The sequence below is a fragment of the Grammomys surdaster genome, unplaced genomic scaffold (genome assembly GCF_004785775.1).
Source record: "Grammomys surdaster isolate TR1022 unplaced genomic scaffold, NIH_TR_1.0 125984, whole genome shotgun sequence".
Classification (NCBI taxonomy): Eukaryota; Metazoa; Chordata; class Mammalia; order Rodentia; family Muridae; genus Grammomys; species Grammomys surdaster.
This window is the reverse complement of record NW_021620800.1, coordinates 2,660,034-2,762,964: the sequence shown is the minus strand read 5'-3', so window position 1 is coordinate 2,762,964 and position 102,931 is coordinate 2,660,034. Positions and strand designations below refer to the sequence as shown.

Sequence of the window (102,931 nt, the reverse complement as noted above, 5' to 3'; positions counted from 1 at the left end):
TGTCTGTGTGTGTGCGTGTGTATGTCTGTGTGTGTGCATGTGTATGTCTGTGTGTGTGCATGTGTATGGGTACCTGCAGAGGCCAGAAAAGGGCACAGAAGTCACGGGAACTGGAGTTCCAGACAGCTGTGAATTTCCCTAAGTGAGAACCGAACCTTGGGTCCTCTGCAGGTGTGCTCGATGCTCTTGGCTTTACACCCAGCTCTCTCTCCAGCCCATTTTCAAATGATTCTCGCACACCATTCTCTCCCACTTTATTCATTTGTTTATTCATTCTGAGACAGTGTCCCATGCAGCTCAGGATGGCCTCTGAGACACTATTACAGTGAAGACTGAACTTGATTGTCCAATCCTCCTGCCCCCATGCCACATTATACCTTTTGCTCCTGGCTCCTCCTCCATGAGACCCTAAAATGTTTTTCTGTTTAGAATATAACTCAGTGATAGGAAACTTGCCTAGCATATTTGCAAGGCTCTGCAACAATCTCCAGCAATGTAGGGTGGGGTGATGGGGTGAGAGGGGAGAAAGACAAAAGGAGAGAAAACTGTTTTACTATCGAAAGAAAGTTCTGGTTATTTCTCATTACACTTGAGAGCCTGATTATCGTTACTTTCTGTTTGTTTGAGACAAGGTCTTAAACATGTAGCCTTGGTTGACCTGGAACTCTATATGCAGACCAGGCTAGCCTTGGAGCCCACAGAGATCTGCCTGCCTCTGGAGTGCTTGCATTTGCCTGTAACAAACCTGGTATGGTGATGCATACCTTTAATCTCAGCATTCAGGAGGCAGAGGCAGGCGGAGCTCTGTGAGTTCCAGGCCAGCCGTGTCTACATAGAGAGTTCCAAGTCAGCCAAGGCTACATTCCAGGACAGCCAAGGCTATATAGAGAGACTGCTATAGTTTAGAGAATATAGCATATATTATATGAATATAGCATATATATATATGAGAATAGCCCACATAGGCACATAGCCACATTTGGATATGTAGTCCCCAACTGATAAACCAGTTGAGTAGGATTAGGAGGCGTGGCTTTGTTGGAGGAAGTGTGTCACTGGGGGTGGGTTTTGATGTTGCAAAGCCTTGGCTAGGCCCAATCTCTCTGTCTCTTCTCTGTCTCTGTCTCTGTCTCTGTCTCTGTCTCTGTCTCTGTCTCTGTGCCTGCTGTCTGTGGGTTAGGATGTAAAGTTCTCAGCTACTGCTCCGGCACCATGCCTGTCTGCTTCCCACTATGGTAATGATGAACAAACCTTCTGAAACTGTAAGCCCTCCAATTAAATGCTTTCTTTTATAAGGGTTACCATGGTTATTTTGTCTCTTCAAAACAATAGAACAGTAATTAAGAAAGAGACTTTGTTTCAAAAAACAAACAAACAAACAAATGAAGCCTATAGGAGCATACCCATTTAGACACCCTGATGGTTAAAACTTAGATTTTAATAACATAGTAACGTTTTCCCAGATGATAATAGCATTTAAAGTTTTATTGTAAAAGCAATATAACATTAAATAAAAACATTGAAAAGACACAATTTATAACCTCACCACCTTAACAAGTACTTTCATTTCTGTGTATTGCTCTGTAGAACTCTCCCACACACCTAATAAATAGCTATCCATGCAAGCAACACTCAACTCTGCTTTCTGGCACCAGAATCTTCGAAAGACTCTTTAAAATCATTTGACAACAGGAGCTGTCATTTCGAATATTTACATAGGTCATATAAACTTAAGGTCTGAAAATTCTCAAACACTAAAGAACTAGGGTGTCCTCTCTCTTGTGGTCCTGCAGGGGAAACACCCTGAACCTTCCACAGAATGAGATGGACATATAGAAATGACAGGAGTGTTTTTCCAGAAATGTCTACCATCCCACAGTCATAAGCCTTTCGCCAGTTCTCAAGAACCAGAAGAAACTGCATTGAGGGATGGCTTTGATCTGTGTTGTCCACGGCCAAGCTTCCTGAGCTAATGGCTGCGTACAACCGTGCTGAAGATGAATGCACGCAGATAGCTCCAGTCTGGAAGCCCCTGGGCTCTTTTTGCATTCCAGTCTGTGGAGAGTAGGTCTATCGATGGGGTGTACACTCCCATTCCAATGTTGGTGAAGAAAATTAAGTATATTGTTTAAAATTGCAAGCCGATAGTGGGCTCATTTGAAGTCCTTTCCCTGAGAGGTTATTAATGCTGCGTATTATCTTCAGTTTTCACTGATTCACAAACATTGTGGTTAGAACTTGTTGATACAACATAGGGATGGGAAAGCTTTGTATCCAGGACAGATCCACTGTCACACATTAAGAACACCCCCTGCTCCATGGTAGGGAGCTAATGTAGTCCCCAGACTTTTGGACAAATAGCAAGGGCTTGCTTTCACAGTTTCCCAGAATCCCTTGAGGTGGCCTGATGGCTGTGAAAAGAAGATAGAATTATTGTACTTTGTATGGCTTGGTGTGCAGTGTCCCTGGAGGCCAGAGGAGGGCAACAGAGAGCCTGTAGCTGGAGTTACAGACAGGTCTGAGCTGCCCCATATGGGTGCTAGGAACTGAATCCTGGTTCTCTGCAAGAGCAGTACACACTCATAACCTGTGAGCCATCTCTCCAGCCCCTAGAGATAAATAAAGACTCAGATTCAGACCTAAGAGTCTGAATCTAAGTTCCTTGTCTATTTAAACACTACAGCAGATACATGTTAACCTCTATTTTCCCTTTGCATTGCTGCCAGTTGAATCCAGATCTGTGGGGTGCTGGTCAAGCCCACTACTGCTAAGCTGTACCCTAAATCCAACACTTGCTTTTTAGGGTCTACAGTCTATGTGCACTGAAGCTTATGTGCACTAAGCTTAATCAGTTTTGATTTTTAAAACTAAATATTTGTTTTTTTTTTACGCATATATTTATTCATTTTGTGTGGCAAGGTGGCTGCCCACATATCACTGTGTGTGTGTGTGTGTGTGTGTGTGTGTGTGTGTGTAGGTCAGAGAACAACTTTTGTTCTCTCCTCCCATGTGGGTTCCAGGATGGAACTCAGGTTGGCAAGCTCGGGAGTGAGCACTCTTAGCCCGAGCCACCTCACTAGCCTGACTTTTAATCTTCTTAACCTATTTTTTCAAATATATTATTTTACGTCTATATATGTGTATCTGTGTACATGAATGTAGGTGTCCACAGAGGCCAGAGATGTCCAGTCTGCCAGGAGCTGGAATTATGGGCAGTATGGGATTTGAGAATTGAACTTGTGACCTCTGGAAGAACAGCATGTGCCCTTTACCCCGGAGCCATCTCTCCAGCCCTGAAACTATTTTTCGATAATAACCACTAAACTACAGGACTGTATTCCATAAGGATATACCTCAACCAACCAGCAAAGTAAAAAGTCTCAAACCAAATCATCCAACAAAATAAGGGCTCACAAGGGCTCACAAGACCCCGGTGCCATCAGTGGAGGGCATGAGGCACAGGGATATCAAATGACTTGAGGTACTTGGAGAGAGGCAGAGTTCTCTGCCCAGCATAGATGGTGGTCCCTCAAGGGAGAGGCACACCCCAAGGGATGCAGAAGTAAGCTCTTCCTACAACATTGTCCTCGTCAGCTTCTTATACACAGGAGGTCAGAGGCTTACAAAGCATCCATCATACAACATACGAAAGAGGAAGGAACAGCTTAAAAATGGACCAGTGTGCACATCAGTGGGAAATGCAGCATCACCAGAGATCTCCTGAAAATTCGACATCCCTTCAGCCAAAACTGCTTACCAGAATCACACATCCTTTACACGGCATCCTGTAAATCATAGGGGAATCACAAAGCTCAGGCTTTAACTCTACCCTAAGTATTTTCCCTTGTGGTATTTAAAAGCATAACTTCTTATAATACATAGAAAAGAAATCATCTAGCTGGCTGTAGGGCCCCACACCCGTAGCATATTCTGAAGAAGCCAAGGCACGGAGGCTCACCACTTTGAGGCCAGTCTGGGCTAGACGTTTAAAGCAAGGCAGGGTGGCACATGCCTTTAATCCTAGCACTCAGGAGGCAGAGGCAGGAGTATCCAGGAGCTGTCCTAGGAGTTCAAGGGCAGCTTGGTCAATATACTGAGTTCTAGAACAGCTAGGACTACACAGTGAGATCCTGTCTTAGAAAAAAATTATCCAGAGACAGGTGGATTTCTGAGTTCCAGGCCAGCCTGGTCTACAGAGTGAGTTCCAGGACAGCCAGGGCTACACAGAGAAACCCTGTCTCGAAAAACCAAAAAAAAAAAAAAAAAAAAAAAAAAGAAAGAAAGAAAGAAATTATCCAGGCATGTCCTTGCTGCAATATGACTGTTGATTAGCAGTTCACTGCTGATTCAGAGCCCATTCTCTTGATAGGTGCCTTGAAACCCCAAGTTTCTGCCTTTTTAATATTCGTTAATACACTTTGGGGGCGGGGGTGGACAAGGATTAAATCTGAACCTTCAAGCTTGCTACGCAAGTGCTTTGCCATTAGGCTGTAACGCATCCTGGGCAAGCAGGGACAAAAAAAAAAAAAAAAAAAAAAGGTTTAAAGTGGTACCTAATCAGAGTCACCTAGCCCAGAGGAAGCAGGGACTCCTAGCAATTACTGTAAAGGGTTAAACTGGTTGTAAGACCTGAGGGTCTTTTAAAAGCACATTCAAAGACACCTGCAAATAGAGTCTACGTTTCCCTTTTTGAGGCACCGGAACGTGTGTGAAGAGAGTGCATATGGCCTAGGGTAGAGGTAGGGAGCAGTGCCTAAAATCAGGCGTCCAAATAACAATCCTGCCCCCACTCATTTGTGACCGTCAGCCTCCCAAGTTGACCTGGTAAAGAATACTCCTGGTCCTTTTTCTCATTTAAGCAAATCGTCATTATCACCACCACCACCACCACCATCATCTTGTGTTTATGGGGGCTTGCCTGCATGTATGTGTGTGCACCACCTGCATGCAGTTTCTCGGGAGACTAAAAGAGGGTGTTGGATTATCTGGGACTGAAATGACAAGAATTTGAAACCACCAGGTGGCGCTGAGGATCAAGCCCAGGTCCTCTGGGGGAAAAAAAAAAAAGGTCAGTGCTCTTAACTACTGAGCCATCAGTCCAGCCCCCTTTTTCTCACTTTCAGAGATTAAAAAGAAATCCCGTTTCGAGCCAAGCAAATCTCTGCTTTCCTTCCAAATAGCCATTTGAAAGTTAAATGCATCCACTTTCTCAGCACTGCTTCCCCAGGACTGGGAAAGAGTCCCGCCAGGAAGGCAGAGAGCATTTCTCACACCTCGTCCTTTACCGGTGGAAAGTAGGGGCCGTTTCTGCCTTTTACGTGGATTATTCTGGCAGTTTGAGCTATGATCTCAAAATTCAGTCTTTATTCAGGAACACAGATTTTAAATGTTTAGTTTAGTTATGCGTATATGTGAATAGTGTGTACGCATGTGGACAAGTGCCTAAGAAGTCCAGAAGAGGGCGCCAGGTCTCTCCTGGAGCTGGCGGTGGGTGCTGGGAACAGAACTTGGATGGTCTGCAAGAGACCTGATACCTTTTTGGGAAGGAGGGCAGGGTGTTTTTGAAACGGGATCTCTCTATGTAGCCCTGGCTGTCATGGATATCGCTATGTAGACCAGGCTGCCCTCCAACTCACAGAACCTCCTGCCTCTACCTCCAAGTGGTAGGATTAAAAGTGTGCACCACTATGTCCCGTTACAATACATACTTTAAACTGTTAAGCCATCTCGCTGGTCCCCAGGGTATAGGTTTTTGAGGAAAAAAAAAACAGATGCAGATTCATATTTAGTAGACTACACGTACAATGTAAAAGCTCACGAAGCTTGGTTCACTTGGCATATATGAGCTTGTGGCCCAGGTTTCTTTTATACAAAACACAAACAAACAAACAAACAAACAAAAGCAACCCAGCTTTGGTACTAATGTGCAAATGTCATTCTTTCAGATTGTGTGTGTGAGTGTATGTGTGTGTTTAGAGCTACTTAAATTCCATATTAAAGCTGTTACGTTTTGAACCCAGCTGCCAGGCTCACAGCTGCACCCTCCCCTCTCCCCCGCCCTTACCAATGATACCAGCATCGCCCTTCCCTGTAGCACAGGGTCAGACAGTTGGACAGCTCTCTAGAAAACTAGCGCTCCTATTGGCTATCGAGTAAATTCCAGGGATAGATAGGATTAAGAGCTTCAAAGAGGATTCCCCAGCCCTCCCTCAAAGGAGGGTCGAACACTGTGGTCTAATTCCAGGATAAAGTAAGCCGGTGAGAAGGAGAACGTGCCTGTTTACATAGCAGTGTGGCCTTTCCCAAAGCAGCAGCAGCCTGTTCCTCCCCCATCCGAGGATGGGTAGGGTGCAAGTGTGCAGCGGATCCACCACATCGAACTGAAACAAACTTCTTGGTTGTGACCCTAAATGGGGTCACGACACAAAACGTCTCCTAGCTCCAGCTCCTGGTGACTAATAGGCCATCCCTGCCAAATGCAATAGTGTACCACAGAGAAAGCACTTTGCACGAACCTCTCCATCAGTACGCTCTCCCAAAGCCTCGGCCCCAAAGGATGAAGGTAATAAAACCAACGCGTTTTACTGCATGCACTAGGGAACAAAATGCCCCCCACCACCACCACCACTATGCTTGATACAACCCCACACCTTTACCAAACTGTCTGGTCTAAAGCAGAATGAGAGCTACCGACCAGCGTGAGGGCACCAATCCTGGGACATATGTGTTAACTCATCAAACCCAAAGGGATCCGGGGTCACTGTGGACCGATTTCTATTAATAGGAGGTAAAGCTCCTGCAGACATTAGAGGTAATGGCCTGACAGCCCAGTGCCGTTAACTCCTCTTGGGCCAGCATGTTAACAAAACAAAACATGTTTTGCCCAGGCAGAGGTGGACCTTGAAAGGATCACGTTCATACGCACAACATCCGGGCTCACTACCTCTCTCCTTAACGGTTCAAACCCCAAGCCCAAGCCCTGGAAAGAGAAGGGGCAGAGAACGGTCATTGGATATCAGTCAGCTCAGCTTTGCCACACATAAGGCGAGGGCCACAGCCACCAACAGTACAGCGCTGAAAACCGTGGCAGCCAGGGCCTTGCTCGGGTCGCAGGGTCCCGTGCGCTCCTCTACAGAAATGCCACCAGCGGAGGACGCGCCGGCACTGGCACCGGACAGGAGTTCGGCGCCCGCCGCCTGTCGCGCCTGTACAGTCCAGCGGGGCACGTTGACTTTCATTTCCATGTCGTCGATCATCTCGCCCACCTGGAGGACTTCGCGCTCCAACTGGGGCAGATCAGAGACATCGAAGTCGCTCTCGGCTTCGTGCCGCAGGCTGCGGGCGCTCAGGGCTCGCGCGGCTACCGCAGAGGAGCCGCCGGCCACCCCAGTGCGAACAAGTGGCCGGCGCGGCGCGTGCAGCGGGAAGGCGGCTCCCAGCGCCAGTGCGCGCTGCATGTCGGCTTCGAGCAGGTCCAGGCAGCCCGAAAAGGCCACCCAGAGCCGCTCAAACTCCGCGCGCTCCTCCGTAGCTAAGCTCCGGTCGCGGAGCGCGACGGTCAACCGAGCGCCGGTGGCCATGGCCAGCTCCCGCGCCTTCTGGCGGGTCTTCTGCAGCTCTTCGCGCAGGTCCTGCGTGTCCGCGGAGCCGCCCACAGTAAGCACTAAGTGATGGTAGCACGCTGTGGTCTTGTTGAGCGCGTCCAGCAGCGCCTTGCACTCCTCTCTGGCCATGGCGCTGCCCTCCGGCAGTGATGCCCCACTTGCACCCTTCAACGTCGCAGGTCGCCTCCAGCCCTGATGCCAACCTTGGGGAGGGTGGACTGAATGCTCCTCATGTTCTCGCCGCCGCTCTCAACAGAGCTCTCCAGGAACCCTCGACATGTGCCTACGTCGTCCCCACGGGCAGAGGTAGTCCGGTTAGCTGCTCCCCATCCGCTCCTCCATTTTTCCCAGACGCGCTCCGGGTCACGCGTAGTGTCTTTGCATAACTTTCTTTTTCACGGCTGCTCCCTGAGAAGCCCAGAGTGCAGACCCCATCCTTGATCGAACCCAAGTCTCCAAGCTGAGACGCGCGCCTTAGCCCCGGCCAAGGGCAGCAAGATCCAGTTTCCTAGGACACGCCTCCAGCCGCCTGTCTGGGCCCGAAGCTTCCTCCCGCCCCTGGACCAGGGGTAGGCGGGGCCCAGCCCAGGGTGGTCAAGTGTGACTTTCCCTCTTCTTCCTAACATTATAATTTTGGAACCTTAGCGCCCTGCAAATTCAAGGCTTTTTTTTTCCTACTTTGCAGAGGAGGAAAAGTGAGACTGTAGAAAGAAGGCTTAGCTTATCAGAGCCCATGCTAGTGAAGGGAAAAGACCAAGGAACATTGTACTCCTCGACACTGTAGGCAACAGAGTAGGATGGCTCGGAAGACTGGGCACCTCCAGTCTGCATCACCAGCAGCATAGGGCGATCGGCCGGGCAGGATTGTTACTTAGATGGGGGCTCTCTTTCTCCATCGTGGTTCAACCCGATTTCAGAGACCCAGCTTGGACCCCACCCCTAATATCAGATCTTCCTTAGGTCCCGCCTCTGAATTCTGGGCACGCGCACTCCCTGACTCTGGGCGGGGCTAGCCTGAGTAGGAAGCGCGGAGTCTCCTGGGCCCCACCCCCGACTGAACTAGACTTAATGATTGCTCTGTTTACGTGTCAGTCTCGGCTAAGATGACCTCTTATTGGACAGACTGGAGCAGAGTTCCGCCCAACGGCGGAGTAAAAAGGTAGGCTGAAGAGTGGAGCCACCGCACCCGGGTGGTGGGCGCTCAGGTCCCAGCCCGGGGTCCGAGAGGTGCTGTCGTAGCACAGAGGTGAAACTATGTAGCCTCTTAAGTAAGTGTCTTCTGCGGGTGTCCTCCAACGCCTCCCTACTCTGGGGGGCGCCAAGGTCGGGCGGGGCTTGGGAGCGGAAGGGGGAGGGGTTCGCTGCGCTGAGCTGGAGCCCCTGGCTGGGCTGATGGGCCCCCCGGGGCCCGGACCCGTTGCGGGCTGAGCCTCCCAGCTCTCCCGTTCCTTTGCTGTCCGCAGCGCGGCGCGCACGTTGTCCACTGCGTCCAGAGGGAAGCCTGGGCGGCGCGGAGAATGCATCTATTCCTGGGGCTCCACGGCAGGCCCAGGTCCCCTGGAGCTGGGACTTGGGGCAGTGAGCAGAGCCGTCGCTCCCAGGCCATGTGGCCTGGGATGTTTTCCGGTGGCCAAACTGGATACTGAGGGAGGAGGCTGTGTGTACAGGTCCCGGTCTAGGCCAGCTGATTGAGTTTCCGCGGGGGCTGAAAGTGGGAAGGGTATCCCTGGCTGCTTTACACGTGGCGAGGTCCTCTTGTCCTGTAAGTAGAGAAGACTTATGGAAAACTCAGGTTCCTAGAGACGTTCAATCACTCAGAGTCTGTTCAGTTTCTTGGTTGAAAACGGACTGCCCAGATGAGCGCGCGCCAGGCGGTACCCCCTCTAGCCTCTCCTCCAGCTGCAAGGGGACATATACACTCAAGGCGGGGTGGGTGGCAGTGGAAGCAAGTGACACATCATCAACTAGGAGTGAGAAGCTCAGGGTAAGAGGGGCTGGTGAGACTGGACAGACATAGTGCTCAGTGACTGGGATTTCTGTTTCATTCTGTGGAGAGACACTCCTGTTTTCATTAATAACATTGTAAACTTCCCATTGATCGGAGCGAAAGCAGCACATATTAGGGTTTTGAGAGTCCCCCCGTGCAGGCCTTGGTGGTGTGTCAACTGACAGGAACTAGGGCCCTGAACTCCAGTTCTTACTGTCACTCAGGGGTCAGTCCTTTAGCCAGCTGTCCATTTGCATTCAGAACTTGGATGATCTGGGACTTGGCCAATTCTCCTGGGGAGTGGGGGATGATGTTTGCCGCCACACAGGTTTTGATAGGGGACTAGGTATCAGGACCAAATGAGTGGAAAGGGGGAGAACTCATCCTTTTGGAAAGCTGTAGGGGTGTGGGGAATGATGGGATTTTGAAAGTGGACAAAGGCCACATACCAAGTATGGATCGTTCAGCTGGTTTGGGGGGGGTGCAGAGGGAAAGACAGAAGAATACTGCATAGACCTAAATGCTGGAGAGGTCACTTGGGTGTGGTTCACCAGGGACAGGTAGGTGTGCAATCTCAGGCAGAGGAAGAGGATGAGTAGAGGAGTAGCTATTGGGAAAGCAGCCAGGGTCTTGACGTTGGGTTAAGGTGTATTCCAGGGTTAGACCTCGGGCCAGTTCCCCCAGCCTTGATGTCTCACCTGAGTCATCCAGCAGGCAGCATTACTAGGAGGGCAGCAGCCATGTGTGCACAGGGCTGGGGTCAAGGTCATGACTGGACCTCCATGTGCTTACCAGACTGTGCTATCCTTGTACCAGGACGCTGCAGGCTTTTTGTTATTGATTTGTCTGGGTGCCGTTCAATGATTTTGTGCTGTTAGGACACTCCCTGGTTATTAGCCGGTGACATTAGGTTGGTGTCCAGTAACATCTTCCTCTCCAAGGGGTGCCAAGGAATGTGACCGACCGATTATAGGTGACAGACTTAGAGAGGAGTCAGTTCAGAGGAATCTGGATTAATGTGTCACAAGGTTGGCCATCTTTGGGAGCTACTAAGAACCGGCCCTCTGAGTGCCTGCCCATCTGCGTGAGATCCTGGCAGGGAGATGGGTGCATGGGTGTTTCATCTGCAACTCTGGGAGCAAGGTGCTGGGGGTGATTCTGAGCAGTGCTCATACCCCTCCAAACCTAACTGGATCCCTGATCATTTCTCCCTAACACCACAGGTTCCAGTGTCACTATGTTTGACCAGCTTTGAGCACCTTGTTTATTTTTACCTGTGTGGCTGCTGTCTGGGATTAACCCTTCACCTACTATGGGAGAGACGGCCATCCTCTTGCTTCCTCTTAGCCTTGAAGTGAGCTGAATGCAGGTGTTAGAGCTGAGTGCTTTAACGTGAGGTTTACAGACAATATAGCCCCATCTGTAAATATTACAAGGCCAGAATCACTGGGGACTAGAAAGCACAGATTTCATCCCTGTGCTCCATTGATATTAAAAATAGATGAATAGAAGCTGTTCCCTTTTTGTCCCCACCCCCATCCCTCCCTTTGAATCACTTAGAAGGCCTTGTTCGTTGCCTGGAAAGCACGTCTGGCTAGGGTCTTTGGTTCTGAACCTGTAAGGGTTCCTGTAACATTTGGCAGGGAGTACATCTCTGGGAAGCACAGACTCCCCATGTTGAATTCTGCAGAGCAGGGTTGTGCCCAGTCCCCGTATGGTTCCTGACTACCCAAACTCATCCTGGTTGTCAGGACAGCTAAAGACCACAAAACCACACTGCAGTGTGCATACTATCTCCTGAAATGTTCAGACTTTCCCCATATGACTGTCTTGTTCACAGGGTAGCTGGCCTCAGGTAGCTCATGTTCAGGGGTATTTGGCATTTCTGACTAATGCTACTGACTTTTCTGTCAGTTTTCATTGGAGGTCTGTCAGGGATGGAGAGGAGCCCCTTGGTCTGGGATTCTTAAGACTTCTATGAACTGTACTCACAACCTCCTAAATCCTTTGGTTGCTTTGGTCCTCGTCTCAGTGTCTTCCCCATCCCCTGCTATTCCTTTTCCTCTCTGGCCATATTTCCTTGCTAGGGAGTGGCGGTTTGGGTGCTTTGCCAGTGTCACATGTCCATCCCCAGCTTGCCATCACGTACATCCTGTTTCTCAAGTGGTTTTTATCTAAAGCATCTAAAGCTGTCATACACTGTCCCATGGAACCAACTATTTGAAACCAGGAAGAATGCTATTCCCTTATGACTCTGTCCCCCCAAAATTGCATTCTCTGCTTCTCTTGGGGGATCATGAGAGAACTATCTGGCTCCGGCAATAATTAAATTCTATGAATCAAACACCTGAAGCGACTCCAAGGTCTCCCTGGGGGCCCAATTATTTACACCCATTTTTTATTTTAGGCTCTTCTTAAAAGTTCTCTTAGATCCTCCTGTGGGAGGAGCTAAGTCCCCAGTGAGAAAAGTCCCCAGTGGAGCCAGTAGTCAAGTCAGCTCTCACTGGGCCAAGAGAATTGATGTTGGGCCCGTGTGGCTATCTGTCAGGCAGACTTTTCCATCTGGGTAGATGGAGTTTCCGGTCTTGTGTGTATGTGTAGAAATCAGAGGACAGGAGCTGGAGAGGTGACTTAGTGGTTAAGAGCGCTGGCCGCTCTTGCTGAGGTTCAATTGCCAGTGTTTACATGGTGGCTCACTACCGTCTAGAATTCCAGGGGGTTATGACACCCTACTGTCTCCTGGCTTCCACATGTACCAGGCATACACATTGTTCACAGTCATACATGTCGGGAAAACACCCATGCAGATAAAATAATAAGTTTTAAAAAGAAGTTAGAAGACAGCTTGTAGGAGTCAGTTCTCTCCTGGGGATCGAACTCAGGTCATCAGGATTGGCAGCAAGCGCCCTCATCAACTGAGACATCTATCTCACGGGCCACGTTCATCTTAATTTTAAAGTGATGGTTATTAACTGAAAGTGTATTTTGGATAGGTTACAATCTAGAAACTGTTAAAAAAACAGTTTTCGCTGTTTTGTTTTTTATGTGGCTACTAGGTATTTATATTATGTACTTATTAGGCATGGTGGTGCACACCTGGAGTCCCAGATACTTAAGAGAGCGGAGTTACAAAGAGTTACAAAGAATACATGAGCCCAGAAGTTTGAGGTCATAAAAGAGCAATAAAAACAAGGACAGGTGGCTGGCGAGGCAGTGCAGTCAGTTACCTTGAATCCTTCCCCACGACCTGCCCACACTGTGGCAGAGGAGATGCCCTCTGACGTCTCAGGCACACTGTAGCACACGTGGCTCACCCCCACACTCATGTGCAAAAACAAACAAACAAAACAGTAGAAAAATGTAACAACTCAAAACAAACCAAATACATTTAAAATTTCTGTTTGAAAATGTATTCAAAATGAAATGAACACAATGAGAATTTCCACTTGACCTTACGGTCTGTGTCTATAATTCTAGCTTCTGCCTACCTCTTTTTGAGCAGCCCAGGTCTAGGCCATTGAAACGGAGTTAGGGCGTGGAAATAGGACAGACGCACATGAAGACTTGGGAGTATGTCAGGGACAGCTTTCCCGACTGGTATGAAAGACGGAGGAAGACTGTGCCAAAAGCAATGTTGGGACAATCGCTTACCATATGGAAAAATGAAAATTAGTTGCCGATTTATAGCATATGCAAAAATAAAATCCAGATGGGTCGGAGACAGAAATGTGAGAAAGTTTAAGGGTTTTTTTAGAAGTTCCAAGGGCTATGCTTGTGGGATTGGAAGGGTCCTCATTTCAGGTGGCCTTTGCTGTGTAACCAAGTTATAACTTGACAACTCCCAGCTGCCCTCATTTCGTTAATCTCTGGATGCTTTCCTTGGCATAACCGTGAGACTGCATTTTGTTCCTGCGTGGTTCAGTTCATTAGATCACATGGGCTCCTCTGTCTCCCCCTCCATGGTTTTTTCCTTACTTGGGCTGTTTCCCAGCATGCTGTCCTTGGGGTTTATTGAGAACGAGGGTTTATTGAGGCCCCTTGAGGCTGATGCTCAGAAACCATAGCCAGTTAAGTCAGGCCAAAGGGCTGGCTCAGGATGAAAAAACATGGAGAAAGCTGGGCGTAGGGTGGAGACTACTACTACAGTCCCAGAGCTGTGGGACACTGCGGTAGGAAGATCCTGACTTTCAGTTCAGATTGCGCTGCATACATAGTGAGGCCTTGCTTCAAGCAAAACAACAAAAAACAAAGTGGTTGGGCATTTAGGTCATTGGTAGAGTGTTTGCCTAGCAAGCATGAGACCTTAGAGCTCTGGGGAGAGGGGAAGGCTGTGTGCATGGGTGCACACGCGTGTGCACACATGGGCTTGTGGGTAACCACAACCAAAAAGCACAAAAAAGCAAAAAACACAGCCAGCTATGCCAGGTGAGGTGGCAAAACTCTTTAATCTCGACTCTTGGGAGACAGAAGCAGGTGGATCTCTTTGAGTTCAAGGTCAGCCTGATCTACAGAGAAAGCTCTAGGTTGACTGGGACGTAGTGAGGGCCCTGTCTCTATTCACGGCTTTTCCCTCCCTTGTTGCAGGAAGTTCACTTGGATCCCTCTGAAGTCCCTATGGCTCTATACGATGAAGATCTCTTGAAAAACCCTTTCTACCTGGCCCTTCAGAAGTGGCGCCCCGACTTGTGCAGCAAGGTGGCCCAGATCCATGGCATTGTAAGTCTACCGGCCTTCAAGTGTGAGTGGTGTCAGGAATGTGGCAGGCAATGGAGACATTTAGAGGAAGTCAGTTACAGAGCTATGGAGTTAAACGAAGCCCAGTGCTGTGCCCTCCCTCCCTGGGGCGGGGGCGGGGAACGGGGGAGGGTTACCCAATGTTGGATGTGTGCATGAACAGTGAGGGGCCACCTCAAGCTCCTTCCTGGATGAAGCCTTCTGAGACTGAAAGCCTGGTGTCTTAGGGTTTCTGTTGCTGTGATGAAATACCATGACCGGAAAGAAAGTTGGCAAGGAAAGGGTTTATTGGGCTCAGACTTCCATGTCACTGTTCATCACTGAAGGAAGTCAGTGCAGGAACTCAAACAGAGCAGGATCCTGGAGGCAGGAGCATCAGCAGAGGCCGTGGAGGGTGCTGCTTACTGGATTGCCTCACATGGCTTGCTCAGCCTGCCCAAGGATGGCATTGCCCAAAACGGACTGGGCCCTCCCCCATCAATCACTAATTAGGAGAATGCCTTACAGCCAGATCTTATGGAGGCATTTTCTCAATTGAGGTTCCCTCCTCTCAGATGTGGCCAGCTTGTGTCAAGTTGACATAAACCAGCCAGCACATCCTGGGTTATTATCCTGTCTCCAAACTCTTGCCCCTCGTCTAGGTAGATCATACCTTTGTCCTGATACTCAGCCCTCTTTCTTCCTTGTTGTCTGTGAGTGGTGCTCCTAGAACACAGGTATCATAGTCCTCCCCTGGTGCTAAACAGCCCTTCTCTGTTCAGTTAGGTACTCTCCTGTGGCAGCAGGGAGCATGTGAATGGATACATAGTGGCATGGTTAATTTTAAATGCTGCTCCTCCGTTAAGAGCACTTATGGCTTCCACAGGGGACCTGGGTTCAGTTCTCAGCACCAGCTTAATAATTAATTCAAAATATGTCATCTTGACCTGAGAAGAAAGTCTCAATTGAAGAAGTATCTGGATCGGGCTTGCCTGTGGTGGTGTCTGGGGTGGGTGAGGGTAGGGATTGTCTGCTTGTTAACTGGTTCAGGAAGACATGGCCCATTGTGTGCTACATTGTTTCAGGAGCCTTGAACTTCAGAAGAGTGAAGAAAGCTAGCGGCTCCTAAGCGACAGCAGGCAGGCAGCACAGGGGCCTGTTTCTCCTTGTTTGACTGTCTGTTAGATTTCCTGGCTCTACATCCTCCCAGTGATAGATAGTACCTGGAAATTGTAAATCAAGTAAACTGTTTCTTCTCCTATGCCACTTTCAGTTCGAATGTTTTATCCCAGCAACAGAAATGAAACTAGGCTATAGCCACAACTGAAAAGACTCCAGAAGAAACATTCAGAAGCAACGGTGGCATCAGGGACCTGTGCTGCACCCCTATGTCTTGGTGTTGCAGATCTTCCCAGTACTTGGGTTGGGATCTTTAGTCAGTTTTGATCACATGGTAAAATCCTTAGCAGAAACCACCTGGTGGAGAAGAGTTGGGTGTTGACCAGTGGTGTCAGAGGTTTCTGTCTGTATTTTGACTGTTGACCCTGGACCTGTGGTGAGGCATTGTGCGGTGGTGGGAGTCTGTAATGCAGAATGTTCTTCACCTCAGGATGGAGAGAGAAAGAGCAAGGGCGGGACTGGGGACCAGCCTAGTCCACAGAGGCATGCCTCCCAGTGACCTGCTTCCACCAGGTAGGTCCCCCACAGTCTCAGCTTTCAGAACCTTCTCAAAAGGTCCACCAGCTGGGGACCATGCCTCTAACACATGAGCCTACCTGTGGGGGATCATTCCATATTGCACATTAGTATTTGCCCTGGTTCGTGTCTCTGTCCCTCATGAAGGGAAGTCGGGGCCGGAACTGAAGCAGAGACCACAAAGGAGCGTGGACTTCTGGCTTCTTCTCCATGGCTTGCTTAGCTGCTTTCTTACACAGCCTAGGACCACCTGCTCAAGGATGGCACTGCCCACAGTGGGCTAGCCCTCTCACATCAGTCATTGATCGGGAAAATACCCGAAGTCCAATATGATGGAGGCCTCTTTTCAGCTGAAGTTTCTTTTTTCCAGATATCTGTAGCTTGAGTCAAGTTGCCAAAAAAAAAAAAGCCAAACAAAAACAAAACAAACAAACAAAAAACAATGAGGTCAGTGAGTGGCCGTGGTGGCTTCTCCTTCTCCTTCTCTTTCTCCTTCTCCTTCTCTTCCTCTTTCTCCTCCTCCTCTTCTTCCTCATCCTCCTCCTCTTCTCCTTCTTTCTTCTTTCGTCTTCTTCTCTTTTCCTCTTTTTCCTCTTCTCCTCTTCCTCCTCCTCCTCCTCTTCCTCCTCTTTTTCTTCCTTCTCCTCCCTTCCTCTATCTTCTTTTCCTTTTTTATTTTTTTAAATCAGTGCCAAGGAGGAAAATCAGATTTTGTACATGCCAGGCAGGTGATCTACCACTGAGCCACGCCCCCAGCCCCTCACTGGGGGATTCTAGGCAGGTGATCTACCACTGAGCCACGCCCCCAGCACCTCACTGGGGGATTCTAGGCAGGGGTTCTACCACTGAGCCACGCCCCCAGCCCCTCACTGGTAGATCCTAGGCAGGGGCTCTACCACTGAGCCATGCCCCCAGCCCCTCACTGGTAGATCCTAGGCAGGGGCTCTACCACTGAGCCATGCCCCCAGCCCCTCACTGGGGGATTCTAGACAGGGGCTCTACCACTGAGCCACAATCCCACCCTCTCACTGGTGGATTCTAGGCAGGGGCTCTATCATTGAACTATCCTAGTATCTTATGTGTGAATTTGTGTGCATTAAAGCAAATCTGTGTGTGTCTGTGGAGGTCACAGAGCAGCCTCAGATGACATTTCCTCAGACTACACAGCTCTTTCGTTTTTGTTACTGATTCTCTCATTGGATCAGTACACACATACACAGCTAAGCTGACTCGCCTACCATCCCAGGGTTCTCTTGCCTCCTCAGTGCTGGGAGTTCATCTATGCTCCCCCAGGCCTGTTTTGTCTGGCTTTTTCACATGAGTTCTGGGAGTTGAGTTGGAGTCCTGCACTTCACTCACCGAGCTAGCCTCAGTTTCTTTTTCCACGCTTCCTTTTAAGCTGAATGTGCCGAGCGTGTTGTGTGGTCTTTGATTCCGCTTTGGAAGTCCCGGTTGGCTTTTGTGTCCTGCTCCCTTCTCACCTCACCCTGAGTTTCTGCTTCTCTTACCGAGTGGTGACTTGCTCAGGTCAGGCCTCTGAGGATTTGAACCAAAGGAGAAGTTCAGCTAGCTCAGGTCAACCTCTGGTTGCTGGTGGCCTTTCTGGAAAACCAGAACTAACTTGTGTCTTGTTTCTGCCCACAGCAGCCTCCTTTTCTAGAGGCTTGTTCTGGGTTTTATGATTCGTGTTTTTTTTCATCACGTGTTTTAAACCGAGATCTTCATTTTTTTAATTTGGATTTTGGAAGCCATAGAATTCACTATACAGGGGCTGGAGAGATGGCTCAGCAGTTAAGAGCACTGACTGCTCTTCCAGAGGTCCTGAGTTCAAGTCCCAGCAACCACATGGTGGCTCACAACCATCCGTAATGAGATTGGATGCCCTCTTCTGGTGTGTCTGAAGACAGTGACAGTATATTCATAAATAAAATAAATAAATAAATCTTAAAAAAAAAAAGAATTCACTATACAAAAACTAAAAATTAGAGACAAAACATGACAAAACAGACCAGTAACTCAAACATGTGAGTCTGAGGGCAGCCTACGCTACATAGAGAGACTTGTCTCTTAAAACTCCAATAAATAAGTAAAACAGATAAGGGATTGGAGAGAAGGCTCGGTCATAAGAGCATGTGAAGACTTTCAAATTTAATAGTGAGATCCCAGCCGTGTGTGCTTAGCCCCGTCTTTTGAAGTAGGACTCTGCTCCAGCCCCTTCTGAGAGCCACAGATGCACCTGGCCCACTCTGGGTGGTGGTACATTTCAGACCTTCCCTGTCCCTGTTGGGTGAGGCCAGCTTTCCTGCCGGAAGTCAACTGTGGGATGAACTACTCTGCCAGCATACTAAGGGTAGGGCTGAAGCTGGGTGGCTCGCACTGACCCCCTGTTGTTCACAGCATGGGCGATTTACATGTTTGTTAGCACAGTGGAAAAAAAAATAGAACATTGCAATTGCTTCTAGAAAGTTCCTCATCCTTCCTGTCACTTCTGAGAGAGCAGTGTGGGATCAGCAGCTTAGCACTTAATTTCTGTCCCAGGAGTTAGCCTCCGGGGCCAAGAATTAACCAGCCTAGAATCTTCTCTGGAGATCAGAGTCCTTTATGGGAATAGCATTAACTTTTCTTGTTGCTGTGACCAACCTAAGGAGGGGGGGTTGATTTGGGATCGGTTTGGAGGATTATTTTCTATCCTACTGGAGTAGTCGTGATGTCTGGAGTGTCTGCAGAGGCATCTCCACATTATGGAGGAACAGGAAGCAGATTGTAGGACCGGAACCAGGTACAAACAGCTCTGACCTTCCAAGGCCTCGATTTAGTGACCTACTTCCACTCTCCAGGCTCTACTTCCTAAAGGTGCCACAGACTTCTAGACAGCAGTGGAAGCTGGGGACAAAGTATTTAAGGCGTGAGCAGTGGGAGACGTTTTAGATTCAAACCATAACCATGGGACTTAAAAACACACACACAAAAAGGTATAAATTCACCATTTTAAAAACTGTCTTGGAGCCGGGCAGTGGTGGCGCATGCCTTTAATCCCAGCACTTGGGAGGCAGAGGCAGGCAGATTTCTGAGTTTGAGGCCAGCCTGGTCTACAGAGCGAGTTCCAGGATAGCCTGGACTATACATAGAAACCCTGTCTCGAAAAAACAACAACAACAAAAAAAAACAAAGCAAAAAACAAAACAAAACAAAAAACTGTCTTGGGGCTGGAGAGGTGGCTCAGTGGTTAAGAACACTGGCTGCTCTCTGAGAACCCAGATTTGATTCCCAGTCATTACCTGGTGGCTCACAACTGTCTGTGATCAGATTTCCAGTGGATCGGATGCCCTGTTTTGGCCTCTGTGAGTGGTGTGTACAAATGGCATAGGGAAAACACTCAAACATTTAAAATAAAAATGATGGAATAATAAATGTATTTCTGTTGTATCAGCCATCTCTTGACACTTTCCCCTACAGACAAACTGGTATGCTACCCTGCTCTGCTGGTCTGCAGTAGCATGGGTGTGGCAGCCGAGGGGAAAGCCTGACCGGTCTCCTACCCAGCCCAGCCACTGCTGGAGCTGGCCCCATTCCAGGCCTTCCTTTCCTGGGAGGATTCTTCTTCCTGCCCCCTGGTTGCACCATGGAAATGCCTCCTCCCACAACCTTCATCTTTCAGTCACAGGGACATGTGACACCCACCTTGTTCTAATAGTCACCTCTGTGCTTATTATCCAGGCTAATAATGCACCTGGGGTTTTCTGAGAGTGGTTTGGGCAGGTCTGTCTCCAGGGACTCTTGTCCACAGGCAGCTGTTTCCTGACTTTGTAGAGGAGATATATAATTAAGATCTAGCCCCAAGGTGAGACATCACCCCCCCACACACACCCTGTGACTCATTTACATTCATCTGGATGGGTAAAATGAACTTATGCAGGCTGCTTACAGTCACTACCAATGGCTACATTTTCTTAAGTTGACAACCCACTGAATTTTTAAGGTTCCCATTTTACAGTGTCTCTAAGCATAGCAGAATTGATGCAGACTTAAGGTTAGCCACTACCCTGTGTCAAAGTGAAACAGGTGACTGTAAACTCAGACAATGCCAAGCTTGGGAAAAGCTACTTGATTATTATCAGAGGTTCTACCGGGCTCAACAAACACTGTGCAGCTGTGGGAAGGACAATTGTCTCACCGAAGTCTGTTGCATAGGGCAACTAAATGGTGGCTTGCTGCACAGTGGAGTCACTCACTGGGAGGAGTAGGACTGGTTTATAGAGAGAATCTCTTATAAGCATCATCTGCCAATAAAAAAGTTGATGGCCAGTGAGCTGAGGCAGGAAATAGGAGGTTGGGACACTGGCAGGAAGAGAGGATTCTGGGAAATAGTAAGAGAATAACAGGGAGATTTGCCTGGGAACTAGAGGAGACTGACAGAAACCAGCAAGTAGCAGAACTAGGGAGAAAATGAGGAGAGAGATTGGAACAAGATGCTGAGGGAGCTCTTTAGCAAACTCGAAGAGAAGCAGCCGCGACTGAAGAGAGGTGACTAACCAAGTGGTAGACATAAAATAGTTTAAACGGATTAAATAAGTTACCAGCTAGTCAGGGAATGAGCCAAAGCTTTTGGCCTAGGCATTTGTTAATAAATAATCAGTTTCAGAGTTGTTATTCTGGGAGCAGGGGCTGAAAGGAGAAACAGATTATTTCTTTTTACACTGGTTCATGACAACTGCCCTGAGAAAGTTGTCTGTGTTTCCAGTGCGACCTGGAGGTTGGGTCCATTTGCTTGTCAGAAAAACTAAAAGAAGGCAGGTAGGTACTAGAGGGTGAGGCTCTGGAGTTCCAGGCTGGCCTGGGCTACATAGCAAGGCCTTCTCTCAAAAAACAGCAGCAACAAAAAGCAAGCAAACAAGCAAAAAATAAGGGTTGGGACTGTCTATAGCTTATTGGTGGGTGGCTTTCTGTAGTAGGGGGGTCCTGTCCCTTGAAATGGAAGGGTTAGCCTCCTTTCCAGGTCTGTCAGGACACTGGGGAAGGGCAAGTCTGTGAAACTGGAAGGTCCCCTGTTCAGTCAGTGAATTCAGGCCACTTACTCTGCCTGGCATGCTTGGTGGTGTGATCCAGTGTGGTGGATGCTGGGCACCGGAAGGTGTGCCAGCAAGCAAACAGGATGTAGATTTAATTAGGGTAGAGTTTTCTTAGTGTAGCAGCAGTGGCCACCCAAAGCCTCCGAGTCTGACATTACATGCCCGCAGAACTGCTTCTAGACACCCCGAACCCACTCTCTGTCTTCAAGGTCTTCTGAGTGTGCTTATCGTGAGCTGCACTTTTTCCTATAGCCAGGATTTGTTTCCCATTTTGAAATTGATACCAAGAGGCTTCCCTTTAGTTTTTAGTTAAGATTTCATATCCGAGGGGCCTGGAGAGATGGCTCAGCAGTTAAGAGCACTTGCAGCTCAATCATGAAGTCCAGAATCTGGATCCCAGCACCCTTATCAGCTGGCTGAAAATGCTGTAACTTCAGCTTTCAAGGAATTGGACAATCTCTTCCAGCCTCTGTGGGCACCCAAACACACATGCTAAATAAATAAAGTTGAATCCTTTTGTTGCATAAACAAATGCATACAACTTCAGGGTTTTCTTTTAAGACAGTATCCCCTCAAATTACTTAGGCTGACTTTGTATGGATCAGCCCCCCTGCTGGGCCTCTTTGAATGCCTGGCTACCGGTAAAAGCCACTATGTCTATTTTTTCTTCAGTGCTGGGGACTCACTAGGAGAGTTCAGCAAAAGCTACAGAATAGAGTTTAAACACATAAAAGGAAGTTTTATTTTTCCTGAATATAAACAGTGAAGGCATAAATATCAGAAATTGAACATTTGGGCCAGAGCAGAGGCCCATTAGTTAAGAGCACTTGCTGCTCTTACAGAGGGCCCGAGTTCAGTTCCCACCACACATACGGAGTCATAATGGTCTGTAATTCCAGTTCTAGGGATTCAGCATCCACTTCTGCACTCTGCGGGTACTGTGTGCATGTAGTGCATAGATATCCATTCAGGCAAAAATTTGTACAAAAAAATTTTTTTTAAATGTTTTAAAAATAATGTTTTTAAGAAGAAAAAAAAGCAGGAGGTAATTAGAGAAATTTGAACTGGGCATCTGTGCATAATAAGGCATTATGGTTGGGCTTTTCATTTTCATTTTTTTTTTTTAATTTATGTGTATATGTATGTGGGTTTATGTGTGTGTGTGCAGTGCCCCCAGAGGCCAGAAGAGGGCGTGAGATCCCCGTGACTGACGGGTCTCTCCAGCTCCATGTCCTGTTTCTTAAAAGAGGCTCATTGTTCAGAAACGCATTCCTAAAAATGTAGATGAATGAGTCACTTCTCTGCCTTATGTAATCTTCTGGGATTTGCTTCAAAATAACCGACAGATTGCGTATAGATAGCAATGACACAGGACTGGACACTGAATTCCTCATTTTTGAAGCTGGATGAAGGACACGTGGGGGCTCGCCATATTGCTTTCCAGTCATACTTCTACAAATTAAACAAGTTGAGCTGGGTGTTGTGGTGGGCGCCTCTTATCCTGGCACTAGGAGTCAGAGGCAAGCAGATCTCTGTGAGTTCGAGGCCAGCCTGGTCTACATAGTGAGTTCCAGGACAGTCAGGGACAATAGAGAGGCCCTGTCTCAAAAGAATGTTTTAAAAAAGAAAGAAATTGAACAAGTTAGGGCTCCCGAGGTGGCAGAGAGAGAGAGAGAGAGAGAGAGAGAGAGAGAGAGAGAGAGAATTTGCTGCCAATCATAGCAAGCCACGCCTTAACCGGAACCATTTTCCAAGTGAGCTGATATCTCTCAGCACATTTCTGCTGAGGATTCTTGGAGACGTCCCAGGCCTGGCCGCAGAAGTCACACAGCACTCTGTCCACCAATCACTGAGCTTCCTTCTTTTTCTAGGTCCTGGTGCCTTGCAGAGGAAGCCTGCCGGGCAGTGTACAGGCCTCCTGCCAGTTCGAGTCCTATGTTTTGGTACCCACGGAAGGACACTTTCAGACTTTAGATGGAAAGGTACTCACTTCTTCTAGGGTGGCTCAGGATTGATGGGCGGGGTGATGGGGCAGACAGAGACAAGATAACCCTGTTTTCCAGCCTTTCACATTGTTGATTTTTGTAAAGGATTGTGAGCTCCCTGCCTTTGTTAGGGAGCTTTGAGATGGAGGCCATGGCAATAGTGAGTAGGACCCAGGCTCTGTGTGGTGTAGTGGGGCTGGAGTTCTTCCCTCCTTCCTTCAGCCAAGGGAGTCATCTACCTGTGTGTTGGGGGTCCCTGGTACACCCCTTCTCAGGTCTGTATCACGCTGAACTATATCTTTTGTTGTGGTTGGTTGTTTTTTTTTTTGTTGTTGTTGTTTTTGGTTTTTTGGGTTTTTTTTTTTTTTTTTTTGAGACAGGCTCTCACTGTGTAGCCCTGGCTGGCTTGGAACTCACTTTGTAGGGCAAGCTGGCCTTGAACTCATAGACATCAGCCTGCCTCTGCCTCCCAAGTGCTGAGATTAAAGGCATGTACCACCATACTCGGCCCATATTTATTGATTTTTGAGACAGTTTTGCTGTCTCAGACTTTATGTCCCAGGCTGGCTTGGAACTCATGATCCTCCTGCCTCAGCCTCCCAAGTGTTGAGATTACAGGCATGAGGTGCCATGTCCAGCTGTATGTATGTGTTTTGTTTGTTTTTTAATGGCAGCAGATAGAGTCTAAGCAGGTAGACATTTTGTTTGCACTCAGCTGGCCCCATTCCCCCAACTGATGAACAGTCAAGGGTCCAGGCCATCCTAAATTACTCTTCTCACTGGGGTTGGTCTACAGTTTTTGACCCAGGGCCAGAGCATGTGGGACTTGTAAATACTGCAGCAGATCTGAGAGGGTGAGGGTTATCAGCCTGCTCAGTTGGTTGTCATCCCCCTGTGGCTCATAAGGCCTGCCACATAACTATCACAGATTTTCTTAGCACATCTGTTCCTTGCTTCCTAGTCCAGCTAACCCACACTGGGGTAGAGTGGCAGGCTCTGCCTAAATACCTCCCAGGAGGAGGCTGCAAGGGTCTCGGTGACCACTCTAGGCTGGTCCAGTGATGTTTTCTTCATTCCAGGCTGTCCTCATTGAAGGGAACAGGATTAAGCTAGGAGCAGGTTTTGCGTGCTTTCTCTCTGTGCCCATCCTCTTTGAAGAAACTTTCTACAATGAGAAAGAAGAGAGTTTCAGCATTCTCTGTATTGCTCATCCTTTGGAGAAGAGAGAAACTTCAGGTACCGAGAGGGAGGGCTGACCTTTTCTCTTGTGCACGTGCACTCCCCCATCTCCTAGCTGTTAAATGCTTGAATGTCACACACACACAAATATCAAAGAGCCCATTAGAGACCCGCCTAACTATAAAAGTCTCCTTTGGGACTTGATCTATGTCTTCCCTTGCTAAGAAAATGTGTGGATTGGGGCTGCCTTGGTGGATGTGATAGGACTCCAGGCCCAAAGGCCTCAGTGCTCTAATCAGCCCTTGAGGAAGATTGTCTCTGGAGCTGTGCAGAGCTGGAGCACATGCTGTGCCTGGGCTCAGCCTCAGGGCTTAACCTTGTGGCTTTATTAATCCAGCTGCACCGGTGCCTCTCTGAGAGCTCATTGACTTTCAATGGATTGTTTAGTTGCCCTGGGAAACAGCACAGTCCCTGTGCTAAATGCACCATGAAGTAGAATTGTCCAGAGCGAGCTTCATCTCAGCCCCATGGGTTGTTCCTAGGGTCACACACTATTGTCATTTTTTTTCTGGAAAAGACCTTATGTGGCTTTCTGGACTCTAGGCTCTCCTGCAACTGAGATGTTCTTGGGCAATATTTTGAAATGAGGGTTTTTTTTTTTTTTAACCTTCTTCCCTGGTCCTTGTCTATCCTCTCTTGGAAGTGTGTGTGTGTGTGTGTGTGTGTGTGTGTGTGTGTGTTGTGTGTTCTAGATCTCTGTTTCTGGAACAGGGAAAGGATCTAATACCCCCACCCACCCACCCAACCCTCATTGGTCAGGAAACTGAAAACTTTAGCCAGCCTGACCCTCACTCTCTTTTCTCAGAAGAACCTTCAGCACCCTCAGATCCCTTTTCCCTGAAAACCATCGAAGATGTGAGAGAATTTTTGGGAAGACACTCGGAGAGATTTGACAAGAACATCGCGTCTTTCCACCGGACATTCCGAGAATGTGAAAGAAAGAGCCTCCGCCATCACATAGTTAGTACCCGTGCCTCTCGTTCTGCCTAACTGGCCACTGTCACTCACTTCAGTGCCAACCATTAGTCTGTGTACTCCAGGACTCCCCTGGGTACCCACTGCATGGTGGGAAATTTTGTTAAGAAAGTTTCTATTGTACAAAGTAGCATAAGGCCCTCCAGGAAGTGAAAGACCTTTGCAAAGTCTAAAAATGAGTATCATAAAGAAAGTAAAACCCCTACTCACTGTGGCCATGTGTGTTAACCTCCAAGAGAACTTTCAAGTGTTTAAAAAACACTTGAGGGCCAGGAGAAGTGTTCCGTAGTAGAAATGCTCACCGTGCGAGATGGACAGCTCGAGTTCTGATGCCCAGAACCCACATAAAAGTTGGACACAGTTGCATGTGTCCATAACCTCAGTATGCTTAGGAGAGGAGGTAGGAGGTGGAGACTGGAGAATCCTCCAGAAGCATGTAAGCCAGCGAGCCGAAAGTACTCAGCATCATGGCAAACAGCAAAGACAGGTCCTGCCTCTAAACGAGGTGGAAGGTGAGAACCGGTACCAGAGGTTGACCTCTGACCTCTGCACACACAAATGTGTGAACACATAACTTGGTGTGTTAAAAAAAAGTGGGAGGCTGGGGGCTGGAGAGATGGCGCAGCGGTTCAGAGCACTTGACTGCTCCTCCAGAGGTTCTGAGTTCAATTCCCAGCAACCACATGGTGGCTCACGACCATCTGTAATTGGGATCTGATGCCCTCTTCTGGTGTGTCTGAAGATAGCCACAGTGTACTCACATACATAAAATAAATAAATGAATCTTTAAAAAAAAAATAAATAAAAGGTGGAAGGCTGACCAGATGGCTCAGCGGTTAAAGGCACTTGCCACCAGGCCTGGCAAGTGTGTGTTGGGTTTTCAGACACATTGTAAATAAACGTAATTTTAGAGTATCAAGGTTTGCATATGCCGTAGAGCCTGTCGCCCTGGGTGTTGCCCGCCCAGGCTTTTGCGGTAAGAGGGGTCTCCTCTCTCTGTTCTTTGCTGCACAGGACTCCGTAAATGCTCTCTACACCAGATGCCTTCAGCAGCTTCTCAGAGACTCTCACATGGTAAGCACACGTCTAAACAGAGCAGCAGCGGTTTGCACATGTGCAGATCCGAACTCTCAACCGGCGTTTCTCTTGAATTCCAGAAGGTTCTTGCAAAGCAGGAGGCCCAGATGAACCTGATGAAGCAGGCAGTTGAGGTAAGGAGAGAGTGGAGGGTAGCAGCTGGGAGACTCTTGTGTCACCCAGTACACACCACAAGCCTCTATCTGTCGGTTCCACAGATGTATGTCCATCACGATATTTACGACCTGATCTTTAAATACGTGGGGACCATGGAGGCGAGCGAGGTAAGTTTGCAGTCTTCGTTCTCCAGGATGAGAGCCTTAACCTAAGAAATTCCAAGTGTTTGGCCTGGAGAGATAGATAGTTCAATACTGCTTTCCCAAAAGACCTAAGTTTGGTGTCTGGAACCCATGAAGGGTGGCACATAACATTCTGTAACTCCAAGTCCGGGAGATCTAATATCTTCTTCTGGCTTCTGTGGATACCTGCCATCACATGCTCCAGAATAGCTGGGGCCATGTGGAGAGACCCTGTCTCAAAACAACCAACCAAACAAACAAAAACCTTAACTGAAAAAAATTTGAAATCTGTTGCTAGGATGCTGCCTTTAACAAAATCACAAGAAGCCTTCAAGATCTCCAGCAGAAAGATATTGGGGTGAAACCTGAGTTCAGGTGAGTCAACCCCACAGCTTTGGAAGTTCAGCATGCTTGAGGCTGGGGTGCCATCTTCTCCCCTCGACCACATGGCAGGAGTGACAACTCAGCAGCCGTGGAGACCACTGAGTAGATGTAGTTACAGCCAAGGAGTTGTACACTTGGTCCCAGTGATTCCAGACAGTCCCTTCCTTGTCAGCCAGTGTGCCAGCTGGGTGGGAGCTAAGGGGAAGAGGGTTTAGTATAATCGGCCTCCAGGTGGGCGTGTGACTCACTCAGCTGGGCCCCACGTGGAGGCCATCTGCCCTCACCTGCCACTGAGAGACCCCGACCACCAATGCTCTCACTCTTCAGCTAAGTTTCATTAGAGTAAACATGTCTGAAGTGTTGATGCGTAAGCCTCTCCTCACGCTTGGGTTATTTCTATCTTGGGCTTTTTTTTTTTTTTTTTTTAAAGATTTATTTATTTATTTATTTATTTATTTAATATCAGTACACTGGAGCTGTCTTCAGACATACAAGAAGAGGGCATCAAATCCCATTACAGATGGTTGTGAGCCACCATGTGGTTGCTGGGAATTGAACTCAAGACCTCTGGAAAAGCAGTCAATGTTCCTAACCACTGAGCCATCTCTCCAGCCCCCTATCTTGGGCTTATATTAAAATGTTTTTAAGTCAATATATTTTTTTATTGCCATGTAAAAAGTTTTTCTCTTTTTTATTTTATTTTAGTTTTAGTGTGTATGAGTGTCTTGCCTGCATGTGTGTGCACACATATGTGCAGTGCCCTTGGAAGCCAGGAGAGGGTATCAGAATTCCTGGGATTAGAGTTATTGAGCCACTATGTGGATTCTGGGAATCAAACTGGGGTGGGGGAGGCTCTTCAAGAGCAGCCAGTGCTCGTAACCACTGAGCCACATCTCCAGCCCTGTATTATTTAAAATTTTACTTTATTATCTGAGCTATGTGTATATGCATTTCTCTGTGGGTGTGTGTGTGTGAGCGCAGGTGCCCTCAGAGGCCAGAGGGGCCGGAGTCACAGGCGGTTGTGAGCTGCCCAGTGTGGATGCTGAGACTCGAACTCCAGTCTTCTGCAGGAACATCACATACTCTTAACCACTGAGCCATCTCTCCGGCCCATATATATATATATATATATTTTTTTTTGAGATAATAGCTCCCTATATGCTCCAGGTACCTTGTGTATCCCAGGCTGGCTTTGAAATTGTAATCCTCCTGCCTCAGCCTCCCGAGTACCAGAACCACAGACTGGCACCTCTAGGTCAGGCTTCTAGATTTTTATATTTTTTGAATTCCCGGTGAAGCCTTCTTGTCTGCAAGCCTGAGAGGAACACAGCTGACCTGCATCAAAGTTCTTCTCGGTCTGTTTTTGGTTGGTCGTTCCTTGAAGCTGTAAGAAATGTCTAAGCAGGTGTATGACCAGGACAAGAACATTGAGCCCTCCACCGTGGCCTGAATACTCTTCTTTGTAAATCGCAGCTTCAACATCCCTAGGGCAAAGAGAGAGCTGGGGCAGCTGAATAAGTGTACATCCCCACAGCAGAAGCTGCTGTGCCTGCGGAAGGTGGTCCAGCTCATGACACAGTCTCCCAGCCAGAGAGGTTGGTGCTGGGAAGGGGCCGGGCTGGACAAGGCAGAGGATGGGAAGGTCTGTCTAGGAGGGACACCTCCAAGGGACTAGAGTTGCATGGGGAGTGTCCTAGGGGGCGGACGAGGCAGGAGCAGGTTAGCAAAGCCTGAGAGAGAAAAGCAGGGGCTTCAGCTGGGGAATGCTGGGGGTGGGTGTTAGGCTAGCTTACCTCATTTTGTATATATATTAAAAAAAATCCAAGGTAAAAGTAAAGTAGGGGTTGGATTTGTCACTCAGTGGCTGAGCTCTTGCTGGGTGTGCACAAGCCCCAACACCCAGGTTCCATCCCTAGAGCCACTAAAATGTTAAGACAATGGAAGTAATAAGAATCTTAAGAGGGATATTTAGGCACGCATATGGTGCACTTCCAGCAGCGGCGAGGAAGAGGGTGGAGGTGGGGGCTACGCACATCTGGTTGACGGGTTCATAAACTGTCCCAGAAAGTAGATTCTCTCTCGGGAGGGACACCGAGTAGCAGAGGTGGCTGGGACATTCATTCATGGTCTGTCTTGACACTTAGGTTCTGTTGTTGATGTTTTGAGATACGGGGTCACATTATGTAGCCCAGGCTGGCCTCGGCTCACCTGTTGCTGGGATTACAGATGTGTACTTTCTTTTAATTACTTTATTATTTATTTATTTATTTATATTTTTTATTGTATGAGCACCGTGCTGCATCTGCATGCCAGAAGAAGGCATCAGATCCCCTTATACAGATGGTTGTGAGCCTCCATGGGGTTGCTGGGAATTGAACTCAAAACCTCTGAAACCTAAGTGCTCTGAACTGCTGAGCCATCTCACCAGCCCCTGTTTTAATTTTTTAAGTCAGGGTCTTATTATGTAGTCCTGGCTGGCCTGGAACTCACCATGTAGCCCAGACTAATTTCAAACTCAGGATCCTCCTGCCTCTGCCTCTCAAAAGCTGGGATGACAGGCCTGTGCTGCTTCACCCTGCTGACTGTACATTCTTCTATCCCTTCACTCTGACATCTGTTCAGGACACTGTCAGAGAAACCGCAGTGTTTTCTGCCTGGTGTGTGATTTCACGGGAGCGTGGGTTGGGTTTGGTCTTGGTTGGTGGAGGAGGGCTTTATCCTTCTGGTTGGGTCTCATGAAGTCTGTGGGCCTGTGTTTCCCTTTGCAGTGAATTTGGAGACCATGTGTGCTGACGATCTTCTTTCTGTCCTGTTATACCTGCTTGTGAAAACAGAGATCCCTAACTGGTAACATTTTCTTGTTGAAATCCTCCTTACCTGTTTATATTCTCTTGAACTGGCCCTCTCCTGCAGCCCAGGCTGGCCCCCAACTCTTGCTCTTCCTGCCTCAGTCCCTGAGCGCTGGGATTTTAGGAGAGATCCTGGCATATAATACATTAAAATCTGGTTGCTCTGTGCATTCTAAATTTGGGGTGATTCCAGGCAAAGCTCCATTTAGTGATATATCTCATAAGGGCAGTATTATCTCCTCCATCCTTCAGGGGTAGCTTTCCTTCAGTGGACAGATGGGGAAACTGAGGCCTGGGGAGCTTCTGTTTCACTTTGTGAAGAATGCGGCGAGTCCGTTGCTGTCGCTGTGTGGGAAGCAGACACCAGCTCATAGGAAACCTTAATTCACTTTATAACATTAGCTTTCTAGCTAGGTTTGTTAGCCCAGCCCTTTAATCCTAGCACTCAGGAGGCAGATGCACATGGGTCTGAGATCCCCAATAATCAGCTGTCTTAGTTACTGATCAGTTGCTGTGAAGAGTGTGTGTCTTGCTATCACCAAGACAGCTTATAAAAGAAAGCATTTAGCTGGGACTTGTTTATGTTTGCAGAGGGTTAGTCCATAATCATCATGGCCGACGTGTACTGACAGGCGAGCGGACAGGCAGGCAAGCAAGGTGCTGGAGCAGTAGCTGAGAGCTTGCATGATCTGTAAGCTGCAGGCCAAGAAAGAGAAAGGGAGAAGAGGGAGGGAGAAGGAAGAAAGGAGAGAGGGAGAGACAAAAAGGGGGAGAGAAAAAAATACTTTTGAAACCTCGAAGCCTACCTCTAGAGACATACCTTCTTTAAAAAAGCCAAACCTAATCCAGCAAGGCCACGCCTCCCGATCCTTCCCAAACAGTTCCATTCACCGAGGGCCGAGCCTTCAAACATGTGAGCCTGTGCGGGTCATTCTCCAGCTTTCCGATAGCCAGCCTTTTTCAGGGAAGTAACTCGTAGTTTTAATTATATGCAATATATGCAGTGGGATGAAGCTGGACAGCAGCCATTATACCCAACCTCTACCCCTAGTGAATACGCTCATGGAGTGCATTAGTCAGCCATACATAGTGTTTGTGACGTGTTCGTTATCCAGCAGTAACCCCTTTTTCTTCTTTTGGTTAGGATGGCGAATTTGAGTTACATCAAAAACTTCAGGTTCAGCAGCTCTGCCAAAGATGAGCTAGGGTACTGCCTGACCTCAGTGGAGGCTGCGATTGAATACATCCGGCAAGGAAGTCTCTCCACGAAGCCGCCTGTAAGGTCTCCCTGCCAACCCACCCTTCCTGCCTCTGTGGCTGTCGGGGAACCTTTAGAGAGTTGGGTTGAGGGGGTAGCTGTTCTTTCGTGGTCTCCCAAGACGGGTGCCTCAGTTATGAACTTTGAGAGCTGCTCAAGAAACTGGACGTTAAGCCCCTAACTGACTGTGAGAGCCTGTGTGTTGCCAGTGGGATTTACACGGTCAGAAGCTTGCTCCATTAATCCTGCCGTCTTCAGAAGCCCAAGTGTGGGGAAGGGAGCCAGAGACGACAGATCAGGACTTCATAAGGAGAGTAGGCAAGAAGTGGTAATCGATGTCTGCAGTTTGAGGACTCAGTGGCCTTATTCTTGTTTCCTTGGCCGGTGAGCTTTGGTGAGAGAGAGTAGATCTGTTTCTATGTAAATCATGAGGGTATTAAGCCGAGATTTCATCCACGGGCCTGTTTTACTACACGCCGACAGAGAAGGCTCAGTAGTACTCAGAAAGATCTCCAGGCTGAAGTCAGTCATGGTGGTGCATGGCTGTAATCCCAGCACTTAGGAAGCTGAGGCAGGAGGATTGCTGTGAGTTTGAGGCTGACCTGGTCTCATGATGAGTTCCATGTCAGCCTGGGCTTTACTGTAGGTACTCTGCCTGAAGACAAAGGAAAAAGAAAAAGACCATCCCCTGGGTGTTGAGCAGGTCAGGCCTGACAGATGCCCATACCTTGCTTGACCTTTTGACCCAGCCAGTACTGTGGTACCCTTGTCTCTTGTGACTCCACATGGGAGTCCGTCCATAAGAATGGGCACACTGCTTTTACAGCAGACCAGCTTCTCTCAGTTCACAGAGTAAGGCGTGAAGCCAGCGGTAATGTGGTGATGCCATTTCCCTGGCGAGAGAGCCCGTGCGTATCTCCACACGACAGGCGAGGCTTCTGCATATCAGTCAGTTGAGTTGGTTTCGCTACCAGCTCTATGTAACGTGATTTCACAGATGTTTCCTCTCCGGAGTGTTGTGAAACTTGAGCTAGCCACAGGCATTCTTAGGATGTTCACAGATGGAGACCTCAGCTGTCCGAAAACAATTCCTACAGCCATGGTGGCAGGATCAAGGTGGAGACCTTTGGAATAAGCAGACCCTTGCCTGCTTAGTTTTTAAGATTTGTGTGTGTGTATGCGTGTGTTTGTATGTATGCCACATGTGTGCAGGTTCCTGAAGAGGTAGAAGAGGGTGCTGGCTCCTCTGGGACTGCAGTCACAGGCAGTTGGGAGCCACCTGATGTGGCGCTGGGAACCGAACTCAGGACCTCTAGAAGAGCAGCGGGTGTCAACCACTGAGCCATCTCTCCATCCCTATATATTTACATTTTTAAAATGTTATGTCCCTTCTTCGTTCTCACACACTCTTGTCTGCCTTGCTTTCTCATTGGCTGTCCGGTTTTAGAAAGGTGATGCTGGGCACGGAACTTGAATTCTTAAGCATGCAGGCTTTTCTGAGCTCTTGCTTTTGGAGCCGAGATCTCTCTGCTTAGGCTGGCCTGACCTTGAGTTTCCAATCCTTCCCCACTGAGATGATGGCGTTCATCGGCCATGCCTGCCTCTGAGTTCCTACAGCATTTGCTCGTTTCCCATGAGCCTCTGGGTTATACTGCTTCTCCGAGCTCTTGTTCCACCCGCAGATTTAGTCCCGGATGGTCCACCCTTCATTGCAGCTTTCACCCTCGACTTCAGAAAAGATCCCTGACTGACCTGCTATACCATGCCTTTGATGTTTTTCTGGTCCTAAGCTCCTCAGCTGTCAGTCACTGTACAAAGCAGATTGCTGGAGCTTTATTTAAGCACGAGGCAGCTGGGGACAGAAACGGCTCCTTCTGAGATGCTGGCAGCATTCATGTATCACATTAGTCAGTCCTCATTGGAGGTGGGCAGACATAAGGGACGATGTTTGATAGAAGACTCTGGAAATAATCCCTCCTCCTGCAGTGCACTGGGGGCGTGGCTCAGTGGTAGAGCCCCTGCCTAGAATCTCCCAGTGAGGGACTGGGGGCGTGGCTCAGTGGTAGAGCTCCTGCCTAGAATCCCCCAGTGAGGGGCTGGGGGCGTGGCTCAGTGGTAGAGCCCCTGCCTAGAATCCCCCAGTGAGGGGCTGGGGGCGTGGCTCAGTGGTAGAGCCCCTGCCTAGAATCCCCCAGTGAGTGGCTAGGGGCGTGGCTCATTGGTAGAGCCCCTTCCTAGAATCCTCCAGTGAGAGGCTGGGGGCGTGGCTCAGTGTCAATCACTTTATTTCAAATTCTGCAGTGAGAAGAACCTGGTGTTGTTTCTTCAAGATAGGGCTTTGGCTAGCATGGTAAGGCCCTGGCACTGCAAAACAAAGCAAGCCCACAATGAAACAAACAATATAGTATTGGAAGTCTTGCCTCAAACACTACCTGTGTGCACACAGTTTTAGCCATCATGATCATCAGATAGTAATAGTAACTGATACCTAATAAAGTATAAATTTCTAGATTTTTAAATTTTATTTGTGTGTGTGTGTGTGTGTGTGGACATATGTGTTCAGTACCTGTGAAAGCCATAAGAGGGCGTCGGATTCCCTGCCGCTGGATTTCTAGGCAGTTGTGAGCCACCTGATACGGGAGCTGGGAACTGAACTTGGATCCTCTAGAAGGGCAGAAAGCATCTTGCCATCTCCCCTGGTCCAAATTCTAGACCTTTTTGTGCCTGGATAAGCACTACCTTTGATAGGAAAGGCTGAATATATTAATTTGGGTGAATCCCTGAAATGCACTAAGTGTTTGAGAGTTGACAGAGGAGTCAGGAATTCCTCTGTATCTCCCTATATTTTTTTTTCCAGTGAATTAGACAGGTGTTTTCATGAGCAGATTCTTGAAACAAGATTCCCCCTGCTGCTTGACATCAGGAAGTAGAAAACAGTGTCAGGTGATGTTGTCCACAGCTCTGGATAAAGCAGCAGAGTTGGCCATTCGGGCATTAGAAGGGAGGTCAGAGAGGGGCGGAGGCCGAGTTTAGCCCAGTGTCAATCTAGATGATGATGGCATGTATGTGGCAAATTCCACCCCTGTAGGTGACTTTCTTCACCTTGCAGTCTTGCTGCCCAGGCCACAGTTTTCAGAGCTCACTTCCTAGTGTACCCATTCTCTGCTGAGGAGGAGCTGCATTTCATCTCAGAGAGGAAATCTGGGTGGGAGAGCCCCTGAGGGCCATGCCCGGGAGGGCTGACAGGGCTTGTGCCTGGGACCTCTCTGGGAAGGGTCTGTGACAGGGGTCTGTGATGTGTGATGACCACAGGACTCTGAGGGATTTGGCGACAGACTGTTTCTCAAGCAGAGGATGAACTTATTGTCCCAGATGACATCAACACCCATCGACTGCCTGTTTAAGGTAAGGCACCGGGATGTCTTTGGAGATGATGTGTGAGCATTGTTCTATCCTTCAGTGTCTGTGAAAGTCCTGGGGAGATTAATTTGTGTTCTGTCTGGGAGAGTGATCAGAAGATTACCCGTCTTCCCCAACACATACTGTGCAGCTGCCACTGCATAGCATGCAGGGACTGCTGGGCCTCATAAGCCTTGTCTGTCATTCAAGGCCAGCTCAGTGGGACCTCTTCCTGGTGCCTGGTAGAGCTGATACCTCTCCTGGACCCACGGTGCCAGCATTCTTGTAGTAGACCTTAGCTGACAGTGTAGCACCAGATGCCCTGGAGCTTTGGCCCTGAGTGCAGGAAGCAACCTGTTCAGTCACTCACTGACTCCTGGGAAACTCATGAGGCAGTTTCTAGCCTTCACTACGGACTGCCTGAGGGCGGACCTTCTCTGAGAGTCTGCTGACGTTCCTAGGCTTCTGGGAGCCAGAATAGATCCCTAGAGAGAGTACATTTGTAAGTCACAGAGGCCAAGCCCTGTGGGTTCATATGCTGGGGGGCGGGGAGTGTCTCGATATTATAGCCATTTTCTTTAAGTCTAGGATATGCTTGATTACTATAAAAATAACACTGAGACTCTGTCTGTCCATCCATCCATCCATCTGTCCGTCTCTCTCCCTCTCTTCCTCCCTTGTCAGTACTAGAAATTGAACCTAAGACCTTGCACATGCTAAGCAAGTGCTCTGTGGCTGAGCCACACCCCAGCCCCTTACTGGTGGATTCTAGGTTGGTATTCTATAGCTGAGCTGTGCCCTCAGTCCATGATCCTTTGAGACAGTGTCTACCTACCCATGTAGCCCATACAGAACTTAAACTCATGAGTCTCTTGCCTCTGCCTCCTGAGTGCTAGGGCTGAAGGTTTGTGTGACCCTACAGAACTGAGGCTTTTGCTAATGAAGTGTCAAAATCCACACAGAGGCCTGAGATGGATCGTGTGCCTCTTCTTAGTACTTTGGAAATTTTGTCAGGTTGTTTAAAAAAAAAATGTGACTGCATTTATAGAAACAGTCATTGAATGTGAGTTCATGTTGCCCTGAAGCTGTCACCCATAGTGGCTTCATCTTGGTCACCAAGCCAGTGTCTCCATCTGTCCAGACAGCCTGGAAGCCAGTCCCAAAGAACAGCCATTTCAGCATCATCTCAGAGAGGCCTTTAATGTCATCACTCAGAGGCAGAGGCAGGTGGAGATCTGAGTTTAAGGCTAGCCTGGTCTACTGCGCAAGTTCCAGGATAATCAGAGCTACACAGAGAAACCCTGTCTTTTTTGTTTTGTTTTTTGGTTTTTTTTTGAGACAGGGTTTCTCTGTGTAGCCCTGGCTGTCCTGGAACTCACTCTGTAGACCAGTCTGGCCTCAAACTCAGAAATCTGCCTGCCTCTGCCTCCCAAGCACTGAGATTAAAGGCGTGCACCACCACTGCCCGGTGAGGGTGAGAAACCCTGTCTTGAAAACAGAAACAAACAAGAAAGAGTCCAAGGATAGCCTGGGCTACAGAATGAGACCCATCTCAAAACGAAATAAGCCAGGCTGGTAGTCCAGGCTTGTCATCCCAGCCTTTCAGGAGACCGAGGCAGGAGTATTACAAATTCTAGGCCAGCCTATACTATACATCGTGAGTTCAAGGCCAGCATATGCAACTTGTTGAGATCCTCTCTCTAAACTGAAGAAGACCCGGGTTGTGGCTCCATGATAGAGTGCTTGCCTAGTGTGTGTGACACCCTGGGTCCACCCACAAGTGGACCAAACCAAACCAAACCAAACCAAACCAAACCAAACCAAACCAAACCAAACCAAACCAAACCAAAGAACCATTTCTTGGAAAGCAAGTGATTCCTTGACATTGACAGCATTTGGGATGCCCCTTTAGCACATTGCCTCTGGTAACCAAAAGGAAGTAGAAAGACTTCTCAGCCAAGATGACCAGGACAAAGACACCATGCAAAAGATGTGCCACCCACTTTGCTCCTGTGAGGACTGTGAGAAGCTCGTCTCTGGGTAAGGGGGGCCTTGGAGGCTCAGAGGGCCAGGGTGAGGACTGGGGGCTGCAGCCGTGAAACTGAACTGTTTCCGCTACCCTTTGGCTGTTGGCTCTTGTCCCGAGTGCAGGGTGACACGCTTGCCTCTTCTGTATCCTCAGCTGCATCCCAGGGCGCTGCTGGGCCTCACAAGAGGGTTATTAAGATGGAGGGGAGTGGGTGCCAGTTCCTTCTAGTGACTTTTTGGCTTCCCTTTATGCACTAAGGGCAATTTTGTAGTGTGTTGAGGCCTGAGGGGGTAGTGAGGAAGGACACTGAAGCTACAGGCCTCAGATTCTCACCCCACAGAAGAGTCTCACCCCTCAGAGGCCTGAAAGAGGCTCATGTTGGATATCCTTTACTTTGGCAAAGTCTCCTGCAGCCCGGCAGGGCGGGGCTTTGCCATGCCTTCCTCTGTTGTATTTTCCCCACATCTTCTTTCTGTTTCAGGAGGCTGAATGATCCGTCAGTTGTCACTCCTTTCTCCAGAGATGACAGAGGTCAAACACCCCTCCATGTGGCTGCCCTCTGTGGTATGTGGCCCTGGGCTGGCTTTTGTGAGGCAAAAGGATGGTGCCCCACAGGCTAGTGGAGGCCCAGGTGGTGGGTACTGGCAGGGGCTTGGTTGTAGGCACATCCCACAGTGCAGGATGTCCCTCTGGTTTTGCTGGCCACCATGCTATCTCACAGGCTGAGAGAGGATCACGTGACTCTCCAAGCTTGGGGTTGCTGCTGGCCAGTGAGGACAGGCTGGAATGTGTGCTAAGGGGATCTCACAGAATTGTGGTTTAGGATTTACATATCTCCATTCTCAAAAATAAGGTTGAGCCTGGTGTAATGATGCAGATCTGTAATCTCAGCCACTCAAGAAGCTGAGGCAGGAGGATTATGAGTTCAAGGCCAGTTAGAGCTATAGAGTGAGACTCCTACTCAAAACTAGGGGACTGGAGTACAAATGTTAGCCATCAGATGGGTGCTGGAAATCGAAGCTGGGTCCTCTGGAAGAGCAGCCAGTGCTCTTATCCACGGGGCCATCTCCCCAGCCCCTGGTCCATTGTTCCTGAGAACAGATGTGGGTCTAATCCCTTCATAGGGCATTCCACAGTGAGGTAGCCTTGTAGTTGGGAGCCCCTTTGTTTCCTCTGCCAACAAGAAGTCCTTCTGTTCTGCAGGTCAGGCATCCCTCATTGACTTCCTGGTCTCCAAAGGCGCCGTCGTGAATGCCACAGACTATCATGGGTCCACTCCCTTACATCTGGCATGTCAGAAGGGCTTCCAGAGTGTGACGGTGAGCAGCAGAGTTGTGTGTAGCCTTGCATGGTGGCTTCATGGTTGCACCATGCGCTGATCCAGTGCTCGCCGCTGCCGGGCATGAGGAACCAGGAGGCCAAGGGACCTTCCTGGAGATGGGTTGAGATGGGGAAATCCCTGATCATCTCATGGTGGGAAGGGTGGGGTTCTGGACATTTCCCTTTAAACTTCGTGTTGAGGGAAACAATCCTTTATGTGTATATTACATGTGTATGTGTGTATGTGAGCCACAGTGCACATGTGGAGGTCAAAGGAAACCTTGCTGTCTGTTTTCCCCTTCCACCTTGTGGGTCGCAGGAATTGAACTCAGGTGGTCAGGCTTGGCGGCAAGCGCCTTCATCTGCTTACCCATCTTGTCAGCCTGCAATGGCATAATTTTACAGGTTGAGGACCCTTCACCTTAATGCTCGGTGTTTTGGATTGTTTCGGATCCTTTTGGATTTTGGAATATCAGTCACTTGATCTGAAGGTCACTTGGTAATAATATTTGAAGTGCCTTAAGTATTCCTCTGCTCTGGCACGTGTCAGATGCCTCTGACACGCTAGACGTGGTATGAAATTTTCTACTTGGGTCGCATTAAAAGATCGATGTTTTTCAAGTTTGGGGAGTTGGGGGTGTATCTCTGTGCTGAAGCACCTGTGGGTGAGGCCTCGGGTTTCTCCCCTAGCATAGGGGTTGCAAAAAAGGAAGGAAGGAAGGAAGGAAGGAAGGAAGGAAGGAAGAAGGAAGGAAGGAAGGAAGGAAGGAAGGAAGGAAGGAAAATAAATAAACAAGTTAATTAATTAATTTTGGGTGTAGGGCCAGGAATGCACAGCCTATGTAATGTTTAGGATATGACTGTGACCTCCCTGGAAGGACACAGTTGTGTGTGTTCCGTGCTCCTTCCGGGGCTCAGCTGCTGTCTTCTCTCCTCTGCCAGCTGCTGCTGCTGCACTACAAGGCCAGCACTGAGGTGCAGGACAACAACGGCAACACCCCGCTGCACCTGGCCTGCACCTATGGGCAGGAGGATGTAAGTGGCTTCTGCCGCCCCGCCCCCAAGCGCTGCTTTGGAAAAAAAAAACTCGTATCTCTCTCTTATCTATTTGAAACTAGACCAGTGTTGTGTTCTGTGTTATAGTGATTGAAACATTGGTATGTGATTTTAATTTTAATTTACTTTTTAGTGTGTGTGTGTGTGTATGTATGTTGGGATGGGTGCCATGATATCTGGAGATCAGAGGATGACAACCGTGTGGAATTATTCTTTCCTTCCATCTTGCCCAAGTTTGGTTTCTACTGCTATGATGTTGTGGTAAATAATAATTAGGGGTTTCTACTCCACCTTTGATTGCTTAGTTCCTAAATAAAAGATACAAAACCTTTATATTTATGAGAGGGCTTAAAGCATTAGAGCTGGGCAGATATTAACCCTCTACGATATTTTGTCTACTTTCCTGTCAATAATCACAAGATATCACTTGCCACGGCTGGGCTGCTCCTGCTCCAACTAGCCTGTCCTCATGGCCATGTGTTCATTATCTACCTACACCATGGTACCTTCTTCCTTCTTCGTCCTCTCTTTACTTCCTGATCTCTGCCTCAGACCCCAAGCTGAACCAGAGCTTTACCTACCTCTCTTCTGCCCAGCTACAGGCTGTAGGCATCTTTATTAGCCAATCACGGATAATGTAGGGGGAGTGGGGGCAAGATTTGCATAACAAAAGCTGGTATACCTAAGGATTTGATCCACTTGGAGCAATACAGAATTTAGTATTTGAACAAAAGCCTCACCAGACCAACCCACTATATTATGAGACACACCATGACCACGTGCATCTTGGGGAGGGAACTGTTTATTTTCTATTGCATGTCACGGTCCATGTGAAGGAAGTCGGGATAGTGACTCAAGGAGAGATCCCAGAGGCAGGGACTGAAGCAGAGAACTCAAAGGGTGCTGCTTACTGACTTGCTCCCCAGGCTTGCTCAGCCTGCTTTCTTATATAACCCAAGACCACCAGCTCAGGGATGGCCCCACCATAATGGGCTAGGTTTTACCTCACCAATCACCAAATCCTGCACAGACTTGCCTACAGGCCAGTGTGATGGACTCATTGTCACATCTGAAGTTCCCTCTTCCCAGACAGCTCTAGTTTGTCAAGCTGATAAAAACTAACCAGCACACAGCTTTACAGAGGTTCTGGGATGGAGCCCCGGGCTTGTGTAGCAAGTGCGTCTACCTGTGCAGCCATCTGATAGCCCTGTAATTTAAAACAACTCAGTGTTCAGTGTATTATGGATGCTGTATATTGAGAAATGTAAGACCTAATTTCCGGTGATCTTACCCCAAAGGTAAATCACTTTTATCCATCCCCACTACATCTGGCTCTTAAACTCTGTATTTTACATTTTATCCCAGCGTCTAGGAACTCTGTGGTTTCCATTCCTGCCTGTTACTTTACTATGCGTGTATATCTTTTACCTGTCTTCCCCCTCATTTCTAAAGGTACACCTTTTTTTTTTCCTGGTTTTATGGTGTAGCCCAGGAAAGTACTGAACTCCCAGTCCTCCTGTGTGGTCTATTCAGTGAGTAGTGGGGCTTCAAAGGTGTGGCTTCACCACAGGTATCCTTGCAGAAATTTCTAATTGTATCTAATGTTATGTACTATGTATCAATTTATACAGCAGCTCTTTGTAGTAAGAAAAGTCATTTTCGGGCTGGTGAGATGGCTCAGCGGTTAAGAGCACTGACTGCTCTTCTAGAGGTCATGAGTTCAAATCCCAGCAACCACATGGTGGCTCACAGCCATCTGCAATGAGATCTGATGCCCTCATATGGGTGTCTGAAGACAGTGACAGTGTACTTACATATAATAAATAAATAAATCTTTAAAAAAAAAAAAAAAAAAAAAAAAAAAGAAAAGTCATTTTCAGTTACAGTTGGAATTGCTGTCTGCATAAACCTTCTTGGTAAATACTTGCCCAGCCTCTAGTTTGAGATTCATTTAGGATGGCTTTGTGGTCCACTATATAATTTTTTTTTCCCAATATATATATATACAATATAACTACATATGTATATGTATATGTATATGTATATGTATATGTATATGTACACACATACACACACACACACTCACAGCCCATCTGTGTTTTGCAAATTTGAAAACTTCTTTTATTCTTTTTTGGATTATTTTGAGACATTCCATCCCTGACTGTCACCCAGGCTGACCTCAAACTGAGATTATAGACAGGACTACTCACTTCTTTTTTGTTTGTTTGTTTGTTTTTTTGTTTTTCGAGACAGAGTTTCTCTGTGTAGCCCTGGCTGTCCTGGAACTCTGTAGATCAGGCTGGCCTCGAACTCAGAAATCCGCCTGTCTCTGCCTCCAAAGGCCAAGGGCTGGGATTAAAGGCGTGCACCACCACCGCCCAGCAACTACTCACTTGTTATTGACTGACAATTAGTGATTTTTTTTTTCCTCCTGTTGTATTTTGCTTTTTATTGGAAGTTGCCCTAAGGCCTTCTTGAAGGCTAGCTGAGGAGACAAATTTACACCTCTGAGCCACGCCCCCAGCCCCTCACTGGGGGATTCTAGGCAGGGCTCTACCACTGAGCCAAGTCCCCAGCCCCTCACTGGGGGATTCTAGGCAGGGGCTCTACCACTGAGCCACGCCCTCAGCCCCTCACTGGGGGATTCTAGGCAGGGCTCTACCACTGAGCCAAGTCCCCAGCCCCTCACTGGGGGATTCTAGGCAGGGGCTCTACCACTGACCTAGTTGGGTTCTTTTGAAGAAAAAAAAATGCGGTGTCCTGATCAGAGAATATAGAACTCTTGAATTGTAACTGCTGAGTTTCATATTTTGCCTTGGTTAGTAGAGCCTTGGTCAAGCCAGGGCATGGACCATGGCTGAAGAAGGGACTGGCTGAGGGAGTTGCTCTTGGCTTTTGTGTTAGAGAACGATGATGTTGCTGTGTCTTTGTAGTGTGTGAAGGCCTTGGTCTACTATGACGTCCAGGCATGCAGATTGGATATCGGTAACGAGAAAGGAGACACGGCCCTGCACATTGCTGCACGCTGGGGTTACGAGGGCATCATCGAGACGCTGCTGCAGAATGGAGCCCCCACAGCAATCCAGAACCGACTGAAAGAAACGCCACTCAAGTGTGCGTTAAACTCAAAGGTAGCTCTTTCCTCCTGAGCAGCCCTGTGACTCTTACGAAAACAAATCAAACAACAAACAAACAAACAGAAATTGCTCACAGACTGGCCTCCTGAGAAAATGTACATCAGCACCCCAGGACAGAAGGTGGCCTCCACGCTTCTGTTGTATTTGGGATGCCATTGTTAGTGGCCTTTGCTTTTTGATAGTTCTGAGTTTGGTTAGCGGTTTTTCTCAGTGTGGTCATTATGAGCTGCTTCCAGCAGAACTGGCTCTGGCCCCTGAGCGCTGGGCCTCAAGCAGCCAATGGACTGTGTGAAAATGGGTGGCGGCTTTGTCTGTGAAGAGCAGAGAAAGCAAATAAAGAGGGACAAAGCACTGCAGAGGCAAGCACTCTTCTCTCCCCTCATCGCTGCTTCTAGACGCTTTGTTTCAATTTAGCCCGAAATTAAATGAATGAATTAGGTAAATTAGAAACTGAGCCTCAGTATTCAGCCCAGGCTAGCCTTGAACTCATAGCCTGCCTCTGTCTCCTGACTGCTGGGATGATAGGCCTGGCACTACCATGACTACTAGACTTGGTCTCTTGAAGAAGAGGAAGAAGTCCTGGATTTTCCATCTGCCCAGGAGGATGGCCAGTTTGAGAACATAAGGCTTGTTTTCTTTCTCATTAAAAAGGATTTATTTTAGCTTGGCAGTGGTGGCGCACGCCTTTAATCCCAGCCCTTGGGAGGCAGAGGCAGGCGGATTTCTGAGTTCGAGGTCAGCCTGGTCTACAGAGTGAGTTCCAGGACAGCCAGGGCTACACAGAGAAACCCTGTCTCGAAAAACCAAAATTAAAAAAAAAAAAGGATTTATTTTATTTTTAATTTTTATTTATTTTTAAAGGAAAGATACTTCTTTGAAAAATTAATTGACTTTTAAGTGTACGTGTATCCGTGTGTATTATATTTTTTTGGGGGGGGCCAGATAAATGTATCAGATTCCTTGGGACTAGAGTTACAGGCAGTTTTGAGCCCCCCCCCCTCCTCAACATGGCTGCTGGAAATGGAACTCGGGTCCTCCGGAAGAGCAGTGTTCTTAACTACCGAGCCTTCTCCACCCCTATTTATTTTAATTTAAATTTTGTGTATGCATGTTTGTCTGTGTGAATGTATATACATATGAGTGTAGTGCTCCTGGAGTCCAGAAGAGGGCGCTGGATATCTCTGGAGCTGGAGTTACAAATGGTTGTGATGTGCCTAACATGGGTGCTGGGAACTGAACTCAGATCCTCTGGAAGAACAGTATGTGTTCTTAACCCCTGAGCCATCTCCCCGGCCCCTGGAGATTCTTGCTGTTGTTAAACTTTCATGCAAGCTCTGCATGTAAATGCAAAGACAGAAACAGCGCCAGGCTTTGGCGGCAATCCCAGTAACCGTCTTAAGGATTCTTCCATCAGTGCCCAAGTTATCTGTGCAAGGTGATCAGTAGTAGAATATTCTAGGTCTCAATGCGTCTATTCAGAAGATTCTTCTTCATTACAAAAGAAAAAATGGTTCCTGAGGACAGTCCACAGACAGTTCCTTCGTAAGCCCAGCATCACCGTTATGAATCAAACCGACGTCTGGTAAAAAAAATAAATGCCATTTTAAAAATAGTGGGAAAATTCTCGGCAATTGTTTTTAAAACTCTAGCTCCTTTTCAAAAAAAAAAAAAAAATTACATTTTATTTTGTGTGTGCATGTGTGGGGATCGAACTCAGGTGCTTTTAACCTGCTGCTGAGCCAGTCTGTCCAGACCCCAGAGTTAGCTAAGACCGTCTAAGACCATGTCCTCTGACCTCCCCTGGGAACAGGCAGGCAGAGGGAGCTCGGGATGTGGATAGCTTCATGTAGCCCATCTCATCGGCTGCCTTTCTTGTCCCCATTGTCCCCCAGATTCTGTCTATCATGGAAGCTCACCACCTATCCTCTGACAGGAGGCCAAGGCCTTCTGAGGTAAGTCTATAAATCTCTAGGGCTGAGCCCACTGGTGTCCCTGGAGCCTGGCACTCTCCCCTGAGCCTGACATGTCTGTGATGGTACCCATGTTCCTCTTGTTCCCCGTGCCGCCTTCCCCTCCAGGTCCCTGCACAGTCTCCTACATGCTCTGCGGATTCCATCAGCCAGGGCTCTTCTACCTCCAGCTTTTCTTCCATATCGGTGAGCTTCAGACAAGAAGAGGTCAAAAAGGACTACAGGGAGGTGAGCCTGTGAGATGGGAGGACCCTGGTGTGGGTGGGCCAGTTACATCACTGAGGTCTGACCGCAGCTGCCGGCCAGACTGAAGCCAGTTTGTTTACTTCAAGGTCCAGTGCCTTTGAGATGTACCCAACTGTGTGTCACATGGTCTTCATCCTTTCTGCTCTTCTGGAGCTTTTCTCCATAAGCAGTATTTAGAATGTGTGAGCATAGGGTTTGGTGTGGGGGGTGGGGTCAGGGAGCACAGAGACATAGAAAGAGACAGAGACACAGATCTGGGGCAGGACAAGAAACAGACAAAGACACTGTATTCTAAGAAAAACACACATATGTAAAGCTGAGAGCGCTAGTGTCAGACTCTCTAGAGTCCATCCTCTGTCCCCACCCCATGAGCATCTCTGTTAATATCCTGGTGTACATCTTTTCTTACGGTCTGATGGATACGCGTCACATTTTGTAAAACCTGATTTATAGTCAGTCTTTTGTTTTTGTTTTGTTTTTGTTTTCCACAACAGGGTTTCTCTGTGTAGCCCTGAATCTAGCTATGTCGACCAGGCCAGCCTCGAACTCAGAGATCTGCCTAGCTCTGCCTCCTAAGTGCTAGAATTAAAGCCATGAGCTGTCACGCCCGGCTTTTCTTTACGAAATGCTTGTTCAGTCTCAGCAGAATCAGTCCCTCTCCTCCTTCAGCAGAGGTGGAGATCATTGCCTCACGTTTCCGTTGCTCCTCGGCGGAGTCGCTGGCCACCTTAGAGGTCATTCAGCACCTGCACCCCTCCACCACCAAAGTATGGTGGGGGCATCCAGTGAGCTCCATGCAGAGTCACAGAACGGAAAACCACTGTGTGGCCCGACAGGGCTCCCAGTCCCTCAGAGGCCTGCACGTGTTCTTGGGAAGGGGTATCTACTCTCCTGTCAAACTGCGAGAGCTGAGTATGAGGATAGGGGGCTGGCTCCTTCAGAAGTGATCCTGACCTGGCTCTGGAGACAAGACACCTCTTGTCTTGACTCCTGGGGGGGGGGGGGTGAGGCAGGAAGACCACCTTGGCTTGGTTTGCTTGGGCTGTACTGTGAGTTCAAGACTTAGCCTGAATAACTCAGTGAGACTCAGTCTTGAAATATAAAGTAAAGCCAGGCAGTGGTGGCGCACGCCTTTAATCCCAGCACTTGGGAGGCAGAGGCAGGCGGATTTCTGAGTTGGAGGCCAGCCTGGTCTACAGAGTGAGTTCCAGGACGGCCAGGGCTACACAGAGAAACCCTGTCTCAAAAAAAAAAAAAAAAAAAAGAAAAGAAAAGAAAGAAAGAAATATAAAGTAAGAAGAACACTGCGGGTCTCTCCTGGGGAGAACACTTGTCTAGATGCTTAAAGCCCGAGGTTCCGCTCCCAGTGCCACCAAGCAAAAGGAAGAAAGCTGTACTGTGTTAAGGTCACTGTCACTTTGCCTCCCACATACCCACGAAGCTCCAGTCTGTGTTAAGTGGGAGACGGTTCCACGCAGCTTTCAGGATGTTCTAGATGAACAGTTTTGGGGATACATTTGAAAGGCACTGAGTGAGCCAGTGTTCCAGAACACTGCGTTGTTTCTGTTGTTCTTTTATTGTTAAAGCCGTTTCCCTGACTTGCTCTTTCCTTCCATGAAGGTAGACAAGCTCTTAAGGGCAGTTGCCGACGGCGACCTAGAAATGGTGAGTTTTTCCGGAGGGAGACCGTCTCTCTCATCACTGACAAAATGCCTGACGCTTGGAACTGTAGGGAAGAGGGTTTGTTCACAGTTTCCGAGTTCAGTCTACCGTTGCAGAGACAGCTTGGTGGTGGGGTCATGAGGCAGCTGCCCTTCACATGGGGTGAACCAGGAAGCAAAAGGGAACCAGAGGCAGCTAGGGGTGGGTGTGACCTCCAAAGACCTGTCTCTAGTGCAGGACTTTCCGTAGCCAGGTCCAGACTCCTAAAGGTTCCATAGCCTTCAGGATATTATATGAATAGCAGCCCAGTGAGTGGACATCAAAACAGAAGCCTGTGTGGGACATTTTGAGATTCAAATCCCAAGAAAGCGAATTTTCAAAGGTCTTAGTTTCAAGTGGCTGCACTCATGTCTCCTGCCTCTGTGTCTCTAGCTATGTGGCCTCTCTGTCATCTCCCCTTCAAAGGCGGTGGCTTCTGCACGTACTTTATCATGGTGGTGCTAGGTTTTCCCAGGGAGGAGGTGCATAGCAGGCATGGCCCCGCCCCTCCCCGATGTCCTTTTAGACATTGCCATTCTGGGAGTCAAAGTGCTGCAGGCAAGAATCTAGACCAGGGTTCAGGAAGGGGAGGGGGAGCCAAACATAGCCAGGATTGCATGAAACTCAGCCACAGTATCTGGACATCGGGCCCCTTCCTGGACCAGCAGGCTTGAGGCTCTGGATGTCATAAGCAGGAATGGGACTCACCAACAGCAGCCAGTAGAGGCAGTCTTCCTGGGGTGGGGTGGGGAGGGGGATACTCATGGGTAGTTTCTATTGGCTTCCTGGAAGCAACATGTTCTTGCTTTGCAAACATGGAGCTCTGAGTGAGTCATCTTCCAAGGGCATGTTAGAGCTTTCAAGGGTGCTTTCTGAAGGCTGGCGGCAGTAGTGGCACACACCTTTGAATCCCAGCACTTGGGAGGCAGAGGCAGGAGGATGGGTCTCTGAGTTTGAACCAGCTTGGTCTACAGAGTGAGTTCCAAGATAGCCAGGGCTAACACTGTCTTGAAAAACAAGAAAATACTAGAAAGTGTGCTTTTTTTGTGGCTGGAGGGATGGGTCTGTGGTGAAGTGCATTCACTGCTCTTGCAGAGGACCTGGGTTTTATTCCCAGCACCAGCAGCAGAGGACTTACAGCTAAGGCCTACTATAGCTCCAGGGATCTCTAACACTGTCTGACCTCTGTGGGCATCAGGCGTGCCTGTGATTCACATCTATTCATAAGACACACACACACACACACACACACACACACACACACATAAAATACTGAATAAATCTTCCAAAAAAAGAGTGCTTTTCACGGATGATCCAGTTTATTTCTTCTGTTGTCACAGTGACAGGACAACTGGAGAGAACAGAATTGTTTTAGCCTATGGTTTCAGGGGACTGACCAGAGTTGTTGGGGCCCATGCATTTGGGCAGACTACCACTGTGGTTGAGGTTCCTGGGTGGCAGCCGAATTTCTTCACCTTGTGACAAGCCCCCCCCCCCCAAAAAAAAGGCCTAGAAAGGCCTGTGAGATGGCTTAGTGAGTCGAGGGGCTTGCTGCACAAGCCTGTTTCAATCCCTAGAACCCGTCACAGAGTTGTCTTCTGCTCCGACCTCCACACCTGTGCTGTGGCATGTGTATGTCCCTTCCCCCCTCCAAGCACCAGTGATGCATGCATGCACACGCAAGCATACATACAGTAACAGAGTTTTTAAAGAGGCAGAGCAAGAGGGAGCAAAGTATTGGAGACCTTATAACCCCTATGCAAGGGCCCACCCCTAGCTCACTTGCTCCCTCCAGCTAGACCCCACCTCCAGTGGTTTCTGGCATTTCCTGAAGTAGTGCCATTAGCTGCAGTGTAGACGTCCAACCCAGAGCCTGCATGGGAGATGCAGAGGTGGTAAACAGGAACATCTGGGCCTCATCTTATAGCTTCTGGGACAAAAGAAATGTACACCAGTTGCCATATATAAGCCTTTCTCAGAGAATGATATCACTTAGTGACACATGGCTCTCTGGGGGACACAGGAGGCTGCACCTAGCTGCTGTTGGGCTGGTCCTCTCATGAGACCATCTCTGGAAAACCCAGCATTCTAGTGGTCTTTAGGTATTTAAGGCCACTGTAGGAGCCTGATACATAGTCTGTGTGGCAATCAATGACTAGCCTAGGTCATGACCCATCTGCTCTGCCTCCCGCTGGGATGGGGTTCAGGCCACTTGTGGAAGGGGTGAACAGTGACAACCCTGTGTAGGGCTCTGAGTCACCATCCACATTGACCTTGTGCTGTCACAAGGCCCCTTTCAAGGCCACTTGTCAGTCTGGTTCCTACCCTGACTTGAGATCTGAGCTGGCTTATTTGGTAATTGCCATCCCAATATAGGATCTGGAAGGGCCACGGGGGATAGGAGGCTTGCATTGATGGGATCCCCCACAAGCTCTGCATATGCTAACCCCTAAAGACTTGCATTGAAGCCTGCAAATGCATGTCTGTGCCTGCTTTCTTTCTCTAATGAACTCAAATTGATAGTTTTCTTTTGGGGGGAGACAGGGTCTTACTGCAGTTCAGGCTGGCCTTGAACTTGCAGTCCTCTGGAGGGATGGAATTGTAGGTTTGGGCCACCACACATGCTGTCTTCTCAAGTTTCAGGTCCTAGTAACTAGTGGAACTGGAACTCAAGCATATCCTGTCTGGAGGTTTCTTTGCTTTGGCCCTGAGTGCTGGTGTGTGGCACTGGCAAGACCGTGGTGTGGGGTTAGGGATTCTCGTGTGCTCTGGAACACAGCACTGAGGACTCATTACAAGGTTTCTGTTGGGTGGCAAGGAAGGATCTCGGGCTGACCTGGTTGGTTAGGTGGTATAGGAATGTGTACTCAGGGCCAGGGTCTAAAAGCTTGCCCTGCAGGCAGCTTCAGTCGGCCCCTCTCAAGATGGGGCAAAGACTCACATGCTGGAAAGCGATAGGTTAACCCTTCTATGCTACCCAGGGGTTAGAATATTTTGAGCACAGGTGAGTGTAGATTTATTATTGAGGAACAAATGCTCATCACCAGTGACTGGAGTGGTCCAGGGAGCTGATTTAGGAAGTGTGTGCACGTGGGAGCGAGTGTGTGTGCAAGTACCATGCCGCTCATATGGGTATCAGAATAATCAAGTTCCCGTTTCTCCTCATTGTCCACTGCCAGGTGCGGTACCTTTTGGAGTGGATGGAGGATGACCTAGATGACGTGGATGACGCCGTCAGCACGGTGGATCTTGAATTCTGTCACCCCTTATGCCAGTGCCCCAAGTGTGCTCCAGCTCAGAAGGTTTGGCTCTGCCTGTGTCTGTGGGGCAGGATGGGGTAGGAGGCACCTTCTTTTCTTTTGCCTAGGAAGTCCTTTGCTTTAAGTAATTCATGATTGATGCAGGCATCCCAGAGGGACTGAGTAGTCAGGTGAGGGTTGAGAACATCATCCCTTCTTTAATCGTTTTCAACACGCCATTTATTTATTTATTTGTTTGTTTGTTTGTTTGTTTATGAGACAGAGTCTCACTACATAAGCCCTGACTGGAAGTCAATTACGTAGATCGGGTGTAGATCAGGGTGGCTGGTCTCAAACTCACAAAGATATACCTGCCTCTGGACCTCGTAAGTGCTGGGATTAAAAGCATGCATCACCATGCCAGGCTTTATTTTGGTTTTCTGAGTGTGGGTGTTTTACCTGCATGGGTGCACCTCATGTGTGCAGTGCCCATGGAGCCCAGAAGAGGGCATCAGATGCCCTGCAACTGGATTTAAGGATGGTTGTGAACTGCCATGCGGGTGCTGGGAATTGAACTCTGGTCCTCTGGAAGAGCAGCTGGTGCTCTTAACTGCTGAGCCATCTCTCCAGCCCTCTTTTTATTCATTTTATTATTTTTTATTCTTGAGGTGTGATTTACATACAGTAAGATCCAACCTTTAACTCAGACGGTTTACTGTTTGTCTTCAACGAGAAGCTCCATGACACGGTTTTGTTGGCCTTCTCGCTGATTGCTGTCCTCTCAGCATGACTTTAAAACCGCCAGGGATACGAAGGCAGGATTAAAACTGAAGGTGAAGTGGAAGTAAATGATGTACTGGCTGTTTCAGGAGGTTTGGCAAACACATAGGCGACCCAGTTGTTTAATCTCAGGCTGGCTTCAAACTCCCTTTGTAGTTAAGGATAAGCTTGGAGTCCTGAATCTCCTGCCTTACCCAGGTGCTAGATTGCAGCTATGTGCTACCTGCCCCGCCCGTTTCTTGTGCAGTCTCCTACTAAGCACTGTCATGAAGAGAGACCATGTCTATGTGTCAGTACTCCGCTGCTCATGAACACCCACCCTACCCCTCTTCCCTGAAGACCCGTGATCTGTCTCCTGAGCTTTGGGCTCTGTCACTCCTGATTCTGATATGGGTTTCCTTAGCAACTGGCCACGTTATCAAGCACTACAGTGAACAGCTTCCTGTCTCACTGAATGACCATTGCTTTGCTTAGCTGTGATGCCTTCCGGTTTGTGTGTTTGGAGTTAGGGTTGGTGTCCAGTGTACCTGTGTGCTGCACCCTCATGCCAAGATTATTTATTAAACATACTTGGTTTTCTCCATTACATTTCATGGAGTAGTCCTTCTAAGTTTTGTGTCTATATAGCTCCTTCCTGACATGATAAGGAATTCTTGTGGAGGGCTTACTCTATTGAAATATAGAGTCGGTCTTTTGGTATCTCATCTCCTTCTGAAGAAGTGTGAAGCCACTCATGGACCATGTTGAATCCAGGTCCCTCTGTGATCCCAAAATTTGCCTAGGAGCTGTGGGGGAGAAGGAGATGCTTCTCGTCACCACCCCTGACCTAGCCTCTTAAGTACTAATGCTGTTTATTTCCACTCTCTGCCTTTTCTAGAAACTGGCAAGGATTCCTGCCAGTGGGCTTGGTGTGAATGTAACCAACCAGGATGGGTTCTCACCCCTGCATATGGCTGCCCTGCATGGCCGGACAGACCTCGTCCCCCTCCTGCTGAAGCATGGTGCCTACTCGGGTGCCAGAAATACAAGCCAAGCCGTCCCGCTCCACCTGGCCTGCCAGCAGGGCCACTTTCAGGTATGGGCCCCATCTCCCAGGCAACATAATAGCTGCTTGATTTTGGAAAGACCCTCACTTAGTGACAGTGCACCGGGACAGTGCTGGGGGAGGCCCAGAGGACAGAGCATTTCTTTCCTTCCCACAATGGAACCTCTGACTTGGGGCTAGTACCAATGCCCTTCTCACTGCCAATCCGGCTGGGTGGTGTAAAGCTGTCACTGTGCTTCTGAGCCCAGCAACAATGTGTCTCTTCTGTCAGGGTCCATTTCACCTGAGAGGAAAGATTTCTTCTCCTAAGTTATAATTAAGACTGAAGTTTTTCTTCTCTTGACTAGGTGGCAAAATGTCTCTTAGATTCCAAGGCAAAACCTGATAAAAGGGACCTCAGTGGGAACACACCCCTCATTTATGCCTGTTCTGCCGGCCATCATGAAGTCGCGGCACTGTTGCTACAGGTGAGAGCCCTCCCTGACACACCAGGCCTTTTTTTTTTTCTTTTAAACAATTTTTGTCTTTATAGTTTTTAAAGATTTATTTTTGTGTATGTGTGTTTTGCCTGCATGTATGTATAACATGAACATGCAGTACCTACAGAGGCCAGAAGAGGGCACCAGTTTAAGTACACATTCCAAGTAGTCAGAGTTTTGGAATTTCGGTGTTGATGAGTCCTTGGTGGTTGGAAATGCCATTACAGAATGTAAAAAAGTTATTAGACCATTAAAGGCGTGGGCAGTGCGTCTGGACCAGTGGATAAGGGATACAACCGATATGGGTTCTACTCTGCTAATAGCATAGGACAAGCTATAGCTAGAGGGCTCAGATCCTAAAATTCCCGATGCTTTTTTTTTTTTTTTAAAGATTTACTTATTTATTATGTAAACAACATTTTGCCTGCATGTACGCCTGCAGGCCACAAGAGGGCACCAGATCTCATTACAGTTGGTTGTGAGCCACCATGTGGTTGCTGGGAATTGAACTCAGGACCTCTGGAAAAGCAAACAGTAATCTTAACCTCCGAGCCACCTCTCCATCCCTATACTTTAATTGTGGCAAGTATGGTCGTTTGCGAAGAGACGGTGACCAAGCCGCTAAAGGTCTCAGCTTTCAAAATGCTTGGTGCTTTAATAGTGGGAAATTTGGTCATTAGCAACAAAATTGTGAACATTGTTTTTTATGACTATAAACCAAAATGAAGGCCTAGGCTTCTACACCTAGGATATGCAGGCAATGTGGCAAGGGCTCCCAGTGGACCAATGAGTGTAGGTCCAAGAGAGATATCCAAGGATATTTCTTACTGTTGGGAAACAGCCCTGGGGGACTGGCTTGAAGCCCTGCAGCAAAAAGTATAAGCCAATAACTTCTTGTCAGCCAGGAAACAATAAGCAGACAGAAAAACCTTAACACTCAGCATAAGAGAGTCCAGGTTATAGAAAAACGGCAGAATTAAATCATCCCGTATGCTATACAGATGTGCTAACATCAGAGTGGAAGCCTGGGAAAGGTTTGCATTGGGGATGTAGATTTTGTTTCTATCTCCACAAGAAATGAAAAGCTACGGACCCCATCAAAATTGATAAAGATAGGAATTGAGCAGGAACGGTCTCCTGGAAAGCTTGTCCACTGATGTGAAAACGTCTCTGTGATTTCCCGCTACCCAGCATAATTAATGGCTTAAAAGAGAAAGGCAGAAATGGAGTGAGAATTTTTATAATTTTGGGTTCTTTAAAAAACAGAAATATTATAAGAATATGTTTCTGTTTTAATCCCAAGGTGTGGGATATGGGGCTGCTTCAGATTGTCCATAGCAGCTGACTGTGATTTGCCTTGTTCTAGCAGGGGCGTGATTTTGCCAGCTGCAGATAGTATCTGCGATCGTGTGACATTTAGGATTCTGAGGACTTTTCAGAGGGCATATAAATGCTAGGGCCCTGAGAGGCAGGGTGGGCTGTTGGTTGTTATTGGTGGCTGTTTGTTAAGTGGTCATGCATGAAGAAGAAACACACATACACATAACTAAAAATTGGAGGAAAAGACAGAAAATAAAAATCTAACTTGATTTAAAAAAAGAAATTCCAAGAATTTTATACTCAAACTACACACCCAGGAAATTGAGTTTGAGGCCAGGCTGGCCTACATAGGAAATTTAAGGCCATCCTAGTCTACATAGTAACACAGACAGAATCTCACCATGTACCCTAACTACCTAAATTCTAAATTCCGTGCCTAGAACCCAGGCCCTGGAGCTAGTGAGGCCAGTGGTGTTAAGAGCACTGGCTTTTCTTGTTTTTTTCTTTTCTTCTCTTTTCTTTTTGTCTTTATTTTCCTTCCTTCCTTCCTTTCTCCCTCCCTCCCTCTCTCCCTTCCTCCCTTCTTTCCTTCCTTCCTTTTTCCCTTCTTCCTTCCTTCCCTCCTTCCCTCCCTCCCTCCCTCCCTCCCTTCCTTCCTTTCTTTCTTTTTGTCTTGTTTTTCAAGACAGGGTTTCTCTGTGTAGCTCTGGCTGTTCCCCTGCCTCTGCCTCCCAGGTGCTAGGATTAAAAATGTGTACCACCATTCTGGGCTTATTGGCCATTCTTTCAGAGGACTAAGTTCAGCTCCCAGTACCCACATAGTGGCTCCACGGTATCTGGTGCCCTTTTCTGGCCTCCAAAACCATAGAGCATACACACAATGCACATACATGCATACTGGCAAAACATTCATACACATAAAATAAAAATAAACCTCCTTTAAAATGTGAATGCCCTGTGGTTCATGCCTATAGCCCCAGTACACCAACCTCAGGATGGGAGGTGGGGACCGAATTAGAAGCTGTTCTCACATTCAGTAGGGCAGCAAAAGTAAGAGAGACCCTGCCTCAAAAACAGCCAGAAGGAGAGATCAACTCCCTTAACGTTGTTTTCTATTCTCTGTGTGTGGCGTGGCGCGTATACCTCTGCCATTAAGTGAATATTTAAAAAGTCATTTTATAGCGAACAGTCACACAGATTGCACTGTCCCGTTTCTCTCCTAGCACGGGGCCTCCATCAATGCTTGCAACAACAAAGGCAACACGGCCCTGCACGAGGCTGTGACGGGACGGCATACCTTGGTGGTGGAGCTGCTCCTGTTTTACGGAGCGTCTGTTGACATCCTGAACAAGAGGCAGTACACGGCGGTGGACTGTGCCGAGCCGGTGAGGGAGAGCGTTTGAGGACGGAGGCAGCCCCGTGCTCCCTGCAGCACACTGGATGCCTTGTGTTCAAACCAAATGGGAGATCACAACAGCCAGGTCATGGTGCTCCGTGTGGAGCTAAGTGAGCATGCCAGACGTCCACAGGCAGGGCTAGATCCTTGCCGTTGTCACCTGGCTGGACATGCTCAATGTGCCGGTGCTTATTCTTCCTGGGGTAGCGTCAAAGGCCTAAGGAAACGTGGAACACCTATGAGTTGCTACTATTAGATACCTGGGCGTGGTGCTTACAGATGCTGTGACATCTGAGAAGTGGCAGGTTAGACATTCTGGGCCTGCCAGCTCTGTAGCATTATGGAGAGTTTCAGTTGTGGATTTAAATCCCACAGATTCTGAGAGAATTTAGATCCCCAGCTTACTACTGTCTCTGGTGCAGCAAGTCAATCATGGAGAAAGAAAGTTGTTTTCCTCTGTCCATGTCTTCATGGTGAATCTTGGCTTTAAACTTCAAATAACCCAATAGAGATGTTACAGTCACTATAACTCCAACCTAATTATATGCCTGTTTAATTTTAAGGCCAAAAGCATGGCTCAGTGGTAGAGGCCCTGCCTAGAATCCCCCAGTGAGGGGCTGGGGGCGTGGCTCAGTGGTAGAGCCCCTGCCTAGAATCCCCCAGTGAGGGGCTGGGTAGGGTTTCTTGTAGAACCATTGCCCGTCATGTGCAAGGCCCTGAGTATCATCCCTAGTACCTCAGAAAGAAAAAAACTTTCAAACATTGTCTCAATCTAGAGATTGAATATACTTTTTAAGAAAGTATGTTGGGTAACAAGGTGATGGTGAATTTAAGGTGTCCCTTGAATGGGTTGAGGTGTCTGTGAGGGTTGATGATACTTAACAGATCATGGTTAACGTTTCATTTGGTAATTTCTCAAAGATGGATGATGCAGAGTGTGTTCTCCTGTGGATGGGGGGAGGGAGGGGGAGAGGGTAGTTCCTGAACAGCCTCTCGGTAGCCATATAGTAACAACCCTACTGTGCTTACCCCAGTGTGTGTAGTAGTTGAACGTGCAGGTCAGAGTTTCTAAACGAAGAGCTTTTTCATTTAGATTTCTTTTTCGAAACAGTTTCCCTGTTGCCCAGGCTTGAACTCCTGAACTCACGCTATGTGCCAGTCTCAGGTGCTGGTACAGTCGCCACGTCATGGGACCCTGACATGTTTTTATTGTTGTCTTGTTGTTACGGAGATATTTAGGGAGGGGTTTCAGTCACAGCAGGATTGATATTTACATGGGAGCCCGAATGATAATCTGCAGAGAAGACTTAGTGCCGCTCTCCCTTTTACATCGTAGGATTCAAAAATAATGGAGTTGCTGCAGGTGGTGCCAAGTTTTGTTGCGTCTGAAAACAGCATCGAGGAGACAGACCACGAGGGTTACGTGACTGTTGAGATCAGGAGAAAATGTAAGTGCTTGTGGAGTCTCAGCCTGCATCCCTTTGGGAATTCATGGGTAGGTGGTGCTTTCGGTGTGTTTGTGTGTGTGTGTGTGTGTGTATGCTGCAAAGTCATCTTTATTTATGAAGTTTTCAAGTGTTTTGCTGTTTTATTCGCAGGGAACCCCAAAATGTACAACCTGCCAGAGGAACCTTTTAGGAGACAGTTTTGCCTCATTAACCCAGGGGGGCGGTTCCAGTGAGTATCTAGTTCAAGTTGACTTTTGGTAGTTCTAACCCTGGAGTTGGCTTCCTGGGGAATCCTGGGATATGTATGGCTTTAACTCATGCAATGCTGCCATCTTGTGGCCAGCGGGCTTTATATCATTACCCAGATATTTTTTGTTTTGGATTTGTTTTGGGTTTTTTGTTTGTTTGTTTGTTTGTTTGTTTTCGAGACAGGGTTTCTCTGTATAGCCCTGGCTGTCCTGGAACTCACTCTGTAGACCAGGCTGGCCTCAAACTCAGAAATCCACCTGCCTCCCAAGTGCTGGGATTAAAGGCGTGCGCCACCACTGCCCGGCTGTTTTGGATTATTATTAATTAATATTATTATTAATATTATTAATTATTATTATTATTATTTGGATTATTATTAATTATTCGTCTTGCGTCTCAGGGAGAAGACGTCAAGGGAGACTATGGGAAGGGATAGAAGTGTGCCAGATCTTACTGGAGGTTCCCTCCAGGTGAGTGATTACACCGTAGGGGCTTATGACCTAGCTTGAAAGAAAAAAATCAACAAAGGACATTTCTCAACAGTCATCTTTTTATTATCTCCCTCGTTGGAAGAATTAGCAACAGTTAAGACTTCAGCTCTACAGAGGAGCAGACAAGAGCGTGGACTTAGGAGTCAATACACAATTACAGCTCTGGACAGGCATGGTGGCACGTGCCTTTAATTCTAGGGCTCGGGAGGCGGGAGTGGATGGATCTCTGTGAATTCAAGGCCAGCCAGGGCTACATACTAAGACCCTGTCTCAAAAAGTATAAAATTACAGGTCTGAGCTGAGAAAGTCAGGGAGATGTGAGAAGTCGTGTACATGGGAAGCTGCAATTCGGTATTTACAGAAAGCAGACTAGGCCAGAGTTTACTGCTTTTTTAATATTTGAAATAAGACAGTGTAGATGATGTAATGTTATATACCCACCCCCACACACCCAGAGTTCTTTATGTACCCAGCCTCTTACTGAATCAATTAGAAAAGGCCTAATATACAGTCTCTTCTGCTTCAAAGTGAAGCTTCTCAGAAACACATACCTTTCCCAGTTGCTGAAGAGGAAGAGTGGACAGCAGACATACCAACAGGCTTGCTGGGACAAATGCATAAAACTTACAAACGGTCGTTTAAGAGAATTTATGCAATAATTAGTGGGACGGATTTAGCACCCCACCCTTTTGAAGACAGACTAGCCTCAAACTCATGGTAATCTTCCTACCTCAGTTTCCCAAGGGCTGGGGTTATAGGTGTGAACTGCCATGCCCAGCTTGTATAATAAACTCTGTTTTCATATTTAATTTTCCATAGCCTTGCTTATATCCTGCTCCTGGACAGGACATGTGTCAGCTTTGATGTCAGTCAGGTGTCCCCTTCCCTTGCTGCGTGACAGTCAGATGCCCTTACTGTGCGGTTTTCCTTGCCGGAGGAGCAACAGCGCATATGATCAGAGATTAGAAACTCACAGAGCACTCTCTGTGTGTCACACAGAACACCACAAGCACCATCACCACATTCCAATGGTCACTGTGCCTGTGGGATTCTGAGTGCTTTGTCTTGACACTTTTCGGGAGGAGTGGCCGCCGCCATCCTGGTGGTTTAAAGCGCAGTACAGCCATGAACTAAGTTTTATCTTTTCTTCAGCCAGAGAAGCAAAGAGTCACAGGAAAGCAGAGTGACTTGTCAGACCAGAGGAGGTATCAGACCTCTGAGGAAGGAAACAGAGGGCTCCCAGAGAGGCCTGTGCCGAGACAGGCTGCTCCAGGACACCGGCCGATGATCCGCCGACACACAGTCAATGATGCAGCCTTACTCCAGGTCTCAGAGGTGACTGGCCACCTGACCACCCACGAGGCTAGTGTTTCTCAGTCTTAGCAGTAAGGGACTGGCAAATCTGCTACTGAGACACGAGTCTACAGTAAAATGGTGAGCATGAACACAGTATAGGACTAAGCGTACTTTCAATAACCAGCTTGAGAGACAGCCCCTCAGATTTACCACCCTCCCCTCTTCAAAGCTAACATACTTGAAAAGGAATGGGAGGGAATGAATGAGCGAGCCCCTCCATCTCAGCATTTGGGTTTCCTGGTCACAGGAAGAGGCTTCACCATCAGTTCTGATCTCCTTTGGCTGGAAGGTGCTAAATGTCTGTGAGGTGGATACATAGGCAAACCTTATGCTAGAAGGATCCCCGTGTCCAGAAGTCAGAGAAGCAATGTCGGTCTTACGGAACTGTGGATGCCAGCCAGAGAAGCATCCCGTCGGGATGAAGAAACAGAACCTGGAAACACTTGAACTGGAAGATGCCCAAATGCTGTTTTGATGTCCGTCCCAGTGAAAAAGACCTACCGTTCTGCCTTGTTCTACACCGTATGTATGGGGGAAGTTGGCCGTCACTTTCCCAACAACACAGACCCCTGGGTCACTGCACGTTTTCCTGTATCGATTTCTCACTCTCCTTTCTGTTAAGAGCCTCCCCAACACAGCACACCTGACGGATGGTTACTGGAGAGCAGCTTTGGCACATCTTAAGTCTTTTGATTCAAATTCAAAACTTAGAGCACAAACCAGGTCAGAGTTTAAGTTAGAATTTGTTGCCATTGATTCCTTTTTATAACTTTCTATAGATTCTATTATTTTTTTATGTTCCTGATCCTAAAGTTGCAGACATCGGTTCATCCTGAGTCCATTTTTCAAAGGACTTTGTAAAGGGGAAATGGTTCTGTGGACATTATTGGAAATACTTGTGAATGTATAGAAAGGAGGGGCTGATTATTTTTCTACAAAGTAATTTATGATTTCTAATTTTCTAATGTGCCTTGGATATGTGCCAAATGATGGAAAACAGTAAACTTTGACTCTTGATTGTGTCGTGCTATTTTTAAATTTTGCTGTACAGTTTCTCAGCGACCCTTGTATAAACCTGTGGTTAAAATTTCTCCCTGGGGGTGGGGGGAGATGGAATTTGCCTATTCCTTATAAGGATCCCAATGACAAACCAAGATATGATTACTCTGGGGAATCACTGAGTTCCTCTGTTAGGCGTCCTTACATAGCAGTGATCCGGAGGTCACACTGGCAGGTCAGCATCCAGCATGGATGAGCTCTCCTGCTTGTGGAGATGGAGCCCCATCCCTAGTCTTTCCCTGCCTCTCTGTATATACTCCAGCCCCTCCGAGGCCATGTGCAGTTTCAGCAGAACTGGGCACAACAGGTTGTCCCCCCAGTCCCCTGCCAACACCACACAGACACACACACACACACACACACACACACACACGCAAAACCTTCCCTAAAGGAACAGCTGCAATCTTTTGTAAACTTGACACGGCCATTAAAGATGAGCAATGTTGCCGGGCGGTGGTGGTACACGCCTTTAATCCCAGCACTTGGGAGGCAGAAGCAGGCGGATTTCTGAGTTCGAGGCCAGCCTGGTCTACAGAGTGAGTTCCAGGACAGCCAGGGCTACACAGAGAAACCCTGTCTCGAAAAACCAAAAAAGAAAAAACAAAATGTTTCAAAGATGAGCAATGTTCAAACCTTTGTGTGTTGTTTGCAGTCCCAAGCGCTGCCAGCTTCACACCCACAGACTAAGTGCATGCAGCACATGAGCTGTCTTCAGGACCATCCTTGTACAGACAGCCAACGTTCTATTCCCAAGTGTCCTTCCGCACACCTCAGCCAGTATTGGCGTTAGGATTGGCAACTGTTCAGAGACACGTAACCAAACTTAAAGAGATGTGTCAGGGGTCTTTCTAGCATTCCATATAAATGAGTGATAAAGCAAACTTGAAGTATCACTGGCCATTTCTGAACTCTTAGGTAAGGCGGAGAATGTGCCTCATTTAGTGTCATCTACTTAGTGCTCATGAAGTTCTGTGTTCAATTCCCAGCACCAGACTGAACAGATGTGGTGCTACACATATATAATCTTGGCACTAGAGATGTGGAGGCAGGGGGATCATGAGTCTGAGGTCATCCCTGGCTACATGGTAAGCTGAGACCAGCTTCGTTCAGAGTGAAACCATCCTAAAAAAATAGTAACAACAAACCCAAAAAAATACAACAAAACCCATCTGGACCAAATGCCCACAAAATCCCTCAGCGGGTTTGAGTAGGACAGTACAGTCCTGAACACAGATTTTTTTTTTTTTTAGGATTTTTTAAATCATGTGTGTGTGCTTATAAGGGGGTTCATGTGTAGGTTTCTGAGGCCAGACAGAGGATGTGTGATTCCCCTGGAGCTGGAGGTACAGGTGGTTGTGAGCTGCCGAACATGGGTGCTGGGAAAAGGCCTGGTGTCCTGTGCTTACGCAGCCGTCACTCCTGCCTGCTCCTCTTGCAAACACATCACTGTTTCACTGTTCAACAGTGACCACAGCAATGTCCTAGTTATGTTGGAGAAGTATCACTCTGGGTGTTTTGGATCCAAGTGGTATCTGTTTGATAAGATAAGCCCAACGGCTCTAGAAAGTAAATTAAACCAAAAGCTGGGACTCTGAGAGGCTACCCGCAGAAGAGGAGACATCTCTGCCTTAAGAATGCTGGATGTGCTCAGACCTTACAGCTGACTCGGTTGCCAGGGGTTTCATCCCCATGACGTCTCTGGCCGCTGGAGCACACTGGCATAGCTTCTATCTCCTCCTCATGTTAACGTCAGGTCAAAGGATAAACATGCATTGCCACCGTTTAAAAGCTCTTGATAAGAAGGGAGAAAAAATCATTCAAAATGCAGATCTTCTTTTGAGGTGCCTGTGGTTCTGAAACAGCCAAACTGTTTGAGTCTGAGGTACAAGTTTATTTTCTCAAAAGGCATATATAGACAGGGAACACAGTAAACCTTGACAAGGTGGTGACTGTCCGAGACGCTGCTCTGTCTGTCTAAGCACGTCCTCTTAGTAATCGTCCTCTTCGTCAGAGTCCATTACTTTTCTTCTGTTGAACTAGGAGGAAATGAAAGGAATGTCACTTTATAAAGCCTCAGAGTTTCTGAGAAAAACATTACTGCTCAAGTGAGCTTTTGTGTGTGTAAGAGGTAAGAAGTATTGACAATTACTCTCGTTGGACACAGGCACTCTCTCCCAACCACATCACAGAATCAAGGTGTCTAAAAGCTCAAAGGCACTTGGACAGCTCAGGCAGCTGGAACCGCCCCTGCCACGCCCCTGCCACACCCCCACACTTACTTTCACTGTAGTCTTCTTTTCTGTCTGTTGGCTGACCTTCTCAAGAATTTCTATTAAACCTTGTTCTGACACCTGTAACCAGAAACAAAAACAGGGTTTCAAAGCAAACAGCATTTCTAAGCAGACCAATCACTGTAAGAACTCTCAAAGGAGGAGGAGGAGGAGGAAGAAGAGGAGGAGGAAGGAGCAAGGAACAGAGGGCTCAGGAGAGCGAGCAGTTTCAGTCCATCTTTTGTCACTGTTAGCAAGGCAATGACAATTACTGTGTGAGAGGTCACAGGCATAGATATGCCACCTCTGCCCACACCACGCTGGAGACAAGACAGCATCCTTACAAAAGACCCAGCTCTTTCTAGATCCAAGTGCAGGCAGGGCTCTGTGTGGCCACTCAAGCTTGGGACTAGACTTCCCAAATATAATCCTCCTGGTGACACAGACAGACATACACACACACACACATACACACACATACACACACACACACCCCACGGTGCATGTGTGCAGATCAGAAGAAGGCACGGATCTCTGGGAGCTGGAGTTACAGGCACTGTGAGCTGCCTGATATGGCACTGAGAACCAAGCTCCAGCCTTTGCCAGACAGCAAGTGCTATGGCTGCCGAGCCGAGTTGAGCCGCCCCTCAGGCAGTTGGGCTTACCTTCCCGCTTAGCTGTCCGTACCGCGCCATCTGTATCAGGTAGTTCTCCACTGCTTTCGTTTTTTCAGGCTTTACAAGTGCTAAGTTACTTACTAAAAAGACAAAAATACGGACGCAAAAAAGCATGAAGATTAAATGCACTAATTACACCTTAAAACTATCCACCGATACACTTCCAGGATTTTTTCACAAGCTTGCATCTGCCAACAGGCAAAAGGTAGGTCAGGCAGACAGTATGGCTAGGTCTTCTAAGACCGCCAGAGTCCAGCCATGTCGCTCAGTGGCGGGAGGGCCAAGACTAGACTTCAGTTCTCAGGTTCTAATCTCCACGCATTCCTGCTTCTGATAATGTACAGCTGCCTCTTCTAAACATGCTACTTTACTCTGACTGGTTCATCCCTTCCTTTCTACAGTCTTGAGATTTTACGTATGAAAACTTCAGACATAACACCAACACCCAGAATACAATCAATCCCTAGCTCTCATCACCATGACAACTAGCTACACTCCTGTGACTGACTCTGTTCAAGAGTCAATCCTTATAGACTTTTCTGAAAAATGTCAAGGGGCACCTTCCTAGGAACAGTGTTTCAACTGTAAAAACAATCTCTCTCCAGATTTATAAGCGTCATAGTCCGTACAAACTTTCACTCTGATCAGAGCAGTAACTTCACGTATGTATCTACACATCCAATTACCTCAAGCCAATTTTATGGGAATAAAAGAAACTGAAGATGCTTACATCTGGCCCGGGCTGACTGATCCAGAACTTGGGCTAAGATACTGTTTCTCATTTCTGCTTCCCTACAATAAAACACAGATCACACAAGGTTAGACCTAAGCTGTTAGCATCTGAGTACACAAAACCATTTATTCAATGTCTCTTTAAAAAATCTTTAATTATTGGGGTTTGCAGTGGGCACACCACAACGCACATATGGAGGTCATAGGACAACTTTTTTGTTGTTGTTTTTTGTTTTTCGAGACAGGGTTTCTCTGTGTAGCCCTGGCTGTCCTGGAACTCACTCTGTAGACCAGGTTGGCCTCGAACTCAGAAATCCGCCTGCCTCTGCCTCCCAAGTGCTGGGATTAAAGGTGTGCACCACCACCACCCAGCATAGGACAATTTTTGGTAATCAATTCTTTCCTTTTACTATGTGGGTCCTGACCTGAAGCTTGACCTCAGATCGTCAGGCTTGGTGGCAAAGGTTCCTACCTGCTGAGCCATCCAGCAGGCCACCAGACTGCATGGTGTCAAGTGCTTTTGCCTTCCAGGAGCCAGCTGTGGATGTCAACCTACCAGAATGGCAGGACACTATTTCATGAAGTGGTATTCCAGGTCAGCAACCATTACCAACAGTAAGTATCCAGTGTGTGTGCTACAGGCCTGAAGCGGAGCCTCGGGAATTAGACAGACCAAGTGTACTTTCTTTAGGGAGGACACAGAGACCTATGGAGACTCTGAAAAACTGTGGCCTAGGCAGAACCAGATCCTGTGAAATTCTAACTCTGTAATCATTCTTTCTTCTTCCTGAATACTCAAGTAGCAACTGTGGCACACTGCTTTCAAACCTTTTTGGAGGTGGGGTTTAGCTACGGAGCTCAGGCAGGCTCAGAATTCACTATGTAGCTAAGGCTGGTCTCAAATTCTTCAACTTCCTTCCTCAGCCTCCTGAGTGGAAGATCACTGGACTGTACCACCACTCTACGTAGGAGATGTAAAACATTTCTCCAAGGAACCCACTACACAAAAGACAGTAGCAGATATGGTCTGACAGAATTAAAGAATAGGTGGGGCTTGTTACGCCTACTATCAAGGGCTCATAGAACCACACTTAATTTATTCCCTTAGGTCTCCTCCTCAAGAGCTCCTGAAGCGAAGATGCTATGGTCCATAAGATGAACCAGTCTGTTTTTGTCACATTAGTACTTGAACCCAGGGCTCTGCATATGCTGGAAAACACTTGACCACAGTGCTACATCCCAGCCTTTAAAAAAAAAAAAAAAAAAATCACTTCAACACAGGGTCTTGCTAAGCTGTCAGGCAGGACTTGAACTTGAGATCCCTGTGTCTTGGCTTCCCAAGCAGTGAGATTATAGAGGCATGAACCACCACCAGCTTTATGTACTCAAAGAATAAAAGAGAGACCCTAGATGAGGAATCTTAAGTGGAGAAGGAAAACCAAACAGCCTCCTCTGAGCGTGGACTTAAAGGGGTTAACCTCGCAGGTTGCTAGAGGGAGTGGGGAACAAGGGACCACCTGACATAATGCTCAGATCTGAAACCCCAAAAAACCGGCAGAGGCAAAAGTAGGGTATGATCTAGTCACATCAAATGTATGCTTGTATGCGCAGGGGTCAAACAGCAAAGTTAAATGTTCACTGAACGCTTACTATGAGGCCCTGGGTCTAGAACCCCTAAGAGGTAATTCTACTGTTATGCTTAGGCAGAATTTCAAACCAAGGTGTTACTGGAACTCCATGGGTATTTACTGAATCAAACTAAAAAAGGGAATTACCTTTAGCTGGACTTATTAGAAAATCACTAGGTTCTGCGATTAAGAGTCACGTACCAATGACTAAACTACTAAATAAAAGAGAAAAACTCCATCTGTGAAACCGCCCTTCCAGAAAGTTCCAATTCTAGCCCTTACCTTTGTTTTGCTTCCTGTTGGGCTGCATCACCAGGATCCTGAAAAAAAAAATAATTTTACGTTTTGATTGTGTGGAACTTCAAAAGAGAGAAACACAGAAGGCATGGCAGGGGAGGAGGGGAAAAGGTGGGTTGAGACACATTTGTAACCACAGTTGGCACTTAGGAGGGAGACACAAGGATCTCAAGTTACCGGCCAGCCTGGGCTATAAACAGAGTCCTTATTCAAAATAAAGTAAAATAACAAATACGTGAAGACAAAAATAGAGGACTTATTCGATTTTTCCTTCTGCTATAATAGGTTCCTGAGGTGGACACTGGGCCTCACTAAAATCAATGGATCAGTTTCCATTTACAGTGTTTTCGTTTCATCAAATAAGGAAGGGCTGAGGGTGGAACTCGGGGAAGAGAAGGCTTCACGGATGCTAGGTAAGCACTGTGGCCCAGGTTAACTCCCACCCCCAGCCCCACATTTACCAAGTGAGGATGAGCTTCTAAAGTCACAATCTAATAGAATGTTTGAGAATGCACACATTCCTGGAAAGGCTCAGGTATCACGGAGCCCTATTTTTTTTTTTTACCAGTGAGAAGACTGTCTGGAAAAAGAGACCCCTGGACCGACACGAAGGATGCTGGTTCAAAGCGTGCCGCCACTGAGGTCACCCACCACCACTAGCGTTTGTCCCAAGGCAAAGTTTACAACCCGCTACTCCCTCCTAGACGGCACCGCAGGGGGTTGAGCACCATCTTCTGGAGTCCGCGGTTTGATTCCCGCCCAGGGACGCGCCGTCAGAGCGGTGTCCTCCGCACCGGAGCTCAGAGGATCTCCCTCTACACAGCGGTGACTTCCGGTCGGTAAGACCCAATCCGAGGAGACCCCAATCCCGGCGGGGTTAGCTTGAGGCTCGACGGCAGCGAATACCGAGACTTGAGGGGTGACTCGAGGGCGCGCACACACCCCCAACCCGCACAAGCCTCACGCGGGACCCCCTACGGGAGCCGAGGAGGCTGCGGCGGCCTCCGGGAACCCTCCCCCCCTCATCCCCGCGCGCACACACACGGAGCCATCGGGGTTCACGGGAGCTGACGGCCCACGAGCAAACGCTGAGAGCCATGCCTGGGGCGAGGGCGTCACCCCGCCGGCTCGCTCACTCACTCCATGCTTGGCCTGCAGCTCGGCCAGCCTCTGCTTCCTCAGCGCCTCGAGTTCTTCGTCCGCCATGGCGCGGCTGTCCCGCGTCGCGCAGGCGCAGCGGCCGTCGGGGGGTCGCGCAGCCGCACCCGCCCTCCGGTACACTCGGTTGGAATCGCTTCAGCCCGAGACTCGAGCACGGCGCCTTCTACTGCGCAGACGCGAGTGATGCTCAGACATCAAGAGTCGAGGCCCGAGCTGGGGCTCTGCCCCGCCTCTGCCAGGCTGCCTTGCAGAGGACTGATCCTGCGATGATAAAAGGTACAGCGTGTCTAAGTGGACGCTTCTAGGTTTCCAGGCTCTGACGGCGAGGTAACACGGCCCACCCTAATGATCGCTAGAGACCGGCGGTGGCGCAGCTCAGCAAAGTGTAAACATCTTAATCGACGCCCTGTCTGCCTTACTCCGACCCCCAGGACCTTTGCTGAGAAGATGCTGTGTGCGTGTATGATTTTGGAGTGGGGGTCCCGGTATGGGGTGGAATGGGTGAAAAAAAAAGAAAACCGCCCAATTCTCTAATTTTGTGACTTGCTTATGGTGTATGTATTTAACTTTTCCCAAATATATCTAACCATTTTTCATCATTTTAAAAAAGTTAATTTTTAAAAATCATACACACACACGGGGTGGGGTGGGGGATGAGTGAGCCCGAGGAGGCAACATCGGACCCCTGGAGCCGGAGTTCCAGGCAATTGTGAGACACATGATATGGGCTTGAGAATCGAATTCTGGTCCTCTGGAAGAGTAATACACACTTTTAACTACCGAGCGCCATCTCTCCAGCCCTTATACCTACATCGAGTAATGACCACGGTCTATATATAACTTTTTCATCATTACGAGCTGGCACCCACTCACCAAATAGAATTATTTCATTATCCAGGATTCCCATTACAAAACAATACTCTGTATAAAATTGCCTATTCAAGCACTATTTCTCTATCTGTGACTGGCGTATTTGACTAGTCATATACCATCTTCAAGTTTTTAATCCATGTTGTACCATGTGACAGAACTTCATTCCTGACTGGACTTGGTGAGTGCGTGCCTATAAAATCTGCCAATCCAGGGACGTCTGAGGCAGGAGGATCTGGAATTGAAGACCAGCTTGCCAATTACATAGTGAGACCTTGGCTCCAACCAAACAACCTCTCCCCTCCCCCATTTCATTATTTCCTGGCTGAACATACATACCGTATAAAGCACATTAGATATATTTTTCAGTTTAACTGTAAGTTCACTTTCTGCCTAGTTGTGAGTAAAGCCGCTATCAGTGTAGGTGTACAAGTGTCTGCCTGCAATCCTGGCTTCAATTATTTTAAATATATATCCTTGGATGGAGTTGCCGGTCCTATGCTGTATCAGGGACTGTGGTGGTTTGAAAGAAAATGGCCCCCCAGAGGCTCATAGGGAGTGACACAATTAGGAGGTGTGACTTGTTGTCACTGTTGGAGGAAGTGTGTCTTTGGGACTTTGAGGTTTCAAGTGTGCTCAAGTCAGGCACAGTGTTACCTTCCCTGCTTCCTGCCTATCTGGATGTAGAACTCTCAGCTACCTTTCCTGTACCATGTCTGTCTGCACTACACCATGTTTCCTGCCATGATGGCAAAGGGCTAAACTTCGGAACCTATAAACCAGCCCCAATCAAATGCTTTCCTTTATAAGAGATAGAAACCCTAACCCAGATAGTTACTTTTCTACCGCTGTGATACAATACCGTGACCAAGGCCATTAATAAAAGAAAGCTTTTAATTTGGAGCTCACAGTTCTAGAGAATTAGAGTCCATGACGATCATGGTCGGGAGTCTGGTAATGAGCAGGTAGGCAGGCAGGCATGGCGGCACAACAGCAGCGGAGCTCTCACTTCTTGAGATAACTACTGTGAGGCAGAGAGCGCTAACTTGGAATGGTTTAGGATTTTGAAACTTCAGAGCCCCAGTGACACACCTCCTCCAAGACCACACCTCCTCCAACAAAGCCACACCCCCTCCAACAAAGCCACACCTCCTCCAACGAGGCCACACCTCCTCCAACAAGGCCACACCTCCTCCAACAAAGCCACACCTCCGCCAACAAGGCCACACCTCCGCCAACAAGGCCACACCTCCTCCAACAAAGCCACATCTCCTAATCCTTCTGGAATACCTGTGTCAACCTCTCCGTAGTTCTGAGAGCATCTGAAACTCAACATACCTCTAGCTAACCCTGACTTCTTCACCAGCTGTCCCTTCCATTGCTCATTACCTTGGTAAATGACACCAATTATTAAACTAGGTTAGAACACAAGCATCTGGAGCTGAGAAAATGGTTTAGGCAGTAGAAGTGCCTGTCACCTAAGTGTGGCGACCTGCATTCACATCTCCTCCACCCAAACGCAAAGCTGAATACAGCCTAGAATCCTAACCCTGGGGAGGCAGATGCAGATCCCTGGGGCTTACTGGACAACCAGTCTGTCCAATGTGCTGCTCCCCAGGTTCATCGCAAGAGCCTGTCTCAAAAACTATAGTGAAGAATGACTGAGGAAGACATCCAATATCGACCTCTGGTCTCCATATGCACACATTCGTCCGACCACACAAGTACACTCTTGTGTGGCAGACTTTCCCTAAGAAGACCCAATACACATGTCTATCAGCCCAGAAAGGGAACCATGAAGACAGACTGATGTAAGAACCCCACAAACAATCTAACTTTGTGAATCGTTGGGTTTTTACTGGAGTTCTCGACAGGAGTAGGTGTGAGGGTTACTCCCAGGAGTGAGAATGACTCAAAAAGCAGACCCATCTTTGAAAAGCCCACCCCACCATGGACCGTGGTGACTCGTGAAAGCCGAGACCCTGAGGCTTCCTCCTGCCAGTTGTTTACTGGGGAATGGCCCTCCAGAATCCCCCAAATTTTCATCCTCCCAGATGTGAGATATCTGTTTACTTCTGTGGTGGTTGGAATGAGAAATGTTTGCCATTGATGCATTGTGTGAACACTTGGTCCCCAAGTGGTGGTATAGTTTGGGGAGGTTATGGAACCTTTAGGAGGTGCAGTTTTTCTAGAGGAAGTACATCAGTGGGGGTGGGGTTTTAAAATGTATGGCTTTACCTGCTTCCTGTTTGGACTCTGTTCCATGTTCCTGGCTGGAGATGTGCTCTTTGCGCTTCTTGCTCCAGCCACCGACTGCCATGCCATTTTGGCCCTGACTCTCATGAGCCTTCCCCTCTAGAAGAAGTGTTTCAACTCAGAGGACACTGACATACAGAGCACATAGGCATGTACCTACACAAACAGGAAAAAGGAGGAGAGGAAGGGAGGGAGGGAAGGAAGGAAAGGACAGAAGGATACATTTCATATAAACATAGGTGATATGCACACGCAGCTGTTTCACAGCCTTCTTGTGTTGGCCATTGCTGTCACTTCTTGTTGCTTATGTGACAGCAGCTGGCCAGCAATCCTAGAACCCACAGGGGCAATGCTTACAGCACCCATTGGTCCCTCTGCCATGCTTATCCCCAGCCTTCTTTTCCCTGGGCAAACCACCTTCTCTGCTTAAATGTCCTCAAGCTCCTGGGCAGCAGAATCCTGGCTGCCTCCTGTCAGCAGCAGAGGGAGCCATACTCTACAGAAAAGAGACTGAATTCCTCACTATACTACAACGCCGAGAAGACTGTAATTGTTGTTTTGTGCCACACAGTATGTCCTCACAGACAAAGCTTTAATCTCCCTCATACATCTCTGTAGCTGTAAACCTGTGCTCCATTCTGGGTCCATAGGCACAGATTTACTCGGAAAAAAAAAAAGCCTCAGCCAGCGTGGTGGGTGAGTTGGGGCTTCAGCGCTATCCTTCCTGTGTGCTGTACTGTCTATTTACGCTTCCCGCACTTGGGGGTTTATACCTTCACGGTTGCTTGCTAGCAGTCTCTTAACTATGGTGCTTCAGCTGGTCAGTTATGTCGTGGCAGGCAGCAGGAAAGTGTCCAACAAAAGGCAAAAATGCAAGAGGCGGGTCAGCTGGGCAGTCTCCCACCCCAGCAGTTTTAGACAGATGCAAGAGTGCCTGGTTGGTACTTCTTTCTCGGAGCTAGGAAGCTCCCTGGCAGAGCGTTGTGTTAAGCCCCCTCCCTGACCTCTTTACTTCCGGTGCTTTTGTTGTATAAACTTCCAAATAGAGCAATGGACTCCTGTCCCACATCAAACTCAGAGCGGAAGTAGATGATTAGTGATGATGGAGGCGGAGATAGCGACTGACAAATGTTTCTTCAACTACGTGGCCTCTGACTGGAGGCATGGCAAGTTTGCTTGCAGGCCACTGCAGTAAAGCCAACAACATGCTCTTCACCCAATATGTATAAAAGCTATGCTTACAGGGCTAGAGAGATAGTTTAATGGTTAACAGCACTCCCCGCTCTTGTAGCGGACTAAGGTTTGGTTCCCAGTGTCCCCCACGGAGTCTCACAATCTTCTAAAACTCCAGTTCCAGGGCAGCCAATACCTTCTTTTGGCCTCTAGGGGGCACCCACACGCAAATGTACACACTCAAGTACACGCATGTAAAATAATGTAAAAATAATATTTTAAATTAATGTGTACTGCTCAGGTTAGGTTTTGTGTTTGTTTGTTTGCTTGTTTGTTTGTTTTACCAGCTTGCTACAAGCCATTGTCCCCTGGAGAACAGGTCTCTCAATTGAGAAATGCTTTCATCAGATTGTCATGTAGGCATGTCTAGGAGGCGTTGTCTTGATTGATGATTGATGAGGGACCGCCCTGCTCACTGTGGGCGGTGCTGCCCCTGGGCAGGGGCTCCCGGGCTGTATAAGGAAGCAGGCTGAGTAAGCCACTGGGAACAAGCCAGTCAGTAGTGTTCCTTTGCCGCCTGCCCTTCAGTTCCTGTCTCCAGGTTCCCGCCTTGAGATTCTGCCCTGACTTCTCTCAGTGATTAACTGCACAGTAGAAGCTCAATAAACCCTTTCCTTTGAAATTACTTTTGGCCATGATGTTTATCACAGCAACAGAAAACTAGTGTCTACCCTATAATGCGGTTTTGTTTTTGTCTTGTTTTGCTTTGGTTTGGTTTTTTGAGACAGGGTTTCTCTGTGTAGCCCTGGCTGTCCTGGAACTCACTCTGTAGACCAGGCTGGCCTCGAACTCAGAAATCCGCCTGCCCCTGCCTCCCAAGTACTGAGACTAAAGGCGTGTGCCACCACCGCCCGGCGATATAATGTGGTTTTAAGGGCACAGCATTGCGTCTACAAAGAATGCCTTTATCGATAGCAGTGTGTGCTGCTAGCAATGCCTGTGGGTGCATTTTGCCTGCATGTGTGTCTGTGTGCCAGGCATGTGCAGTGTCTGAAGAGGCCAGAAGAATGTGTCAGATCCCCCTTGGAACCGGAGGTACAGACAGTTGTGAGCTGCTGTATGGTTGCTGGGAATTGAACCTGGGTCCTCTGGAAGAACAAGCCAGTGTTCTTAACCACTGAGCCACCTCTCTAATCTCTTTCTGGTTTTAGGAACACATTATCAGTCTTGCCATGTGCTTGGTGGTGTTTGTGTCCACGTAGCCACACTCAAAATGAACTCAAAAGCACCTTGCAAAATGGAATCTCTCAGGGAAAGCACAACCCAAAAACCTTGTTTTTGTAATATGGAACAACTCAGGGGAGAAGACATCCTGGTCTCAACATGCAGTCAGCCACTTAACCAGGAAGTATTTTAAGCTGGGCAGTGTCACATGCCTGTAGTCTTAGCCCCCTACTTGGAGGGGGCTATGGAAGGAAGATCATGTGGACCTAGTGTTTAGGACCAGGCTGGGCGACACAGAAAGATATAGTTAAGTAAACAAATAAATGGTCAGATATGGTAATGCTTGCCTGTAATCCTAGCACTCACATGGTTAAGGCAAGAGGATCAGGAGTTTGAGGTCTGGACTGCATAGCAAGATCCTGTCTCGATCTAAATCTAAAATAACAAATGGATGCAGGGAATGAATTTAGAATCCTGGCTAGCCCGTATAAAAGACACACACTCCAGGTTCATTTACAAGCCATAAGCCTCGCTTGGACAGGTTTGGAGCTGTGCTAACTTATTCTCCAGCTATAAAGTCCCTTGTGACTTGCTGTTTCTCCTGGGCATGTGCTCGTGGTCCATCTCCTCTCATGGCGGCCTCCTCTGTCTTCTTTCTTCTTCTTCTCCCTCCACCCGCAAATGCCCTCCCATCCCCCCACCCCCTGCTTGATCCTCAAGGTTCACATCTCATCACTTGGTGTACATGAGGATCTGCTTGTTGGGGGCAACCACATCTTAAGAAGAAGCCAGTATTTAGCATTAGAGTACAAGCAGCATCAGACCAACCTACTACATGCATGCATGGATGGACGGACGGACGGACGGATGGATGGACGGATGGATGGATGGATGGATGAGCTATTCTATGTCCACTCACTGTGCGATGGCATACTCAGTCCTCGGGAGCACAGGTGACAAGTACTCACTCAGAATCAGCTCTAAGCACCAGGGCTCCCTCAGTGCCTCTGCCACAGGCCTAACCTTGTTCCATCTGCCTCCTGTGATATTTAAATCTCATTAACTCTGATCTGTCCAGAAAGAAATCTTAAGTTTAAGGTGATTTTCTAGAAATGCATTTAACAGGCCTAATGCTCTTACTTGTAACACCAGAATGAGGGAAATGGAAGCAGGAATACCAGGAAATCCAAGGCTAGCCTAGGTTACAAAGTAACCTAAGGCCAGCTTGAGCCACATAGTGACACCCTGTCCTCAAAAGCCCAAGGGTGGACAGGTAGCTTGATGAGAAAGCACTTGCCTAACAGGTGCAGGGCCTGGGTTTGGTTCCCCAAGGTTGAAAAAGAAAAAGCAAAAATTGAACAAATACAAGCTATTGATCTAAATTTCACCTTGTAAATCAGAGAGAATTACTATTCGGTGTGAGAAGACTTCTTACAAATGTACGCATATGAATATATGTATATCCATGCACAGCTCTCATATTGAGATAAATGCTTGTGGAAAAGGGCCAAATGCTTTCACCTGTTTTTTTCTTTTTCTTCTTTTTCTTTCTTGTGAATTAAAGTTCTCCCTCTAATCTTGCAGTTAGCACCCCAAATCAAAAGTTATTAAACATCAATGTCTCAATCAGCAAGCGTATTTAGAGCAGTGTGTGTGTGTGTGTTATGTTTCTTGGAAAGATGGACCCTCAACAAGCAGATAGTTCTAGAAATGCTTCCAATCCCTGTTCCCTAGTGAAATCTCCCAGGCTCCACCCACAAACCCATCTACCCCTGGAGGAGGCGGACTGAGGAGAAAGAAGATGGCGTTTGTGGGCAGATGGATGATAGGGGTCTCCTTCCTAGGAAATCTCCCAGATGATCAAGGGGCCGGCTGGCTTTCTCTTCCTCTTTCCCTTCCTCTCTGCAGCCCCCAGCCCACTCGCCCACGCACAGCAGCAGGATCCCCAGTTTGCCTTTTGAGGAAGGTTGGATGAGACCTCTGGGTCCCCTCAAGCTGCTAAGGAGTCACTGGCTGTCCCGTGATGTAACAAGGGAAATCGATTCTGTCACGGCTCTGCTTGCTCTCTTCTGAGTCCTCTCCCCTTAGCTTGTAGATGGCACCTCCTCTGTATCTACCCAGAATTCCTAATGTGCGAGTTTACGACCAAAGCCCAGGCACACTGGTGTCCCGACAGCCATTGTCTCAACACAACAGTTAAACAGATGACAACTGTAGACCGTCGGTACAGTTATGCATTAAGAGACCAGAGTATCGTAAACACGAGGGTTGGAGTTTAACAAGGCTAAGTGACCTGCGTGACGTCACTCACACGTCCTGTTTCTTTGGAAACTTGATTTATATTCTTTAACCACCCGCTCGTTTTCCATTTCCATGTGTGTGTGGTGTACACGTGTATGCATGCTTGCTTACGTGTGTTTGCTTGTGCACGTGAAAGCCGAGTTAGATATTCGTCCTCCATCACCCTTCCACCTCAGTCACTGAGGCAGGTCTCTCAATCAAACCCAGAGCTGCTCACCGATGTGGCTCCTCTCCGTAGTCACTTGCTCTGAGGGATCTCCTGTCTCTACTTACTGAGGCTGGAATCATGGGTGGGGTGCCATACCCACCCAGCGTTTAGTGGGTTCCGGGGATGCCAACTCCAGATCTCACACTCGGGCTGCAAGTGCTTCAAGCTCGAGTCGACTCTGGTCCCTCAGCACACACTCTTTTCATAGGAGGGCCAATCACGTATGGTTATTTTGAAAAAAAAAAAAAAAAAGGTATCAAATGTTTTGGAGAATTAAAAGCTTCTCTTTAGTTAATTTTGACTCGAATAAATTGTTTTCTAAAGTTATAAGCTCTTTGTCTGCCTCTAAATCTTTTCATATATCCTTTAGATTTTTGTTTGTATTGTTGTGGTTAGTTTACAATTTTTAGTTTTTCTTCATAAGAATACCATCATTTTATCTTTTTTTTTTCCCCCGAGAGAGTGTTTGGATGAAAACATAAAAACAAAAAAATGTCATTATCAGAAATAAAAAGCTTGTGTTTTATATATATATATATGTTATATATAATTAATATATAATATATAATTAATATATAATATATAGTTAATATATAGTTAATATATAATTAATATATGATATATAATATAGAATATATAATACCCATATAATCTATAACACAAGCTTGTGTTTTACATATATAACATAGAATATACATGTGTATAACATGAGCTTTTTATCTTTGACAATGACATTTTTATATTGAGTGTAATCTATCACTAGATTATGTGATTATGAAAGATTTTGAAGGCTGGAGAGATGGCTCAGTGGTTAAGAGCACTGACTGCTCTTCCAGAGGTCCTGAGTTCAAATCCCAGCAACCACATGATGGCTCACAACCATCCGTAATGAGATTCGATGCCCTCTTCTGGTGTGTCTGAAGACAGCTACAGTGTACTCATAAGTAAAATAAATAAATCTTTAAAAAAAAAAAGAAAGATTTTGATAAAAAGTAGACACTTCAGTGGGCTGCGTGTTAGCTTTCTGCACTGTGACAAAATACTTGCAAGAAGTAGCTCGTAGAAGGAGAAGCTAATTTTGGTCCACGGGCTCATACCGTGGTTATCATTTGACTGCCACTTCAGGGTGTCCACGCTGAATCTGAGGATCTCGGTGGCAGGTGTGTGCTGGGTGACCAGTGGGGGGAGGAAGAACGTAAGAGGAAGAAGGGTCTGGGGATGAGATACAGCTCCTGCCTGGGTCCATGGCTCCAAGGACTCACTCCCTCCTTCCCACCGAGTTTCCACCATCCCCCATTAGTCCATGAAATTAGGGTGCTGTCAGTGGACAGATCCACTGACGGAGTCAGAGCCCTCAGGATCCAAGCCCGTCCCCAAAGCTCTGCCTCTTCTCATGGCTCCTCCAGGGACTGTGCCAGCCGGACTCTGCTGTGACAGAACACTGGATGCAAACAATTCGAGTGACAAGAGAGTCTCGATTTCAGTCATTTGCCGCAGGGAGTGCGTGTGGGAGTGGTTGTACTCATGGCAGACAGGACGTAGAACACGGTGGAACCGGTCAAGGACCAAGGCAAGACAGAGTAGCCAAGGGCATGACCCCAGTGACCTGCTTCCTTCAGCAGCCCTGGCTGCTCCTGTGCCAGCGAAGCATCAGCTGTCAATAAAAAGCTAATGGCCTATTCACTGAGGCAGGACATAGGAGGGAGAGAGGATTCTGGGATAGAGTCTGGTGAGGGAAGGATTTGCCCCAAATGCTGATGGAGACGGCCACATGAAACTGAAGGGGAGGTGACTATGCACATGGCAGGACTTAGAATGGACTACACAGAATAGTCGAGTTGCGAGCTAGTGGGGAAGAGCCCAAGCATATGGCCTGAGCATTTACTCGTCATAATTCAGTCTCAGAGATGTTATTTTGTGAACTTGGGCAAGCCTGTGGTTACAATCTCCTAACAGTCTGTTCTTAAGTAGACTGAATTATCGATTTGACTCAGAGCCTTTAGGACCTGACCATTGTTTTGGTTTTTAATTATTTATTTTACACGTATGTACGTGAGCATGTGTAAATGCCAGGTACATGCAATAAATGTCCTCAGAGGGCAGAAGAGGGTGCTGGATTCCTTGGAACTGGAGTTACAGCTGTCCGAGAGCTGCCATACAAGTGCTGGGAAGCAAACTCCAGTCCTCCACAAGAGCAGCCAGCATCCTTACCAATGTGCCAACTATCCAGCCCTTCTAGCGGACTTCTTAACCCAGGCAAACATACTGTCAAAACTTACCATGGCCCAGAGGCCAGAGAGACAGGCATCCCGTGTCTTGCCCTACTTGTTGTGGGAATCGTGAGATGTCCCAAACCTCTTGCTTATGAAGAAGAACGTTTCATCAAAACACTAGAATACAGCAACTGTTACAGGCTACACTTCTACAAGATTTACTGGTGCGCGTATACCCCTATGCGCATGCGCATCACATGCATGCAGTTACCTACAGAGGCCAGACGAGGGCATCATAGTCCCTGAAATCGGAGTTACAGGCAGCGGCTGTGAGCAGCCATGTAGGTGCTGGGACCTGAAACCTGGTCCTCAGAAACAGCAGCAGATGTGTTTAACCACTAAGTTACCTTTCTGGCCCTCAGCCTATATTTTTCAATCTGTTTTTCAACTGTGTTAGGCAGTAGGAAAGTTTGACCCTTTCACCTGACAAGATTATTTAAATCTCAGCAGACTTAGGAATTCAAGAACCAATTCTCTGTTGGGATGTCTTTCTATGACTAAGGTAAGGGCCAGACGCAATAATGACAAGAAATGAGTTACATCATTTGAGGTGATCCAGACCCCTAGAAGATCTTGACCTACTGTGTGCATCTGATCACTAATTAGAAAAAACACTTCCCTACCCAGACACCGCTGGAATAAATAAGCTGAGATATGTTAGTTATGTAAATTAAAACTGAAGGCATCAAACTTTGCATTTCTGATTACATATTCACACCATACAATTACAGCGTATAAAATCAATTTTTACTATAGTCATAAGTAGCAATTAGACGTCGCATTTTAAAATTCAAATGATATTTGTATTAGATGAAATTTCTCCTCTTCCCCCAGCCCCGGGAAAACATCTGACTAGGAAATGATCCCCCGTGGTTCCTTTCTTCTTGTGTCCCTAAAATAGCTGCTTGTGACCCATTTCAGCTCAGAGGCTGCAGGGGGAAAGGAATGATATTGACTCCCTCTAAACACTGTGTAGTCAGGGTCAGGGCTTCGTAGCCTTCAAAGATTACAGCATTTTGTCAAAGATTTGACGACCAAAGAAAGCTAAGAAGAAGGCCAGGGTGGATAATGGTGGTGGTGGTGGTGGCGGTGGCGGTGGCGGTGGCGGTGGCGGTGGTGGTGGTGGTGGTTGTGTATGTCTTCAGAAGAAGTAATAGAAAGCTTGGAATCCATTGTTAGGCCCTGCTAATTAAGGTAGAAATCCACTGTTGTCCAGATAGCCCACTGAGCTTTGTACAAAGTGGGATTCCCTTCACCAGCAGGGCTTCTCCTTCTCTGACCTTGTCTGAGGAGCTCAAAACCTATACCCTCTACCTTCAGAATGCCACCTAGCCTTGGTGAGATTACAGGTTTAGCATTCTTTCTCTCAATAAGAACTTGTCCAGTAAGCACCTGGGTATTCCTGGAATGTCTCTCCATGCAAAGGAGGTATTCATAGAACCTAAAACTCCAGCCAATGTTTTTCATTTTCCCTGAAAAGTCTTTCCCACCTCTCCAAGGTCCATATATATAGCCCTGGTTCACCCTGAAAAAAAGTATCTGTGTACAAGCCCACCTCATATAAAGATGTGCACACAAGCTAAGATCTACCGAGACAGCTGCTTCATTGAAGATCATCAGAGAAGGCCTTCACCTAAAAGAGCTGTAACACTGAGATCCTTAGAGAAGGCTTTCTCCTACCCCTCGCCGTCACTGCCAGCCAGACTGGGATCCTGCAGAACCCCACCCGTTCCAGACTCCCCTTCATCCTTCCAGCCTGGTGTGCGGGGGCTCTCTGCAGAGAGGCAGAGAACAGAGGATGCAGAACCGTTAGCACCCCCAAAATGCATGCTACAATCCATGAAAACCCAACACCACATATATGTGTACAAATCAAACTTGGACATGCTCAGGATTGATGGGGACATGTTCCAAGGACGAGCTTAACATTTCCTTTTTAAAAAATTATTATTATTATTATTAATTATTATTAATTATTTGGTTTTTTGGAGACAGGGTTTCTCTGTATAGCCTTGGCTGTCCCAGAACTCACTATGTACAGCAGGTTAGCCTCAAACTCAGATCTGCCTGTCTCTGCCTCCTGAGGGCTAGGATTAAAGGTGTGTGAGCCACCACATCTAGCTTTCTTAACTTTCTATGGGGCAAATCTGAGGCAATCTGAGCAACAAGAATGACATCGGTCATGAAACACGGCCCCCACAGCGCCTCACAAACAATGCTGACTAATACAGTAAAAAAAAAAAAAAGTAAGAAAAAGTATTTTTCTAGTTTTGAAAAGCTGCGTTTCTGTGGTTATGTGCTTTTGAGTGCAGTACCTATTGCGACCAGAAGAGGGCGTCAGATCCCCTGGAGCTGGAGCTATAGGTCGCTGTGAGCCACCCCACACAAGTGTGCAGGAAAACAGAACTTAAGTCCCCTGCAAGAGCAGCGACTGCTCTTAGCCACTGAGCCATCTCTCTCCAGCTCAAGAAATAGATTTTAGAAGCACGTTTTCTTTTTTCTTTTTTCTTCTTCTTCTTTTTTCTTTTGATTTTTTTTTTCGAGACAGGGTTTCTCTGTGTAGCCCTGGCTGTCCTGGAACTCACTCTGTAGACCAGGCCGGTCTCGAACTCAGAAATCTGCCTGTCTCTGCCTCCCAAGTGCTGGGATCAAAGGCGTGCTCCACCACTGCCCGGCTGAAGCACGTTTTCTTGTAATTGACTTAAGCAAACTTTCCCAGCAGACGCTGTGTTAGTTACCTTTCTCCTCGGGATCTTTGGGATGATGGGATTCCTGATGGAAGCATTGGGGGTTGGGGGGAGGGATGGCTTGGCTCATGGTTTCAGGATGGGGAAAGCACTGCGGCTGGGGCAGCTTGATCTACGGAGGCGTGAGCTTGTAGCAGCTTGCCACATTGCGCAGGAAAACAAGACACAAAGATCATTTGGTCTGGAAGTGAGGACAAGGGACCCATGTCCCTCAAGTAGGCTGTACCTCCTAAGGCTTCCAAATTCCCCCCAAAACAGCACCACCAGCTAGGGGACCAATTATTTCAACACAAGATCCTCTAGGAGTGATTTCCCGTTTGAGCGTGACAAATGCTAAGTCATTTGCTGTGTTAGCTTCCCAACACCGATAGAATCCTGGAGGGTAAAAAAAAAAAACAAAAAACCAAAAAACCAAAAAACAAAAAGCTGCATCCGACTTGTGTTTTCAGTTCACGGTCACTTGGCTACCTTGTTTATGGATCTGTGATGAGGTAGACCATATCGGTGGGGAGTCATGATGTCGCCTGAGCTGCTCAGCTCATGACAGCCAGGAAGGGGAGAGAGATAAAAGTCAGGGGAGGGAGAGAACAGGAGTAAGATCTATTTCCTAAGGTAAGGACCATAAGGGACTCACATTCCCTCGAACTAGGCTCCAATATCCATGTTCCTAACACCTTCCAACAGTCTGTTAAGCTCTGAGTCCGGAGGCTGGAGAGGGCGGGCATGGTGGGTGGCACACACCTTTGATCCCAGCATCAGGAGGCAGAGGTAGGAGGACCTCTGTGAGTCTGAGGGCAGCCTGTTCTACATAATGAGCTCTAGGACAGCCAGGACTCCATAGAGAGATCCTGTCTCAAAACAAAAGACAGGGCTGGAAGGATGGTTCAGCGGTTAGGAGTGCACACTGCTCTTGCCAAAGACCTGAGTTCAGGTCCCATTTTCTACTTTTCTGACTTCTACAGTTCCTGGGAGTCTGGCGCCCTCTTCTGGTCTCTGTGGCACTTCACTGATGAACACGGCCACCCCTCTCCCAACCTTTCCCACCATACACACTAATTAAAAATAAAACTTAAAAAACAAAAAACAAAAAACAACTGTCTGGTTTTGTGTCAACGTAAGCTAGAGTCAGCCGAGAGAAAGGAGCCCCGGTTGAGGAAATGCCTCCACGACATCCAGCTGTAAGACATTTCTCAATTTGTTGTCAATGGGGTAGTGCCCAGCCCGTTGTGGGTGGGGCCATGCCTGGGGTGGTAGTCCTGAGTTCTAGAAGAAAGCAGGCTGAGAAAACCCGGAAAACAAGCCAGTAAGCAGTGTCAGCTTCGTCCAGACTTCCTTTAGCGATGAACAGCGATCTGGAAGTACAAGCTGAATAAACCGTCTGCTCCCCAACTTGCCTTTTGGTCACGGTGTTTTGTTGCAGCGATAAAAACCCCGACTGAGACAAAGGATACAACGTGGAGGCTTACCACATCTTTATGTCAATATTTCTGGAGGGTTAAAAATAGTTCAAATGACAGAAGCGAGCTTGGGATTCTATAGGTCACATGGAAAGTGACAAACTAGGCAAAGCAGAACCCCATGGACATTCCATGAGGTCAACACCCATGATGGGGTGGGATTTTACACTCCTGTAAGTGGCCCCTCGCTTGTGCTATATAAGGAGCTCAGGAAACCCATTGATTTCAACAACAACAACAACAACAACGATGGACGAGTAGATAGATAAATAAATTTCAAATGAAAGGTTGAAAGGAACAATCTAGTTAGATCCCCTGTTACTTTATTTATCTAAATACGTTAGCTAAGCCTTAACAAAATAACGGATTTGTTTTTAATAATGAATTATTAAATGAATGTGAAACCATTGTAACACGCATGCCTTGCTTTTCTTCAATTAAACAGCTAATTGACTTTCATGCATATTTAACTTTTGAGTAAAAATATGTTCACATGGCTAAAAATGAAAAGGTCTACGAAAAAATATCCCCCCGGGGCTGGAGAGATGGTTCAGCAGTTAAGAGCACATTTTACTCTCTCAGAGGACCCGAGTTCAAGAAGTCCTAGAATTAATGCCTGTGACTCTAGCTCCAGGGAACACAGAGCCCTTTTCTGACTTCTACAGGTGCCAGGCATACACGTGGTACAAATACATACATGAAGTACATACATGCGCCTGAGACTTTCATATACATAAAATGAAATAAATAAATCTAAAGGTAAGTTTTGAGGGGCTGAGAGATGGCTTAGCAGTTAAGAGCACTGGCTGCTTTTTACAGAGGATGCTGGTTCAATTCCCAGCACCCACATGGCAGCTCACATTTGTAACTCTAGTCCCGGGGGGGCCCAACATCCTATTTTGGCCCCTATGGGCACCAGCATACACAGGATGCATAGACACACATGCAGGCAAAACACCTATACACATAAGAAAATTGTAAAATTCTTAAGTGAATGAAGAGGCTGGTGTTATAATTCAGTGGTGGCTGACTGGTTTCCTAGCAGCCCAGCATACACAAGGCCCTAGGTTCAATCCCCAGCACTCACTGCACACACATACACAAAACTCCCTGCCTAGAGAGAACTGTTTGATTAGATTCACTTGCCCACCGACCGAGGAATCTGCTCTCCATAGGAGGAAGCAGATGCCAACATACTTGTCTTGCTGATAGAACACTAAATTAAGAAACCGAGCCTAATGTCACTTGCTTGAGAACTTTGTAAGATTTTAATGTCTAAGAATCCAAATTAGCACGTCTCTGTCCAAGGGCTATGAAGAACTAATCTGAGTGTAATGATCTGATAATTCAATACCAGGAACAGGGACCCTGCGCAGGTGAGTTATAGCGGGGCCATTAACAGACTCCGTCAGCCAGGCCCCGATTCCCAAGGCCTAACAAGAACAGTTCCCAGGATGACCCTTGGTGATGAGAGGACCAGCTGTCACCGAAGGGTTGATGGCCCCGTGGTAGGGCCTGCAGAGCAACTTCTGCTCGGAGCCCTGACTGAATCTCACATTTTACACTCAGATTTCAGGGGTTCTCAAAAGGGAACTGCTTGGGCAGTGAGTCTCAAGGAATATGGGAGGGGAGGAGGCGCAGAGCCTTGATTAACAGGCCACCTCCCCTCTCTGCATGCCTGACTCCCTGAGGGTGGTGACCCAGGCGTCTTGTTTGGAGTGTGAGGGGTGGGCCGCTTCAAACAGGGCTTCAGGATAATTAGCTGTGTAACTGAGTGTCTCACTTCAGCTGAAGCAGTTTATGTGGCATCTCCTCAGGTCCACAGTGCCAGGTCCACTTACGGATCAGTTCACATATTTTCTCTCGTGTGTCTGTGTTGTGATATGTCTTTGTGGTTCGTGTACTTTCGGTGGTGAATGTCTGTTGCGTTTGTATGGTGTGTGTGTGTGTGCAGTGTGCAGTATGCATGTGATGTATGTGCACGTGTGTGTGTGTGCTTGCACACCCATGCATGAGTGTGTGGAGGCGAGGAGGACGTCAGCTGCCTTCCTCCAGCTCTCCCTGGTAGACTCTCGAGGCAGGCTCTCCTCTTGAACCTGAAGTTGGCCGTTTCAGCTCGGCTCCTGGCGGCTGAGCTCTCAGAATCTGTGTTTCCATCCTGCAGCACTGAGGTTACAGAATGCAAAGCACGCCTTTTTTGTTGTTGTTGTTTAAGATTTATTCATTTTATGCATATGAGTGCTTTATCTGCATGTACGCTTGCATGCCAGAAGAGGGCACAGTCACCCCTTGCAGATGGTTGTGAACTACCATGTAGTTGCTGGGAATTGAACTCAGAACCTCTCAGAGAGCAGACAGTGCTCTTAACCACTGAACCATCTCTCCAGCCCAACTCGTTTTTTCCTTTGTTTGTTTTGTGTTTGTTTTACAAGGATGCTGGGGATTTGAACTCAGGACCTCACGCCTGTGCGCATTAGGCAAGCACTCTGTCACAAAGCTGAATCTTCAGTAGGCTTCCCTTTCCGTAAGGCCCTAACCCCAACCCCAGAAGTCATGTGTTGATGACGTTCTAGTTTTTTTCTACCTCGTAATGTCTTTGCTTTGGGGGTGGGGAGTCCACCATTTCAACACAGGACACAGATCTCCAGGCCATAGGAAAAAACGTATTGATATACTTTTATTATGGTCTTTATCAACATATTTTTCTCTTATCTCCAGCAGGGGGCACTCTACCTTTTGTACAGTGCTATTATGTTGACTCCTGAATAGTCGGTTAAACATTTATGAAGTACTTACTGGATACACTGATCCGGTATAGCTCTGGATCCTAGGTGTTAGCCCATACCTTCTGATCTGGTTTTGTTCTCCTGAGTGGTGTTTTGGCTTGACACCTCAAACCATCGTGGGATGCCAGAGTGGGGTGAACAGGACTTGGCTCTGTGCAGAAGTCCTCCAAGCTCTGGGGAGCATGGTACATGTTGCTGGCTTCTCTTTGTGTCTCCCACAACCCACAACTGAAGAGTTGGGGTCTCCCATGAGGCCCACTGGGCAGTCTTCTGGTTGAGATGTCTCAGAAGGGAAGGGGGGCAGCCAAATCAGAGCCTTAAGACAAAACAACACGGACTTAGTTTATTCAGTAAGCCAGGTCCTTCTCCGTGTTAGCCAGCTTCCCCTTGCTGGGTTAAAATACCCAACACAAGCAACTCAGAGAGGGATCTATTTGAGCTCACAGTTTTCAAGGTTTCGTGGTTGACTGGGCAGCTCAGTTTTGGGCCTGAGACAAGATACTACAGAGACCAGAGTGTGTGGCAGAGGAGAATGGCAGCTGGGAAGCAGAAGGACCAGAGCCCAGGTATACTTCACAGGTACACTCACATCCTCCAATCAGGGAATCTCCGCCTTCGAGTTTCTGCAATCTCCTGACCATCATCTGTCATCACGTTTTATGCACTCACTCTGTGTGTGCCTGCATGCGTTTTAACAGAGTATCTTTCATTTATTCTTTTGGTAATTTCATTCACGTAAACAATTTATTTGATTGTGTGTATCCCAAACCTTCTCCCTCATACCCAACTCCCCTCTGGAGCCTCCAATCCATCCCTTGCATCCCAGTGTTTCTTTCTCCCCCAACTCTCTCCCTCCCCCCCCTCTTTCTCTCTCCTCTCTCTCTCTCCCTCCTCCTCAACCTTTTCCTCTCCCTCCTCCTCTCCCTCCTCCTCTCCCTCCTCCTCTCCCTCCTTCTTTAACCCCTCCCCCATCTCTCTTTCCAGTTAGTTCCATCTGTTGAGTGATCTTGTGTAGAGAACCAGAGCTGCCGAGTCCATGGGTGCAGAGCCAGGGCCTATCCTGAAGACGGCATTTCCCAGCCCTCCTCCCCATCCCCCAGCCCTTACATCCTTCTGCCCCTCCTCCTACGATGATGCTCTTGAACCTGGGAGACAGGGGTTGAGATGGATGTTCTATGTAGGGCTGAGCGTTGGGTACCACATTGCTTCTGACTAGGGAGTTCCTTAGCCTGCTGACCTCGGCAGTGGAAGGTAAAGGATGTAGTTTGTCTACGCAGGACTTGGACTCCAGACCCACTTCCTGCCCTGGCATCCCAAGGCCACCATCACCCAGGGGGATTCTCTCAACAATTACAGTTCCCATGGGAGTCTGGAAAGAAGACACCTTCCGAAAGCCCTTGAGGTCCAGGGACACTACAGCCTCGGTCCCATTGGACCCGAAATGCTTCTCCATAGCGTCAGTCTGCACAGCTCAGTCCTCATCACCGATCCTTAAATCCTCTGCACATGCTGCGGTCAATACTGTGGTCCATGGGTTGAAGATATCAAAGTCAGTAGTGTATAAGGCACGCACAAAGATGGAGAAAGGCCAGGCTTTCGAATTGTATCGTTTTGTTTTTGATTTTGAGCTTAAGCTTGGGTTCTTCCTGCCTCAGTCTCTAACACAAGTGTTTAACAGGAACTGTGTGTGCACCACCATGCCGACTCCATGCATTCAAATTTGCTGCCGAATACCTCCATGTTTTACAAAAACAAGCTTGGTAGCATCCTGTGACAGTGACCTCACTGTTCATCCTGTCGTGGTTTTTCTATTGCTATTTCATATCCGTGTAGTAAAATGGTTAGTCTAAACAGTAGCTGCTAGGTTTTTGCACAGATGCCGTGGGGGTTAGAGTGCTGGCTCAGCGGCTAGGAGCACCTGCTGCTCTTGCAGAGGACCTGGGTTCAGTTACCAGGACCTACATGGCAGTTCCTAACTCCAGTACAAGAGATCTGAGGCCTTTTGCTGACCTCCAAGGGCACCAGGCACACACATGGTTCACATAAATATATGCAGGCAAACACTCACGCATATACAATAAAAATTAAAGATAAATTAAAGCCTGGAATGCATACTGCTCTTCCAGAGGACCTGAGTTTGGGTCCCAGCACCCATTTCAGACAGCTCACAACTACCTATAACTCCAGTTCTGGGAGATCTGACACGGCCTCTGAGGGCACCACGTGGCATTCATCTGCTTGTATGTGCACACATGTAAATTGTCAGGGGCAGCCCTGCTTATACACTGAAGGCCTAAAATCAGCCACAGGCCTAAAATCAGCAATAGGCCTGACATACATGCCTGCTAACACAAAGTCTTGGGTCTCTGTGGAAAAACACTGAAACAGATGGCTATAAGCTATTGTAAACAGGCAGCTTTGGTGGAAATTTACCAGCCTGGATGAGAACAAGTAGTCATAGGTCTTGTGGATAGTCATAGACCTTGGGTAGCCTTGGTGGATAGTACCAACTTAGATAAGGACAAGTGAATCATAGGTGGAGTCATAGTGATCTGTCCCCTGAACCTTCACCCAGCCGATACCCTGTTCTGGAAGATATCTGTACTCCCCCTGAACACCCACATTCCTGCGTCATCCCCTTCCCCACATCCTGCCTTTTTGTGTATATAACCCCTGTGTGAAAAAGTAAAAGGTATGGTTTGATCAGCCTATAGACAAGCTGTGATTCTTTGCGTTTGCCTATGTCCCCCATCCTCTCTTTCAGGTGATCTTCCCAGACCCCTGCTTATTGCCTTGCTGGACGAGGCAATAAATAAAAACAAATCTTTAAAAACATGTCACATTGGCTGGGGATTTTTCTCTGTGGTTAAGAGCACTGGGTGCTCTTGCAGAGGACTCGGGTTCAATTCCCAGCACCCACATGATGGTTCACAACCATCTGTAACCTCGGTTACAGGGGATCTGATGTCCTTTTCTGATCCCACAGGTACCAGGCATACACGTGGTGCACACACATGCATGTATACAGGCAAAACATTCATACATATAAATAATCAAATAAATATAAAAAATTAGAATCATGCATCTTTAAGTGCCTGTGTTTTGAAGTATTTTAATAGTCAGCGGTGCTGTCCATTGACCCTTTCTATTGGGTTTTGATTGTCATGCAGAATTTTTCTACAGAATCTCCCTGGGTCTCACAGGCCCTCAGGTATGAAAGTGAGAGGCTGTGGAATGGAGTTGACTTCTAAGTCCAGGATCAGCCTTCCCGATGGGTTTTAATTGGAAAAGATTGTTCTCCAGAATGAAACCATTGGTCTCTGGTAAAGGCATTGGCTTTGAAAGAGTTACCATGACAACCTCTGTCTTTAGGGAAGCATTTGAGTTTTATGAAAACAAAGGACTTGGCTTTGTATTCAGTTGGTCACCATGGAAGTGTGCACAGCATTCAGACTTCACCGGCCCCTTTGCTCCCTGGGGTGGGGAGGATGGTGGGGGACTTGTTTTTCTTCTGAGATTTGGAGACTCTTTGAATCAGACGGCCATCCCCCACCTCCTTCTGGCATCTTGGACTCAGAAGCTCGGTCATATCCATCTCTAAATAAAGCAGGCTCTCTGTGACTGGACTCAGCCTTTTGACATGTGCTTACTGCTTCTTATATACAGGCTCCGAGTCCCGGAAGAAAAAGTTTGCACACACCAACACGCTCTTGATCACATCTCTGCCCAGCGTCCTTCTCTGCCTTAGATTGTTGATTGTTCCCTGACTGGTCCGCTAACATTGCCAGGACAACGAGTTATCCTCTTAAGGGGTAAATGACATCTGCACTTGCAAAACACTCATGCGATTATGTGTGGATTAAAAATCTGAAAGTGGCCACGATGGCCTGGCTGGCTCCTCCCATCACGGGGCCAAGCGAAGGCCCGTGCTGAGCAACTCAGCCACCACCCAGGCCCAGACTTTGAGTTGGCCCATGTCAGTATCAATGCGGAATGCGGAAGGGGCCAGTCCTGCAGATCGCAGAGTTACAGGATCTCAATGACTCAGGGCAAGGATAGGGTTTGTGAGGAGTCCCTGAGAGGGTTCATTATTGATAGTGTAGCAGAAACCAGAGGTCTTGAACCAGACCAAAGACTCATTCCAATAAACATATGCATATTCATATATTTGGGCAAAAGGGTATACTCTGTGGTACCTTGAATCTTCCAAGGCCACCGTGAGTTATGAATGAGTGATGGAGAGAAACACAGAAGAATGGAACTGAGCATACAAGGCGGAACTGGAGGAGACCCAACATGTATCCCCTCAGGTGCGAGAGAAGCAGCAGGTTGTTACCCAGCAGGGTTGGCAGGATGGTGTGCCGCAGCCTGGAGCGTGTGCGGACTCAGCCCTACCCCCACCCCCGCCCCGGAAACAAGCTGCCTAGCTACATGATCTCCCAGGCTCTGTATAATAGCAACAGGATGTTAGAGATGAAGAATGTCCATGTACTGGATTGGACTTCCTGGAAAGATCTCCACGGTCCGTGCTTCTCCCGGAGGCAATGCTGGTCTGTGGCCAGTGCTTCAGCAGAGAGTCCTGGTGATGTATCCCAGAGACCAAGAAGAGATCCTGATGCTGGAGGTCGTGAAACCAGGTAGAAGCCCAGGATCTGTGCTCCACTGACTGTAAAGGACAGGGAAGCTGCTCTTAGAGATATCGGCGCCTGCAGATGCACAGATGAGAAAGGGGACATAGAGGATTCTGGGACACCCCCTGTTCCCCAAGTAACAGCCTAGACAGAAAGCCATCAAAGAGAACTTTGAAAATTGTGGTTAAGATGCTGAGTGTAGCTCTCCACAGCTGATGGCTTCCAGTGGGGGTACAGGTGGGGAAGGGTCCAGCTCTCCTCAGGGGGCTGACCACTGGGAGTTTGATCATGCTCCAGTGAGTATATGGACCACTGAAAATTGTGTTGTTGTTGGTTTTTGTTTTGTTTTGATACCCCCCTCTCTTTTTCTTTTGGTGGTGGTCAGGGAGGGAAAAAGGGAGGGAAAAGAACATGGAAGGACTGGGAAGTAAGCCCGATTGGGGTCCATGATGTGGGATTCTCAAATAATCAATAAAAATATTATGTTGAAAAAAATCTGAAAAGTGACTCAGGTAGCAGAAGAAACTATTTGTGTGTGTGTGTGTGTGTGTGTGTGTGTGTGTGTGCAGTACCCACAAAGGCCAGAAGAGGGCATCATATCCCCATCAGATCTACTGGGAACCAAACTCAGGTCCTTTGCAAGAACACTTTTAACTGCTGAGCCATCTCTTTTGCTTTTTGTTTTGTTTTGGTTTTGAGACAAAATTTCTCTATATGACCCTGGCTGTTTTAGAACTTGCTCTGTAGACCAGGCTGGCCTTGAACTTCCAGAGATCCACTTGCCTCTGCCTCCCAAGTGCTAGGACTATAGGTATGCGACACCACTGTCCAGCTTATTTTTTTTACTATTTTATTTTATGGGCTGGATATCCAACACCCTCTTCTGGCATCTGTGGGCACTGTACACTGCATAGAAACACACAAACAAGCACTTGTATACATAAATAAACATATACAAGCCCCTCCTCCCATAATATCTTAAAATCTACTCTGGCTGTTTTTTCCTTCGGTTTTATCTCCACTCATTGGATTTATTTTCATTTGGCTTTATTTTATGGGCTTTGTAACTTTTTGTTGAATGAAGACTTCACTTATTTTTCTTGCATGACAATGAAGGTACCTCTGAGGGAGGATGCGGCTCACCTAGCTGTTGGCATGTCTCTGTCATCCCCCAACCATCTAGCACCTAAGGATCCTGGGATGACGATTTGGGTTATTTTTAAAAAGGCGTCTTTAAGTTCCAGATTTGGAATTTTTAAAAATTAACCTCTCACAGGCAATTTTTAGCTCCACTACGTTGGCACGTGTTGTGTTGTGTTGTGGTGGAATCAGACATCCTCCACCTGTGGCGAGTCCATTATTTCCGTGATTGAGTTGATTACGCACAAGCGGGGAAAGTTGCGTGGGCCTGGCAGTCAGCCGCTTTACAATAACTCATTTGTTTTCCCATGTGAACCTATCATAGATGGAGACTTTCATGCCGAAGTATGTCACTGTGATTTTTTTCCCTTCAGACATTTATTCCTTGGTTTCTTCTATTTTGCTTAATATACTTTAGGTTTGACAATTGGCATTTATGTGACATGGCCTCAACCATCTTCTCTGGGAAGCGTTGCTTCTGGTTGTTGATAACTTGGCCTAAAGCCACATCACACATAACTGTGGGGTTTTCCTTGCTGGCAGCTGCTCTTCCTTCCTTCCTTCCTTCCTTCCTTCCTTCCTTCCTTCCTTCTGCCATGCTCCAGTCACCATCTTGGTTCTGGGTTTAAAATGCTGACCAGAACCACTACCGTCTCCGTGTCCACAGAGCTTCTGGGAAGAGATGTGATCTAACCTAACCTAACCTAACCTAACCTAACCTAACCTAACCTAACCTAACCTAACCTAACCCGAGACTCACATTTTCACGCACACACAGTGTCACCCACATAAACACCCATCCACACACTCATGCTCACTCTCGGACACACTGCCCTTTAGCTTTTAAGACCCTGCATCGGGAAAGGCACAGACAAGACTGTCACTTTGGCCTTCTCCGAAGACGGACTGACTTTATAGTCTGTGACGGTGAGAGGCCAGATCTTTTCAGTTCAGACTCCATTTTAAAGAACCTGATTTAAGTTTGAACTCAGGTAAACTAACAGGCTGGTACCTAGCATTAGTTTCCAAGTTGCTCTCCAACAAAACACCCAAGCCTAGCTCCAGTCTCTAGGCTAATCCCCAACAAGACCAGGTCTCCAGGTTACACCCTCAACAAGACCAGCGTCTCCAGGTTATTCCCCCAACAAACCTGCACTCCCAGGTTGCAAGTCCACCACCCCCTTGCCTCATGACCACCAATGCAGAGGGGAACAGAAATTAAGTTTATGATATGACTCCCAGCACCAGCCAATTACTTAAAAGGCCACGGTAGCCTTCCAATTAGATGCTTGCACACTTACTCCCCAGCCCCCCGATTGCTGCTTACTATAAAGCCTTGCCCGATAGATATTTGGGGCTCCCTGTCCCCACCAAAAATGTCCTGTGTGATGGCAGTGCATTGGAGGAGACCGAGCTAGCTTGAATAAAATAAAGACCCTGCTGTGAATTGCATCAGATTGGCTCCTGTTTTTTTTTTTTTTTTTTTTTGAAGGGGGGGGAGGAATTCAATCTTCCCCTGGGACTACAATGGTTATCCTAAAATATCCAGAAAATGGAATCACCTGGGAAACAGGCATGTCAGGGGGTGGGGTGTTATCTTGATTGTGTCAAACCCATCGTAGTGGAAAGAAGGACCTTTCCACACAGACTGTGGACTGGATAAAGTATAGGGAGGGAATCGTTCTGCTTGCTGACTGTGGGTGCAGTGTGAGCCACCAGGTGAGTGCTGGGAACAGACCCCAGGGCCTCTTAACTGGCGCCATCCCTCCAGCCCAGTGTATGCTGTGTTTTGATCAAATTCCTCCCCTCTGCCCCTCAGCAGGTTCTCCTCGCAACTCCATGTACTCTTTTGTAAATTTTTAGTTTAATTTAATCCCCATTGAGTCCAAATGGTGCAGCGTATAAAGCCCACGAGTAATAGTTCTCTGGAAAAACTTAGAACTAGGTATGGTGGCTCACACTGTAACCCCAATGCCTCCCATGTATACGTGTTTCTGTGTGTGTGTTGGTGTGTATAAGTATGTGTACTATATATGTTTATATGTGCATGTATGTTTGTGTATGTGTATATTTATATACGTGCTTGTATGTGTGTGGTTTGTACTTGTTTATGTGTGTTTGTGTGGTATGTGTATGTGGCATGTGTATGGTGTATATGTTTGTGGTGTGTGTGGTTTGTGTATGGCATGTGTTTGGTGCATGCGTGTGTATGTGTATAGTCTGCACATATCTATGTGTGTGATGTGTGTATGTTTTGTGTATTGGTGCATGTATATGTATAGTGTGCACAAACCTACATGTGTGGCGAGTGTATATGTATGTGTATGGTGTGTGTAGGGTATGTGTATGATTTATGTGTATGTATAGTGTGCATGTACGTATGTTTGTGATATGTGGTATGTGTGTGCATATGTGGGGTGCATGTGTGTGTGTGTTGCGTCTACCCAGGAAGTCTCTCATACACGCATACAGCAGCTGCCAGGCATTTCCCTCCTGCACAGCTCCTGCAGGCCCTGGCATCTGAGCTGACCTTTGGGACACTGTGTGCACTTGAAGGACACAGACTCAGCTCTCGCCGGCTGCCACCTCGTCAGCTTCACCTTGCAGTCAATGGACTGAAAGCATTGGCAAAGGGTACTTAGAGAGTGTGTGTGGGGGGAGCTCTCTTCAAGGTTTCCCATTCTGCTTAATTTTAACAAATAGAATATATATCAGCTAATGAATATTTCAGTCTTTCACGTATGAACCGAGAATGTAATTATGGATTTGATTTTGCCGACTGTTTCTGCCTGCGGTAGTCAGAGATCACAAATCGCATTAAATGAAAGGTGAACCCCATTACGGTATCAGGAAAATGGAGCTTAATAAGTTTCATAATTATGGGGCAAATCTATGCAAATTGCCATTTTTTTATCAGGCAATTTTCCATCTTCTTCTCGGTGCTAATAGTCCATTAGACTTGTGGCAGCGGAGCCTGTGGTAGGAGAGTACTCCACAGTTTTTTTCTGGATTGTTCTTCGAGATAAAGACACGGGGTTGGGGGTGGAATAGTCACGGGCTGGGCTGACTTCTTGTTTTCATGCTTTTTAAATATAATAAGATTTGAATCCAGTGTCAGTCATTCAGCTAAGACTCTAGAGCCGGTTTAAACTATCTTATATAGAGAATTATGAGAAGACAGGTTCAAAGCATTGTTTTGTTTCAAAGAGGACCTCACTATGCATCCCAGGCTTGCCTGGGGTTTGCTATGTAAACCAGGCTGGCCTTGAACTCACAGAGATCTGCCTGCTCCAGCTTCCCAAGTGCTTGTGTCTTAGTTAGGGTTTCTATTGCTGCAATGAAATACCATGACTAAAAGTTGGACAGGAAATGGTTTATTTGGCTCACGCTTCCATACCATAGTCTGTCACTGAAGGAAGTCAGGACAGGAACTCAAACAGAGCAGGAACCTGGAGGCAGGAGCAGAGGCCATGGAGGGCGCTCCTTAATGGCCTGTTCCTCATGGCTTGCTCAGCTTGCTTTCTTATAGAACCCAGGACTACCAGCCCAAGGACGGAACCACAATGGGCTGCACCTTCCCCCATAAATCATTAATTAAGAAAACTAAGGTTTGTCTATTTGATTTTTTTGGAGGCATTGTCTTCATTGGAGTTCCCCTTCTCAGATGACTCCAGCCAGCACAACATGGACCACCACACCTGGATTTGTCATTTATTGTTTTGAAATATGATTCCACCCTCTAGCCCCAGGCTGGCCTGGAAATCACGGGAATCCTCGTGCCTCAGCCTCCCAAGTGCTAGAATTATAAAGGTGAATCGTGGCTAAAGTCATCAATTTTGTATTGATTTGTTTTGAAAGGTTTATTTTTATTTTTAATTATTGGGAGTGGGTATGTGCAAAGTGAGTACAGTACCAATAAGAGGCCAGAAGAGGACGCCGGATTCCCCAGGAACTGGAGTCATAGGATGAGCTGTATGATGTGGGTGCTAAGAACTGAACCCTAGTGCTCTGCAGGGGCAGTGTATGCTCTTAGCTGCTGACCTACCTCTCCAGCCTTGGTTATTATTATTATTTTGGTTGTTTTTTTTTAAATAATTTTTTCTTTTTTTTTTCTTCCCCCTTCCCTTCTCCCTCCAGCCTAAATATTTTTTAAGAGTGATTTCTTTTTTTAAAATTTGTTTATTATAAGTACATTGTTACTGTCTTCAGATACCCATAAGAGGACATCAGATCTCATTGTAGATGGTTTTGAGCCACCATGTGGAAGAGCAGTCAGTGTTCTTAACCACTGAGCCATCTCACCAGCCCCTATTTTGGTTATTTTATTAAATGTTTTCTTACTCTCTGCACCACTATTCTGAAGGCTTCACAGTTTATCACGGTGGTTTGTAAAAAAAAAAATGATTTTATAGTTATGTGTTTTGCCTGCATGCACATATATGACCACACATATATCTAATGTCCTTGGATGTCAGAAGAGAATGTCAGGTCCCCCAGAACTGGAGTTAAAGGCAATTGTGAGCTGTCTTTGGAGGGCTGGGAATCAAGCACAGATGCTCTGGAAGAGCAGCCAGTGCTCTTAAGTGCTGAGCCTCCTTTAGCACCTGGCATTCAAATCTAAGAGGATGCTGTCTCTTTTCTTAATGATCCTACCTCTGCCTCATACAGACTCATGCTGAAATTCTTTTCTGTGGTTCAAGTTGGGATTCCAGTAGGCACGTGGGTGGAGGCCCCTAAGGTGGGTGAGCTCCTCAGGCTTCAGTTGACAGTGAGGGTGCCTCCTGCTGCTGCCGACAGACTCCAGACACCAGACGTGCAGAGAAGACAGCCTGTGGACTCCTTGCATTCTCTGGACACATGAAAAGACATAGGATACAGAATTGAGGGTTCTGGCAACAGGGTGAATAAGGGTGCTGTTCACACAGATACGAGTCCTTGCTAGAACGGTTCAGAATGTACGTCGATCTGGAGTGTGTGAAAACATCCTCACTTCAGAAATGAGGCCAGAGGCAGGAGGATTTCTGAGTTCGAGGCCAGCCTGATCTACAGAGTGAGTTCTAGGACAGCCTAGGCTATAAAGAGAAACCCTGTCTCGAAAAACAAAAAAACAAAAAAACAAAAAAAAGAAAAAAAAGAAAAAAAGAAATGAGAAGGGTGGATGGCTCAGGGGTTAAGAGCACCTGCTGCTTTCCCAGAGAACTAAGTTTGATTCCTGGTAACATACATTGGGTAGCTCAAACCCACCTGCAACTCCAGTTTAAGGGGAATTTGATGCCTTCTTCTGGATGACTGGGGACCTGCACTCACAGGTACACACATGCATGCACACAGGCACAGGCATGCACAAGCACATGCACACATGTGCGCTTGCACACACACACACACACACAAAATTAAAAACAAAATAAAATTTTTGAAGAAAAATCTTGAGACATTTCTAGATGATTCTAGGACCTTCTGGAGGAAAGTATAGAAAAATCTAAGACATGTGTAAAGTACACATAAAGATGGAGAAAAGAGTTGAAGCTATGTAGCCATAAGCCAAGGACCACAGGAGACAAGAAAGTGTGAAGTTTCCAGAAATAGAGAGAAAAAAACCCACACCTATGTCAAAGATTCTACAAAGCTCATTGATTATTAGAATTCTGGAGAGCTGGAATATTGCAGATCCAGAGCCAAATGACCGTGGGCTGTCTTTAAACACCCTTCATAACCATTTCTCTCCTGCCTCTGTGTCTGACCTAATATCTTTTTAACTCTTACGTAAAATCTTTTAGAATGTACCAACAAGATCACTAGCTTCTACCCATCCGAAAGCCCAGACTGTGACAAGCACTCATCAGACAGCAGCATCTGCTGCAGCCCCTCCTACCGGATGTACAGGAAGATAAAAACGGAACAAGCAAAGCTACCAGGTGCTGAGCTGCTGTTGCAGCGAATTGCTGAATGGAGGGAGTGGGTGGAATCACGAGAGGAAGGACGGGATGAGCCCTCCCACTTCTGTGTTGAGTGGCACCTGCAATCACTGAAGATGGATTTGCTTCTTTGCTGAAGTGAGAAAGTGTTTCAAAACAGGCACACAGAAGAAAACAAACATTGATACATGTAGCCATGCCTGGGATAGACACTTTATAGCAAAGGGTAAAAACGGGAACCACACAAGCCAACCTCCATGTTAGGAAGTGTCAGAACTGTGTTAATAATAGCAATAAATATTTATTAGGTGTTTAGTCTGCTCAGTGCTGTTCTAAAAGCTTTAAATTATTAACTAATTTAATCCTTTCAAAAACTCGACGGGATAAGACTGCTGACTCAATCTATTTACAGACGACACATAAACGACTTGCCCAAGGTTATGCTTTGGGCAAGCATTGACACCAGGCAGAATGGTTCTATTGTGGGCTTTTCCACCAAGCCTCTCAGAAGGACATTAAACATAATAGAAAATGAGTTTGGAGAGATGGTTCAGTGTTAAGACACATATTAACCTTGCAGGGGATTTGAGCTCAATTCTCTGCCCACATGTTCAACAATGGTATAACCTCCTCTAACTTCAAGGGGGATCCTATGCCCCCTGCTGGCCTCCAGGGACATTGCACTCATATACAAACACACACACATATAACTAAAAACAAAAATAGATACAAAAAGAATAGTAGAAAACAAATAATACAATAACTGAATGTCTTCCTGCCTCATCCTCGGTGGTGCTGGGATTTAGACTTGGTTCCCACCATGTGGGTAAAAGGCTGTGGTGGAGCCCCGGAGACTTTCCACGTGGCAGGTCCCACAAACAGGAGAAAGGTCTGGAGCTCCAAAGACTGGAAGCTTTGGCGACTACAGGCTACAAAGACACGGGAATGTCTACAGTTTTAACAGGGTTTATTTTCATGGCAGATGGTAGATAGATCTGGATGTACCCCCATAAAACTCAGGGCAGACCTGAGTTAAATAGGGAAGGAGAAAGGGGGGGGAAGGTCTGGGGAAGAATGCTTAATTGGCTCCGCCCTCTGGCCTTCATTAGTATGTAAATCTCTCTAGGCCCTGAGGCCTGTAGTCACACCCTCTATCTGTGCACTTTGGGAGGGGCTGTAATGGCCTACTGTGACTGAACAATGTAGGTCCATGGAGACTAGACTTCGTGTCAGGACCCTGGGTCCTGGAGTCGTGGTCGAACACCTCCATTTCTCCCTTGGAGTCTCGGGGTTCCAGGCTCATGCCCATCCAAGAACCAAGATACCCTTACACAGTCCCACACCACCACTCCTTGCTTTTACAGAAATTTCCCAGCTACCCCTGATGCACAGTTTACCCCATAACAACATCCTCCACCACAGAAGCACATCACCATGGAGGAGGTAACACGGACACCAGAAGCTTCCATGTGCTCCTTCAGTCAGGATCTCTCACGGTATGACTGTCTATGCATCATCATGATTGGAGACAGAATGTTCCCCACTTCAAAAGTCCTCCTCGTTGAGTCTATGAGATGGCTCACTACATAAAAGGGCCCAGTCACTGACCAGGCTGACGATCTGAGTTCCATCTCGAGGTAGCTCTAGTCTCAGAGTCTTCATTGCAGCTCAGCTTGGTTTAGTCTAAAAAGGACTCTCAGCTTTTTATTACTAACCTTGGCAGGAAGAGGCCTAGCACTGATCAGTTTCAGGGACTTCCTAGCTGTTAGTATTCTGTCTAAACTCCACCTCCACAGTTATCTGACAACACCCAGATACGCTCCTCCCCACAGTTACCTGGCAACAGCCCGGTAGGCCTGCCCACTATAAAAGGGGCTGCTTGCCTCCTCCTCTCTCTCTTACTCTCTTGCCTCTAGCTTCTCCTCACCCTTCTTCCCTTCCCTTCCCCCTCTCTCCACGTGGTCATGGCCAGCCTCTACCCTCTCTGCTCTTCTCTCTCTCCCCTGCTCTCCCACTCTCTTAATAAACCTCCTCTCGTAGAACCGTCTAGTCTGCTGTGATCTGTCCAAGCTGCCCATGATCTTTTACTAGCTATTCTGAGTTGGTTACTTTCTGGCCTTAGGAGCTTTCCCGCAAGACTGAATATTTCAATCGGAGGAAACTGTTACAAAATAGGCACACATGTGAAGTCAGAGGAACACTTGTAGCATGTGTTCTCTTCCATGGTGGGTCCCAGGACTGAACCCCTGTGTAGTCCCCAGTCCCTACTGCCAACACAAGCCTTTACCCACTGAGCCATTCTAATGGCTGTGTAGTGATAGCTCCTTGCTGTTTAATTTGTAAATTCCTGATGGGATGTAATTACCTTAATTACAGACTTGAGTTCAAGTCTTACCATAAGGAAATCTCATCTGGCTAAGGTCTGTCAGCAATTTTCTCACGTCTTTCTAAGCCCCCTCCCCCCCCCCGCCAGAGATAGAAGACTGGGTCGTTGACAAACCGGCACTCACAATCTGCCACTGCAACCCCTGCCCTGGGTCAACCCAGGATCAAGGCTAGGAGAGTTACTGTCACCTTTCTTTGCCAAATCCACAGCCTCGAAAGGTTTTCTGTCTCCTGGCTGAAGTCTTCTCTTCCAGAATACACAAACTGAGAAAAACATTCCCTGGTAACAAGATGCCTTGGCTGAACTTGAATAAAGCTTAGCTTCTGCAACTGAGAACCACATGGGGATATGGCCAGGAACCCTGGCACACACACCCTCCCTGCCCCCGTGATGTTATTGGCTGAACTGGGGCAGACATAGGCCTCGCCCCATATGTGATTGGTGGAGCTGGGCTGATTACAGCTGTTCTCAGCTGCCCATGCCTGGAGGCTGAGCTGGGAGTTACGGTGGGAAGACAAGGTTTTGCTTCTGATGCCACAGACTCTTCCTGTTTTAAAACCAAATTTTCATTTACTTTCTTAAATTATGGTTCGTTATTTGCTATAAGCATTACGTTTTAGAAATATTTCCCAGTAAGTCTTGCTTCACTTCGCAGGCCCACAGATTTACACACTGACTGTGAAAACAAGATTCTGGGAGCTCTATTCATAATGGATGCACTGTCAACAATACATGGAGTCTCCCCAAACAAATGCCCTGATTAAATGGGCCAAAGGCAAGATATTAGTATTATAAAATAGTAAACCCACAATCTCGGGCTGTGACCCCTGCGGTGTGTGTGTGAGTAAGGGCTGGGGGAGAGGGAGAGAAAGAGAGGAGAAAGAGGAGAGGAGAGGAGGGGAGGGGAGGGGAGGAGGAAGGAGGGAGAGGAGGGGAGGGGAGGAGAGGGGGAAGGTGAGGGGAGGGGGGAGGGGAAGGGAGGAGAGGGGAGGGGAGGAGGGGGGAAGGTGAGGGGAGGGGAAGGGAGTTGAGGGGAGGGGAGAGGGGAAGGGAGGAGAGGGGAGGGGAGGAGAGGAGGAGGCTCTCAGAATTACTTTACTTAGCTAAATCCACACCTGCTTAAGGAATAGAAAAGTTTTTAAAGAAAAAGAATACAAGAGGCCAGTAGGGGCTGAAGAGATTAGTGGTTAAGAGTGGCTTCTTTTCTTGCAGAGGACTGAAGGTGGGTTTCCAACACTCAAATCTGGTGGTTTACAATCACCTGTAATTCCAGCTGCGGGTGAGTATCTGGCACCCTCTCTGGCCTCCACAGGTACATGCACTCACACACAGACATACATAGACATAGATTAGATAACACACACACACACACAAACACACTTAAAAATTTAAAGCACCCATAGTGGGCTGGACCTTCCCCCCGCACCTGACCAGTCGTCAATCATGGAAATGCCCTACATGTCTGCTTCCAGGTCAATCTGACAGAGGCATTTTCTCAATTGAGGTCCCCTCTTCTCTTATATTTAGGTTTGCATCAGTTTGACAAAACCCAACTGGCACAACTACTTTGCCCTAGGGACGGATGGGAAAAATGGTTTCCTTTCCTTCTTTAAGCAAGTTTTAAATGGCCGTCTTGACATCTTTGCTGAATTTGACATTTGGCAATCTTACAGGCCATCTCCACTGCCTGCATTTTCTCAGCCTATGGGATGGATGCACATTCCTGGGCCTTCTCACGTCTTATAATTTTTTAAAAATAAATACATTCTGTCATTACTCCTGCCACTGTTGCATATTTAGAGGCTGTCGGCTTGAGCGACTTGTATATTTTTAGTGGAATTTTCATATGCATGCAGTCCTTCGGAAAGTGCAGTTCAGCCTCTTTGACAGGCAGCGGGAAGGGTGAGCTCGTTTGTCAGGCAACACGGTCCCTGTTCTCGCTCTGCTCCTCTCTTTGGGAGGAGCCCATTGGCCCCCTCCCCCAATCTAGTACCACATTTTTGCAGCCACATTTGAGCAGTCTTCCTTAGTTTTCACAGCTATTTCAAACTTTCATCATTTCTCGTTTTTTAATTTAAAATTTTTTTTTGAGAGCTTCATACGCGAGTAGTACGTTCACATCACGTCTCCCCCCTTCTCTCCCTCTCCAATTCCCTACTCTCTCTGAAATCCATGGCTTTTATTATTATTATTCCTAGTACACATATTTGTAGATATATATGTGTGCACACACACAAGTAGAAATAAAATAAGTTTAAAGAAGAAAGAAGTCCATACTCATGAGGACCTGGGCTTTGCTCCTGCCATGTCTTCACAGAGAGAACGTGGTTAGAAGTCTGCTCATATCAGATCAAAAGGCAAAGAAGCCGGGTGGTGGTGGCGCGCGCCTTTAATCCCAGCACTTGGGAGGCAGAGGCAGGCGGATTTCTGAGTTCGAGGCCAGCCTGGTCTACAGAGTGAGTTCCAGGACAGCCCGGGCTACACAGAGAAACCCTGTCTGGAAAAACAAAACAAAACAAAAAGACAAAGAAGTCAACTACTGGAAATATGACACCAACTTTGTGGAATCCAAGATGAATCATGTCTGAGACTCACAAGTGGGTCCATGGCACAAGTTTCTTCTTTTTGACTCATGGAAATGATTGTTTTTCATTGCTACTTGAAAAAAAAAAAAGATTTATTGTTATGTGTCTGCCTTGTGTGTGCAGGTGCCAGCTGAGGCCAGAAGAGGGCGCCAGATTCCTAGAGCTGGACAGACAGGCTGCCTGCTCCCAATGTTGGTGCTGGGAACTTATCTCTGGTCCTCTGGGGTGGAGGGGAACCTCTGAACACCTCTAAGCCATGAGGCATCCCTGGAGGCCCCACCCCGACTGCTGCATTTTAGTAAGTACTAAATTTAGTAAGTACACTGAAGGCTACAGGCGACTTTGTCTGAGTGGCATGCACACACCAGCACAAGGTTGACGCCATAATTCCCGATGCTACTGGAGACTAACTGGGGTTCTATGAGACACAGGGTTTTTGTTTGTTTGTTTGTTTGTTTTTTAACTGCTGGGCCTGGAAACCAAGCTTTGTGTATGCTTAGCAAGTGGAATGAGCCCGCTGGAATTTCGAAAGTAGGTCTCACTATGTTGCACAGGTTGGCTTGGAACTTAAGTCTTTCTACCTTCGCCTCCTCAGTGCTGGGATTACAGGCGTGCACGCCGGGGCTGACTCTGTTTCCAGTTTTTGTTGTTTGTAGCTGGTAAGCATACAGGGGCTTTTGTTTTGTTTTCTGAGACAGGGTCTCCCCATATAGTCCTGGCTGGCCTAGAGTTTATTATATAGATGAACCAGCTCGGCACTCAGATCCACCTGGTTCTGCCTCTGGTGGGATTAAAGGTGTGTGCCACCACAACCAACAGTCTTGAATCTTGAGGTCTCTTAGTCTTGCACTTTAATACAGCAGCTTAAGAAAACTCCTAATGTAGCATTCAAGGATGTATGTTCTGGAGAGTGAGTTAGGTCGACATCACTAACTGGCTCGAGAAATCTGCCCTTCCTCCATGTTTTTGTCCTGCCTCAGTGTGGCGTCTGTGGCTTACTACCCTCTCTCTTTCCCACCTGCTTCATTCACAAGTCACTGGTGCCAATTTATTTTTCCTCCTCTGGGGGTTGACAATGTCCGTCTACCTGGAAACTTCTTCCCTCACCTTGTCACTTGGTGGGCTTCAATTGTCACCTCAAACGTTACCTGAAGCACCATCTCAGACACCGGATCAGATGTTCCCTCAGCACTTCCGCTCTTTTAAACATCTGGCTTTCCTTGTACTATTCTTAAGAAGCATATGATATTAAACTCAGCGAGAATACGGAAATTATTTGCACTGTCCACTGACAAGAACCCTACACCTACTGGGCACAAACATATCAATCGAGCTGAATATTGTGATAACACACCTGGGGTCCTAGCACTCAGGAGGGTGAGGATAAAGGGTCATGAGTTCCAAGCCAATCTGCACTACGCAGAGAGACCCTGTGTCAAACAAACAAACAAACAAACAAACAAAAAGAAAATGCTCTGGAAAAAAAAAGGAAGAAAAGAGAGACCAATGTATGAATTTAATCAACTGGAACAATAGATTAAATGTTATCTGAAGGTCTTATAGTTTCAATGAGCTCAAAACCTGCATGGATGGTGTAAGCCAACCTGGGCTAGGTTTTCTGTAACAGAGTATGAGCCTCCAAGCTGGTACTTCTCCTTAAAGGTCATGGTAATTGATTTTAAATTTTTACAGTTCTAGGGATGGAACTCAGGGCACAAACAACCTAGGCAGGGCTCTACCACTGAGCCACGCCCCCAGCCCCTCACTGGGGGATTCTAGGCAGGGGCTCTACCACTGAGCCACGCCCCCAGCCCCTCACTGGGGGTCTGCTCACAAAGACAGCAGACTACCTGACACAGGGATTCCCCAAAATGGCTGCACTGACCATTACTCCCAGTTCCCATAGTACCCTAGCCACGGAGGGAGGCCCAGTGTGAGATCAGGTGTTGGAAAACCCGCACATCATTGAGCTCTAAATGAGCACAGCTTATGTAAATAATCTTAGTAGCAATAATAAGAGAGATAATTGTTCACAGGTGTCATTTCCTGGGGAAAAAAAAACCTACCTTTTCTTCTGAGAGAAAATGCTAATAGTTTCATTCAATTTATGAGTCTTAATTAGCACACTGCTGTTCTAATTATTGTGCGGGGCCTGAAATTTTTCCTGCACCCCCTTCCCTCTCCTACACAGCCAAGCTCAATCAGCCGCTTCTCTCCTTTACGAATATGCACTTCTGGGCATGCGCACACATCTGCGCATGTCAATCACGAGCACACGTGAGGGCGGTCTGAAAGAAAGCTGTCAGTCTTGTCTCTGTCGGTGGCCTGTTCCCAGTTTCCTTTCTCTTCTCGTGCTTAGACACAGGCACAAATGTGTCTTGATTTTAAGATGTATTCATTTTTATTTTATGTGTCTGTGCTTTGCTTCTGTGCCTGCTGCCTTCTGAGGACAGAGAGGGTGTCAGATGCCCTGGAACTTGAGTCACAGACAGTTGTGAATAGTCGTGTGGGTGTTGAGAATCAAACCCAGGTCCTCTGGAAGAGCAGCCAGTGCTCTTAACCACTGATCCATCTCTTCAGCTCCACAAATGTTATCTTTCCCGGCAATATAAATATAAATCTTGAGACAAACTCAACTGTTGAGATTATCCCGTTCTGTGCCTAACGTGGTTTTGTTGGGCAGATGTTTAACCTTCCCTCCCTGTCTGCTTGATTTTCATGAGTGCTGTGACTGGGCAGCCAGCATTCTAGCAGACTCCTAGCTCCTCCTCCTTCCACCTTGCTGTAGGAGTTCTGGGATCATAGCTGCACACCAATGCTTACGGCCTTTCGAGGTTTTTAATTATGTATCTGCGAGCGTATATGCACTGCCATCCAGGTGCCCTCAGAGTCCAGAAGAGGAAGTTGGAGTGGTTGTGAGTTGCCATATGGGTGCTGGAAATTAAATCTGGGTCGTCTGTAAGAGCAGCCAGTGCTCTTAACCACGGAGCCGTCTCCCGGCCCCTGCACCTGGCTTTTTAGATGGGTCCTAGGGACCAAAGCTGGGTGTTCATGCTTGTCTGGTAGTATTTTTTACACACTGAGCCATCACCTTAGCTGCTGTTTTTTGTTTGTTTATGTATTGGTGGTTAAGAGCGCTGGCTGTTCTTTCAGAGGAGCAGGGTTTACTTCCCATCACCCACATAGATGCTCAATTCCAGATCTGATACCTATTTCTGGTTTCTATGGGCAACCATGTAGTATAAAAGCACACATACACATAAAACAAATCTTTTTATACAACTCGGTATTGTGGTACAGACTCATAGTCCAGTGTGCGGGGCGCGCGCGTGTAGTGATCTCGCCGGCAAAAAACATACA

General features: G+C 47.4%; 3 protein-coding genes across 8 annotated transcripts; 1 reads left to right on the top strand and 2 right to left on the bottom strand.

The window, feature by feature from the left end:
• Positions 1-7,019: 7,019 nt before the first annotated feature.
• Positions 7,020-7,733, bottom strand: Rgs9bp (regulator of G protein signaling 9 binding protein). Its single transcript, XM_028754151.1, has one exon. It carries the CDS (start codon positions 7,731-7,733, stop codon positions 7,020-7,022), a length of 714 nt encoding a protein of 237 aa, XP_028609984.1.
• Positions 7,734-8,766: 1,033 nt separating this feature from the next.
• Positions 8,767-58,833, top strand: Ankrd27 (ankyrin repeat domain 27). 5 transcript variants are annotated; one of them, XM_028754183.1, is made up of 29 exons: positions 8,767-8,872; positions 14,176-14,307; positions 22,940-23,050; positions 24,133-24,289; positions 25,101-25,252; positions 26,282-26,341; positions 26,425-26,478; positions 26,563-26,628; positions 26,942-27,018; positions 28,501-28,622; positions 29,796-29,874; positions 31,021-31,153; positions 34,447-34,539; positions 36,446-36,573; positions 37,044-37,126; positions 37,766-37,881; positions 38,825-38,917; positions 41,872-42,069; positions 43,968-44,027; positions 44,154-44,273; positions 45,912-45,956; positions 49,172-49,294; positions 50,889-51,086; positions 51,404-51,523; positions 54,079-54,240; positions 55,588-55,699; positions 55,850-55,928; positions 56,349-56,418; positions 57,592-58,833. In XM_028754183.1, exons 2-29 carry the CDS (start codon positions 14,206-14,208, stop codon positions 57,820-57,822), a joined length of 3,144 nt encoding a protein of 1,047 aa, XP_028610016.1. In that variant the 5' UTR covers positions 8,767-8,872; positions 14,176-14,205; the 3' UTR covers positions 57,823-58,833. The 5 variants fall into 5 exon arrangements, with proteins under 5 accessions (XP_028610016.1, XP_028610018.1, XP_028610015.1 ...); XM_028754185.1 differs by having other exon boundaries at positions 25,098-25,252; positions 28,516-28,622; XM_028754182.1 differs by having other exon boundaries at positions 25,098-25,252.
• Positions 58,834-60,724: 1,891 nt separating this feature from the next.
• Pdcd5 (programmed cell death 5) lies at positions 60,725-68,829 on the bottom strand. 2 transcript variants are annotated; one of them, XM_028754161.1, is made up of 6 exons: positions 68,728-68,829; positions 64,444-64,481; positions 62,532-62,593; positions 61,790-61,881; positions 61,134-61,205; positions 60,725-60,890 (listed from the first exon to the last, which is right to left on the bottom strand). In XM_028754161.1, exons 1-6 carry the CDS (start codon positions 68,812-68,814, stop codon positions 60,843-60,845), a joined length of 399 nt encoding a protein of 132 aa, XP_028609994.1. In that variant the 5' UTR covers positions 68,815-68,829; the 3' UTR covers positions 60,725-60,842. The 2 variants fall into 2 exon arrangements, with proteins under 2 accessions (XP_028609994.1, XP_028609995.1); XM_028754162.1 differs by lacking the exon at positions 68,728-68,829 and adding an exon at positions 65,599-65,791.
• Positions 68,830-102,931: the final 34,102 nt, after the last annotated feature.

Bases quoted from the DNA above. Each gene is read 5' to 3' on its own strand.
- Ankrd27 (XM_028754182.1), top strand. From the start codon at position 14,206: ATGGCTCTATACGATGAAGATCTCTTGAAAAACCCTTTCTACCTGGCC. The intron at 23,051-24,132 runs GTACTCACTTCT...TCTTCATTCCAG, and splicing joins TTCAGACTTTAGATGGAAAG to GCTGTCCTCATTGAAGGGAA. The intron at 31,154-34,446 runs GTAAGGTCTCCC...TGATGACCACAG, and splicing joins GTCTCTCCACGAAGCCGCCT to GACTCTGAGGGATTTGGCGA.
- Rgs9bp (XM_028754151.1), bottom strand. From the start codon at position 7,733: ATGGCCAGAGAGGAGTGCAAGGCGCTGCTGGACGCGCTCAACAAGACC.
- Pdcd5 (XM_028754161.1), bottom strand. From the start codon at position 68,814: ATGGCATGGCAGTCGGTGGCTGGAGCAAGAAGCGCAAAGAGCACATCT. The intron at 62,594-64,443 runs GTAAGGGCTAGA...GTTTTATTGTAG, and splicing joins CAACAGGAAGCAAAACAAAG to GGAAGCAGAAATGAGAAACA. The intron at 61,206-61,789 runs GTAAGCCCAACT...TTCTGGTTACAG, and splicing joins ACGGACAGCTAAGCGGGAAG to GTGTCAGAACAAGGTTTAAT.